The sequence below is a fragment of the Ranitomeya imitator genome, chromosome 1 (assembly GCF_032444005.1).
Source record: "Ranitomeya imitator isolate aRanImi1 chromosome 1, aRanImi1.pri, whole genome shotgun sequence".
In the NCBI taxonomy this organism is placed as follows: Eukaryota; Metazoa; Chordata; class Amphibia; order Anura; family Dendrobatidae; genus Ranitomeya; species Ranitomeya imitator.
The window spans coordinates 530,236,535-530,380,713 of NC_091282.1; positions in this window are offsets into that span (position 1 = coordinate 530,236,535).

A 144,179-nucleotide genomic window follows, 5' to 3' on the forward strand; every position below is an offset into this window, starting at 1 on the left:
ATAGTTTGTAGCATCTAGTATGTTATAGAGTCCTGATTCAGAGGCCACAAAAATTGTTCTGTTCCTAGTGTCATAAAGTAGGAAACCTGACTTTCAAATAGTTTGCAGCATCTGGTGTGTTATAGAGGCTTGATCCAGAGGCCAAAAAAAAATCTTGTATTCCTAACATCATATAGTAGGGGACATATTGTGAGGTGTCGAGTTCCCGCCGCTTCACAAGGGGAATCTCGAACTATGTCTGCTGCGGTCTCCCATTCTCCTCCAGCTGCAGTTGAACCTGCTCAGCGGAGACGTCAGTCCTAGCATCTGGCTCAGCCTGACACTGTCCGAATGGTTACTGTTGCCTTTCCAGGCTCTGCTCTTGTAGCCAGCACTGGTCAACGGCGAGCAGGCTTTTCTGGGACTAAGTCCTGCTTTTCACGCACTGAGCATGCCCTCGGAAGGTCCTCTCATTGGAGGTCAGGGGTCACACGCTCAGGCCCTGTTGCAGCTCCTATTGGTCCACCAGGAAGGTCCTGTAGAACTGCAACTATAAAAGGTTTGTGGCCATGCGCTAGTATCAAGTGTGTTTGGCTTATGCCAGTGGATACTATACCACTCTATACATATGTGGTTTGAGGCTGTAGCTTTGGGACTGTACACTCAGGCAGGCAGCTAGCGTCAGTGGGGGCAATTAGCCTTGGCTTAGCATCTGGTTCCTTCATGTGTGCGGTTAGCACAGAAGAGTTCTAGAGCAAGCACAACCCGTAGTTAAGGTAATAGTTTTGTGTACAGAGCGACTCTGTGAGTCAACAGAGATCGCTTCCAGTTCACACGGGTGAAGCTTAACCCACGTGTGAGCTCAGAGGTTATCCGCCGTTACTTTGCAGCAGATAACTCTGCTGTTGTGAATTCTGCTCTTGGGCTCCCTCCGGTGGTTGTAAGTGGCACTTTTGTGAGTTCTGCTCTTGGGCTCCTGTTATGATAAGGTAATTCAGTACCACAATGGACATAGAGGTCAGAGCACATACAGTGACCTGACAATAACCCAAAAACATAGAACGAGCTCTGAGACGTGGGAACTCTGCTGACCGCAATCCCTAATCCTCTCCAACCACACTAGAGGCAGCCGTGGATTGCGCCTAACGCTCCCTATGCAACTCGGCACAGCCTGAGAAACTAGCTAGCCTGAAGATAGAAAATAAGCCTACCTTGCCTCAGAGAAATACCCCAAAGGAAAAGGCAGCCCCCACATATAATGACTGTGAGTTAAGATGAAAAGACAAACGTAGAGATGAAATAGATTTAGCAAAGTGAGGCCCGACTTTCTGAACAGAGCGAGGATAGGAAAGGTAACTTTGCGGTCAACACAAAACCCTACAAAAACCACGCAAAGGGGGCAAAAAGACCCTCCGTACCGAACTAACGGCACGGAGGTACACCCTTTGCGTCCCAGAGCTTCCAGCAAAACAAATAGACAAGCTGGACAGAAAAAATAGCAACAAATAGCAAAGAAGCACTTAGCTATGCAGAGCAGCAGGCCACAGGAATGATCCAGAGAAACACAAGTCCAACACTGGAACATTGACAGGAAGCATGGATCAAAGCATCAGGTGGAGTTAAGTAGAGAAGCAGCCAACGACCTCACCAGATCACCTGAGGGAGGAAACTCAGAAGCTGCAGTACCACTTTCCTCCACAAACGGAAGCTCCCAGAGAGAATCAGCCGAAGTACCACTTGTGACCACAGGAGTGAACTCTGCCACAGAATTCACAACAGTACCCCCCCCTTGAGGAGGGGTCACCGAACCCTCACCAGAGCCCCCAGGCCGACCAGGATGAGCCACATGAAAGGCACGAACAAGATCGGGAGCATGGACATCAGAGGCAAAAACCCAGGAATTATCTTCCTGAGCATAACCCTTCCATTTAACCAGATACTGGAGTTTCCGTCTTGAAACACGAGAATCCAAAATCTTCTCCACAATATACTCCAATTCCCCCTCCACCAAAACCGGGGCAGGAGGCTCAACAGATGGGACCATAGGTGCCACGTATCTCCGCAACAATGACCTATGGAATACGTTATGTATGGAAAAAGAATCTGGAAGGGTCAGACGAAAAGACACAGGATTAAGAACCTCAGAAATCCTATACGGACCAATAAAACGAGGTTTAAACTTAGGAGAGGAAACCTTCATAGGAATATGACGAGAAGATAACCAAACCAGATCCCCAACACGAAGTCGGGGACCCACATGGCGTCTGCGATTAGCGAAAAGTTGAGCCTTCTCCTGGGACAAGGTCAAATTGTCCACTACCTGAGTCCAAATCTGCTGCAACCTGTCCACCACAGTATCCACACCAGGACAGTCCGAAGACTCAACCTGTCCTGAAGAGAAACGAGGATGGAACCCAGAATTGCAGAAAAACGGCGAAACCAAGGTAGCTGAGCTGGCCCGATTATTAAGGGCGAACTCAGCCAAAGGCAAAAAGGACACCCAGTCATCCTGATCAGCAGAAACAAAGCATCTCAGATATGTTTCCAAGGTCTGATTGGTTCGTTCGGTCTGGCCATTAGTCTGAGGATGGAAAGCCGAGGAAAAAGACAAGTCAATGCCCATCCTACCACAAAAGGCTCGCCAAAACCTCGAAACAAACTGGGAACCTCTGTCAGAAACAATATTCTCTGGAATGCCATGCAAACGAACCACATGCTGGAAGAACAAAGGCACCAAATCAGAGGAGGAAGGCAATTTAGACAAGGGTACCAGATGGACCATCTTAGAAAAGTGATCACAGACCACCCAAATGACTGACATCTTTTGAGAAACGGGAAGGTCAGAAATAAAATCTATAGAGATATGTGTCCAAGGCCTCTTCGGGACCGGCAAGGGCAAAAGCAACCCACTGGCACGAGAACAGCAGGGCTTAGCCCGAGCACAAATCCCACAGGACTGCACAAAAGTACGCACATCCCGCGACAGAGAGGGCCACCAAAAGGATCTAGCCAGTAACTCTCTGGTACCAAAGATTCCAGGATGACCAGCCAACACCGAACAATGAAGTTCAGAGATAACTCTATTCGTCCACCTATCAGGGACAAACAGTTTCTCCGCTGGGCAACGATCAGGTTTATTAGCCTGAAATTTTTGCAGCACCCGCCGCAAATCAGGGGAGATGGCAGACACAATTACTCCTTCCTTGAGGATACCCGCCGGCTCAGATAAACCCGGAGAGTCGGGCACAAAACTCCTAGACAGATCATCCGCCTTCACATTTTTAGAGCCCGGAAGGTACGAAATCACAAAGTCAAAACGGGCAAAAAACAACGACCAACGAGCTTGTCTAGGATTCAAGCGCTTGGCAGACTCGAGATAAGTCAAGTTCTTATGATCAGTCAATACCACCACGCGATGCTTAGCTCCTTCAAGCCAATGACGCCACTCCTCGAATGCCCACTTCATGGCCAGCAACTCTCGGTTGCCCACATCATAATTTCACTCAGCAGGCGAAAACTTCCTGGAAAAGAAAGCGCATGGTTTCATCACTGAGCAACCAGAACCTCTCTGTGACAAAACAGCCCCTGCTCCAATCTCAGAAGCATCAACCTCGACCTGGAACGGAAGAGAAACATCTGGTTGACACAACACAGGGGCAGAAGAAAAAGGACGCTTCAACTCTTGAAAAGCTTCCACAGCAGCAGAAGACCAATTGACCAAATCAGCACCCTTCTTGGTCAAATCGGTCAATGGTTTGGCAACACTAGAAAAATTGCAGATGAAGCGACGATAAAAATTAGCAAAGCCCAGGAACTTTTGCAGACTTTTCAGAGATGTCGGCTGAGTCCAATCATGGATGGCTTGGACCTTAACCGGATCCATCTCGATAGTAGAAGGGGAAAAGATGAACCCCAAAAATGAAACCTTCTGCACACCAAAGAGACACTTTGATCCCTTCACAAACAAAGAATTAGCACGCAGGACCTGAAAAACCGTTCTGACCTGCTTCACATGAGACTCCCAATCATCCGAGAAGATCAAAATGTCATCCAAGTACACAATCAGGAATTTATCCAGGTACTCACGGAAGATGTCATGCATAAAGGATTGAAACACTGATGGAGCATTGGCAAGTCCGAACGGCATCACTAGATACTCAAAATGACCCTCGGGCGTATTAAATGCAGTTTTCCATTCATCGCCTTGCCTGATTCTCACCAGATTATACGCACCACGAAGATCTATCTTAGTGAACCAACTAGCCCCCTTAATCCGAGCAAACAAATCAGATAACAATGGCAAGGGGTACTGAAATTTAACAGTGATCTTATTAAGAAGGCGGTAATCTATACACGGTCTCAGCGAACCATCCTTCTTGGCTACAAAAAAGAACCCTGCTCCTAATGGCGACGATGACGGGCGAATATGCCCCTTCTTCAGGGATTCCTTCACATAACTGCGCATAGCGGTGTGCTCAGGCACGGATAAATTAAACAGTCGACCTTTTGGGAATTTACTACCAGGAATCAAATTGATAGCACAATCACAATCCCTATGCGGAGGCAGGGCATCGGACTTGGGCTCATCAAATACATCTCGGTAATCAGACAAGAACTCTGGAACCTCAGAAGGGGTGGATGATGAAATTGACAGAAATGGAACATTACCATGTACCCCCTGACAACCCCAGCTGGACACCAACATGGAATTCCAATCCAATACTGGATTATGGGCTTGTAGCCATGGCAACCCCAATACGACCACATCATGCAGATTATGCAACACCAGAAAGCGAATAACCTCCTGATGTGCAGGAGCCATGCACATGGTCAGCTGGGTCCAGTATTGAGGCTTATTCTTGGCCAAAGGCGTAGCATCAATTCCTCTCAATGGAATAGGACACTGCAAGGGCTCCAATAAAAACCCACAACGTTTAGCATAATCCAAGTCCATCAAATTCAGGGCAGCGCCTGAATCCACAAACGCCATGACAGAATATGACGACAAGGAGCATATCAAGGTAACGGACAGAAGAAATTTTGACTGTACAGTACCAATGGCGGCAGACCTAGCGAACCGCTTAGTGCGCTTAGGACAATCAGAGATAGCATGAGTGGAATCACCACAGTAGAAACACAGCCCATTCAGACGTCTGTGTTCTTGGCGTTCAACTCTGGTCATAGTCCTATCGCACTGCATAGGCTCAGGTTTAATCTCAGGTAATACCGCCAAATGGTACACAGATTTACGCTCACGCAAGCGTCGACCGATCTGAATGGCCAAAGACATAGACTTATTCAAACCAGCGGGCATAGGAAATCCCACCATGACATCCTTAATGGCTTCAGAGAGACCCTTTCTGAAAATGGCTGCAAGCGCAGATTCATTCCATTGAGTGAGCACGGACCATTTTCTAAATTTCTGGCAATATAGCTCTATCTCATCCTGAGCCTGACAAAGAGCCAGCAAATTTTTTTCTGCCTGATCTACTGAATTAGGCTCATCGTACAGCAATCCAAGCGCCAGGAAAAACGCATCGATATCACTCAATGCAGGATCTCCTGACGCAAGAGAAAATGCCCAGTCCCGAGGGTCGCCACGCAAAAAAGAAATGACGATCCTAACCTGTTGCGCTGGGTCACCAGAGGAGCGAGGTTTCAAAGCCAGAAACAGTTTACAATTATTCTTGAAACTCAGAAATTTAGTTCTATCTCCAAAAAACAAATCTGGAATAGGAATTCTCGGTTCTAACAAAGAATTCAGAACCACAAAATTTTGAATATCTTGAACTCTTGCCGTGAGCTGATCTACACATGAAGACAGACCTTTAATGTCCATTGTAACACCTGTGTCCTGAACCACCCAAATGTCTAGGGGAAAAAAAAGACAAACCACAGTGCAAAGGAAAAAAAATGGTCTCAGAACTTCTTTTTTCCCTCTATTGAGAATCATTAGTACTTTTGGCTTCCTGTACTGTTATGATAGGCAATTCAGTAACACAATGTACATAGCGATCAGAGCACATACAGTGATCTGACAATAACCCAAAATAATAGAACGAGCTCTGAGACGTGGAAACTCTGTAGACCGCAATTCCTGATCCTCTCCAAACACAACTAGAGGCAGCTGTGGATTGCGCCTAACGCTCCCTATGCAACTCGGCACAGCCTGAGAAACTAACTAGCCTGAAGATAGAAAAATAAGCCTACCTTGCCTCAGAGAAATACCCCAAAGGAAAAGGCAGCCCCCCACATATAATGACTGTGAGTAAGATGAAAAGACAAACGTAGGGATGAAATAGATTCAGCAAAGTGAGGCCCGATATTCTAGACAGAACGAGGATAGGAAAGATAACTTTGCGGTCTACACAAAACCCTAAAGAAAACCACGCAAAGGGGGCAAAAAGACCCTCCGTACCGAACTAACGGCACGGAGGTACACCCTTTGCGTCCCAGAGCTTCCAGCAAAACAAATAGACAAGCTGGACAGAAAAAATAGCAACAAATAGCAAAGAAGCACTTAGCTATGCAGAGCAGCAGGCCACAGGAATGATCCAGAGAAACACAAGTCCAACACTGGAACATTGACAGGAAGCATGGATCAAAGCATCAGGTGGAGTTAAGTAGAGAAGCAGCCAACGACCTCACCAGATCACCTGAGGGAGGAAACTCAGAAGCTGCAGTACCACTTTCCTCCACAAACGGAAGCTCCCAGAGAGAATCAGCCGAAGTACCACTTGTGACCACAGGAGTGAACTCTGAATTCACAACAGGAGGGGTCACCGAACCCTCACCAGAGCCCCCAGGACGACCAGGATAAGCCATATGAAAGGCACGAACAAGATCGGGAGCATGGACATCAGAGGCAAAGACCCAGGAATTATCTTCCTGAGCATAACCCTTCCACTTAACCAGATACTGGAGTTTCCATCTAGAAACACGAGAATCCAAAATCTTCTCCACAATATACTCCAACTCCCCCTCCACCAAAACCGGGGCAGGAGGATCAACAGATGGAACCATAGGTGCCACGTATCTCCGCAACAATGACCTGTGGGATACTGTTATGATAAGGTAATTCAGTACCACAATGGACATAGAGGTCAGAGCACATACAGTGACCTGACAATAACCCAAAAACATAGAACGAGCTCTGAGACGTGGGAACTCTGCTGACCGCAATCCCTAATCCTCTTCAACCACACTAGTGGCAGCCGTGGATTGCGCCTAACGCTCCCTATGCAACTCGGCACAGCCTGAGAAACTAGCTAGCCTGAAGATAGAAAATAAGCCTACCTTGCCTCAGAGAAATACCCCAAAGGAAAAGGCAGCCCCCACATATAATGACTGTGAGTTAAGATGAAAAGACAAACGTAGAGATGAAATAGATTTAGCAAAGTGAGGCCCGACTTTCTGAACAGAGCGAGGATAGGAAAGGTAACTTTGCGGTCAACACAAAACCCTACAAAAACCATGCAAAGGGGGCAAAAAGACCCTCCGTACCGAACTAACGGCACAGAGGTACACCCTCTGCGTCCCAGAGCTTCCAGCAAGCAGGAAAAAACAAATAGACAAGCTGGACAGAAAAGACAGCAAACAAAATAGCAAAGCGGAACTTAGCTATGCAGAGCAGCAGGCCACAGGAACGATCCAGGAGGAAACAGGTCCAATACTAGAACATTGACTGGAGGCCAGGATCAAAGCACTAGGTGGAGTTAAATAGAGCAGCACCTAACGACTTCACCACATCACCTGAGGAAGGAAACTTGTGGTTTCAAGTGGTATGGCTGCTCCTTGGAGTTAGCTGTCATCAGCTGCCTCCACTTATCGTCTCTTCTGCTCGGCTATTTAGGCCTGGCTCTTTCCTTCAGCCAGTGCCACTTGTAAATGGCTCCTGGTTGGATTCACATCTCTTTGGATTTCCCTGTTATCCTGACCAGTTCAGCAAAGCTAAGTTTTTGCTTGCTCTTTTCTGTCCATAGATTGTGGACTTATGCGTTCTGTGCTTTCTATGTTTGTCCAGCTAATCAGTATGAATTAATTCTGTCTTGCTGGAAGCTCTGGGAAGCAGATTTACCCTCCACACCTTTAGTCAGGTGTGGAGATTTTTTGTAAACTCTGCGTGGATTTTTTGTAGTGTTTTATACTGACCGCACAGTATTCCATCCTGTCCTATCTATTTAGCTAGACTGGCCTCCTGTGCTCATCCTGTTTTCATTCTGTGTATGTCTTTTCCCTCTCCACTCACAGTCATTATTTGTGGGGGGATAATCTATCCTTTGGGTATTTTCTCTGAAGCAAGATAGCTTTCCTGCTTCTATCTTTAGGGGTAGTTAGCTCTTAGGCTGTGACAAGGTGCCTAGGGAGAGTTAGGAGCATCCCACGGCTACTTCTAGTGTTGTGTTGAGCTTAGGGACTGCGGTCAGTACAGTTACCACTTCCTTCAGAGCTCGTTCCATGTTGCTCCTAGACCACCGTATCATAACACTCTGCACGGTGGACCCCGGCTGTGAACACACCGTGTAGCTACCTATCTATACTCTGTGCATTCCACTAGCCCTAACAGTATACTAGTGCCAGGGTCTGGCTAAGTAATGGCGGATAAACAGCTATTGCAGGGGTACATCCAGCAGCTGGAGGGCAGGTTGGCGGCTCTCGAGCGTGCAACTTCAGCTGTGGATGTTACCGCAATAGCTGTTCAGGCTGCTAGCATGGCTGCAGCAACTTTAACCACTGCCACCCCTGTTCTGACGTTATCTCACCTTCCACTGCAAGAGAAATACTCTGGTGACAGTAAATCCTGTAGGGGTTTCATGAGCCAGTGCGGTATACACCTCGAGCTCCTGGCTGCACGTTTTCCCACAGAGCGGGCAAAGGTGGGATTCATTATTTCTCTTCTGTCGGACAGGGCGCTTGAGTGGGCTACGCCACTGTGGGAGCACAACGATCAGAGTGCTCCTCGGTTTTTGAGTACTCTGAAACAGGTCTGTTTAGGACCTCAAGTTACCCATGATACGGTGCTCCAATTGCTGGCATTGACTCAGGGTTCGTCCATGGTCAGCCATTTTGCCGTCCACTTTCGGACTTTAGCATCCGTGCTGGAGTGGCCGGATAAAGCCCTCATCCCGGTATTTTGGAGGGGGCTGGCTGACCATGTGAAGGACGCTTTGGCCACTAGGGAGATTCCTACCACACTGGAGGAGCTAATAGCAGTATCAACTCGCATCGACCTTCGTTTTAACGAGGGAAGGTTGGAGCGAGCCCAATGTAGGCAGAGGTTTCGGTTGGCTCCCACCTTCGCCAAACCTCTGGAATCTCTGGTCCAGGCGTCCGAGTCACATGAGGCCATGGAGGTGTCACAAGTGGAATCTAAGTCCCGGACCACTCACGCACTTAAGGTCTGTCATGTTTGCCAGCAGTCAGGACACCTTGCCTCCAGGTGCTCTCAGCGGTCGGGAAAACGTCAGCGTCTAGTGGTAGTCGGAGGAGGTAACCTAGACACGGCGAAGTTTTCCTCCAAATTGTCCTTCAAGGGGACAATTACCATAGACCCATCCACTCTTATGGACTTGTGGACTCCGTGGCGGAGGGCAATTTTATGTCATCTGCTTTTGCCCAACGACACGCAATACCCCAGGTGATGCTCCCCCAACCTTTGACCGTTCGAGTGGTAAATGGGTCGACACTACCCTCACAGATTACACATCAAACCATTCCATTCACTATTTCCATGTCTCCATCTCATCAGGAGATTATTTCCCTACTAGTCATTCCCGAGGGAATTGATGAGGTCTTGTTGGGGATACCATGGCTACGCTACCACTCTCCTCATATAGAGTAGTCCTCAGGGAAAATTCTGGGATGGAGTAAATCCTGTGAGGGCAGATGTCAGAGAGAGTGCGTTCAGGTTGCTACAACTGAGGTACCCGCAGATCTTTCCTCTCTCCCCAAGCACTATTGGCCCTATGAGGATGTGTTCTCCAAAAGGGCTGCAGAGACCCTTCCGCCTCACTGCCCCTATGACTGTCCTATTGATCTCTTGCCTGGTGCAGAGCCTCCCCGGGGTCGAGCCTATCCATTATCTCTTCTGGAGGTGGAGGAAATGTCCCAGTACATCCGAGAGAATCTGGCAAGAGGATTCATTGGGAAGTCAGTGTCACCTGCAGGGGCTGGGTTCTTCTTCGTGCAAAAGAAGAATGGAGAACTACGTCCATGCATAGACTACAGGGGTCTTAACGCCATCACCATTAAAAATAAGTACCCACTACCCCTGATATCTGAGCTCTTTGATAGGCTATGGGGAGCAAGTGTATTTACTAAATTAGATTTGCGGGGTGCTTGCAACCTGATTCGCGTTCTTGAGGGGGACGAATGGAAGACAGCTTTTAACACCAAGGATAGGCACTATGAATACCTAGTAATGCCCTTGGGGCTCTGTAATGCCCCAGCCGTTTTCCAAGACTTTGTGAACGACATCTTCTGGGATATGTTCACCACCTCGGTCGCAGTCTATCTGGATGATATTCTCATCTACTCTCCAGATATTGACTCCCACCGGAGAGATGTTTGCAAAGTCTTCGACCTCTGACGGGCAAACTCCCTCTATGCCAAGTTGGAGAAGTGTGTGTTTGAGCAGGAGTCCTTGCCTTTCCTTGGCTATATCATCTCTGCCCAGGGATTGGCTATGGATCCTGCCAAGCTACAGGCTGTGATGGACTGGCAGGAACCTCATTCTCTTAAAGCGGTGCAGTGCTTTATGGGGTTCATTAATTACAATCGCCAGTTCATTCCCCACTTCTCAACTTTGGTAGCTCCCTTGGTTGCCCTCACCAAGAAGAGAGCAAATCCCAAATTGTGGTTGGAGGAGGTCTCCAAGGCCTTTCTTGCTATTAAGTCACACTTCACTAGTGCTCCCATCCTACATCGCCCCAATGTAGATAAGCCTTTTATAATGGAGATGGGTGCCTCATCCGTTGGTGCTGGAGCAGTCCTCTTCCAAAAGGATGCTCAAGGTCAGAAGCATCCTTGCTTCTTCTTTTCCAAGACCTTCTCACCAGCGGAGAGGAATTATTCCATCAGGGACAGGGAGTTGCTAGCTATGAAGTTGGCTTTCTCAGAGTGGAGACACCTCCTGGAGGGGGCTCGCTTTCCCTTCCAGGTTTTTACAGACCACAAAAATTTGGTGTACTTACAGACAGCCCAGTGGCTAAATTCTCGCCAGGCCAGATGGTCCCTGTTCTTCTCCTGGTTCCATTTCACCCTCCATTTTCTCTTCGGGGAGAAGAACATTCATGCCGACGCTCTCTCTCCCACTCCATAGTGTCATCAGAGGAGGAGGAGCCTCGGCTTATTGTCCCTTCTGAGAGCCTGAGAACCGTGGCTCCGGTTTCGCTAGAGTCTGTGCCCCTGGGCAAGACTTTTGTACCATCAAATTTGTGACCAGAGGTTCTCTCTTGGGCTCATTCGTCCAAGGTGGGTGGACATTTTGGGACCAAGAGGACATTTGAGCTTCTGGCAAGGACATACTGGTGGCTGTATATGGCTCATGACGTTGGGGATTATATTCGGCATGTGTCTCCTGCGCCAAGAATCAGTCTCCTCGGCACCGGCCTGCTGGGCTACTTTACCCCCTGCCGGTGGCAGAGAGGCCCTGGGAGATGGTTGGGATGGACTTCGTGGTGGGTTTACCTAAGTCTCCTAGCTGCACCGTTACCTGGGTAGTCACCGATCATTTTTCTAAAATGTTGCACTTGGTGCCACTTCCACGGTTACCTTCTGCATGGGCGTTGGCGGCGTTGTTCATTAAACATATTTTCCGTCTACATGGCATGCCTGACAAAATTGTCAGTGACTGGGGTCCCCAGTTCGCATCTCGGTTTTGGAGAGAGCTCTGTCATTTACTCAGCAGTGAGCTGAATCTCTCTTCTGCATACCATCCTGAGATGAATGGGTTGGTAGAGAGGGCCAACCAGACTCTGGTGACATACCTGCTACATTTTGTCTCTGCTAGGCAGGATGACTGGGCATCTTTGCTACTTTGGGCGGAATTTGCTTTGAACAATGCCATAGCTGACTCCACTGGGCAGACACCATTTCTCCTTAAATACGGCCAGCATCCGCGTGTCCCTGTGCCCATGCCCGTGTCATCCACTGATTCCAGGGAGGCAGACTGGGCAGTGGAGGCACGTGACATTTGGTAACACACACAGGATGCCATTCGGGCCTCCAAGGAGAGAATGAGGGTTTCTGCCAATGCACACCGGCGACCCGCTCCGACCTTCGCTCCTGGCAACTTAGTGTGGCTCTCCGCCCGTAACATCAGGCTGCGAGTTGAGTCTACTAAGTTTGTGCCTCGCTACATTGGTCCTTTCAAGGTTCTGGAACAGGTTAACCCTGTGGTCTACCATTTGGCTATTCCTCCGCGCCTTGGTATCACCAACACCTTTCATGTTTCCCTGTTAAAGCCCGTCTATATGTTCCAATTTTCCGAGTCATCTGCCGGGACATCGGGATCATCCACGGATGAGTAAAAGGTGAACTCTATCTTGGGGTGCAAGGTGGTACGTGGCAAGAAGTACTATCTGGTGGACTGGAAGGGTCACGGCCCAGATGACAGAACCTGGGAACCTGTGGAGCACAATTGGGCTCCGCTGCTCATTGCAGCATTTGAGCGCAGCGAGGCTCAAGGAGGAGAGGGCCCTAGGAGGGGGTAATGTTAAGTGTAGAGTTCCTGCCGCTGCACAGGGGGAATCTCAAACCATGTCTGCTGCGGTCTCCTATTCTCCTTCAACTGCAGTGGAACCTGCTCAGCGGAGACATCGGTACCAGCGTCTGACTCAGCCTTATATTGTTCGAATGATTACTGTTGCCTTTCCAGGCTCTGCTCTTGTAGCCAGCATTGGTCAGCGGTGAGCAGGCTTTTCTGGGACTAAGTCCTGGTTTTCACACACTGAGCATGCCCACAGGAGGTCCTCTCATTGGAGGTCGGGGGTCACATGCTCAGGCCCTGTTGCAGCTCCTGTTGGTCCACCAGGAAGGTCCTTTAGAGCTGCAACTATAAAAGATTCGCATGGCTGCACGGCCATGCGCTAGTATCAAATATGTTTGGCTTATGCCAGTGGATACTATACCACTCTATACATATGTGGTTTGAGGCTGTAGCTTTGGGACTGTACACTCAGGCAGGCAGCTAGCGTCAGTGGGGGCAATTAGCCTTTGCTTAGCATCTGGTTCCTTCATGTGTGCGGTTAGCACAGAAGAGTTCCAGAGCAAGCACAACCCATAGTTAGGGTAATAGTTTTGTGTACAGCGTGACTCTGTGAGTCAACAGAGATCGCTTCCAGTTCACACGGGGTGAAGCTTAACCCACGTGTGAGCTCAGAGGTTATCCACCGTTAGTTTTCAGCAGATATGGTGGTGGTGGTGCAGAGTTTAAAATCTACTTTTTGTTGCTAATACTGTGCTCCTACCACACTATCTTAGCAACATGACTGGGAAAAAGAGAAGCTGTGGTGGAAGGGAAATTAGACTTGGTGTTCAAGGTGTACATGGGGTAGGTGGTAATGTTTGTAAAAACACTAGTGAACCAACGTCACGTCCTATGCAAAGACTGACAACTTCTGTTACTGGACGGGCTACTCCACTACCTTTCTTTGGCAGATGCACAGCGGTACGCCTTGTTGATGAGGCCCAGGAAGAGGATGTGCTTGAGTGGATGGCAAGTGCAGTTTCAAGTGGCCTCTCCTCCTCTTTCTCCACCTCAACATCACACCCAGTACAGTCCAAAGAGGTGACACCCAAATTCCCCTTGCTTCCCCCCACATCCCAACTCTCCAAACGTACAACTGACTGTAAGGAAAAACAGATGGGTTATTCTGAAGAGATGTTCACACATTCTATGCCATGGTCAGCAGACGTGTACTCAAAAGCTTCACAGAGTCAAGAGGAGGTAATCTGCACCAATGCCCAATATTTTTTAACTTGGATCTGGGGCAGGACGAAGTAGGGTCTTACCAGCAACCTGACCCTCATCATCAGACATTAATCCATGGGGGAGGTGATCCTGATGAAACTCAGATATCTGAGGCTCATGCGGACTGTACTGAGATATCAGGGAGGCATGTGATAACACAGGATGATGATAACAGGATGATGATGATGAGGTGTTAGATCCCAGCTGGCGTGAACATAAAGGCACACAGCTGAGTAGGTCATCTGAGGAGGAAGACAAGGAGGTTATGTTGCGCTTTACGTCGCAGACACATTGTGATGCAGCCACGATGAGCAATGTATCCTCAGCCACAACTGTGGCTGTGACCAGCAGCATCCGCGGGTCTGCAGCTCGCAGGGGTGTAAAGGATTGGCTAGCCTGGGCCTTTTTGACACTGCAAAGGATGAGCCAACTCACATAATCTACCAACCTTGCAAAAGAAAAACTGAATACAGGTAAAAAGTGCAATAATTTGACAACTACATGTATGAACCTTCACATGCACAATCAACATGCGTTACTGTGGGAATCCCATTGCGTTAAAATGTGGACCAATGGATTTCAACAACCATCAGCTGCCCCATCAATCGCAATTACCATGCCAACTATTGAGATGCAGGTCTTCGACCGCAGAACCTTGGGTTCTTTACCCGCTCCAGTCACGCTGACTGAGAGCCCGCCGTCAGCTGTAAGGGAAGCGCACATGCCTGCTGTTATTTACTGATCTCAGAGAACGAGCACACCACAACCTTCTCAATCCACAGTAACATCTTTGCCTGCACCTCTCTCAGCAGCTTGTCCGGATCACTGTACTCAGCACCCTCACTCAGCACTGCAGCCAGCCCACGGTTCCTCAGTTGTGGTCACGTAAAAGATTGCTTCCTCCTATGCATGACAAAGCTAAGAGGTTGAATTCCACCATCTCTAATCAGTTGACCACGGAAATGCTGGCTTTGCGTCTGGTAGATACAGATGGTTTCCGAAAGCTGATGGCAGTCACAGTCCCCCAGTACCAATTGCCCAGTCACCATTACTTTTCTAAGAAAGCTGTGCCTCCGCTACACCAGCATGTCGCAGACAACATCACCCATTCCCTGACTAAATCTCTGTCTGCCAGGGTGCATTTCACCACAGACACTTGGATGAGTAAGCATGGTCAAGGGCATTACTGTTAAATATGCTTATTTTGCACATTTATTTAATCAGGACTCTTTACCAGATGCATTACTCTTAAAGAAATATGTCATCATATTTTCATAAAAAATGTAGTGGTTTATTGAATTATCCACAGGAAAAACCACATTGCAGCAAAACATAAAATAGGTGAAATAGTTACAATCAGATTGTCCATTTGTTCCTCATCTTTCCTGAGATGATAAAAAACGTCTGTCTTTCTTCAATAGAAGTCATCATGGATACTAGTTGTTCATTCCTTCTGTAGGTTGTCTGAAGTCCATGGAGAATGATGGAGAAGGCAGGAGGTGACAGCACCATGTGACAGACCCCCCTCCTCTTAAGAGCTGTGATTATATATGTGTCCCATAGACCACGTGTTCTCTCTATATGGTGTTAACTTAAACTCTGAGCTACATATACATGCCTGAATGAGACACGCATTCCAACAGTGCAGAGCGAACCCCACCACCTCAGTACTGTGGAGCCAAGGCTCACCGCAATTAGGCAGAATTAAAATTGATATGCCTTGCAGGTCACAGTCATACAGCTGAAGAGTTGTGGACAGCTCTCCAGGCTGAGTTTGATCAATGGCAGTCTCTGCTGAACCTACATCTAGGGAAGGCAGTATCTGATAATGGTGTGAACCTGGTGGCAGCCCTACGGCGAGGCCAGCTCCACATGCCTTGCCTGGCTCACATCCTCAACCTGGTGGTACAGCATTTTCTCTGCCTCTATCCTGGCCTGGGTGAGCTGCTCCAGAAATCACGTAAGCTGTGTGCTCATTTCTGCCATTCACATCCCCCTGGCCATCGACTTGCACCGACACGGTGGAATTCCACTGTGCACATGTTGCAGTGACTGTGGCAGCAGCAATGAGCCCTGATGCAGTATGTCATGTCGTATAGCCTGGGCCAACGCAGTACGGACGTGGCTCATATAATGTTTAGAGTGGGCACAGATTAAGGACCTCTGCACCCTTCTGCACAGTTTCGAAATGGCCACTAATATGGTTAGTGCTGACGACGTCATCATCAGCATCACTATTCTGATCATCTATATTCTGGAGCAGACTTTGAATAGCCTGTGGTAGAAGATGAAGGTCCCAGAAGAACAGGAGAAAGCAGAGGAGGATGCAGAAAGGATAACATTGTCTCTAAGTTCAAGACTGTCATCACATAGGCTGTTGCCAATGGAGGGTGGATTACTGCGATCGAGGGGGGCTGGTGATAACAGTCAAACTGTTATCGAAGGTGCAAGATCGGAGGAACCAATGGAGGAGAAAGGGATGATGGCCAATCAACTGTCAGATGAAGAGGATAATACTCCCTGCTTTGTTGTTCAAAGGTTGGCGGCAGGGGACGGATGAAACGAGCCTCATTGTTACCCAGCCACCAACGCAGCATGGGCTTGGACTTCATGGTAGAGCCCAACATATGAGTGCTGTCTTGCTGCACTATCTGCAACATGATCCCGGTATAATTATGATTAGGAATACTGCTGACTACTGGGTTGCTACTCTGTTAGATCCATGTTATAAAACCAAATTTTGCCAGATGCTTCCAGCCCAGGAAAGGGACCCGAAATCTAAACATGCATTTATTAAACCTTAAGAGATCTTTTCCCCAAGACAGCAGGGAAGCACACTGTTTGCATCTCAGTTCTAAACTTCCAACCTCCGGCACGTCAGTTCATCAACACCAAAACATTAGCTGCGGCAGTGGTATAAGTGGAAGAAGCAATTTCTGTGAGTCCTATGACACTTTTTTTAGTCCAGCTCATGCACTAGCACAACAGAGTCCAAGTCTTACACATGGTGAAGGAATGGAGGGGATGGTGCAGGAGTATCTAAAACTGAATATCAATACCATCAGGGAGGGTTTGGACCCTTTCACATTTTGGTCTTCCAAAATGAATGAGTGGCCTGAGCTCGCCTCACACACCTTGGAGGTTTTATCGTGCCTGACAGCCAGCATTCTCTCAGCGCGTGTCTTCAGCGCTGCTGGTGGTGTACTGATGGATAAGCCCAGCCAGCTGTCCCCTAACTTTCATCAATATGAACAAGTCATGGATCTCCAAGGACTTTTGCACCCCAGTCGCAGACTGTACAGACTAGGTGATATTGAATTTTTTAGTGCGATGCACTAATGTCACATAACTGCACTCTGTAATATCTTTAGTGTGGATTGTGTGCTTGCTGTGGCTGCTGCTGTTAACACAAATTTGTGGAAATGTGAACAGTCATGGTTGGTCTACATCTGCTGGGTAGGCTGCAGTGGAAGACGTGTTGGTCCAAATTATACTATTTCTATTCTCATGACAATTATTCCACTTCGGTGGTGTCATGCCCTCATTTTTTAAAATGTGAAAACTCCAGGTTGGGTGTCATCTGCTGGATTGGGTGTAGTGGAAGACTTGTCGGTCCCTATTATACTTTCTATACTGTGGTGAAATTGATGCCACTTTTGTGGTGTTTGCCAGGAATTTTTGGAAATGTGAACACTCCTGGTTGGGTGTCCATCTGCTGGATCGGATGTAGTGGAGGATCTGTCGTTCCCTATTATACTATTTCTACTGTGGTGAAATTTATGCCACTTTTGTGCTGTCTGGCACTAATTTTTGAAAATGTGTAGACTCCTGGTTGGGTCTCTTTCATGCATGTTGCCTGTAGCAGTATACCTACGAGACAGTCAGGCCTCCACTTCCTTGGACTCAACTACCCGTGTTACTATCCTTACATTTTTCTGACAATGGTAGTGTAAAAAACAGATATTTGTGCCACCAGAGTGTGGCTCAGCATGAAAGCAGGTAGAGGTGTTCCATGTGGTATCAGGGCTCTCACCAAAGGAGGTCTACACCGATCCCACACCAACTCATCTTATTGTGACGTTCAGTTGAAAGCTGTAAATGCTGTCCCAAACCACGATACCTCACTCCATGCTACAATTTGTATTGTGGGTGAATTGAGGCCACTTTCCTGGTGTCTGTCCCTCATTTGATATGTTTTGGTAGCATTTGGGGACGTTATAAGGTGTTGTGCATGCGTTTCTTTTTGCCTCCTATTGAGATGAATGGCGTTCAGTAATGTTCAGCGAATATTCGACAAATTAATAGGCCAATATTGTAAATTTGGCGATCCGAATATCATCTCTAATGTTTGTGCTTCTCACAAGAGGAATATGAGATACACCAGACCCAACAATGCAGAAGAGCTGAAGGCTGCTATCAGAGCAACCTGGGCTTCCATAACACCTCAACAGTGCCACAGGCTGATCACCTTTATGCACGCTGCATTAATGGAGTAATTGATGCAAAAGGAGCCCCGACCAAGTATTGAGTGAATTTACAGAACATACATTTCAGATTTTAAAATAATTTTTCAAGCTGATGTTATAAAGTATTCTGAGATAATGACTTTTGGGTTTTCATTGTAAACCATAATCATCAACATTAACAGAAATAAACACTTGAAATAGACCACTCTGTTTGTAATGACTCTATATAATATATGAGTTTCACTTTTGTTTTGAGGAACTGAAATAAATTAACTTTTTGATGATATTCTAATTTTGTGAGAAACACCTGTACATCCATGTTTTTACTAGATACCTCTAAATGGAATAGAGCAGTCTCCTTTAGGAAAAAGACAAACAAAACATACAGTATATATAATATATAAAGTATGTGTATATACAGCTCTGGCAAAAATTAAGAGACCACTACAAAATGTTCAGATTGTCTGATTTTTCTCTTTATACGTATGTTTTTGAGTAAAATGTAAATTGTTCATTTATTCTATAAATTTCTGACAACATGTCTCCGAATTTCCAAGCAATAAATTTTGTATTTTTTTATGGAAAGGAGAAATTGTCAAAATTTAAAAAAAAACAATGCTTTCAGACATCAAATAATGCAAAGAAAACAAGTTCATAATCATTTAGATCCATAGGAAAAGGAAGAAAGTAGTTCCAGCTTCAATAAAATAATGAAAAACTTTAATCCAATAAATTAAAATGAGGAAAGAACTCCTGGGATAACACCATAGCACATACGAGGTAGGCAACGCGTTTCGACCGACGCAGCGGTCTTTGTCACAGGCTGTGACAAAGACCGCTGCGTCGGTCGAAGCGCGTTGCCTACCTCGTATGTGCTATGGTGTTATCCCAGGAGTTCTTTCCTCATTTTAATTTATTGGATTAAAGTTTTTCATTATTTTATTGAAGCTGGAACTACTTTCTTCCTTTTCCTATGGATCTTTACCACGTCTCGTCGGGACGAAGTTCCGGGCTTCTCACATGATCGGTGAGCTGGCTTCCTTTGTGCTTTTGCTCATAATCATTTAGAAACAACAATACTAATGTTTTAACTCAGGAAGAGTTTAGAAATCAATATTTTGTGGAATAACCATGATTTTTAATCACAGCTTTCACGCGTCTTGGCATGCTTTCCACCAGTCTGCCACACAGCTTCTGGCGCAAAAATGTAAGCAGTTCTTCTTTGTTTGATGGCTTGTGACTATCCATCATCCTCTTGATTACATTCCAGAGGCTTTCAATGGGGTTCAGGTCTGGAGATTGGGCTGCCCATGACAGGGTTTTGATGTGGTGGTCTCTTAATTTTTGCCAGAGCTGTATAAAAGCTGTATATACTTGATGTACAATGGCAGAAACGAAGCCAAAAGGACACATTGGGTGAATGGGAGCCTATCAATGTGTTTAAAATACTGTATACACTGTCCTTACTGCCCTTTGATAAACTGACCAAGGGGTGTCTGGGGAGGAAACATAAATCAACATATAAAGATGCAGCCTTTTCGTATAGAAGGAAGATCTTTACAGTTAGACTCATCTGTTAACATTTGGTAACAGTTATAAGGATAGGATGGACAAGAGTAAGACCATCTCACTATCAGTAATGCTAACATCACCCCTCTCCAATATTTGGTGATCCAGTCTATGGCCACAAGTTTGGTGAATGCTGCAAATATGAGAAAATATATTGAATTAATAACCAGACCCTTACTTCCCAGCCTTGCATGCTGTGGACTAACATGAATGGGACATGGAATTATTAGAATACACAGGACCTGGAGGAGATTGTACTCTTGGACAATTTGTGCAGCAAATAAAAATGGCAGACTATGCAGATTGAAAACAGCAGAGATAAGGAGCCGAGTCATCTTGACTACCGTATATGTACTGTTTAAAAAAAAGAAAAAAGTGCTTTACATGGATTCAAACAGCAGGCTCATCTGTTGGACTGAGACAGACTCATTCTCTGGGGGTGCACCTATATATAGTACTGGGCAGCCTGTCTATTTAAAAAAATGCTGTGTAACTGGCACCATATGTAAACCTTGTCCTTATCTGTGTGCAAGTAATACTAGGCAACTATCCCCTCCATGAATGTTAGGTGTATGAGTGGTTGCTTTATTAGTATTTTGCACCTGTGCTGTTCTCGCCTTTATCATGGGGGTCGCCTGCATCCTGATAAGGCATTTGAATTGTGATTTGCTGCAAGTAAGGCCACTTTTTGTGTTGTTACTTGTTGATTTTATGACCTTCGTTTTTGGCCACACACTTTTGTGAAGGTGAATCCGTGCATCTTATTTACATTTATTATTAGTCACTTCTGGCCAGAGGTGTTTATGGGTCTTATCAGGATTAATGGTTTTCTATTGGGATCTTGGTAAGTACAATTTTAAGAATATGTTAAGAAGCTAGAATACATTTTATCCATGTTGTGTGCTAGATAGGTCTTATTTAGAGAGGAGTAAAAAAACACCCAATAGAACAGTGCTAGCTAGCACATATGAGCCTACATTTTTTTTACTTTTGTTATGCACACTGTTAATGAGAGATTTAGACACCAGATAGCTTGACAATATTTACAGAAGGCTCTATGAATCATCTAGAACAGCCTCTAGCAGGGCTGCCACAAGAAATTTCAGGGCCCCATACTGGCAGGCTCCACCCCAGCCCCACCTCTCCCCCTCAAACCTTCCATAGGCCCACCGCCCACTCTTGGAAAAACTCCACTTCTGCACCTCGTTCTCACCAATCGCACATTACCCGTTCCCATCAAACACCATATCACATACATAGCCATCAGCTTTTGTTTTGGGGAAAAAAAAAATAGCCTCCCACCAGGAAAACGTAGACTCTTTTGGCTGGGCCCTACTCTACTTTAACCTTTTAATCATTTCTTAAAATATCCAATATTCTTTTTATATAGTAAAAAAGGAACAGCACAATAGTTCACAGTGGGTGCCAGGCCTCCAGGCAAACTCTAAGGCCGCCGTCACACTTGCGAGTTTTACGGACATAAGAGCGCAGAAACTACGTCCGTAAAACTCGCAAAACATACGGCACAATTATTCTCTATGCCCCTGCTCCTATCTGCCGTATTTTACTGATCAGTATTATATGGCTTTCTACGGCCGTACAAAATCGCAGCATGCTGCATTTGTCACCGTACTGCGCAAGAAATACGCCAATGAAAGTCTATGGAAGCGTGAAAAATACGGATTACACACGGACAAGCAGTGTGACTTGTGAGAAATACGCAGCGGTGTTAGAGAGAAAAGCCGGTAATTCAGTGCGGTGTACAGTAAAATCACACTGACAGCTTAGAATAGAATAGGTAGAATAAATGTGTACACATAGAATAGGTATATACATATATATATATATGTCAGTGAGACACATATATGTATATATATTAATATTTATTCCAGCGCTAGACAGCTTGAAAGCCGGTAATTCAATTACCGGCTTTTTCTTTCTCCATACAGTAAACCATGTCTTCTCTCCATTTTTTTTGCAGATTCCACACTACTAATGTTAGTAGTGTGTATCTGCAAAATTTGGCCGTTCTATCTACTAAATTAAAGGGTTAAATGGCGGAAAAAATTGTCGTGGGCTCCCGCGCAATTTTCTCCGCCAGAGTAGTAAAGCCAGTGACTGAGGGCAGATATTAATAGCCTGGAGAGGGTCCATGGTTATTGGCCCCCCCCCCCGGCTAAAAACATCTGCCCCCAGCCACCCCAGAAAAGGCACATCTGGAAGATGCGCCTATTCTGGCACTTGGCCACTCTCTTCCCATTCCCGTGTAGCGGTGGGATATGGGGTAATGAAGGGTTAATGCCACCTTGCTATTGTAAGGTGACATTAAGCCAAATTAATAATGGAGAGGCGTCAATTATGACACCTATCCATTATTAATCCAATTGTAGTAAAGGGTTAAATAAAACACAAACACATTATTTAAAATTATTTTAATGAAATAAAAACAATGGTTGTTGGAGTATTTTATTCTACGCCCAATCCAGTCACTGAAGACCCTCGTTCTGTAAAAAAAAAACATAATAAACCAACAATATCCTTACCCTCCGCAGATCTGTAACGTCCAACGATGTAAATCCATCTGAAGGGGTTAAAATAATTTGCATCCACGAGCTTTGCTAATGCAATGATGCTCATGGCTGCAAAAACCCCGGAAAATGAAGGTAAAGTAGGTCAATGACCTATATTTACCTTCATTTGCGGTGAGGCGCCCTCTGCTGGATGTTTCTAGATCGTGGGAACTTTCCTAGAAAGCTCCCTTGCTCGAGTTCATATGAGGACAACCAGCAGAGGGCACCTCTTATGAACTCGAGCCTGGGAGCTTTCTAGGAAAGTTCCCACGATCTAGGGACAACCAGCAGAGGGCGCCTCACCGCAAATGAAGCTAAATATAGCTCATTGATCCATATTTAGCTTCATTCACCGGGGTTTTGCAGAAATGAGCATCCTGCATTAGCGGAGCTCGTGTCTGCAAAATATTTTAACCCCTTCAGATGGATCTACATCGTTGGACCTTACAGATCCTCGGAAGGTATGTATATTGTTGGTTTATTATTATTTTTTATTTACAGAGCGAGGGTCTTCAGTGAGTGGATTGAGAGTAGAATAAATTAATACAACAGCCTTTGTGATTTTTTCAATAAATTAATTTTTAATAATGTGTGTGTTTTTTTATTTAACCCTTTACTAGTATTGGATTAATAATGGATAGGTGTCATAATTGACGCCTCTCCATTATTAATTTGGCTTAATGTCACCTTACAATAGCAAGGTGGCATTAACCCTTCATTACCCCATATCCCACCGCTACACGGGAATGGGAAGAGAGTGGCCAAGTGCCAGAATAGGCGCATCTTCCAGATGTGCCTCTTCTGGGGTGGCTGGGAGCAGATGTTTTTAGCCAGGGGGGGGCCAATAACCGTGGACCCTCTCCAGGCTATTAATATCTGCCCTCAGTCACTGGCTTTACTACTCTGGCGGAGAAAACTGTGCGGGAGCCCACGCCAATTTTTTCCGCCATTTAACCCTTTAATTTAGTAGCTAGAACAGCCAAATTTTGCATAGACACACTACTGACATTAGTAGTGTGGAATATGTAAAAAAAATGGGGATATGAGATGGTTTACTGTATGTAAACCAGGTCTCATATCATGTCGGGTTTAGGAAGGAGAAAGCAAAAGCCGGTAATTAAATTACCGGCTTTCTGCTATCTCGCGCTGTATGAAGCAATAATATATATACATATATGTGTCTACTGACATATATATATATATAGAGAGAGAGAGACAGTATATATGTTTTTTTTTTTTTTTAACACATGGATCCCTTGTATAGCGGTATGTCGGTTTTGCAAGCCTGCGCTAAAAACACACATTACGGCTGACATACGGATTACATACGGAGGATGCCATGCGCAAAAAACGGTGACACACCCTGCCTACGGAGGAGCTACGGACCACTATTTTCGGGACTTTTCAGCGTATTACGGCCGTAATATACGGACCGTATTTTCATACGCTGTGTGACGCCGGCCTAATACTTGCCAAACTAAACAGAAGAAAAAAATGAAGGCAGCACTCCAATTGTTTCAGATGGAAAAAAACTTTATTCTACCCCACTCATCCTGGGCAATGTTTCGGCTCCTCCTGAGCTTAACAAAGGCTCAGGAGGAGCCGAAACATTGCCAATATTCTTTTTAGGTATATTTTTATTTATTTTTCTTTAAGGGAATCTGTCACATAAGTTTTTTAAAATAACCCAATAATACCACATACAAAAGACAAATACCATCACACCATGACCAGACCACATATTACCACCATATAGTGACTATATATATAATTATGCTACACATAAGGAACAAATACCGCCACATCATGACCAGGCCACATACTACCACCACATAGTGACCGAATACTACAATACTGGTCATTATACAGGGTGGGCCATTTATATAGATACACCTGGGTGGGCCATTTATAAAGTTGGATCCAAAATGGTCGAATTCAAAATGGCCACCATGGTCACCACCCATCTTGAAAAGTTTCCCCTCCCACATACTAATGTGCGGCAAACAGGATATCACCAACCATTCCCAATTTAGGTGTATCCATATACATGGCCCACCCAGGTGTATCCATATAAATGGCCCATCCTGCATAGTATACAGTGTACAGCGCTGGCAAAAATTAAGAGACCACTGGAAAATGTTCAGTTTCTCTGATTTTTCTCTTTATAGGTATTTTTTTTTCAGTAAAATGTAAATTGTTCACTTCTAATATATAATTGCCTAGAATACTACTTCCTGCAATTTGTGCCAACTTCCGTGGCTTTGTCCAGAGCTAATGTCCGGAGCTAATGTCCGGAGCTAATGTCCGGAGCTAATGTCCGGAGATTAATTGCCTAGAATACTACTTCCTGCAATTTGTGCCAACTTCCGTGGCTTTGTCCGGAGCTAATGTCCGGAGCTAATGTGCGGAGATAATGTCCGGAGATAATGTCCGGAGCTAATGTCCGGAGCTAATGTCCGGAGCTAATGTCCGGAGATAATGTCCGGTGCTAATGTCCGGAGCTAATGTCCGGAGCTAATGTCCGGAGATAAGTGACGTCAACAGTGTCCAGTGTCTGATTGGTTGCCGCCTGCTGCGAGCGACCAATCAGAAACGTGCCGTACTGTGACACACTCCGCCCGCCATTTTGGTGTGATTTTTGAATTTTTACCTCACAGCAAGTTTCTACTGCGTGGAGGCGGGCCCAGTGACGTTGCTCTTCAAGCTCCTGCCGAATTTCGTCAAAAAAATTCTAATACCATTTACCAACCTTAAATAACAAGAATTGTCAAGAGCTGGTGAGTGCAGCCATTTTTTGTTCTTTCTTACTATTATTTATTAATTGTATTATTCTTACATTTGAATAAATAAAGTATATATGGATTCTAGACTCCCGATTCTTTAGAATCGGGCTGCCATCTAGTATTCTATAAACTTCTGACAATATGTCTCCGAATTTCCAAGCAATAAATTTTGTATTTTTTTGTCTGAAAAGGAGAAATGGTCAAAATAAAAGAACAGAGCTTTCAGACCTCAAATAAGGCAAAGAAAACAAGTTCACAATCATTTAGAAACAACAATACTGTTTTAACTCAGGAAGAGTTCAGAGATCAATATTTTGTGGAATAACCATGATTTTTAATCACAGCTTTCATGCGTCTTGGCAAAAAAGGAAAAAAAGTTCCAGCACCAGGTGTCTCTTCATAAAATCTTCAGTATTTTATTCTCATGTCAAGAAAGAAAACATCATGCGGGGATACAGCCCCTAATCACCTGATGCGTTTCGAACCAAGTTCTTAGTCATAGGCATATGAACAATACATAAAAACATCCTTATATACCCATTCCATTAAGTAAAACCATGTACACCCGTTGCTTGACATGATTGGTTTACATTCATTTGTCCACACAAAATAAGTTTGTGAGAGATATCTCTACTTACTCAATATAACAACTCTATGGATTAAAAAAAAAAAAATATATATATATATATATATATATATATACTGTATATATCCATTGCAGCATGTGTATGCTGTGTGTGACAACTGAGCTCCTGCTACAATAGCATCCAATGTAGCCTGTATGCTGTGTATCACTGCTGAGCATCTGCTACAATAATATCCAGTACAACCTGTGTATGATGTGTCACAGCTGAGCATCTGTTACAATAAGATCTATTTCGGCCTGCGTATACTGTGTGTCTCAGCTGAGGATCTGCTACAATAACATCCAATGTAGCCCATGTATGCTGCGTGTCACAGCTGAGCATCTGCTACAATAACATTCAATGTAGCCCATATATTCTGTGCATTACCTCTGTCTATACGGTTTTCATCACCAAGTAAGGAATCCCTAGTTCTTTCCTACCAAAGTATCTGCCCTTTGGAGCATCCATTTTTTATAACCCATTTTTTCTTTCAAATATTTTTTATTGATTTTATAAATTTAATAGAGGTGAAGGGTATAGGGTAAGGGAAAATAGCGTGGAAGGGACAAAAGGAAAAGAAAAGACAGGCATACATATATATACTACTGTAGCTTACTCAAACAGAAAAAGACTGTAGCTTAATCACAGAGTAAAGGGAACCTGTCACCTGAATTTGGCGGGACCGTTTTTCGGTCATATGGGCGGAGTTTTCAGGTGTTTGATTCACCCTTTCCTTACCCGCTGGCTGCATGCTGGCCGCAATATTGGATTGAAGTTCATTCTATGTCCTCCGTAGTACACGCCTGCACAAGGCAAGATTCCCTCGCAGAGGATACTGATGATGAACCCTTTCTTCTCCTATGTCTGCCCCCACGTCGTTTCCCCTTTCTTCCCCGTTTTTGGGGGGGTTATCATGGGGAGCTTGATCATTATCCACCGATGGGACAGAATCTGATACAGGTACGGAGATAGAAGGAGGTGTAACATACTGCGGGGATGAGAAACTAACCTGAGGAATACGATGTAGAGTATTCTTGGGGGTACGGTCCAGATTATTTTTATTTTTAAGTATAGACCTGGGTCTCCTTGGTGTTGACTTCCTCTAGGCATATACCATATCGGACTCATAATCCTGACAATCCCGTGTAAATTTGGACTTTTTCATAGTCATGATGGAATTTTCAAGATCGTCAATCTTTTGATACAAGCGCCTGTTAAAACTATCATATTCTGAACATTTAGCAAACTTCATTAAAGAAGTATCAGTCTCTTTGATCAGGCTCTCAAGCCCTTTTAGTTTTGCAGACTCCTCTGAAATAATTAATGACATCAGCTTGATTGAACATCCGCTTAATACATCATTCCATCTTTTTACAAATGTTTCATTATATACTGTGATAGGTACCTTTTTAAGGCACAATCCTCTGGGAACCATATGATAGTCTATACACTGCTCAAAAAAATAAAGGGTACACTAAAATCCTACATCCTAGATATCACTGAATGAAATATTCCAGTTGTAAATCTTTATTCATTACATAGAGGAATGTGTTGAGAACAATAAAACCTAAAAATGTTCAACGTAAATCACAAGTAATATCCCACGGAGGTCTGGAGTTGGAATGATGCTCAAAATCTAAGTGGAAAATGAAGTTACAGGCTGATTCTACTTCAGTGGAAATGCCTCAAGACAAGGAAATGATGCTCAGTAGTGTATGGCCTCCATGTGCTTGTTTGACCTCCCAACAATGCCTGGGCATGCTCCTGATGAGGCGGTGGATGGTCTCCTGAGGGATCTCCTCCCAGACCTGGACTAAAGAATCCGCCAACTCCTGGATAGTCTGTGGTGCAACGTGACCTTGGTTGATAGTGCGAGACGTGATGTCCCAGATGTGTTCAATCGGATTCAGGTCTGGGGAACAGGCGGGCCAGTCCATAGTTTCAATGAATTCATCTTGCAGGAACTGCTGACACACTCCAGCCACATGAGGTCTGGCATTTTCCTGCATTAGGAGGAACCCAGGGCCAACCGCACCAGCATATGGTCTCACAAGGGGTCTGAGGATCTCATCTTGGTACCTAATGGAAGTCAGGCTACCTCTGGTGAGCATATAGAGGGCTGTGCGGCCCGAAGAAATGCCACTTCACACCATTACTGACCCAATGCCAAACCGGTCATGCTGAAGGATGTTGCAGGCGGCAGATCGCTCTCCACGGCGTCTCCAGACTCAGGGTGCCTGTGGCGAATTTGCCAATCCTGGTGTTCTGTGGCAAATGCCAAGCATCCTGCATTGTGTTGGGCTGTGAGCACAACCCCCATCTGTGGACGTCGGGCACTCAGACCATCCTCAAGGAGTCGGTTTCTAACCTTTTGTGCAGACACATGCACATTTGTGACCTGCTGGAGGTCATTTTGCAGGGCTCTGGCAGTGCTCCTCCTGTTCCTCCTTGCACAAAGGCTGAGGTAGCAGTCCTGCTGCTGGGTTGTTGCCCTCCTATTGCCCCCTCCACATCTCCTGATGTACTGGCCTGTCTCCTGGTAACGCCTCCAGCCTCTGGATACTACACTGACAGACACAGCAAACCTTCTTGCCACAGCTCGCATTGATGTGCCATCCTGGAAGAGCTGCACTACCTGAGCCACTTGTGTGGGTTGTAGAGTCCGTCTCATGCTAACACGAGTGTGAAAGCAAAACCAACATTCAAAATTGACCAAAACATCAGCCAGAAAGCATTGGTACTGAGATGTGGTCTGTGGTCCCCACCTGCAGAACCACTCCTTTATTGAGTGTGTCTTGTCTATTCCATTTGCACAACAGCATGTGAAATTGATTGTCAAACAATGTAGCTTCCTAAGTGGACAGTTTGATTACACAGATTTATTTACTTGGAGTTATATTCTGTTGTTTAAGTGTTCCCTTTATTTTTTTGAGCTATATATATATACACACAATATATGTGAGTGGGTGGATGGTTATTTCCATTTGTGCTCCAATGTCTGGGGTTGGCTCAGCTGAATGCTGTGCTGGGACACGGTAGTGGGCGTGGTTGTTGATGGTGCTTGCAAAAGTGCAACAACAGGCGCAGAGCAGGAAGCATCCATGCCTGCTTCATGGAGAGGAGATTGGCAAGTAAGGAGCACAGGGGAAGAAGCAGTGTTGTGACCCGCTGACACAGATTGTGGACCAAGGCATTCGGCTCACCTAGTCAGATGCTTTGATGACGTGCTTGAGCATGCTGGTGGAGATCAAACTGATAGTGCACTGGCCCCTGCTGATCTTTTTAAGGCACAGTTTGCAAATGACCATTCGTTTATTCCACGCTGTCGGGATCACACTCAGTCGGAGCAGCCTTTGGAAGTGGTGAATCACCAGAAATAATACACAAGACACGTCTTGTATAGTGTATCACTGGGAAGTCTCTGAAGCACGCCTGCCTTCAATGTGCTATCCCTTCTTTATATAGTTGTTTCAGTAGGTTTAGTGGTTATACAAGTTTTGCATGTTTAAACAAAGAGACAAAACAGGAAAGAAAGAAAAGAAAAGAAAACAGTTTCGTGGGCGGCAGTTTCACAACAAACAGTACAAAGGCAATTCCACAGACAAGAAAAACAGGATTTCATACTATAGCTAAAATGTCCTTGAATGGACAGGTCAATATTTATCACAAATTCTTTTTTTTTATTTTTGTTCATTGAGGTAATCATTTTTGTTCTGCTCTTCACAATCCCCCCTTTGACATATTCCATTCAAAACCTTGTCGATCATTTTAGTCATTCTTTTTGTGATATTACAAAAAAAAACTTTATATTCTCGCATCCATTACACAAAATTTATTTGTGCATACCGAGATACCCTTGAGTACAACCTTGAATAATACATATATAATTACAATAACCATAACTGTATGTATTAGGCTTTGCATAATCCCGGTAACCCACCCACCGATCCCTCTGAACCAATTGGCCGGGTTAAGAAAAGAAAAGGTATCTGACCACCAGCTATCCTTATTTTGGTCATTGTCTTTGTCATACTGATCCCTGAGTCGTTGTACGTCTTTTAATTTAAATCTCATACTCATAGTACTATTCGGGTCTATATAATGACAGCAGGTGGGTCCGATGATTTGACACATACCCTCTTGTGAGGCAGTTAGGTAATCCAATACCAGGGTATGTTGGTTAGTGACTATTATAAGCTGATTCTGTACAGCTATACTAGTATTTAATATGTCCGATATATCCCAAATCTGATCATCTAGATAATCCGTGGCTCTAACTAATTTATCCCACATTTGTGTTAACATAGGATAAATAAAAATGGTACTAGCAATTTTGTTGGGAATTCCCATTTGTACTATATGCGGCCTCCCCGAGGGACGTGGTGAGTTATCTGCAGCTCTTTTATACAGTGTGTGCTTGGGCACGGCTTGCATATTCACTTGTTTATTTGAAATTATGAAAGTAGCCGGGGTTAGGCGTCCTAATGTACAAGTACCCTTTATACCTACGGGAAGCCATTTATATGCTCCTTCTCCGCATATCCAAAATGTACCCTCAGGCAGATCCCACAAAGCTGAGTGCTGCAATACCAATCTGTGAGCCAAATCCACAAAACTAGATACATTCTGAAGCATACACCAAGAGGGTTTTTGTCCCAAGGGGCTACAGTACCCGGCTGCGGGATTCCCACATACATGCATTCCGTTGACATACTCATTGGATTCATTACAAACCAGGTTCCCCGGCTTACTTGTACAACTGTCTGCATCACCTTGGGGGAACAACTCAGAATGTTCCCATTTTCTATTATGTATGTATCTTTCCAATACTGTAGGTTTGAAAGCATCAGAGGAAGGGGTGGTTGTACTGAAACTGAGCTGTAGATTTTCAGTGGGGACCTGTCCTAAATCAGTTAATCCAGTCTTATTCCTAGGTACCCATTTTCCTCCCTTGAATGCTAAATATTGTAAGTTGTCTATTTTTCCTGTAAGATTGCCCTGCCACCAAGGAAATTCTACCCATCCCACAATTGGTATGGCGATTGTAGTATTCCATAGTCTAGTATTGCCAGGTTGGTTGTTGGCCAGGTTGTCTGAACAATTAGGCCAAGCGAATATTTCTTCAGCTGACACGGGAACTGCTAGAAAAGGTATACTTGTGGCTGATACTGGTGAATGGGTACAGATCCAACAATCTGCCAGGGGTTGCGTATTATTTAACAAGTCATGCACTAATTTTCTATGATGTTGTACGAATCTATTGTTCAAAGGGGCTAGAGAATTCAGTCTTTCCCATGCCTCCGTTGAGGTTAACATTATTAACATCAATATCATGAGTCTTATACTGCTTTTTTGCAATGGCTTGCATGTATCCATGATGCCTTTCCTTCAAGCTTGACTGCTGTTGGAGTTGTTAACAGGACTTGGAAAGGTCCGTCAAATCTCGGTTCCAGAGTCTTTCTGGTGTGTCTTTTCACGTAGACTTGATCACCAGGTTCCAACTTGTGGCCTCCTTCGAGATTTTCTGGATCTGGAAGGGAAGCAAAAACTTGCGAATGCACTTTAGTTAAACGTTTTTGTAATTCTTGTACATAAGCAGTTAAAGTCTCAGTATTCAACATCAGTTGTTGTGGAAAATAACAACCCAAATTTGCTGCTCTACCAAAAAGAATCTCATGTGGTGACAGCTTAGCCTTCCCCCTTGGGGTGTTTCGGATGGAATACAGGGCAAGTGGTAGACACTTGGTCCAAGGCTTTCCTGTTTCTGCCATGGCCTTCTGGATTTTTAATTTTATTGTCCCATTTAATCTTTCCACTTTACCTGAACTCTGTGGATGATATGGAGTGTGAAACTGGTTTTCTACTCCCAACATTTTCATAACATTCTGGAATATTTCCCCAGTAAAATGGGTACCCCTATCTGACTCGATCACCTCAGGCATGCCGTAACGGGGTATCAGTTCATGTGCTATTTTAATGGCAGTAGTTTTTGCTGAGGCTTTACGAACTGGATAAGCCTCTGGCCACCCTGAGAACATGTCCACACACACAAGCACATATTCGTATCCATTGTACCTAGGAAGTTGGATGTAGTCGATCTGGAGTCTTTGAAAGGGATACAGTGGTCTTACATGATGCTTGGTTGGGGTTTTAATGGCCTGACCTGGATTGTGTGCCAGGCATATAGCGCATGCAGCACACATGTTCCGAGCAAAATTACCAAAGCCTGGAGCCAACCACCTTTCTTTTACCTTGAGCGTCATACCATTTGCCGACACATGCGTGGGTAGGTGGAGGTCACTTGCCACTGCGGGGTACCAGGCTCTGGGTAAACACAACAAAGTTCCTTTTTTCCATAATCCTTGCTGATCTTCTGCCCCTTTTTTCTGCCACTGCCCTCGTTCTTCATCGTCTACCTGTTTCTGAGCTTCCTTCAATCTTTCCTCATCATCTTCAGAGCTATCTAGTGTGTGGGCATGATGTAAGGGTTTACGTGCTGCCTGTTTTGCTGCCTTATCGGCTTTATCGTTACCCCTGGCTTCCTCGGTGTCGAGTCTCACATGTGCAGCTACCTTTATCACCGCTATTTCTTTAGTTTCTTGTGCTGCCTCCAGAATCTGTCTAATGAGGGAGGCATGTTTAACAGGTTGGCCTGAAGCAGTCATATAACCTCTGGCTCTCCATATTACGCCAAAATCGAAAATAATGCCATGTGCATATCTAGAATCAGTGTATATGTTTGCTGTCTGATCTTTGGCTATTTTTAGAGCTTCAACTAATGCCGTAAGTTCTGCTTCTTGTGCAGACTGATTAGCAGGGAGAGGTTCTGCTTTCAGCACTTCATGCTGAGTTACTACCGCATAACCTGTATGAAATTGTCCATTCATATCTGCATATCTACTGCCATCTATGAAAAGTTCAAATGTAGCATTACAGAGTGGCTTGTCACGTACATTACATAAGCCCTGAGTCTCTTGTTCCATTAATTGTACACAATCATGCATTGACTTTGATGGGTCAAAGGAGTTGGAGAGTGCAGTTTCAAAGGAGTTGGAGAGTGCAGTTTCCTCAGGTATGGTACCCCCCTCAGACTCTAAAGGGAGCAAAGACGCGAGATTAAGAGTCTGAATCCTGGCAAAGGAAATGTTGGGCGGCAGTAGTAGGGAACATTGGAGACGGAGGTGTCTGGCCATTGAAATATGTTTAGGTTGGACCTGGTTAAGAATGCCATGTACATCATGAGTGGTCTGAACTAGAAGTGGGTGATCAAGAACAATCTCAGAAGCTTTATCTAATAACAGTGAAATTGCGGCTACTACTCTTACACAAGAAGGTGCGGCTCTAGCTACAGGGTCCAGATGAGCTGATATGTATGCCACAGGTCTCTGTTTGTTTCCATGTTTTTGTGTGAGCACCCCTGTAGCATGTGAGGATATCTCAGCTGCCATCAATTGAAAAGGTTTAGTGTAGTCTGGGAGTCCCAAAGCCGGAGCTGATACCAGTGCTGTTTTCAAAGAGGAAAATGACTGTTTAGCCTCTTCACTGAGTGAATATGGTGTGTTGGCAATACAGTCATATAAAGGCTGCATGAGTTGACTTGCATGTATGATCCACTGTCTACAGTGTGAAACAATACCTAGGAAAGCATGCAGCTGTTTGTGATTCCTGGGTTCAAGCATGTTACGTATGGCTTCCGTACGTTGAGGTGTGAGGTGTCTGATGCCCTGTGATATGCAGTGACCTAAAAACACGACTGTTTGTTGACAAGCCTGGAGTTTCTATTTACTTTACAGCCTTCTTGCGCTAGGAAAATTAAGAAATTAACAGTTGAGGTAACTGCCGTCTGCTCATCAGGGCAACAAATAAGTAAGTCATCTACATACTGTAGAAGGACTACTCCTGGTTCTGGGATGAAATTTTTTAGCACGGTCTGCATTGCTTCAGAGTACAAAGTTGGTGAGTGTACCATACATACCTTGTGGCAATCTTGTCCATGCTAATTGTTTACCCTTGAATGTAAAGGCAAACAAATGCCAACAGTTCTTATGTAGTGGCACAGAAAAAAATGCGTTTGATAAGTCAATTACCGTAAAATATGCAGCAGTGCTGGGAATTTGAGACAGTAAGGTATGAGGATTCGGTACCACAGGGGTGACCGGTGCCAAAACCTTATTGATTTCCCGTAAGTCGTGCACCATGCGATATTTCACCATAGTTTCTTTGGAGGACACTTTCTTTTTAACAGGATATAAGGGTGTATTGGCGGGTGACCTGATTTCTACCAAAACACCTTGTAACACATAATCCTGAATTTGTTGAGAAATCGCCTGTTCTTGCTGGGCGCTGATGGGGTATTGCCTAAGCTGAGGTAATATGGTTCCCGGGGCAGTTTCTAACAGTATAGGAGCTACTGATAAAAATCCTACATCAGTGTCTCCTTTTGCCCATAGGCTGTCAGGAACCCGAGACAAGTCAATTTTTGCTTGTTGAGTGTAAATTTCGGGAAAATCCTCCATTGCCTGTATTCTAACATATGGTTCCAGAGTTTCTGCATCTTCAGGGATGGTCAGCATAACTGTGCCATCTTCTCTAAAATGGATGTTTGCATGCATTTTACTTAAGACATCAGTACCCAACAAGCAGGTAGGTGCACCTTTAGCAAATAAAAATTTGGATACAAAAGTTTTAGGGCCAAAGCTCACATTTAAAGGTTTTGTAAAGGGCAACGCCTGAATTTTACCATCATACCCTTCTGCATATGTAACCTTTGAGGATATATTGTCAGGATATGGTAAAAAGTCCTGATTTAAAATGGAGGATGTTGCTCCCGTATCTATCAGAAAAGGTACATTTTTACCCTCAACTTCAACTTGTATTATTGGTCTTCTAGAAGGAAGAGAGACCTGCATAACTTTCAGTCATTCTGAGCTGTCTGTTTGATCAGGCACTGGGTTATTTATCCTATTTTTGGGTACAAAGGTTCCTGAATCTATATCTGTTTTTCTCTTCCTACATTCCCTTTGGAAATGTCCTGGCTTCTTACAGTAATGACAAGTAAACTTTTGATTAGCAGAGCCAGTATTAGCCTGTGCAATTCTTACTGGCTTAGAATTTTCTCTTAAGTCCATTTCTATCCCTACAGCTTTCTGTCTAGCCAGGTGTGGGTCTTCCAAGGTTCTCCAATCAGGGGTTGCGGCCTTAAGCTTTTCCTTCACTTTTGGAGACAATCCATCTATAAAGGTTTTTGTAACTAACCTCATCATTCCTGGAGCGGTTAGATCCATGCCTTCATCTCTGAAATTATTTTCTACACTTAGATAATATTCGTCTACTGATTGTCCAGATTTCTGAGCCACCACTCCCGTTGTTCCTCTCTGCCTCTGTCTCTCCCTCATGAAAACCATTAAGTGATCTACAAATTGTGTACCTGATTCTATCGTTTGTAAGGCACCATCTCCTGCTTGGGGCCTATGTACCTGTAGATTTGCTAATAGCTCCTGGAAGAGTCCAGGAGTCATTTTCATTCTACATAATTCTTCTCCATCTGCCCAAACTCCAGCGTGAGTCTGCATAATTTGCTGTATATATTGTGCAAATCTAACTGGACACTGGGTGGGATCTGGTGCGTTATGCAAGAGAGACATGCCTTCAGCGGGGGACCAAGGGAAATATTGTCGAGTTTGGTGATATCTAGTTCCCATTACTCCGTCAGCACCAGGTTCCCTAAAGGGTCTTGGTACTACCCTAACAGGGGCAAGTACAGCGCCATGTCTAGGTGTACCACAGGCTAGGCAATCATTTCTCCAGTCTGGATTTTGTTGTCCACAGTGCGGACATACCCATCCTCCTGGTCCGGCTAAACTTTGAGGTGGTGTTTGGAGAAAAGATGGGGCATGTGGGTTAAGGTATGGGGGTGGGGTATTTTTAGATTCCACATTTTGTTTTTCTCCACAGCCTGTGGGTCTAATACACCACTTTTTACTCTGTTGATTATATGTCCATCCCTCATTTTCTGCTACCCTAGAGACATCAATCAATGCTTGGATCTGATCTATCCATTTCTTGTCTCTGATTATGCCTTTTTTCCTTTCCTGAATTCCTTCCCATAGTTTTCTACTAAAAGCTTCTGCCCTAGTAACTCCAAACTTACTAAAAATCTTTTTCAGCCCCTTAGTGGCATCTTCACCACTTCTCTCCTTTATGATAGTATAGATATCTAATTCTTCTGGTTCCGACTTTGTTTGCTTATTCCCCATTTTCTTATCCTGAGCTTTCTTGCCCTAGGTGGCGTTTGGGTATGAGAATACCTCGTTACCTTCTTCCTAAGGAGCTAGGATGTCTTTTTCCTGCCCTAGGTGGCGTTTGGGTATGAGAATACCTCGTTACCTTCTTCCTAAGGAGCTAGGATGTTTAAACTGTGTTGATGTAAGAAAATCCTGATTCCTACACCTATAGCAAACAACACAAATGCAACCAGACAGAAAAAGAACATACAACGTATCTTGTCCCAGGCTAATTTATCTGTCCTGGGCTTATACTATCACATACAACGTATTCTTGTCCCAGGCTAATTTATCTGTCCTGGGCTCATACTATCATACACTTATTCGTCACCAGGTTTTTGTCAAAGACAGGATCAGAGATTGAACATAGGCGCGGAGGTCTCCCCGAAAGGACGCAACCACGTTGCCCAGTGGGACAGTCACTTCTTCTGTTTCAACCCCCTGGGCGGCTTATAGGGCTATTCCCAACTTCCACACACCTTCTATTCACATTCACTCTCATTCAATGCCGTACTCCGTGAGGTGATCAATTCCTAAATAGTTCAAGAACCCGAGCTATAGGTATCCTCCTCTACTAGAACTACCCGCTAAAGAACACGACACAGAAAATCTTACGGACAGTGCAGGGCAGATATAAGAGATCTAACAGTGTCTCTTACCTGGCCAGGTTTTTGTTCATCTGCCGTCCATTATCCCAGATTCTCTTTTCGTTCGTATTCTGCCGGTGTTCTTGAAGGAATACACAGACCTCGGGTCCCTGTTCAGGCGCCAGGAAATGTCGGGATCACACTCAGTCGGAGCAGCCTTTGGAAGTGGTGAATCACCAGAAATAATACACAAGACACGTCTTGTATAGTGTATCACTGGGAAGTCTCTGAAGCACGCCTGCCTTCAATGTGCTATCCCTTCTTTATATAGTTGTTTCAGTAGGTTTAGTGGTTATACAAGTTTTGCATGTTTAAACAAAGAGACAAAACAGGAAAGAAAGAAAAGAAAAGAAAACAGTTTCGTGGGCGGCAGTTTCACAACAAACAGTACAAAGGCAATTCCACAGACAAGAAAAACAGGATTTCATACTATAGCTAAAATGTCCTTGAATGGACAGGTCAATATTTATCACAAATTCTTTTTTTTTATTTTTGTTCATTGAGGTAATCATTTTTGTTCTGCTCTTCACACACGCTTTCTTTAAAAAAGCACCAGACTTGGTAACCCCTAACCCTTGGCCTCGGAACTGCACGCGTGTATATGTTTTGGGAAACACTTGTCTGACCTCTCCCTCTGGCCACCCCACTGCCTCTTCCTTCTTGTTGCGGTGCTGCTTCTGGCCTCGCTCTGCATAGCACATTCCCAGGTTGGGTCAGTGACTTGATCACCTCTTCTTGCACTTCCATACTCTGGTTCTCCTGATTTAACAACATCACATGTTGGCATCTGTTTCTCATCATCATCTACATCTTGAGACACAAATTGCCATTCCCCATTGTTGTCTTCAACTGACTGTGGGTATGTGCTCAAATATTTGGGTATCACTACACATGAGCTACTCATTTCATTCTTGAAATGTGAAGTGTGAGAGACCAGAATCAATAAAGGGAAATGTAAAGAGCTCCTTGGAGTGTCCGAGTGTGGGATCACTTGTCTCATGGGAGTCGCCATGGTGGGAGGAAGGAGGATAAGGATGAGGATTATGTGGTCCATGTGTTTGGCTAGTGAAGCTGGACCGTGTGGAAGATGGGGTGGTGTTGGGAAACATACTGGAAGCATTATCTGCTATCTAACCGATCACCTGTTCACACTGTTCTGACTTCAAGATTGGTGTCACGTGCCCCCTGCAAAGTGGGACCGGATGCTAGGTGTCGTGGATGAGCATGTTTGTTGTGCTCCTGCAGCAGGCACAATTTAACCTGGCCCACTACCTCTACTTCTGAGTGCACCATCAGTGGCACGTTCACTTCCCCATCTCTTACCGCATGCCTTGCGCATTTTAAATTTCAATGTATATGTCTGCAAACTTTCAAGTATTACCAGTGAAAAAAAAAATTGCCCTGACTAGTACTGCAATAGTGATATTAAACCCTGACTAATGCCTCTAATCCTAAACTTTCCCTCCGCTGAAAGCAGGTAACAGCAGTTTTACAACAGAAAACCCTGTAGCCCTGACAAGGACTGTTGTTTCAATGGTGCAACAGCAGCAGTGGTATACTAGTACTGCAATGGTAATATTAAACCCTGCCTAAATGCCTCTTATCATAAACTTTGCCTCCACTGAATGCAGGTAACAGCGGTTTTACTTCAGATAGAAAAATTTAGCCCTGTATCCCTGCTCTAAACTACACTCACCCTCCTATAACAACTCTCCCTGAACTGTTCCTAAACACTCTGTGCCAAACATCTCGTCACCTGGTCTTATATAGGACCCCATGAATTGATGCGGCCAGACAATCACAGTAGTGTCAGTAGTCAACATGGCTACAGCATTATCGTGCATGTCGGGCAATCCCTGCATGTTCATTGGTCGTCTAACAGGTGCCAAACATTCGGGGCGGGGACTCAAGCATAGTGACCCGCACCCCGATGCTCGACCAAGTATCGAGCAATGCCAAACACGCTCGCACATCACTAATTATGACATTAAAAATTTAGGGCTAAAATAAAATTTAGCTTTGGATCACTCCTTTCATTTAAAACACACCCAAAAGAGAAAAAAAAACGCAGCATCAAATCTGCTATAAAAAATGCATGTAAAAAAAAAACAAATGCAATGAATAAAAGCAAATAACCTAATTTACCTAATAGGTGCAGAAAATCTGCAATATCAAAAATTCACCAAATACTTATCATAGTAACTTGGCCACAAGCTATAATTTTCTATTAATTTGGAACTCTGTGCAACATACCAATGGATGTACTGTAATAATGACGTAATGGACTATATCCAAGTAGCACGACTTGTCACTGCTTACCACGTTGTAAAGCAATCTTGCCTGGAAGGATTTCTTCTCATCAGACACATACCATGGGCCCAGATTCACTCTGTTCTTGTTAAAGAAATGAAGTGACCCCATAAGGAAATTGACATTGACCTTTTATGTCACAAGACATATGGCAGTAAAGTACTTAATTCTTAAACATTTCTCAAAAATGGGTGCAGAAGCACAGAGCATAATGGATTTATAAGCATGCTGGTGAGTGTCAGCATTTCTGCAGTTGTGCGCTGTATTGGAGAGCATGCATTATACAATATACTGTACATTTAGCAGTGTGCAATGACTATGCATCGCATCAATTTAAAAATGAATTATTTGTATTGAAATGCTAATAAATAAACTATTCATATTGTCATTTGCTTTTTTCCTTTCTTTGCTCTTACCTTCCATTACTTCCTCCTATTTCTTTCTTATCTGTGCATGTGACATATATTTTCTTACATAATAACTAAGTTTCAAAAACTCTACAATGCAAATACATCAATGATGTTCTACTTTTAAAAACTATTTCACTCCAATTAATGGAAAACAATAATTACCTACTGAAGCAAAAAAAATTGAAAAAACAGTTGAGCAAAAAGATTGACAGGAACCTGGTCCAGCAGCCACTTTATAAGTCCATGACTGCAGTACTAGAATCCTGTAAACCTCATCCTTCCTGCCAGCATATCCGGAACTTCTTGTGATAAGAAGGCAAAGTATCAATGTGGTTGATGGACCAGAATCTTGCAAAGCTTTTTTGCTCAACTATATTACCTACTCAATATTATACTCGATTGCTAAAAGCTAGGGATAGGCGAACCCGAACTGTAAAGTTCAGGACCCATACCAAACACATAGTGTTCGGTCACAAGGCCCTGAACACGGGTTTCCATGGGAATCCCGTGTTACAGTTTGGGTCCAGTTCAGGTCCAAGGCCTGTAAAAGAAAGAATAAAATTAATAATAAACATTATAAATATTATACTTACCTGTCTAGCGCATCGCTGTCTCGCTGTCAGGCTTTTTTTTCGCAGTTCAGGGGCCCAGCTAGAAATGCAGCCTCAGTGACATGCGGTAACCTCAATGATGTCACTGCTGCTGTGTTCACAGCAGCTCATTCATCGGTGGTTCTCAACCTGAGTGGTCACATCTTGGCACCGTCCTGGTTGAAAACTGTTTATCACTCAAACATGGATTACGGTGTGGGACAGTACGACAGACAGGTAAGGGATAAGATGGTTTTTATTTTTGTTTTACTACAGGAGACAAGGGCTTCAATGAAATGGGTGATGAAGTGAGTATGGTTTAATTTAGAATCATTAAAAGAGTCTGTGTCATTCTTTCAGTTAAAAGACTTTATTCTGGCTGTGTCTTTATTTACAATATAACTATAGGATTAGTAAGCGATAGGAGTCTTATAGAAACCTCTCCATTACTAATCCATGGGCTTGATGTCACCTGATAATACAAAGATGGCATCAACCCCACAAATATGAAACCCGCATGCCACCGCTACAGGGCCACTGGGAAGAGATGGGCAGAGATCCAGAATTGGCGCATCTGAAAGATGAGCCTTTTCTGGACTTCTGTGGGCTGCCATTTTTAGGCTTGGGGAGGCCAATATCTATGGCCCCTTACAAGCCTGAGAATACCAGCCCCCAGCTGTCTGCTTTTGCATGGCTGGTTATCAAAAATGGGGTGGGTGTCCCCACATCGTTTTTTTTAATTATTTAAATTAAAAAAAAGCAGCTTGGGGGGACCCCTCTACTTTTGATAACCAACCTTGCTAACACTGACAGTTGAGGGTTGCAGCCCCTAGTTGTTAGCTTTGTCTGGCTGGTTATCAAAAATACAGGGGAATCCACACCGATTTTTTTTTTGTTATTATTTATTTAGAGCACCAGCGTCGGCTAATGAGTACTCCCATCAGCCACCGCCTCTTCTCTCTGTTATTAGCAGCATCAAACGTAGGCTGATGGGTGCAGTAGTCCCATCAGTTGACGCCAGTGACCGGAAGTAAACTTTATACGTCTGATGCAACTCGACCTGCAAAACAAGAAAAATACCTTTTATTATACTCGCCTATGGGGCGGTCCGGTCCAAGGGGTGTCGCTGGTTTTGGTCTGGCACCTCTCTTCGTCTTTCGATGGAGTCCTCCCTCTTGCTTCATGTGCATGACATGTCCCACTCCCTATATCATCCACACAGTGTCCCCAGCATCGTGCTCCTGCGCAGGCTTACTTTTCAGCCCTGACGAGGGCGACACCCCTTGGACAGGACCGCCCCACTGGTGAGTATAAGATAAGGTCTTTTTCTTGTTTGCAGGTCAGTTTGGGGGCATATATAAGGCATTATAGGATGCAGTATAACAGGCCTGGAAGGTGGTGGTCTTATCATATCAGTCAAACCTGATGACAGGTTCCCTTTAACTTTTGCCTCCCTGTAAACAAATTTAATGTAATCAAAGACTTGCATCTCTTCAGCCGTAAGCTAATTTTTTAGAAAATGCTTGTACAACACAACAAGCCAGGGCCGGACTGGGACTAAAGTAGCAGTCCTGCCACATAGACCCCACCAGCCCACATACAAAAAGGGGAAGAAGGTGGACCCAGGGAACTATAGGCTGGTGAGTCTGACATCTATACCAGTAAAGATCTTTGAACAAATTATTATACAACATGTATGTAAGTACCTGGATAAGAATTAAGTGATTAAACAGAGTCAGCATAGGTTTGTAACAAATAAGTCATGTCAGACTAACTTCATTTCCTTCTATGACAGAATCACTGACTGGGTGGATCAGGGATAATGCTGTAGATATAGTAACATAGTAACATAGTAACATAGTTAGTAAGGCCGAAAAAAGACATTTGTCCATCCAGTTCAGCCTATATTCCATCATAATAAATACCCAGATCTACGTCCTTCTACAGAACCTAATAATTGTATGATACAATATTGTTCTGCTCCAGGAAGACATCCAGGCCTCTCTTGAACCCCTCGACTGAGTTCGCCATCACCACCTCCTCAGGCAAGCAATTCCAGATTCTCACTGCCCTAACAGTAAAGAATCCTCTTCTATGTTGGTGGAAAAACCTTCTCTCCTCCAGACGCAAAGAATGCCCCCTTGTGCCCGTCACCTTCCTTGGTATAAACAGATCCTCAGCGAGATATTTGTATTGTCCCCTTATATACTTATACATGGCTATTAGATCGCCCCTCAGTCGTCTTTTTTCTAGACTAAATAATCCTAATTTCGCTAATCTATCTGGGTATTGTAGTTCTCCCATCCCCTTTATTAATTTTGTTGCCCTCCTTTGTACTCTCTCTAGTTCCATTATATCCTTCCTGAGCACCGGTGCCCAAAACTGGACACAGTACTCCATGTGCGGTCTAACTAGGGATTTGTACAGAGGCAGTATAATGCTCTCATCATGTGTATCCAGACCTCTTTTAATGCACCCCATGATCCTGTTTGCCTTGGCAGCTGCTGCCTGGCACTGGCTGCTCCAGGTAAGTTTATCATTAACTAGGATCCCCAAGTCCTTCTCCCTGTCAGATTTACCCAGTGGTTTCCCGTTCAGTGTGTAATGGTGATATTGATTCCCTCTTCCCATGTGTATAACCTTACATTTATCATTGTTAAACCTCATCTGCCACCTTTCAGCCCAAGTTTCCAACTTATCCAGATCCATCTGTAGCAGAATACTATCTTCTCTTGTATTAACTGCTTTACATAGTTTTGTATCATCTGCAAATATCGATATTTTACTGTGTAAACCTTCTACCAGATCATTAATGAATATGTTGAAGAGAACAGGTCCCAATACCGACCCCTGCGGTACCCCACTGGCCACAGCGACCCAGTTAGAGACTATACCATTTATAACCACCCTCTGCTTTCTATCACTAAGCCAGTTACTAACCCATTTACACACATTTTCCCCCAGACCAAGCATTCTCATTTTGTGTACCAACCTCTTGTGCGGCACGGTATCAAACGCTTTGGAAAAATCGAGATATACCACGTCCAATGACTCACCGTGGTCCAGTCTATAGCTTACCTCTTCATAAAAACTGATTAGATTGGTTTGACAGGAGCGATTTCTCATAAACCCATGCTGATATGGAGTTAAACAGTTATTCTCATTGAGATAATCCAGAATAACATCCCTCAGAAACCCTTCAAATATTTTACCAACAATAGAGGTTAGACTTACTGGCCTATAATTTCCAGGTTCACTTTTAGAGCCCTTTTTGAATATTGGCACCACATTTGCTATGCGCCAGTCCTGCGGAACAGACCCTGTCGCTATAGAGTCCCTAAAAATAAGAAATAATGGTTTATCTATTACATTACTTAGTTCTCTTAGTACTCGTGGGTGTATGCCATCCGGACCTGGAGATTTATCTATTTTAATCTTATTTAGCCGGTTTCGCACCTCTTCTTGGGTTAGATTGGTGACCCTTAATATAGGGTTTTCATTGTTTCTTGGGATTTCACCTAGCATTTCATTTTCCACCGTGAATACCGTGGAGAAGAAGGTGTTTAATATGTTAGCTTTTTCCTCGTCATCTACAACCATTCTTTCCTCACTATTTTTTAAGGGACCTACATTTTCAGTTTTTATTCTTTTACTATTGATATAGTTGAAGAACAGTTTGGGATTAGTTTTACTCTCCTTAGCAATGTGCTTCTCTGTTTCCTTTTTGGCAGCTTTAATTAGTTTTTTAGATAAAGTATTTTTCTCCCTATAGTTTTTTAGAGCTTCAATGGTGCCATCCTGCTTTAGTAGTGCAAATGCTTTCTTTTTACTGTTAATTGCCTGTCTTACTTCTTTGTTTAGCCACATTGGGTTTTTCCTATTTCTAGTCCTTTTATTCCCACAAGGTATAAACCGCTTACACTGCCTATTTAGGATGTTCTTAAACATTTCCCATTTATTATCTGTATTCTCATTTCTGAGGATATTGTCCCAGTCTACCAGATTAAGGGCATCTCTAAGCTGTTCAAACTTTGCCTTCCTAAAGTTCAATGTTTTTGTGACTCCCTGACAAGTCCCCCTAGTGAAAGACAGGTGAAACTGTACAATATTGTGGTCGCTATTTCCTAGATGCCCGACCACCTGCAGATTTGTTATTCTGTCAGGTCTATTAGATAGTATTAGGTCTAAAAGTGCTGCTCCTTTGGTTGGATTCTGCACCAATTGTGAAAGATAATTTTTCTTGGTTATTAGCAGAAACCTGTTGCCTTTATGGGTTTCACAGGTTTCTGTTTCCCAGTTAATATCCGGGTAGTTAAAGTCCCCCATAACCAGGACCTCATTATGGGTTGCAGCTTCATCTATCTGCTTTAGAAGTAGACTTTCCATGGTTTCTGTTATATTTGGGGGTTTGTAACAGACCCCAATGAGAATTTTGTTACCATTTTTCCCTCCATGAATTTCAACCCATATGGACTCGACATCCTCATTCCCTTCGCTAATATCCTCCCTTAAAGTGGACTTTAGACAAGACTTTACATAAAGACAAACCCCTCCTCCTCTCCGATTTTTACGATCCTTTCTAAACAGACTGTAACCCTGTAAGTTAACTGCCCAGTCATAGCTTTCATCTAACCATGTCTCGGTTATTCCCACTATGTCAAAGTTACCTGTAGATATTTCTGCTTCTAGTTCTTCCATCTTGTTTGTCAGGCTTCTGGCGTTTGCGAGCATGCAGTTTAGAGGATTTTGTTTTGTTCCAATCTCCTCACTGTGGATTGTTTTAGAAATGTTCTTACCTCCCTTCTGAGTATGTTTTCCTGGGTCGTCTTTGTTCGAGTCTAATGTTTTTCTTCCCGTCCCCTCTTCTTCTAGTTTAACGCCCTCCTGATGAGTGTAGCGAGTCTTCTGGCGAATGTGTGTTTCCCAGGTTTGTTGAGGTGTAGTCCGTCTCTGGCGAGGAGTCCATCATACCAGTAATTCACACCGTGGTCCAGGAATCCAAATCCTTGTTGTCTGCACCATCGTCTTAGCCAGTTGTTTGCATCAAGGATCCTGTTCCATCTCCTGGTGCCATGCCCGTCTACTGGAAGGATAGAAGAAAAAACTACCTGTGCATCCAGTTCTTTTACTTTCTTCCCCAACTCTTCAAAGTCCTTGCAGATTGTCGGTAGGTCCTTCCTTGCCGTGTCATTGGTGCCAACATGTATCAGAAGAAATGGGTGGACGTCCTTGGAGCTGAAGAGCTTTGGTATCCTATCGGTCACATCCTTGATCATCGCACCTGGAAGGCAGCATACTTCTCTTGCAGTTATGTCCGGTCTGCAGATGGCTGCTTCGGTGCCTCTCAGTAGTGAGTCTCCCACCACCACCACTCTTCGTTGCTTCTTGGCTGTACCTTTTGCTGTCACTTGTTGCTGTGTGCCCTTTTCTTTTTTGCTTGCTGGTATTGCTTCATTCTTAGGTGTGCCATCTTCATCCTCTACAAAGGTTTGATATCGGTTCTTCAGTTGTGTGGTTGGTGATTTCTCCATGGTCTTCTTGCTTCTTTTGGTCACATGCTTCCACTCATCTGCTTTTGGAGGTTCTCTGACACTTTTTGCACCTTCTGTGACCAGTAGAGATGCTTCTGTTCTGTCTAGAAAGTCTTCATTCTCTTTGATGAGTTTCAAAGTTGCTATTCTTTCTTCCAGACCCCGCACCTTTTCTTCTAAAAGGGCCACTAGTCTACACTTCTGACAGGTGAAATTGGATTCTTCTTCTGGTCGATCTGTGAACATGTAGCACATGCTGCAGCTCACCATGTAGGTTGTCACATCTGCCATGTTGCTCCTAGATCCTGCTGACTTGCTGTGTGTTTTCCTTCTTGTGTAATCTACTCAGCCAAGCTCTCTTGCAATAATGTCCTACAGGCAAAAATTCGCGCGCCGTAAGGTGATTCTTTCCAAGCAGCTGGTCCCGGCTGTACCCAACGATCTTCTAGCTTAGGGAGACTCTTCGCTTCTCCCAGAAGGCACCTGGAATATGCAAATTAGCCTCCTGAAGCTTGAATCCCTGGTATATCTTGACTTCAGCAAAGCATTTGACAAAGTATCTCACACAATCCTTATTGAAAAAATGACTAAGTATGGAATGGACAAGGCAACTGTGGATTCATAACTGGCTTAGTGATGGGATGGCAATGTGGTACACAGCAAAACCTTCCAAGAGCATGTTGAACATGTGAGGACCATACTTCAGGGATATCAAAAACACAGAGTTAAGTTGACCCCAAGGAAGTGTGTATTGTTCAAAAGGCAAGTCCGATTTCTAGGAAAATTGTGTCTAGAGAAGGCTATACCATGAACCCAGCAGAAATCACTCCGGTACTGGCCTTAAAAGACAAGCGGCCTTCTACTGTCGGGGAGGTGAGGCAGATCATAGGATTCCTCTCCTACTATTGTACTTATATCTGAAACTTCTCCAGGATTGCCGCCCCACTTTATCTCTTCTTGGGGGGATGACAGAGTCAACAACATCCATGGAGAAATAGAAGAATGTGGGCCGGACCGGACTTAAAAGAAACAACGCCGTTTCATCCCAGCAGCCAATTGTTTGCGGAGTTGTTGCGGATTGCCCATGAGATGTCACTCGCTGGACACTTGGGGTTCAGCAACACTAAGGCCCGGCTGTCTCAACCCTTCTATTTGCCCAAGATGGGGACAGATGTGACAAACTACTGCCGCTCCTGTATCACCTGCCAAAGAATGGGGAAGGCAGGGCCTGCTCTTAAGGCTCCCCTGCTCCCTTTGCCAGTGATAGAGGAGCCTTTCCAGAGGATCGCAGTGGACATTGTGGGCCCTCTGGCCATCCCCAGCAGCTCTGGAAAGAAATACATCCTCACTCTGGGAGACTACGCTGCCCGGTAACCAGAGGCAGTGGCTCTGTCCTCAACTAGGGCAAATAAGGTGGTGGATGCACTGTTGTCTATCTTTTCATGGGTAGGATTTCCTAGTGCGATGCTTACCAATCAAGGGACCCAATTCATGTCTCACCTAATGGAGGCTCTCTGTAAGAAAATGCAGGTGAAGCGTCTGGTATCGAGTGTGTATCACCCACAGACCAATGGCTTGTGTGAGCGCTTCAATGGTAACCTCAAACAGATGCTACGCATGCTGGTTGAGACCCAAGGACGTGACTGGGAGCGGTATCTCCCACCCCTATTAGCTTACTGAGAGGTTCCGCAGGCCTCAACGGGGTTCTTCCCCTTTGAGCTCCTGTATGGCTGGTGAGTCTGGGGACCCCTTGGGTTGGTAAGGGAATTTGGGGAAGAGGAGTGAACCCTTATGAAGTGTCCATAGTGGAGTATGTCATGCGCTTCCATGACAAAATGCAGACCTTGACGCAGTTGGTGCATGACAACATGACGCAGGCTCAAGCTGGTCAGAAGCACTGGAACGACCAGAATGCCCGGGAGCAGACCTACCAGGTGGGTCAAAAGGAGTGGGTGCTGGTCCCCGTACCAAAGGATACGCTTCAGGCAACCTGGGAAGGCCTGTACAACATCCACTAACAGCTCAACCCAGTCACCTACGTGGTCACACTTGACCACGCTCAGGGAAAGCGAAAGGCCTTTCAAGTCAACATGATGAAGGCTCCTCACGAACGTGAACCTTTCGTCCTACTGGTCTGCAGCCTGCCCGAAGACAGGGAGGAAGACCCCCTCCTGGACATGCTGGCCCAAGCCAAAGCCGGAGGGTCCATTGAGGACAAGGAGGTAAGCGAATTGTTAACCAAACCCCAGCGGTCGCAGTTACGGACCACACTGGAACCCTTCTGGACCGTGTTCTCCAACCGACCTGGAAGGATGATGTTAGCGGTCCATGATGTGGACACCGGGAATCATGCCCCACTACAGCGAACACCCTATCGGATCTCCGACGAGGTGCAGCAGGTTATGTGCCAGGAGATCGATGAGATGTTACAGCTGGGGGTAATTCAACAGACAAAGAGCGCGTGGGCCTCACCTGTAGTTCTTGTGCCAGAGAAGGATTGGACCACCTGGTTCTGCATGGACTACAGGGGGCATAATGCCATCACTGTCTCTGACACGCACCCAATGCTACGCATCAAGGAGCTGCCTGAGCGGTTAGCTGGCACAAAATATCTGACCATAATGGATCTGAGTCGAGGATACTGGCAGATTCACCTGAGCCCCGAGGTGCAGGAGAAGTCCACCTTTATCACACCCTTCAGACTGTACAAGTACACGGTCATGCCCTTTGGCATGAAGAATGCTCCTGCCACTTTCCAGTGGATGGTCAACCACCTGCTTCAGGGACTGGAGAAGTACGCAGTGGCGTACCTGGATGACATTGCCATCTTCAGTTTCTCCTGGGATGAACACCTGCAGCATCTTCAGGAGGTACTCAGGTGAATTTACCAAGCCAGTCTGATCATCAAGCCGAGAAAGTGCCAGATGGGCATGAGAGAGGTCCACTGCCTGGGGCACCGGGTATGTGGAAAGTCCATAAAGCCAGAGCTTGGGAAAGTGGACGCGATCATGTCTTGGTCCACCTCCAGGACCAAGAAACAGGTAATGTCCATCCTGGGCACTGCAGGGTACTATAGGCACTTCGTACAAAACTGTAGTAGCCTGGCAAAACCCTTGACGGACCTCACCAGGAAGAAGCTACCCCACATAGTTGACTGGACTGATGGCTGTGAGGGGGCCTTCCAGGCATTGAAAACAGCCCTATGCAATGCTCCTGTGTTGAAAGCAGTCAACAACAGTCGACCGTTCTTGGTGCAGACCGACGCCAGCGAGTTTGGCCTCAGTGCTGTGCTCAGCCAGGTCGACTCGGGGAACCATGAGCACCCCATGTTGTACCTGAGCCAGAAGCTTCTGCCGAGGGAATCAGCCTATTCCACCATTGAGAAGGAGTGCCTACCCATAGTCTGGGCCCTGCAACTTTTGCAGCCCTACCTGTACGGTCGCACCTTCACTGTGGTGACAGACCACCACCCTCTGCGCTGGCTACAGGCAATGTGTAGAACCAATAGAAGGTTGCTATGCTGGAGCCTTGCCCTCCAGCAGTACGACTTTACCATCAAGCACAAAACGGGCAGGGAGTATGGCAATGCAGATGGCTTGTCCCGCCATGGTGAACCTTATGAGGTGCGCATTGAGGAGTACAGAGAGGTTCTGCCTCCGTAGCACAGTCCAAAAGGGGAGGTGTCACGATAACGTAAAAATGGCATATTGTGAGTTTAGTTTCAGAAGGTTACATAGCATTCCAGACACGATGTAGCCCATTCCGGTCCCCCCTCTTCTCTCTCTGCCTGCTGCTTGTGTGTGTGAATCCTAAACCCCTCCCTGAAGAATTTTTATGGATCTATGCTGCAGACAGAGCAGTCTCCCTAAAACTACTCATTCCCCCTCCCACATGGTACTAGTTAAAACTGGTGTAGCCACCATGAGATTCTTTATTCTATTACAGTGACATTCTGGCACCGATCCGCGCTAGAGATATAAGAATTGTATATTCCGGATGACCATTGATAGATCTAAAAAAGAAAGAAAAAAGAATGGCACTGAGTAACGTGCTTTACTCACTGGTGTGATAGTGTGGTCTCTGAATCACAGGCATCAATGCAGGAACACAGTTCACGGTATTGAAGGTGCATGACATGAAATGCACGAGGAAATCCAATAGAAGAAAGAAAAAAAAAGATGCAGCAACACTTCAAAGTCAGGTGGCAATAAAACCCTAGTCCTTTATTTCATGCAAATTGCATGGACAAGGTAAAGCAAGCAGGTACAGGGCAGATGGTACAGAGAAACAGGATGACGGCAGTTTCGCATTATGCACGCTTCCACGCTTCCTACCTGGACCCGTGGAAGCGTGCATAACGCATTGATAGATCTATCACTCCCTGAAACCACTAGCAGATAAACGCAACGAGGGCAAAGTGCGGATTTCTCAGTAAATGGTTCAGGTAATTTCTCCGTGTTTGCACTTAAAAGAATCGCCCCAACGTGGTGCACCTCGTGATCTGGGTGTACTCCGGATATGAGATTCCTACAGTGAGTTAGGCCTGAAAATAGTTTTCATAATTCTGAGAAAAGAGGAGTGCATTTTATAACTCAGCCCACTCAGTGATGTCACGAGAAGAGGGCATATCTGAACCCTGGTGAGTTATGAATCAGTCTTGGCCCAGGAAGCGAGGTAACAGCAGCTCTGCAAGCAGCTCAGATGCACCTTGATATGTCTCCTGAGCACATGGCCGCCATTACGATGCAATGACAAAAGGACTTGTAAGTGTTCTTTTCAATTTTAATCCTTTTTTTATTTGTAATTGTATTGTACACATGATTTTATCTTCTTTATAATATCTTTTTTATACCTTGTAAACACTGCCTACCTTTTTTTGGGAGCAAAATATAAAATTACTAGCTTGTCTCTCCATGCTCTAAATGAACTATCGCGTCCTCTGAAGTGACTTACGTGTTATGATCTGGTGGCCTTGGAGCAGCATGAGACGTACTCTGGAGAAGGTGGTCCCTGTACTGACCGCAAACCCTGAACCTAGCAGCACAACTAGAAGTAGCCGTGGGGGGTACTTAACACTCCCTAGACCCCTCGACACAGCCTAAGAAACTAACTACCCCTAAAGACAGAAACAGGAAACCTATCTTGCCTCAGAGAAAATTCCCAAAGGACAGACAGCCCCCCACAAATATTAACTGTGAGAGGAGAGGGAAAAAACATACACAGATATGAAATCAGGATTTAGCATAGGAGGCCATACTAGCCAAATAGAAAGAATACAGAGTACTATGCGGTCAGTATTAAAACACTAGAAAATATCCACCACAGAAAATACAAAACACCACATCTGACTAAAGACATGGAGGGTATATCTGCATCTCCAGAGACACAGCAAGGCTGCAAAAAATACTTCACAGAAAAAGCTGGAAAAGACAAAACATGAAAATGCACAAAACTATAAGGTCCACAGCAGGTGGACAGCAAAAACAAAGCCAGGACTTATCTTTGAAGAAAAGCACAGCGAACAGGAGAGACCAGAAGGGATGTGAATCCTCCAAAAACAATGGACAACTGGCAGGGACTAAAGAGTCCTGCAAAGCTATATACCCGAGTCAGTTTTGCAATTAGTAGATACACCTGTCCAATCCTGCAGTCCAGGCACAACTGCATTACCCTCTACAACCACCGGAGGGAGCCCAAAAGCTGAATTCACAACACTTACGCTACTGATTTGGGTTGGCTCCGGACCTGTTGACAATTAAGAGAATCGGAGCTGGTGGCAGCATACTTTGTTCTATGCATTTGGGAGGCTTTGTTGCGACGACGGCATTGATAATTATTGTTCCTGCCTGAGTGGGATTAGTTATATTGCTCTTGCTGCAGCATGCCCAATAGCAGGAACATAGCAGGCAGCCTTTCTGGTGACTAATTACCCTAGGTGCAGTACCCCAACTGACCTGAGGGTAAGGGGCGCCAGAGAGCTGCAAATTCCAAACCGGATCTGGGAAGTGGGATATAGATAAATCCCGTTCAGAATGAACCAGGGGCAACCAAACAACCCCGGTTCGTGACAAATTGGTGTGAGTGGTGGGGATGATAACGGTATCTTCCCCGTGAACAGTAACAGATTGGTGGGATCTGTGACATATTGGTGGTGGCAGCACTGTGGAATCCGTGACATATTGGTGGCTGCAGTGGGATCCGTGACACATGTCATCTGTTAAATCCTTTTCTGAAAATTTGAGTTTAACCTTGTAGATTGTGAGCCTTCGTGGGCAGGGTCCTCTCTCCTCGTATACCAGTTATGACTTGTATTGTTTAAGATTATTGTACTTGTTTTTATTATGTATACCCCTCCTCACATGTAAAGCGCCATGAAATAAATGGCGCTATAACAATAAATAATAATAATAAATAATAATCTCCGCCCAACTAGCCTGATTGACAGCTCTTCAGAGTCCCTCCTGCTGCTAGAATCTCACACTGCTCAGTGTGTGCAGAGACTAAATACACTCATTCAAGATAACTTAGCCATTCTGATAAGGATTTTCAAAGTAAGTACATGAACCTCATCAGGTCTAACAGATCTATTTAATAATGTATGCAGTTTGTATTATAAAAGTTGGTGATATTATGATTGAAGAACGACCTAAAAGACTTTGTGATTTCCAAAATTAGTATTTATATAGTGCCACAATGAACAATTGCTTTGTTCATAAACAGAATTAACTTTATCTCTTTATTGCTAGTTTTTGCAAAAGTACTTTATCATTTCCAGGTTCAAAATCTGTCATGATGCCATCTTGTGGAAAAAAAGAAAATTCCTTCTAAGTGCTATAACTGGAACAGAACATTCTATGAGCAGGTTTTTATAGAGAGAAAAGATTCCATAAAACAGAGAATATAGAATAACATCATTCATGGGAGTGACAGGTTGTCACTGTACATGCAGCTCTAAAACTTTGATTTTTCTGTTAATCATATGGACTTGTAAAAATGAAATCTTCTATTATCTCACGTATAGATTTTTTTTTAAATAATAGATGATTATCTTTTTTAATATATGCTAGGAGTGGAAGATAAAGCTCTGTAACACTATAGTAGTAAATTCTCCTGATTCTTACAAAAGGAAAATCAATATATCTTCTTTGGGTCTCTGTAAGTACAATAGAGACGAGTCAACATCTCCAGTCAGTCAGGCAATCTAGTCATAAAGTACTGTTATGTATTGTCAGCCCTTGCAGATGTATTGCAGAGACGTATAGCTAACTCGGAATATACAGCCGTTACGAAGACACATAGGGAATGATATTCTTGCTTAGGACATAAAAGATAAATTGCTACGAGAATCTGAAAGTATTGATTAACTTGACAACAAGAGAGTGAATAACAGATTACAGTAAACTAGGACATCAAGCCCATCCTCCACAAAAGACTCTGCAGTCATCTGCTTCGTATTTCCAATTAGTTTTCTTCTTAGATAGCACGGCGAACGTACCAATTGATTTCTTTCATATTGTATAAACGTCTGGAATACCGTTTTTACAGAACACTAAAGGTGCCATGTATGTTGATCAAGCACTCATTTATCTTTCCATATCCTCCCATACATACAGCGGGTACAGAAAGTATTCAGATCCCTTTAAATTTTTCACTCTTTGTTTGCCCCTAGCAGTGCATGAAAGGCCTGCCCAAAATTTGGATGCACCTTAATACCCCTTTGAAGAGACATACAGCAGGGCCTCATGAAAACAATGTTCCCATTATTAGGAAGCTGGTACTCCCATACGGTTTTCCTATGCAGTGAATGCAAGGACTGCCCAAAATTTAGATGCACCTCAATACCCCTTTGAAGAGATGTACAGGAGAGCCTCATGAAAACAATGTTCCCATTATTAGGAAGTGGGTTTGGAGCGCCCGCTAGGGCCCTGGGATACCCGGGCCGGGTTCGGTGGTCATTAAAGGGGTAGTCACAGTGGCAGTGATCAGGCCATGGCCCTGGGCATCCAAGTTAAAGGGAAGGTCTTTAAAGGGGGTTGTTGTGAATAAAGTTTGTTTGTGACGCCACCTGTGGTATTCGGTCAGGGATGACCGACGCTGCTTAAAGGGGTCCACAGGGAATGATGTTATTGCAGCAGGGATGGTATGGCTTCCCACAGGTGAAGCTTAGTCCCCAGGATCACAGGTGATGGTGAGGTCCGGCCAGCCTGGAAGCCTGAATCCCCCTAGCCAGGTGGGAATGGAAGCCTTCCTTAATGCGTTGTGTTGTAGTCCCTTACTGCCTAAGGCTTCACACAAGGTTCTCACTTTCTCTGTCCTATTAATAGGACAATAGCCATATGGCGGGCAACTCGAGCCTTTTTACAGGTGTCCCTACTTGCGGCGACTTCGGGCTCTATACGCTGCTGTTCCTTTGGATGTAATGGTGGACAGGCGACTTGAAATCTCCTGCCCGCCAGTTTCTGCTGTGGGGCAGACAGTTACCCTCACACTCTCAGAAATCCGGCTTCTGGTTTCTTGTGCTGATTCTGGAGTGAGCCGTCTCGCAGCTCCACTCCCAGTATCTTTCCTCTCCTTTGCTCCTTCTCCCCTCACAGTTTCTTACAATCTGCTCTCTATCTCTCTCCTCTTTCCAGGAGTTGCAGAACCTCATGTCTGCATGGCCCCAGCTTTCCACTCCTCTCTGACAGACTCTGACAGACTAACTAACTCCTCCCCAGGCAAGAATATATATAGGGTAGCTCCCCTGAAACCGGGTCTAGAGCTCCCCCTTCTGGCCTGGAGTCAGAGCAGTGTTTGTCATTATAATATAAATATGCCATATTATGAGTATAGTTCTGGAAGTTTCCATGGCACACACACACACTTTGCAGATTCGGTCCCCCCTCCTTTTTTCCCCCACAGCAGCACCAAGCAGCTATGCCACACTGCCTGTCAGCTCTGTGTAATCCTATATTCCTTTCCCCCTCCCGAAGGAATGCTTTTGTTTGCAGCCATGCATCTTCTGAGTAGTGATAGAAAAATTCATGATGAATAATTCGACCTCAGGTAGTGACAGAGATATGAAAGTTATATATTTGGGATGTGCCACGATAGGGCTACACACTCGTGTGTTTTCTAAGCACAGTGCCTAACAGAAACAGAGAAATGAATTACTGCTTAACCGGGGCTCATACCCACTTCGTGTTTATACTTAAATTAACCCCCATGTCTGTTATGATCCGGTGACCTTAGAGCAGCATGAAAACTTTCACTGGAGTAGGTGGTAACTATACTGACCGCAAATCCTGATCTAAACACTGCAATTAGAAGTAGCCGTGGGGTGTACCTAACAAGCCCTAGACACCTCGTCACAGCCGGAGGACTAAATACCCCTAAAGATGGAAATAGGAATACTATCTTGCCTCAGAGCAGAACCCCAAAGGATTGGCAGCCCCCACAAATATTGGCTGTGAGTAGGAGAGGAAAGACACACACAGTCAGAAAACAGGATTAAGCACAAGAGGCCGCTCTAGCTAAAATAGGAAAGGATAGGACAGAGTTCTGTGCGGTCAGTATTAAAACCCTTCCAAAAATATCCACAGCAGATTATACAAAAATTCCTCCATCTAACTAAAGACGTGGAACGTATATCTGCAACTCCAGAGACTACTAAACTCAGAGCAGGAATACAATCAAAAAAACAAGCACACCGCTTGTGTGCAATAGAAAAAGAAACAGACACTTATCTTTGCTGAATTGGCAGCTAAGCAGGAGAGCCAGACAGAGAACCAATACTTCCCAAGAAACATTGACAACTGGAAAGGACTAATGAGTCCTGCAAACCTAAATACTCCAGTCAGAACTGCAATCAGCAGAAACACCTGTCCAGGACTGCAGCCCAGAGAAAACTGCATTACCACCTACAACCACCGGAGGGAGCCCAAAAGCAGAATTCACAACACATGTCGTGGTGAGCATAATGATAATTTTATCTTTCTTCTACGAGGTTCATATGCCGAGATATGAGTAATAGAAGCTTTTACATAACTTCCAGAAAGGGAGGGCATTCCAGGGTGCAGCCCACTCCGTGAGTTCATCAAGCAGAGCATATACATGTAGGAGCTGAGTTAGGAGGGGTAGCTTTCGCCCAGGGAGTCAGATGAGAGAGAGGCTCTGCAAATCTGCCTGATGCATTGGGAAATATGCTCCCTTTCCCCCAGCTGCATGGTCTGCTATAATAATAATAATAAAATGACTTAAAGGGACTCTGTCACCTGAATTTGGCGGGACTGGTTTTGGGTCATATGAGCGGAGTTTTCAGGTGTTTGATTCACCCTTTCCTTACCCGCTGGCTGCATGCTGGCTGCAATATTGGATTGAAGTTCATTCTCTGTCCTCCATAGTACACGCCTGCGCAAAGCAATCTTGCCTTGTGCAGGTGTGTACTATGGAGGACAGAGAATGAACTTCAATCCAATATTGCAGCCAGCATGCAGCTAGCGGGTAAGGAAAGGGTGAATCAAACACCTGAAAACTCCGCCCATATGACCCAAAACCAGTCCCGCCAAATTCAGGTGACAGGTTCCCTTTAAGAACTGTAACTGTTTTTCTTCCTTTAATCCCTGATTATTTTGTAATTGCCTGTACAAACGATACTTGTCTCCTTTTATAATATTTTTTATACGTTTGTAAACACTGCCTACCCTTTGGAGTAAAATATATAAAATTACTAGCTTCATTTCTTCTTGCTCTATAACGTACTGTCACGTCCTCTGAAGTAAATTACACTACTAACTGGGTTGGCTCCTGACCCATTATTAATTAAGAAATAGGAGCCAGTGGCGAGCGAAGGGTCCTGTGCTGGTGGGTAATGCTGGCAGTGACAGAACGGGGTTTTTATAGTGTATTGCTCGGCTGCGGCTGGGAATAATAATATAACACTCTCTTTTCAGTGTGTGCCCCACAGCCAGTACATAGCAGGCAGCCTTTCTGGTGACTAATTATCCTAGATGCAGTTCCCTGACTGAACTGAGGGTAGGGGGCGCCAGAGAGCTGTGAGTTCCAAACCAGAACTGGGAAGTGGGATATAAATAAATCCCCTTTGGAAAAGAACCAGGGCCAACCAAACAGCACTAGTTCATGACGTATTGGTGTCAGCAGTGGGGATGATAAAAATATCCTCCCTGTGATTCTTGACATATTGGTGGATGATAAAAAATAACCCCTGTGATTTGTGACATATTAGTGGCAGAGCGGTGGGATCATAGAGCATTAGTGATCTGGTTTGAGCAATCATTCCTCTCGCTAAAAACTTGCACAGTTCATGCGGGGACTCTGCAAAAAGTTTTGGAGAACGAACTCAGTGTTCACTAGTCCTGAGACAATAGTGTGTACCCCCTCCCCTTCTCTTTGTTTTTCTATCCTATCTTTTATTTGGCAATGATGGCTGCAAAAGGAGAAGGCTGGTATAAGCAACATACCAAGGACACTCTAATTGCCCTTTGCGGGTTGAGGCAGATTGACGCCACGGGCAAAAACAAAAGCCAACTGGTCGCGGCTCTGATGCAACTGAAAATCGCTCAGAGCCCAGCGGACGCAGAAGCCGGCCCAAGCAAAAATGATACTGCAGCAGATTTCCAACCACTGAATGCCGGCCCTACTTGCAACCAGGGTGGATTGGACCCCCACCTGCTGGCGGCCTTGGATCAACTCCCCACCGACGACCGTGATGGACGTCTGCACCTCATCCAACAATACCAAGAGAAAGCGGAAAAGCAGGAGGCAGAGAGATCCCAACGGGAGGAGGAGAGAGCCCAGCGGGCCGAGCGGGAGGCCCAAGCTCAGAGGGACCATGAACTGCAGATGGCCCAACTAAGAGCTGTACCATCTACCACATGGAGCAGTGAGTCCAGCCACGCACCATTCCCTAAACCCCGGCTAGAGCACTTTCCTGTGATGGAAAAGGACGGGGACTTGAACACTTTTTTGAGGGCCTTTGAGAAGGCCTGCAGACAGTATCGGCTGCCAGATGACGAATGGGCCTGATACCTGACCCCTGGGCTAAGAGGCAAAGCTCTGGAGGCATTTGCTGCTCTCCCTCAAGACCAAGATGGTGACTATGAGGCCATCAAGCAGGCCCTGATAAAGAAGTACCAACTGACTCCTGAGGTTTACCGTAGAAAGTTCTGGAACCTCAATGTGGCCCACACGACAGCTACGGCGATGTGGCGCATGAACTTTGACCAGTGGACCCAAGGACTGTCAGTGTCCACCTTTGCACAGCTGGATAAAGCAGGGCAGATTGCCGTTGACTATGAGGCCAACCGTAAATCGAAGGCCTGGAAGCCAGTCACTTACAGCTAGAGAGGGTAAGCCTGCAACCAACCTCAGTAACCCCACCAGTCGACTCACCGGAGGCCCTATCCCCATTGCCAACAGCACCAGACCTACCACCGATCTTCGCAAGTGTTTTGCCTGCAATAGGACTGGTTATATCAGCTCCCACTGTCCAGAGAAGCAGAAGAACCCCCAGCCAAGGCCCCAGGGCCTAATGCAGCAGTTCTTTTGGTGAGTGGGGCGGTTGGGAGGGTGTATGATGATGTGCAGCACGTCACCGTAGGGGGCCATGTCGCTCAATGCCTCAAGGACACCGGGGCTGAACAAGCCCTCATCTGACACGAACTAGCGGCCCCTGAAGAGATTATTCTGGGGAAAACCCTGACTGTCACCGGGATTGGGGACATCCTCTGTCCCCTGCCAATGGCCCGGGTGTTTATAGATTGGGGAGGAGGGAATGGGGTGAAGGAAGTGGGGTTGTCCAATACCTTGCCCACCAATGTTTTATTGGGGACTGGTTTGGGGTGGATGGTTGCATATTATGTCCCTGACCCTGCTCCCCAATCTAATGCTGATAGCAATGGGAAATTGCATGTGTTACCCAACAACGCTTTACCGTTTAATGAGTTACCATTTTTCTGAAAATGCCAAGGGTGATACTGATGATGGTGATGTAAATGTGCATGTGTTACCTGTTAACCATTTATCTCCTAATGATGATGTGTCTACAGGTGCAGGAGTGCTCAGCCACGTCACTCTGCGGGGTTGGATGGCTGAGGAACCTCTAACAGGAGCAAGCGATGGTGCTCAGGGAGATGCATGGGAACCATGAGGAGGATGATGCTGTGCAACTGACCAGTGCCACAGAGGAAGGTAACTGCCCCATAAGTAGCACTGCTCCTGAGGTAATGTGGGTGGATGGGGAGATAATACCCATACTAGCGCCGGCTGATGGGTCTGTATAAATTCCCGAGGAGACAGCCTACGTAGCTGCTGTCACCCGCAGTCAGAGTGCCCGGAACGCACATAACGTTCTGCCTTCTGGACCCTCCTCAGTCACAGGAGTGACTGAACAAAAGATGGACCCAGAGCAGGTCCCAGAGGGTTGCCGTGGGGATGGGACCCTGACGTCGCTTCTGGCTGCCCCTGGCAAGGAGTTCCAGGCTGCTCTGCACTCAGATGAGAGCCAGGAAAATTTGAGACACCTCAATGAGACGCCCATCTCTGTGACTGATAAGGAGAAGGTGTTCTGGGAAAGAGGGAGGTTATACCGTGAGACGGTTGATGCATGATTCTGTCCTGCCGACTACGCCACTTGTAAGGTGCCAGAGAGTGGTAGCCGTGGTCGAACTGCTGCCCAATGATGCCCTGGCACTTTGCAGAAAAATTATATCCCAGTCCCAGTGTGCTGTCTTGTGTAGGGTGCGTTACACTGACTTGTAGGCCACATGCATCTGCTGTCTTCAATTCTCCATATTCAGGAACAGCCGAACACAACTCATGGGACACCTGGTTTGTTCCAAAATATAAAAATTTACTGGACAGTTCAGGTACATCACATTGTATCAGGCAGTATTGGGCACAGCCCCTTGTGTCAGTAATACAGTGCATTTCCCTCTTTGCTTTCCATTCTTCCTGAACTATCCCTACATCCACTGATCCTGTCAGCCGCAGGGATTTCTTGTTTAGTCCCGCAGTATATTCGAGATCCGTTACCTTTCACTCACGTGGTTCAACATCCATGTTTCTCTGTACAGAAGGGGTTAAGGTGCTCTCCATAGCACCTGTATCGAGCTGTAGCCTTCGGACGTTGCAGGAAGGTCCACAGTGTTACTGCCCAAAACACTTTGTACTCGCTTCTTCCTACACAACAGCACCATTACCTAAAACATTATGCATTATTACACATTACATTCCTAAAACTGCATGACATAGTTCACACTTCACATATCACAATACATGTCTTTGATGAGACAACCACTTGAATTGCTGTGTTAACCTTAGAGCTATAAGCATTCTGCATTTACTTTAGAGCACAGGTGGTCAGCGGATGCTCTGGTACGCTAGCCGAAACCACATGTACCAGGGCACATCCCACCAAATATTCACATTCCTTTTACAGTGGGCGTAATACTACACAGACAACACAGGATGAGGGTAAAACAGTGTGGCAATACTTTATTGAAACACAAAATAGGCAAGTAACACATAGAACAGTCCAAGCAAAATACCCAAGTTGGTGCAAAATTACAGAGTCTCACCTTTCTGCTGACTTGCCAGGATTAGAGCAACTGCGACTCCGGGTATTCCAGGGCCAACTACCCCACCTGTGGCACACACAGAATCGAGGTAGGGACAACTTTAGGAAGTTGATAGTCCATTGAGGTACAAGGTCAGTTGACCAGAGGGTCACAACTTGGCTTCTCCAAAAATCTCCATGGAGACAGGTGATCTGTGGGTCCAAATCCTGACTACCCCAAACATTTGCATGGGTTCAGTGATGGTCAGTGGAGCAGATCTGTATTCATTCAGCCTGGCCTATGGTCCCATAAGCTGGCATCCTGGAGAATGAAAAATCTGTGTCCCTCGTGATTGGGCTATGATATCTTGGCTGCTGTCTTGTAAAGAGTCCCTGGTTCTTTCGATCTCTTGGATGTCTGGATATTTCTCTGTCTATGGAGGTGATTTTATAGTTAACAACTGTCCTTCAAGCCAGCATCCAGAGGTAAAGGGGAAAAATAGAGACAAGATCAACCAGCACTGTTTAATTATTTAATCTATTTGCATAATTTTTCTTCCTCTGTGTCATGACCCAACAGGTGTCGGTCCAGCGGACGGCACAACACACACAACGGGATGGAAAAAGGTGGAGGAAGGCTCTAACAATAGGGAACGAGGGAAGAGGCACATCCTAAACAACAACCTGTGCCTAATCCTAAGCTCCCCTAAAGCCCTATGCGGGTCCTACCCCCCACCGCCGTCAAGTGCCTAGTCCCTAGCTGTCAACTCATTATACCCTGGCTAGTGCACTGGCCGGCAAGCACATTAGCCTCACCGCTGCAGATGGTATTAACACAGGGGATAGTGACAATAACCAGACAGACAAGGAAAGGAACAACAAAAAACTTAGCTCAAGCTTCTGCTGCAAGCTCCACACAGCAGAGGATATGGAAACAGGATCTCAAGCAGCTGATACACAGGTGGCACAAGAGAGCTCACAACTTCTAGGCTGTTCTCCAGAGAAAAACTCTACTACCAGCAGTCAGCTGGTGCATCATGTGACTATTTAAAGGATGGATTGAATGGTCACCAACCACATCAGCTGCCAGCAACACATCAGCTGCCAGCAAGGAAACTGACATTAACCCTTGCTGACCCAAAAGTAAAAACCACGTTTAAACTTAATGCAGAAACAGAGCTGTCACGGCTCCAAAAATGAGTCGTGATAGTCTGCTTTGCAAGTCAGCAAGTTAGCTGACTTGGAAAATGTGTAATAAACATATCAGCAAACATCATTGTTCAATTATCTTGCGTTTCTAATCATCCGGGATAACGGCACAATATGTTACATCAAATGTCAACTTACAAGACAATATTACAGGCTTATACGAACAAAAGTCTGTGTTTTCTTGACCAACCAGAAAGAAACACATACAGCTCTGGCAAAAATTAAGAGACCACTGCAAAATATTGTTTGTCTGATTTTTCTCTTTATAGGTATATTTTTGAGTAAAATATTAACTGTTCTTTTATTCTATAAACTTCTGACAACATGTCTCCGAATTTCCAAGCAATAAATTTTGCTTTTTTTTCTTTCTGAAAAGGAGAAATGGAGAACATTTAAAAAAAACTACTTTCAGACCTCAAATAATGCAAAGAAAACAAGTTCATAATCATTTAGAAACAACAATACTAATGTTTTAACTCAGGAAAAGTTCAGATATCAATATTTTGTGGAATAACCATGATTTTTAATCACAGCTTTCATGTGTCTTGGCATGCTTTCCACCAGTCTTTCACACTGCTTCTGGGGCAAAAATGTAAGCAGTTCTTCTTTGTTTGATGGCTTAAGACTATCTATCATCCTCTTGATTACATTCCAGAGGTTTTCAATGGGGTTCAGGTCTGGAGCAAGTAATTCAAAGAATCTCATAGATTGTAAGCTTGCAAGCAGGAATCTCACTCCTCTTGGTATCTGCTAAATTAAGTGTATACTCTGTTATATTTTTATTGTCTTTAGAAGTCCCCTATGTAATGTAAAGTGCTGAGGAATATGTTGGCATATGTTGTAGAAATAAAAATTACTTTTATTATGTCATAAAAGGATCTTTTAAAAAAACCTAGTAATTAAAACTAAACTAAAACTGTTGAGTAGACTGTGTCCTTTTGCCATCTTCCTACCAGAAGAACATACCGTAAGCTAAAGATCCCAAAAGTGTTTCTAGCCTAGAAGTGAATTAACCCCTCCTTAAAGTCGCTATTATTTCGTAAGAGATAAAAAAAACAATAATGGCTTGCCTCTGAATCAGATAAAGAATCTTCTACTCTTATCTATTTAATAAGATCGTTAGCAGAAAAAAGCTGAAGAAAACAATGGTCATTGTAGTCAGCAAATAGGAAAAAAGTAGTAGTCTCAAGATGTCTAGTGAAGATAAGAAAATGGAAGAAAGTCAGAAAGGTAGAGACTAAAAAGGCTAAAAATGAAATTACTCCAAACTCTAATTTAGAAAACCATTGTTCTACCATTTTAAGAGTGGTGATGGTTTCTGCTGTATGCATCATTTGTACATCTAGTTATAATAAACTCAGGATGTGTTTTTGAGTGTAATGATAATTAGAAACAAGTCGCTAATTTAGGAAATTATTTAAGATGACAAAAATTGCATTCTTTCTATTTGGTATTGATTTACCTTCCTATGAGTCTCATGGTTCCCATGCACATTAAATAAAAATTGTCTGAACCCACAGACTATCTGATGTGTTTAGGAACATCCTGAAGATTTCGAGGGGACGGAAGAATCAGGTAGTTGGAATTTCAGTGCCTGATACTTTTGATTTCATGGGAGATAAATTGAGAGTTATTTGGGGATTGGATTCTGCAATAATAGCAAAACAAATAATATTAATCTGCTGTCACCTTTCAAAATACAGCATAAATCGCTCCGTTGTCTGCTCCAGCACCAGAAGTGATGACATAACTGTTCAACCAGCAACAGGACCGTGCTGACTTGACAAAGACTGTCAGATGCCTTAATCTGCACATCATCTCTACTGTAGAGCAAATCTCTTGTAGATGACGTGCAGATCAAGGTATCTGATGCTTTATTTTGTAATTTGTAAATAACCCTGTCTCAAGGTAATGAGCACCTTTTCCACCAGAACAGCTCCTTTAACCCCTTAATGACCCATGACAGCATAAGGAAAGTATGAAGACAGCTCAGGAGACGAGACTTTGTCATACTAGATACTAGGCAGATGCCGGCCGAGTTACAGAGCTGACATACTGTATGACTGTAACTACAGGCAGGGACGGTTTTAGAGACAGTGGGGCCCTGAGCAAAAGTTTAAAGTGGGGTCTCAAATGCTCACATATTCCACATCACACAAACATTTCGGCTGTATTTACAGGTGCAGAGTTCAGGCCATTAACCCCTTAGTGACAGAGCCAATTTGGTACTTAATGACCAGGCCAATTTTTGCAATTCTGACCACTGTCACTTTATGAGGTTATAACTCTGGAACGCTTCAACGGATCCCGCTGATTCTGAGATTGTTTTTTCGTGACATATTGTACTTCATGTTAGTGGTAACATTTCTTCGATATTACTTGCGATTATTTATGAAAAAAACGGAAATATGGCGAAAATTTTTAAAATTTTGCAATTTTCAAACTTTGTATTTTTATGCCCTTAAATCAGAGAGATATGTCACGAAAAATAGTTAATAAATAACATTTCCCACATGTCTACTTTATATCAGCACAATTTTGGAAACAAAATTTTTTTTTGTTAGGGAGTTATAAGGGTTAAAAGTTGACCAGCAATTTCTCATTTTTACAACACCATTTTTTTTTAGGGACCACATCACATTTGAAGTCATTTTGAGGGGTCTATATGATAGAAAATAATGAAGTGTGACACAATTCTAAAAACTACACCCCTCAAGGTTCTCAAAACCACATTCAAGAAGTTTATTAACCCTTTACGTGCTTCACAGGAACTGAAACAATGTGGAAGGAAAAAATGAACATTTAACTTTTTTTTGCAAACATCTTAATTCAGAACCATTTTTTTTATTTTCACAAGTGTAAAAACAGAAATGTAACCATAAATTTTGTTATGCAATTTCTCCTGAATACGCCAATACCCCACATGTGGGGGTAAACCACTTTTTGGGCGCACCGCAGAACTTAGAAGTGAAGGAGCGCCGTTTGACTTTTTCAATGCAGAATTGGCTGGAATTGAGATCGGACGCCATGTCACGTTTAGAGAGCCCCTGATGTGCCTAAACAGTGGAAACTCCCCACAAGTGACACCATTTTGGAAACTAGACCCCTTAAGGAACTTATCTAGATGTGTGGTGAGCACTTTGAACCCCCAAGTGCTTCACAGAAGTTTATAACGTAGAGCCGTGAAAATAAAAAATCGTTTTTGTTTGCACAAAAATGATCTTTTCGCCCACAAATTCTTATTTTCACAAGGGTAACAGGAGAAATTAGACCACAAAAGTTGTTGTGCGATTTGTCCTGAATACGTCGATACCCCATATGTAAGGGTAAACCACTGTTTGGGCGCACCGCAGAGCTTGGAAGTGAAGGAGCGCCGTTTTACTTTTTCAATGTAGAATTGGCTGGAATTGAGATTGGACGCCATGTTGCGTTTGGAGAGCCTCTGATGTGCCTAAACAGTGGAAACCCCCCACAAGTGACTCCATTTTGGAAACTAGACCCCTTAAGGAACTTATCTAGACGTGTGGTGAGCACTTTGAACCCCCATGTGCTTCACAGAAGTTTATAATGTAGAGTCGTGAAAAAAAAAATCACATTTTTTCTACAAAAATGATCTTTTTGCCCACAAATTTTTATTTTCACAAGGGTAACAGGAGAAATTAGACCACAAAAGTTGTTGTGCAATTTCTCCTGAGTACGTCGATACCCAATATGTGGGGGTAAACCACTGTTTGGGCGCACCGCAGAGCTTGGAAGAGAAAGAGTGCCGTTTTACTTTTTCAATGTAGAATTGGCTGGAATTGAGATCGGACGCTATGTCGCGTTTGGAGAGCCCCTGATGTGCCTAAACAGTAGAAATCCCCCACAAGTGACCCCATTTTGGAAACTAGACCCCCCATGGAACTTATCTAGATGTGTGGTGAGAACCTTGAATGCCCAAGTGCTTCACAGAAGTTTATAATGCAGAGCCGTGAAAATAAAAAATATTTTTTTTTCCACAAAAAAGATTTTTTAGCCCCCAAGTTTTTATTTTCACAAGGGTAACAAGAGAAATTGGACCCCAAAAGTTGTTGTCCAATTTGTCCTGAGTATGCTGGTACCCCATATGTGGGGGTAAACCACTGTTTGGGCGCACGGCAGAGCTCGGAAAGAAGGAGCGCCGTTTTGGAATGCAGACTTTGATAGAATGGTCTGCGGGTATTATGTTGCGTTTGCAGAGCCCCTGATGTACCTAACCAGTAGAAACCCTCCACAAGTGACCCCATTTTGGAAACTAGACCCCCCAAGGAACTTATCTAGATGTGTGGTGAGAACTTTGAATGCCCAAGTGCTTCACAGAAGTTTAGAATGCAGAGTCGTGAAAATAAAAAATATTTTTTTTTCACAAAAAAGATATTGTAGCCCCCAAGTTTTTATTTTCACAAGGGTAACAGGAGAAATTGGACTGCAATAGTTGTTGTCCAATTTATCCCGAGTACGCTGATGCGCCATATGTGGGGGTAAACCACTGTTTGGGCGCACGGCAGAGCTCGGAAGGGAAGGAGCACCTTTTTGGAATGCAGACTTTGATAGAATGGTCTGTGGGCATTATGTTGCGATTGCAGAGCCCCTGATGTACCTAAACTGTAGTAACCCCCCACAAGTGACCCCATTTTGGAAACTAGACCCCCCAAGGAACTTATCTAGATGTGTGGTGAGAACTTTGAATGCCCAAGTGCTTCACAGAAGTTTAGAATGCAGAGTCGTGAAAATAAAAAATATTTTTTTTTTCACAAAAAAGATATTGTAGCCCCCAAGTTTTTATTTTCACAAGGGTAACAGGAGAAATTGGACTGCAATAGTTGTTGTCCAATTTATCCCGAGTACGCTGATGTGCCATATGTGGGGGTAAACCACTGTTTGGGCGCACGGCAGAGCTCGGAAGGGAAGGAGCGCCTTTTTGGAATGCAGACTTTGATAGAATGGTCTGTGGGCATTATGTTGCGATTGCAGAGCCCCTGATGTACCTAAACTGTAGTAACCCCCCACAAGTGACCCCATTTTGGAAACTAGACCCCCCAAGGAACTTATCTAGATGTGTGGTGAGAACTTTGAATGCCCAAGTGCTTCACAGAAGTTTAGAATGCAGAGTCGTGAAAATAAAAAATATTTTTTTTTTCCACAAAAAAGATATTGTAGCCCCCAAGTTTTTATTTTCACAAGGGTAACAAGAGAAATTGGACCCCAGAAGTTGTTGTCCAATTTATCCCGAGTACGCTGATGCCCCATATGTGGGGGTAACCCACTGTTTGGGCGCACGGCAGAGCTCAGAAGGGAGGGAGCACCATTTGACTTTTTGAGCGCAAAATTGGCTGTCGTGTTTGGAGACCCCCTGATGTACCTAAACAGTGGAAACCCCCCAATTCTAGCTCCAACCCAACTCCAACACACCCCTAACCCTAATCCCAACCTGATCCATAATCCTAATCACTAACCCTAACCATAATCACAACCCTTACCCCAAAACAACCCTAATGTCAACCCTAACCATAACCCTAATCAAAACCCTAAATCCAACACACCCCTAATCCTAATCTCAACCCTAACCTCAAACCTAACCCTAATCCCAATACACCCCTAATCACAACCCGAACCTTAACCCTAATCCCAAACCTAACCCTAATCCCAAGCGTAACCCTAATGCCAACCCTAACCCTAATACCAACCCTAATCCAAACCCTAACCCTAATCCCAGCTCTAACCCTAACTTTAGCCCCAACCCTAGCCCTAGCCCCAACCCTAACCCTAGCCCTAAGGCTACTTTCACACTTGCGTCGTTTGGCATTCCGTCGCAATCCGTCGTTTTGGACAAGAAATGGATCCTGCAAATGTGCCCGCAGGATGCGTTTTTTGCCCATAGACTTGTATTGCCGACGGATCGTGACGGATGGCCACACGTTGCGTCCGTCGTGCACTGGATCAGTTGTGTTTTGGCGGAGCGTCGGCACAAAAAAACGTTCAATGAAACGTTTTTTTGTACGTCGCATCCGCCATTCCTGACCGCGCATGCGTGGCCGTAACTCCGCCCCCTCCTCCACAGGACATAGATTGGGCAGCGGATGCGTTGAAAAACTACAGCTGCTTCCCATGTTGTGCACAATTTTCACAACGTGCGTCGGTATGTCGGGCCGACGCATTGCGACGGCCCCGTACCGACGTAAGTGTGAAAGAAGCCTAACCCTAAATTTAGCCCCAACCCTAACCCTAAATTTAGCCCCAACCCTAACCCTAAATTTAGCCCCAACCCTAGCCCTAGCCCTAACCCTAGCCCTAACCCTACCCCTAACCCTACCCCTACAGCCGAGACCCCAAAGAGACTCCCGGTGCCGGCCGGCGGGCGCACTGCGCATGCGCCCGCCATTTTGAAGATGGCGGCGCCCACCGGGAGACACGAGGAGCATCGGGGGAGCTAGGTGAGTATTGGGGGGCCACCTGGGACCCCTTTTCTCTGTCCTCCGATGTGCGATCACATCGGAGGACAGAGAAATTAAAAAGAGATCGCGTTTTTTTTTTGTTTTTTTTTGCGATCGCCGGTAAACGGTTAATTACCGGCGATCGCAAATGCGGGGTGGGTTAAAAAACCCCCGAATCATGTTCTCTGGGGTCTCGGCTACCCCCGGCAGCCGAGACCCCGGAGAAAATCGGCCTCTGGGGGGCGCTATGTACTTTTTCCACAGCGCCGTTAATTAACGGCGCTGTGGTTTAAGTACCCTTAGCGGCCGCCGTTAAAAGGCGTATCGGCGGTCGCTAAGGGGTTAAACGAGCATGATCGATGGCATTGAAATTGTTCAATGCTTGTTCCTGAGTTTATTTACATTGGCTGAGGAAGAATGATGAGAACAGAACAGATAGTCCTCGACACAGTATAGTGCAGCTCCCCATGATCCTTGATAGAGTATAATGTAGTTCCCCTCAGGGTATACTGCAGCCCCCTTCATAGAGTATACTGCAGCCCCCTCATAGAAACTACCAATTCCCACATAAGTACATATGGAAAAACAGAAGCGATCCCATGTGTAGGCAATAAAAACAATATTTATTATAAATAGTAAAACCAACAATTTAAACAATCAAAAAGCAAAAGATGCCGTAGGGGACACCACTCAGTTAAACATAATGCGACAATCCACTATGGAAATAAAGACCCAAATAATAGGCTAATTTGCATACTGACACAGAACATGCTCATATGTACAGGGAAATATATACACATATAAGAGTATATTGATCCTTATCATAAATATAAACCCTTATTGTTATCCTGAATATCCTTTAGTCCACATAAATAGGAGTCCGTGCTGTGACCAGTGCTCGTGGCGTCCCCTCACCCCGACGCGCGTTTCGCCACCTGCTTCTTCCGGGGGCGTGTGACACAGCACGGACTCCTTGTAGGTATTAGCCTGGTTACCTCTTTATTTACTGCACTGTCAGAATTATATGGATTACATTGTTAGGTGTATCATGGCTGTGTCTGTTACTAATAATGGGTCAAACCTTATGGTTTATGAGCTGCACTGACTGTATAACATGTGGGTCTATTTATGTGGACTAAAGGATATTCAGGATAACAATAAGGGTTCATATTTATGATAAGGATCAATATACTCTTATATGCGTATATATTTCCCTGGACATATGAGCATGTTTGTGTCAGTATGCAAATTAGCCTATTATTTGGGTCTTTATTTCCATAGTGGATTGTCGCATTATGTTTAACTGAGTGGTGTCTCCTACGACATCTTTAGCTTTTTGATTGTTTAAATTGTTGGTTTTACTATTTATAATAAATATTGTTTTTATTGCCTACACATGGGATCGCTTCTGTTTTTCCATATGTACTTATGTGGGAATTGGTAGTTTCTGTTATTTGGAGTGCCCTAATAGGACGATTTTTTGGTATTGATTAGCCCCTTCATAGAGTATACTGCACTCCACTCAGAGTATAGTGCAGCTGCCCATAGTATAATGCAGTCCCACTCTGCACACAGAATAGTGCATTTCCCCACCCACACAGTATAGTGCAGCTCCCCCAACACAAAGAATAGTGCAGCTCCAACACACAGTAAAGTGCAGCTCCCCCAACACACAGTATAGTGCAGCTCCCCAATACACAGTATAGTGCAGCTCCCCAACACACAGTATAGTACAGCTTCCCCTAACACACAGTATAGTGCAGCTCCCCAATACACAGTATAGTGCAGCTCCCCAACACACAGTATAGTACAGCTTCCCCTAACACACAGTATAGTGCAGCTCCCCAACACACAGTATAGTGAAGCTCCCCCAAAACACAGTATAGTGCAGCTCCCCCAACACATAGTATAGTGAAGCTCCCCAGCACACAGTATAGTGCAGCTCCCCCAAAACACAGTATAGTACAGCTCACCCCAACACACAGAATAGTGCAGCTCCCCTCCAACACACAGAATAGTGCAGCACCACCCCAACACACAGTATAATGTAGCTCTCCCAACACACAGTACAGTGCAGTTCCCCTAAACACACAGTATAGTGCAGCTCCTCAACACACAATATAGTATATCTCCCTAAACACACAGTATAGTGCAGATACCCAACACACAGTATAGTGCAGCTTCCCCCAACACACAGTATAGTGCAGCTCCGCCAACACACAGTACAGTGCAGCTCCCTCAATACACAGTACAGTGCAGTTCCTCTAAACACACAGTATAGTGCAGCATCATTCCCAACAAACAGTATAGTGCAGCTCCCCAACACACAGTACAGTGCAGCTCCCTCAACACACAGTACAGTGCAGTTCCGCTAAAAACACAGTATAGTGCAGCTCCAACACACAGTATAGTGCAGCTTCTCCAACACACGGTATAGTGCAGTGTTATGACCTGGTGGTTAGGAGCACCCAGAATGACCTGATAATTAAACCTCATACAGGACGAGCTCTGGGATGTGGGAGATCTGCTGACCGCAAGCCCTAATCCTATCACACACACTAAAAATAGCCGTGGAGCGCTCCTGACTAGACCTAGGCGCCTCGTCACAGCCTAAGAACTATCTAGCCCTAGAGATAGAAAATAAAGCCTACCTTGCCTCAGAGAAATTCCCCAAAGGTAAAGGAAGCCCCAAACATATATTGACTGTGAGTAAAGAAGAAAGTCACAAACGCAGAAATGAAACAGGTTCAGCAAAGGGAGGCCAGACTTACTAAATAGACAGAGGATAGGAAAGGTAACTTTGCGATCAGCACAAAAACCTACAAAAGACCACGCAGAGTGTGCAAAAAAGACCTCCGCACCGACTCACGGTGCGGAGGGACCACTCTGCATCCCAGAGCTTCCAGCTAGCAAGACAAAATCATGAAAACCAGCTGGACAAGAAAACAGAGAACAAAATAAGACTATAAGGAACTTAGCTTCTGCAGGAGAAGGCAGGTCACCAGAGAGATCCAGGAGCGAACTGAACAAATGCAAAAACATTGACAGCTGGCATGGAGTAAAGATCTGAGAGGAGTTAAATAGAGAATCCAACCAAAGGATAACCCACGTCACCTGTGTAAGGAACCTCAGAAGCAGCAGCTTCACTCATAGCCACCAGAGGGAGCCCATAGACAGAACTCGCCGAAGTACCATTCACGACCACAGGAGTGAGTTCGACAACAGAATTCACAACAGTACCCCCCCTTGAGGAGGGGTCACCGAACCCTCACCAGAGCCCCCAGGCCGATCAGGATGAGCCAAATGAAAGGCACGAACCAGATCGGCAGCATGAACATCAGAGGCAAAAACCCAGGAATTATCTTCCTGACCATAACCCTTCCACTTGACCAGGTACTGGAGTTTCCGTCTCGAAACACGAGAATGCAAAATCTTCTCCACCACATATTCCAACTCCCCCTCGACCAACACCGGGGCAGGAGGATCAACGGAGGGAACCATAGGCGCCACGTATGTCCGCAACAGCGACCTATGGAACACATTATGGATGGCAAAAGAAGCTGGAAGGTCCAAACGAAATGACACAGGATTAAGAACTTCAGAAATCTTGTATGGCCCAATGAAACGAGGTTTAAACTTAAGAGAGGAAACCTTCATAGGAACGTGACGAGATGACAACCAAACCAAATCCCCAACACGAAGTCGGGGACCAACACAACGCCGGCGGTTAGCGAAGTGTTGAACCTTCTCCTGGGACAATGTCAAATTGTCCACCACATGAGTCCAAATCTGCTGCAACCTGTCCACCACCGCATCCACACCAGGACAGTCCGAAGGTTCAACCTGCCCTGAAGAGAAATGAGGATGGAAACCAGAATTACAGAAAAAAGGAGAAACTAAAGTAGCCGAGCTGGCCCGATTATTAAGGGCGAACTCAGCCAAAGGCAAGAAGGACACCCAATCATCCTGATCAGCAGAAACAAAGCATCTCAGATATGTCTCCAAAGTCTGATTAGTTCGTTCGGTTTGGCCATTAGTCTGAGGATGGAAAGCCGAAGAAAAAGACAAATCAATGCCCATCTTAGCGCAAAAGGACCGCCAAACCCTCGAAACAAACTGGGAACCTCTGTCCGAGACGATGTTCTCTGGAATGCCATGCAAACGAACCACATGCTGGAAAAACAATGGCACCAAATCAGAGGAGGAAGGCAACTTAGACAAGGGTACCAAATGGACCATTTTAGAGAAGCGATCACAAACCACCCAAATGACCGACATCTTTTGAGAAACGGAGATCAGAAATAAAATCCATGGAAATATGCATCCAGGGCCTCTTCGGGATCGGCAAGGGCAAAAGCAACCCTGTTATGAACAGGTGATTCAGAACCACAATGGACCTAGTGGTTAAGAGCACACAAAGTGACCTAATAGTTACTAACATAGGACGAGCTCTGAGACGTGGGAACTCTGCTGACCGCAATCCCTAATCCTATCATACCACACTAGAGGTAGCCGTGGATTGCGCCTAACGCTCCCTATGCAACTCGGCACAGCCTGAGAAACTAGCTAGCCCTGAAGATAGAAAAATAAGCCTACCTTGCCTCAGAGAAATTTCCCAAAGGAAAAGGCAGCCCCCCACATATAATGACTGTGAGTTAAGATGAAAATACAAACACAGAGATGAAATAGATTTTAGCAAAGTGAGGCCCGACTTACTGAATAGACCGAGGATAGGAAAGATAGCTTTGCGGTCAGCACAAAAACCTACAAACAACCACGCAGAGGGGGCAAAAAGACCCTCCGCACCGACTAACGGTACGGAGGTGCTCCCTCTGCGTCTCAGAGCTTCCAGCAAGCAAGAAAAACCAATATAGCAAGCTGGACAGAAAATATAGCAAACAAAAGAACACAAGCAAAACTTAGCTTATGCAGGGCAGACAGGCCACAAGAATTATCCAGGAGAGAGCAAGACCAATACTGGAACACAGACTGGAGGCCAGGAACAAAGAACTAGGTGGAGTTAAATAGAGCAGCACCTAATGACTTAACCTCGTCACCTGAGGAAGGAAACTCAGAAGCCGCAGCCCCACTCACATCCACCAGAGGAAGCTCATAGACAGAACCAGCCGAAGTACCACTCATGACCACAGGAGGGAGCTTGACCACAGAATTCACAACAGTACCCCCCCCCCCTTGAGGAGGGGTCACCGAACCCTCACCATAGCCCCCAGGCCGACCAGGATGAGCCAAATGAAAGGCACGAACCAGATCGGCAGCATGAACATCAGAGGCAAAGACCCAGGAATTATCCTCCTGACCATAACCCTTCCACTTAACCAGGTACTGGAGTTTGCGTCTCGAAATACGAGAATCCAAAATCTTCTCCACTATATACTCCAACTCCCCCTCAACCAAAACCGGGGCAGGAGGATCAACGGATGGAACCACAGGTGCCACGTATCTCCGCAACAATGACCCATGGAACACGTTATGGATGGAAAAAGAAGCTGGAAGGGTCAAACGAAAAGACACAGGATTAAGAACCTGAGAAATCCTATACGGACCAATGTAACGAGGCTTAAACTTAGGAGAGGAAACTTTCATAGGAATATAACGAGATGACAACCAAACCAAATCCCCAACACGAAGTCGGGGACCCACACAGCGCCTGCGGTTAGCGAAACGTTGAGCCTTCTCCTGAGACAATGTCAAATTGTCCACCACATGAGTCCAAATCTGCTGCAACCTATCCACCACAGTATCCACACCAGGACAGTCAGAAGACTCAACCTGCCCTGAAGAGAAACGAGGATGGAAACCAGAATTGCAGAAAAACGGCGAAACCAAAGTAGCCGAGCTGGCCCGATTATTAAGGGCGAACTCAGCCAAAGGCAAAAAGGACACCCAATCATCCTGATCGGCAGAAACAAAACATCTCAGATATGTTTCCAAGGTCTGATTGGTTCGTTCAGTCTGGCCATTTGTCTGAGGATGGAAAGCCGAGGAAAAAGACAAATCAATGCCCATCCTAGCACAAAAGGCTCGCCAAAACCTCGAAACAAACTGGGAACCTCTGTCAGAAACGATGTTCTCCGGAATGCCATGTAAACGAACCACATGCTGGAAGAACAATGGCACCAAATCAGAGGAGGAAGGCAATTTAGACAAGGGTACCAAATGGACCATCTTAGAGAAGCGATCACAAACAACCCAAATGACCGACATTTTTTGAGAGACGGGGAGATCCGAAATAAAATCCATAGAGATATGTGTCCATGGCCTCTTCGGGACTGGCAAGGGCAAAAGCAACCCACTGGCACGAGAACAGCAGGGCTTAGCCCGAGCACAAATCCCACAGGACTGCACAAACGAACGCACATCCCGTGACAGAGACGGCCACCAAAAAGGATCTAGCCACCAAATCTCTGGTACCAAAGATTCCAGGATGACAAGCCAACACCGAACAATGAACCTCAGAGATAACTCTACTCGTCCATTTATCAGGGACAAACAGTTTCTCCGCTGGTCAATGGTCAGGTCTATTAGCCTGATATTTTTGCAGCACCCGCCGCAAATCAGGGGAGATGGCAGACAAAATTACTCCCTCTTTGAGAATACCCGCCGGCTCAGACAAATCCGGAGAGTCGGGCACAAAACTCCTAGACAGGGCATCCGCCTTCACATTTTTAGAGCCCGGAAGGTACGAAACCACAAAGTCAAAAAGGGAGAAAAACAGCGACCAACGAGCCTGTCTAGGATTCAACCGTTTGGCAGACTCGAGATAAGTCAAGTTCTTGTGATCAGTCAAGACCACCACGCGATGCTTAGCTCCCTCAAGCCAATGACGCCACTCCTCGAATGCCCACTTCATGGCCAGCAACTCTCGATTGCCAACATCATAATTACGCTCAGCAGGCGAAAACTTCCTGGAAAAGAAGGCGCATGATTTCATCACCGAGCCATCAGAACTTCTTTGCGACAAAACAGCCCCTGCTCCAATCTCAGAAGCATCAACCTCGACCTGGAACGGGAGCGAAACATCTGGTTGGCACAACACAGGGGCAGAAGAAAAACGACGCATCAACTCTTGAAAAGCTTCCACAGCAGCAGAAGACCAATTGACCACATCAGCACCCTTCTTGGTTAAATCAGTCAACGGTTTAGCAATAATAGAAAAATTATTGATGAAGCAACGATAAAAATTAGCAAAGCCCAGGAACTTTTGCAGACTCTTCAGAGATGTCGGCTGAGTCCAATCATAAATGGCCTGAACTTTAACAGGGTCCATCTCGATAGCAGAAGGGGAAAAAATTAAACCCAAAAATGAAACCTTCTGAACACCAAAGACACACTTTGACCCCTTCACAAAGAATTCGCACGCAGGACCTGGAACACCATTCTGACCTGCTTCACGTGAGACTCCCAATCATCCGAGAAGACCAAAATATCATACAAGTATACAATCAGGAATTTATCCAGGTACTCTCGGAAGATGTTATGCATAAAGGACTGAAACACTGATGGAGCATTAGAAAGCCCGAATGGCATAACCAGGTACTCAAAATGGCCCTCGGGCGTATTAAATGCTGTTTTCCATTCATCGCCCTGTTTAATACGCACAAGATTATACGCACCACGAAGATCTATCTTGGTGAACCAACTACTGTTGTGAATTCTGTGGTCAAGCTCCCTCCTGTGGTCATGAGTGGTACTTCGGCTGGTTCTGTCTATGAGCTTCCTCTGGTGGATGTTAGTGGGGCTGCGGCTTCTGAGTTTCCTTCCTCAGGTGACGAGGTTAAGTCGTTAGGTGCCGCTCTATTTAACTCCACCTAGTTCTTTGTTCCTGGCCTCCAGTACTGTTATGAACAGGTGATTCAGAACCACAATGGACCTAGTGGTTAAGAGCACACAAAGTGACCTGATAGTTACTAACATAGGACGAGCTCTGAGACGTGGGAACTCTGCTGACCGCAATCACTAATCCTATCATACCACACTAGAGGTAGCCGTGGATTGCGCCTAACGCTCCCTATGCAACTCGGCACAGCCTGAGAAACTAGCTAGCCCTGAAGACAGAAAAATAAGCCTACCTTGCCTCAGAGAAATTTCCCAAAGGAAAAGGCAGCCCCCCACATATAATGACTGTGAGTTAAGATGAAAATACAAACACAGAGATGAAATAGAGTTTAGCAAAGTGAGGCCCGACTTACTGAATAGACCGAGGATAGGAAAGATAGCTTTGCGGTCAGCACAAAAACCTATAAACAACCACGCAGAGGGGGCAAAAAGACCCTCCGCACCGACTAACGGTACGAAGGTGCTCCCTCTGCGTCTCAGAGCTTCCAGCAAGCAAGAAAAACCAATATAGCAAGCTGGACAGAAAATATAGCAAACAAAAGAACACAAGCAAAACTTAGCTTATGCAGGGCAGACAGGCCACAAGAACGATCCAGGAGAGAGCAAGACCAATACTGGAACATAGACTGGAGGCCAGGAACAAAGAACTAGGTGGAGTTAAATAGAGCAGCACCTAACGACTTAACCTCGTCACCTGAGGAAGGAAACTCAGAAGCCGCAGCCCCACTCACATCCACCAGAGGAAGCTCATAGACAGAACCAGCCGAAGTACCACTCATGACCACAGGAGGGAGCTTGACCACAGAATTCACAACACAACCCACTGGCACGAGAACAGCAGGGCTTAGCCCGAGCACAAGTCCCACAGGACTGCACAAAAGAACGCACATCCCGTGACAAAGAAGGCCACGAAAAGGATCTAGCCACCAAATCTCTGGTACCAAAGATTCCAGGATGACCAGCCAACACTGAACAATGAATCTCAGAGATAACTCTACTAGTCCATCTATCAGGGACAAACAGTTTCTCCGTAGGACAATGGTCAGGTCTATCAGCCTGAAACTTTTGCAGCACACGCCGCAAATCAGGGGAAATGGCAGACAAAATTACCCCTCCTTTAAGAATACCCGCCGGCTCCGGAACACCCGGAGAGTCAGGCACAAAACTCCTTGACAGGGCGTCAGCCTTCACATTCTTAGATCCCAGAAGGTATGAAACCACAAAATCAAAACGGGAGAAAAAGAGTGACCAACGAGCCTGTCTAGGATTCAACCGTTTGGCAGACTCGAGATAAGTCAAATTCTTGTGATCCGTCAAGACCACCACACGATGTGTAGCTCCTTCAAGCCAATGTCGCCACTCTTTGAATGCCCACTTCATGGCCAACAACTCCCGATTGCCCACATCATAATTGCGCTCAGCAGGCGAGAATTTTCTAGAAAAGAAGGCACAGGGTTTCATCACCGAGCCATCAGAACTTCTTTGCGACAAAACCGCCCCTGCTCCAATTTCAGAAGCATCAACCTCAACCTAAAAAGGGAGCGAAACATCTGGCTGGCACAACACAGGGGCAGAAGCAAAACGACGCTTCAACTCCTGAAAAGCCTCTACAGCCGCAGAGGACCAATTGACCACATCAGCACCTTTCTTGGTCAAATCAGTCAACGGTTTAGCAATACTGGAAAAATTAGCGATGAAGCGACGATAAAAATTAGCAAAGCCCAGGAACTTCTGTAAGCTCTTCACAGATGTCGGCTGAGTCCAATCGTAAATGGCCTGAACTTTAACAGGGTCCATCTCGATAGTAGAAGGGGAAAAAATGAAACCCAAAAATGAAACCTTCTGAACTCCAAAGAGACACTTTGACCTTTTCACAAACAAGGAATTCGCACGAAGGACCTGGAACACCATTCTGACCTGCTTCACATGAGACTCCCAATCATCCAAAAGACCAAAATGTCATCCAAATATACAATCATGAATTTATCCAGGTACTCTCGGAAGATGTCATGCATAAAGGACTGAAACACAGATGGAGCATTAGAAAGCCCGAATGGCATAACCAGGTACTCAAAATGGCCCTCGGGTGTATTAAATGCCGTTTTCCATTCATCACCCTGTTTAATTCGCACAAGATTATACGCACCACGAAGATCTATCTTGGTGACCCAACTAGCCCCCTTAATCCGAGCAAATAAATCAGACAGTAGCGGCAAAGGATACTGAAATTTGACTGTAATCTTATTAAGAAGCTGGTAATCAAAACAAGGTCTCAAAGAACCATCCTTCTTGGCCACAAAAAAGAACCCTGCTCCCAATGGTGACGACGACGGACGAATATGACCCTTCTCCAAGGATTCCTTTATATAACTCCGCATAGCGGCGTGCTCTGGCACAGATAAATTAAACAGACGGACTTTAGGAAACTTACTACCAGGAATCAAATTAATAGCACAGTCGCAATTCCTATGAGGAGGTAGGGCACCAGATTTGGGCTCTTCAAATACATCCCGGTAATCTGATAAAAACTCAGGGACTTCAGAAGGAGTGGATGGCGATATTGACAGCAATGGAACATCACCATGTACCCCCTGACAACCCCAGCTGGACACATAGATTTCCAATCCAACACTGGATTATGGACCTGTAGCCATGGCAACCCCAAAACGACCACATCATGCAGATTATGCAACACCAAAAAGCGAATATCCTCCTGATGTGCAGGAGCCATGCACATGGTCAATTGAGTCCAGTACTGAGGCTTATTCTTGGCCAAAGGCGTAGCATCAATTCCTCTCAATGGAATAGGATACTGCAAGGGCTCCAAGAAAAAACCACAGCGCCTGGCAAACTCCAAGTCCATCAAATTCAGGGCAGCGCCTGAATCCACAAATGCCATTACAGAATAGGACGACAGAGAGCAAATCAGAGTAACGGACAAAAGAAATTTAGACTGTACCGTACCAATGGTGGCAGACCTAGCGAACCGCTTAGTGCGCTTAGGACAATCGGAGATAGCATGAGTGGAATCACCACAGTAAAAACACAGCCCATTCCGACGTCTGTGTTCTTGCCGTTCAGCTCTGGTCAAAGTCCTATCACACTGCATAGGCTCAGGCCTATGCTCAGAGAATACTGCCATATGGTGCACAGCTTTGCGCTCACACATGCGCCGATCGATCTGAATGGCCAAAGACATAGACTCATTCAGACCAGCAGGCGTGGGAAATCCCACCATGACATCCTTAAGGGCTTCAGAAAGACCCTTTCTGAAAATTGCCGCCAGGACACATTCATTCCACTGAGTAACGCATGCGCCGATCGATCTGAATGACCAAAGACATAGACTCATTCAGACCAGCAGGCGTGGGAAATCCCACCATGACATCCTTAAGGGCTTCAGAAAGACCCTTTCTGAAAATTGCCGCCAGGGCACATTCATTCCACTGAGTAAGCACAGACCACTTTCTAAACTTCTGACAGTACACCTCCGCTTCATTCTGACCCTGACACAAAGCCAGCAAGATTTTCTCTGCCTGATCTACTGAATTTGGTTCATCATAAAGCAATCCAAGCGCCAGAAAAAACGCATCAACATCACGCAATGCAGGATCTCCTGGCGCAAGGGAAAATGCCCAGTCTTGAGGGTCACCACGTAACAAAGAAATAATGATTTTTACCTGTTGAACGGGGTCACCAGAGGAGCGGGGTTTCAAAGCCAGAAACAGTTTACAATTATTTTTGAAATTCAAGAACCTAGATCTATCCCCAGAAAATAAGTCAGGAATAGGAATTCTAGGCTCTAACATAGGATTCTGAACCACAAAATCTTGAATGTTTTGTACCCTTGCAGTGAGATGATCCACACAAGAGGACAGACCTTGAATGTCCATACCTACACCTGTGTCCTGAACCACCCAAAGGTCTAGGGGAAAAGAAAGACAAAACACAGTGCAAAGAAAAAAAAATGGTCTCAGAAGTTCTCTTATCCCTCTATTGAGATGTATTAATACTTTTGGCCAGCTGTACTGTTATGACCTGGTGGCTAGGAGCACCCAGCACACAGTATAGTGCAGCTCCCCCAACACACAGTATAGTACAGCTCACCTCAACACACAGTATAGTGCAGCTCCCCCAAAACACAGCATAGTGCAGCTCTTCAAAACACAGTATACTCAGCTCCCCCCAACACACAGTATAGTACTGCTCACCCCAACACACAGTATAGTGCAGCTTTTCCTAACACAGTATAGTGCAGTTCCCCAACACACAGTATAGTGCAGCTCCTTCAACACACAGTATAGTGCACCTCCACCAACACACAGTATAGTGCAGCTCCCCCAACACGCAGTATAGTGCAGCTCCCCCAACACACAGAATAGTGCAGCTCCCCTCCAACACACAGAATAGTGCAGCACCACCCCAACACACAGTATAATGTAGCTCTCCCAACACACAGTACAGTGCAGTTCCCCTAAACACACAGTATAGTGCAGCTCCCCAACACACAATATAGTATATCTCCCTAAACACACAGTATAGTGCAGATACCCAACACACAGTATAGTGCAGCTTCCCCCAACACACAGTATAGTGCAGCTCCGCCAACACACAGTACAGTGCAGCTCCCTCAATACACAGTACAGTGCAGTTCCTCTAAACACACAGTATAGTGCAGCATCATTCCCAACAAACAGTATAGTGCAGCTCCCCAACACACAGTACAGTGCAGCTCCCTCAACACACAGTACAGTGCAGTTCCGCTAAAAACACAGTATAGTGCAGCTCCAACACACAGTATAGTGCAGCTCCTCCAACACACGGTATAGTGCAGTGTTATGACCTGGTGGTTAGGAGCACCCAGAATGACCTGATAATTAAACCTCATACAGGACGAGCTCTTGGATGTGGGAGCTCTGCTGACCGCAAGCCCTAATCCTATCACACACACTAAAAATAGCCGTGGAGCGCTCCTGACCAGACCTAGGCGCCTCATCACAGCCTAAGAACTATCTAGCCCTAGAGATAGAAAATAAAGCCTACCTTGTCTCAGAGAAATTCCCCAAAGGTAAAGGAAGCCCCCCACATATATTGACTGTGAGTAAAGAAGAAAGTCACAAACGCAGAAATGAAACAGGTTCAGCAAAGGGAGGCCAGACTTACTAAATAGACAGAGGATAGGAAAGGTAACTTTGCGATCAGCACAAAAACCTACAAAAGACCACGCAGAGTGTGCAAAAAAGACCTCCGCACCGACTCACGGTGCGGAGGGACCACTCTGCATCCCAGAGCTTCCAGCTAGCAAGACAAAATCATGAAAACCAGCTGGACAAGAAAACAGAGGACAAAATAAGACTATAAGGAACTTAGCTTCTGCAGGAGAAGGCAGGTCACCAGAGAGATCCAGGAGCGAAATGAACAAATGCAAAAACATTGACAGCTGGCATGGAGTAAAGATCTGAGAGGAGTTAAATAGAGAATCCAACCAAAGGATAAACCACGTCACCTGTGTAAGGAACTCCAGAAGCAGCAGCTTCACTCATAGCCACCAGAGGGAGCCCATAGACAGAACTCACCGAAGTACCATTCACGACCACAGGAGGGAGTTCGACAACAGAATTCACAACAGTGCAGCTCCCCCAACACACAGTATAGTGCAGCTCCTCCAACACACGGTATAGTGCAGCTCCCCCAACACAGAGTATAGTGAAGCTCCCCCAACATACAGTATAGTGCAGCTCCCCTCCAAGACACAGTATAATGCAGCTCCCCCAACACACTGTATAGTGCAGCTCCCCAACACACAGTGTAGTGCAGCTCCAACACACAGTATTGTGCAGCTCCCCTACACACAGTACAGTGCAGCTCCCACCAGCACACAGTATAGTGCAGCTCCACAACACACAGTATAGTGCAGCTCCCCAACACACAGTATGGTTCCACTCCCTAACACACAGTATAGTTCCGCAACCCCTACATACAATATAGTGCAGCTTCCCAACACACAGCATAGTGCAGCTCCCCCAGCACACAGTATAGTTCATCTCCCCAACACACAATATAGTGCAGCTCCCCAACACACAGCATAGTGAAGCTCCCCACAGCATACAGTATAGTGCAGCTCCCTTCCAACACACAGTATAGTGCAGCTCCCCTCAATGCACCCCTCCTTGTTCCCCGAGTTGCTCCAGGCTCTGCTGCTCCAATCTCATCGGCTCCACTGCTGGCACAGCATAGTGCACGATGAAGTGAGGTCATTTGGTGCCTGCTGAATCATAGGCAGGGGGAGTGATGGGAGAGGGAGCATCAGCAGACGCTCCCTCCTCCATTACTGCTTTAAACTGTATCGGCGTCTATGATGCCGATAAGCTGAATCAGCGATAGAGGGGCGGCACCAGGACTCTCAAGGGCCGTGTGGTGTGCCTGGTCTGCCTGCCCCTAATGCTGGCCCTGACTATAGGTGCTGGAGTTACTATAGCTTAATCACCCAAAAGCCGTTATAAATCTCTGAGAGCAGCATATAAATGACGTCATTGCTGAGGAGCACGTACACGCTCACATCAACTCTCCATGACATGATTGTTCGAAACTGACAGTTTCCATTACACCCTGGGGCATGCTAAAGGCCCACATAAGGGCTCATTCCCACTTACGATGCAATTGGAAAAGTGCAATCTGATAAAAAAAAAAATCGATAAAAAATTGGATTGCACTTGCCTCAGTGTTTTTCTATGGTGCAGCTCACATCTGCGATTATTTTCTCATGCCAATTTGGCATATGAAAACAATCCCAGAATGCTGTGATTGTACTCAAGTATCAGATTGCACGCACTCATATAAGTCTATGGGTGCCCGTGAAATATTGCACTTCACTCGGATATCACCCGAGTGCAGTGTGATTCCCGCATACGCTGGCTGCAGAGGAGATGGAGAAATTACATTCTCTGTCTCCTCCGAAGCTGTGCTCAGATTCTCTCATGCGAGAGGATCGAAGCACAGAGCACTGACACTCGGCAGAGCAGGAGCCGAGTGTCATTAGCATATCGCATCTGATGCTCTTCCACCCAGGTCTAACTAACATCTTGACCCTCCTGGGCAGCTCAGTCATAAGCTAAGCATTATAGGAGAACCGCGATTTCACTGTATACTGTGGGATTGCAATATACATTATAAGTGAGCACGTGATCACAGTGTCAATTCCACTAGGGGGACTAAAATATAAAAAGGAAAATATGTTTAAAAAAATATATAAACTAAAATATATAATCACATACATAAAATATTAATCAATCAAATAATATGGGTATCAATGAGAGGTATAGCAGTGTAATGCGGTGACTGATTTTACATGTGAGTCACTGTGTGTTGCCACCAGGATACGGATGGAGGCGTATTGAGGCCATGGAAGTGCATTGCAGTCACAGGCATAGCTGTGATTGCAATGCAAAATAAAAAGTGTTAGTTCTAGACATGCTATTTGTCCAGGGCAGATTTAAGAAAACCTGCTGGGCTTTTGTGTTTAGAAGTGAACTACATGATGGTAGTAGTGATGATCGAGCATGCTTGGTAAGCGCCGAGCATTTCCAGGTTTGCTCGACGGGTCCTTGGGTCCCTGCCCTGCATATCTGGTGCTTCATAGAGCGCCAATCAGCATTCAGGGATTGTCTAGCATGCACTGTAATGCCGCAGCCATGTTGGTTGTGGCATTACAGTGTTTAGCTGGCGGCGCAGCGTCATCAGGTCTATATCAGACCTGGCGTCGCCCTGCTTGTCACACTTGAGGGACTGCTGAGCTAGGGACAGAATAGGTGGAGTTTCAGTGTCGGTATACCATTGTATAATCCTCAAATCCCGCTAAACCAATAGTCCTAATAAGGACTAATTACGGGGTATATCGATATCAGTGACAGGTAGACAGGCAGTGTATGTGGCATACTTTATTGCATACAGCAAGAGGGTCCATTACATTACTGTCTGTTGCTGCTGCCTATTATAGATATTGACCCTATACACACTACCGTTCAAAAGTCTAGGGTTATCCAGACAATTTTGCATTTTCCATGAAAACTCATACTTTTATTAATCAAATGATTTGCCAAATGAATTTAAAATCTAGTCCAGACATTGACAAAGTTCGAAAAAAAGATTTTTATTTGAAATAGTAATTTTCTCCTTTAAACTTTGCTTTAGTCAAAGAATGCTCCCTTTGCAGCAATTACAGCATTGCAGACCTTTGGCATTCTAGCAGTTAATTTGCTGAGGTAATCTGGAGAAATGTCACCCCATGCTTCCAGAAGCCCCTCCCACAAGTTGGTTTGGCTTGATGGGCACTTTTTGCGTACCATACGGTCAAGCTGCTCCCACAACAGCTCAATGGGGTGGAGATCTGGTGACTGCGCTGGCCACTCCATTACAGGTAGAATACCAGCTGCCTGCTTCTTCTCTAAATAGTTCTTGCATAATATGGAGGTGTGCTTTGGGTCATTGTCCTGTTGTAGGATGAATTAGCTCCAATCAAGTGCTGTCCACAGGTTATGGCATGGCATTGCAAAATGAGAGTGATAGCCTTCCTTATTCAATATCCCTTTTACCTTGTACAAATCTCTCACCTAACTAGCACCAAAGCAACCCCAGACCATCACATTACCTCCACCATGCTTGACAGATGATGTAATGGAAATTTGGTTTGGATAAATTTATCCCTGTGTGTGCTGCGGCCGTTCCCAATAAGACTGAGTATTTTGAGTGCTCATCAAGAATGGACTGTACACCATTGTGACAGAAAAGCATTCCATCAATACTGACCATTTATTGTGCATACATAGTTTTATAACTGCATATAGAAAGGAGTGGTTAGGGGTGGTTAGTTACGTAACATATTGTCTAGCTCCTCTGTTATTGGTTATCTAAATATATATGAAATATTGTGATTAATGCACATCTGAATGCTGATTAAGCAACTAAAATTAAGTTCTCTGCATCTAGGACAAAGTTGAGACATCTCATCAGCACTTAATACATCTGGAGTTCTTCCGCTTTTTTGGGTGGAAATCACCGAACAGTCTGTCTGGCTCATCAGGCACTCTTCCAGCATCTTTTCAGTTGCTCTACGTCTCACAAATGTTATTCTGTGTGATCCAAACACCTCAAACTTGGATTCGTCTGTCCATAACACATTTTTTTCCAATTGTCCTCTATCCAATGTCTTTGTTCTTTAGCCCATATTAATCTTTTCCTTTCATTAGCCAGTCTCAGATGTTTTTTTTGCCACTCTGCCCTGAAGGCCAGCATCCCGGAGTCGCCTCTTCACTGTAGACGTTGAAACTGGCATTTTGTGAGTGCTATTTAATGAAGCTGCCAGTTGAGGACCTGTAAGGCATCGATTTATCAAACTACAGACTCTAATGTACTAGTCTTGTTGCTCAGTTGTGCAATGGGGCCTCCCACTTCTCTTTCTACTCTGGTTAGAGCCTGTTTGTGCTCGCCTCTGAAAGAAGTAGTACACACTGTTGTAGGAAATCATCAGTTTCTTGGCAATTTCTCGCATGGAATAGCCTTACTAAGAAAAAGAATAGACTGTCGAGTTTCACATGAAAGTTTTTTTTTTCTGGCCATTTTGAGAGTTTAATGGAACCAACAAATGTAATGCTCCAGATTCTCAACTAGCTAAAAGGAAGGTCAGGTTTATAGGTTCTCTAATCAGCCAAACTTTTTTCAGCTGTGCTAACATACTTGCACAATAACTTTCAAGGGTAATCTAACTATCCATTAGCCTTCTTACACAGTTAACAAACACAAAGTACAATAAGAGCACTGGGGTGATGGTTGTTGGAAATAAGCCTCTATACACCTATGAAGATATTGCATTACAAACCAGACATTTGCAGCTAGAATAGTCATTTACCACATTAACAATGCATAGAGTGTATTTCAAAATCATTTAATGTTAGCTTCATTGGAAAAAAATATTGTTTGTCTTTCAAAAATAAGGAAATTTCTAAGTGTCCCTAAACTTTTGAATGGTAGTGTACATAGCCCCAGGTATCAGTGGCCAGGAATATTTTTTTTGCCTCTTAATCCTGATTATTTTATTCAAAAACAATCCAGAGCACAGTTTTTTTTCTCCATTTGCTTGTTGGCTCTGCAGAATACAGCCAGATCCTTTCCATAGTACATCGTTAAAATACAGCTATTTTAAACAGGGGTTTGGCTGTCACACCGATCACATCTGAGTGCGCATAACATTCTATCATTTTTGTATTACTGTAAAAAAAAATTTGGAGTGTCTTATACAAGTTCTTGACACCAGTTTGCTTTAAAAAAAATTACCTACAGGGCAGATACTTTACACTGTGTTTTATCCGCCACACGGATCGCCTATCATTGTTCTCAAAATTGTGCCATTTCAGGGCTCCATTGCATTTTTTGTTGCGTATGGTACTCATATAAAACCAAATTTTTATTAGAAAAAATCTTCATAAAAACAACATGTATTTACTTTGACAAAAAGGGTACTAGACCACAACAAGGGACAATACTGCCATAGGCTTATCCAAAACACGACACCTCCCGAAGAAGCAGTGCAAAACGCGCGTCGGGGCAGAGGGACGCCGAGGCATTTCCCCATGTGCTGACCGCAAGGTATATTATTTAACATTAATACATATATGTCATTTAATAAAGGTAGACTGTTTGCCATATTAGTAGGAGGACAAGTGCTAACTTACTCATTTATTGTTAAGATATTGTGAGCGTATTTTGGCAAACATGAATCCACTTTTACATTAATTATGCATGGAGTTTTCAGGCATGTAGGACACATCTAATTATGAACATCAACAGTCGCACTCAAGAAATATGTCTTCAGAATATTGTTAGCCAAACAAGTGTTTTTTTTTATTTTGAAAAAAAACACGAAAAAATAGAAATATCACCACAGTGTTGCAAGGTAACGTTTCGACCCTCTGGGTCTTTCTCAAACCTTACTTCTAACAGTAGATACAGAGAAGAGGACACAAATCCCTGGAGAGGTTCAGGAGTCCCGTTAAGGGCTATCAGTTAGTAGCTTCTGGTGTCTAACACCGCAGACATTTAGGCATTTAGCCCAGTGTTTTGGATAAGCCTATGGCAGTATTGTCCCTTGTTGTGATCTAGTACCCTTCTTGTCAATGTAGATACATGTTGTTTTTATGAAGATTTTTTCTAATAAAAATTTGGTTTTATATGAGTACCATGGTCGAGGTCACACCATTTATTTGATCACGCCTAATGTGAGATACAAGTTTGCTAATGGTACAGTGTCCCCCAGAAGGGAGGGACGTTGGTAATTATAATTTGAGCAAATAATTATGGATATATTTTTGTTGCGTGTTAGTCTAGTTATTGACAACATTTTGCTGCCAAAAAAAACAACAAAAAACAGGACCGTATTTGCGCCACACGCCTTACCTATCTGTTGGCTAAAAATTGGAGCATTTTTTTGTGCTCCATTGAACTGTTTTTGCTGTGTCTTAGCCTACTTATTGACACAATTTTGCTGTGAAAAAAAAGGCCAGATAATTTAAAGTGGGGTATCTCCGTCACACGCCTCACCTATCTGTGGGCTACAAATTTTGGCATTTTAGGCCTATATTTAACTGTTTTTTTCTGTGTTATACCCTAGTTCTTGACACTATTTTGCTGCTAAAAATAAAAATACAGGCCAAATATTTTACAGTGTGGTATCTCCGTCACAAGCCTCATCTATCTGTGGTCTAAAAACTGTGGCATTTGAGGTCTCCATTGAACTTTTTTTTGCTGTGTCTTAGACTAGTTATTGACAACAAGAAAAAAAGAAATAATTGTTACCTACAGGCCAGATATTTTAAACTGTGGTTTTCCCACACACGGATAACATCTATATTATCTCCAAATTCAGGCATTTTTAGTGAATGTTGAAAATATTGTAGTACATTTAAAATGAGCAAGGCACGTGGCAAGGGACGGGAAAGTGGACATGATGGTGATGGTGCATGCAGAGGGCGAGGCCAAGGCCGTGGGCAAGCTGAAATTGGACCACAACACCCACATCTTTTCACTCAAGATTCCTGTCACCATTACTAGGGGACTGCAGCAACACACCACTATTGAACCCAGAGCAGTGTCAAATGGTTGTTGGTTGGATAGTGGAAAATGCTTTCAGTCACTTTGCCACCACCACCACCACCCTGTCTTCCACACGGTCAAGTCTGAGTAGCCGTGAGTGTGGACCACATTCCTCACCCTGATCCTCCTTCCTCCCAAAATGCCGAGTACCCGGAGACAACTGATCCCACACTTGGACACTCCAAAGAGCTGTTCACTTTTCCATTTATAGATTTGGGGCTCTCGCCCAGTCCACTTGAATTGGGGCAAGAGAAGATGGCATGTAGCAATGCCCAAATATTTGAGCAGCCAAAGTTACACAAAGGCGACGTTGGGAAATTGTCACAAGAGGTGGACGATGATGAGACACAATTTCCAGAAAGTCAGGAATAGGACCAGGGTGCGGAACTGGAAGACGAGGTGGTGGATCATTTAGTAACTGACCCAACCTGGCAGGAGGACATGCAGAACAGGGACAGCAGCACATAGGGGGAGGTAGGCGTAGCACTCCAACAGGCAGGAAGAAGCAGTGTGGTGGCCACAGACAGAAGGTGGGCAACCGTTACCTGTAACACCAACCTGACGGAAGTTGGCAGTACAACTGTTAGGTCTTCCCGAGTCGGGTTGTTTTCAAAGGATTCTGCCGATAACCCCAAACAGGCCATTTGCACCACCTGCCATGCCCGCTTCAGCAGGGGTAGCAAAACTACCAGCCTGACCACCACCAGCATGATCAGGCACATGGCCGCAAAGCATCCGACTATGTGGGCCGAACCCTAGGGTCCAGGAACAGTGTCTGCAGGTGACACTACTGCTTCTTCCACTGTTGTGCGTGCAAGCCAATCCCCTGACCATGGTACATGCGAAGATGCCTCCTGCCCTGCACCTGTCGTTGCACACACTCAACTAGCACCATCATCAAACATGTCCATGTCCTTGTCCCAGCGCAGCGTTCAGTTGTCCATACCCCAGTCCTTGGAAAGCAAGTGCAAATACGCTGCCAATGCCCCACAGGTCACACTACTAAATTCATGCTTTTATGTTCTGCTTGCGCTCAAAATGTTGCCTTTTAGGCTTGTGGAGATGGCAGCTTTCCGCAACCTGATGGCGGCAACCGTCTCAAAGTACTTGGTCACTTGGTCCAGCCGCCACTATTTCTCCTGGTGTTCCGTCCCTGCTTTACATAACCACGTGTCCCACAACATTAGCCGTGCCCTCAACAATGCTGTTACTGGGAAAGTCCACCTAACCACAGACACATGGACAAGTGCTTCTTGGCAGGGACGGTACATCTCACTGACTGGGTTTACATAGTGGATGCCGGAACCCAGTCGAACCCAGGGATGGAACACGTCCTCCCAAGGCTGAGGATTGTGGGCCCTACGTCAATCACGGTTGCCCCCACAGTGTACAGCTCCTGCACCTCCTCCTCTTCACCGTCCATTTCCGAAATGATCACATCAGTCACAAGCTGGAAGCACTGCAGCACTGCCTCAGCCAAACGGCAACAGGCTGTGCTGAAGAGTAATATGCTTAGGTGACAAACCACACAATGCTGAAGAGTTGTGGACAGCTTTGAAAGAGCAGGCAGATCTGTTTGACACCGCTGAACCTCCAGCCAGGCATGGTCGTGTGTGACAATGGCCGTAATCTGGTGGCAGCTCTGAGGAGAGGTGAGTTCACACACGTACCATGTCTGGCCCATGTACTTAACCTCATTGTACAATGGTTTCTCAAAAGCTACCCGGAGCTCCCGGCTCTGCTTGTCAAGGTACGCTGCCTGTGTGCCCATTTCAGAATATCAGGTACAGCTTCCGCCGCCCTTGCCGTGCTTCAGCAGCATTTGCAGCTTCCGGCTCACTGACTGTTGTGTGATATCCCACACACATTGGAACGCTACACTGCAGATATTAAAAAGGATTTGTGAGCAGAATAGGGCAGTTGTTGATTATCAGCATCAACAAGGCCGTTGGTATTCAGTTCAGGCTCCACACATAAGACTTCAGGAGTGGACATGGATGCCGGACACATGTACCATCCTCCAAAGCATTGAGGACTCCACCAAGATGGTGAGCAGCGATGACGCCATAATTAGCGTCACCATGCCACTGCTCTGTGACCTGATAAACTCTCTGCTCACTATCAAAGAGGATGCATTGCAGGTGGAGATTGATGAGACCGAGCAAGGAACCATACAAGGTGATTACACACAGCTCAGCCTCATCTCATCCCAATGTGGATTGAGTGACAATGAGGAAGAAGAGGAAGAACAGTAGCTACTTTAATGCGCTATAGACGGTACTTCAAGCACATCTGTCATGCGGTCTGTTCAGCGTGAATGGCCTGAGGACAGGGAGGAGGAGGACAGCATGGGCAGTTGTCCTCTTGGTGATGACAGGGAAGTCTTGCCTGTTAGCAGTCTGGCACGTACGGCTGAGTTTATGTTACGCTGCCCGTGACCCTCGCGTTCTCAAAATTTGGGGTGACAGTCATTACTGGTTGGTGACATTTCTAGACCCACACTACAAGGAGAATTTTCTATCTCTTATTCCAGAGGCAGAAAGGTGTACTAAAATGGTGCAGTACCAGAGGGCCCTTGTTGCGGAATTATTTAAAAAATTCCCATCTGAAAACGCTGGCGGCAGAGGTCACAGTTCTTTGGACAACCAAGGAATTCAGGTGAGAGAGATTCTACTCCAATCCAGCAGAGGCAAGGGTACACTGCAAAGTTCTGGGAGAGTTTTCTCAGACCCTCCCATCGCACAGGCCCTGAGGCGTGGGGTAATGTCACAAGGAGTGCAACGTTTTGGAAGATACTGAGGGAGTACCTTGCTGACCGTACTAATGTCCTCCGTGATTCCTCTGTGCCTTATAATTATTGGGTATCCAAGCTGGATATGTGGCATGAACTGGCTCTGTATGCTTTAGAGGTCCTGGCCTACCCTGTCACTAGCGTTTTATCAGAGCAGGTATTTAGTGCCGCAGGTGGAATTGTAACTGACGCAGGCAAGAATTATAACGGGGCAGATTGAACGATATAGGGGCATGATTGGAGACACGGGCAGACTTAAAGATATGGGGCAGGATTGGAGACATGGTGGCAGGATGAAAGATATTGGGCATGATTGAAGACACGGGGCATGATTGGAGACACAGGGGGCATGATTGGAGACACAGGGGGCAGGATTGGAGACACATGGCAGACTGAAAGATATGGGGGCATGATTGGAGACACAGGGGGCATGACTGGAGACACAGGGAGCATGATTGGAGACAAAAGGGGCAGGATGGGAGACACAGGGGGCAGGATGGGAGACACCTGGCAGGATGGGAGACATTGTGGCAGGATTGGAGACACAGGGGGCAGAATGGGAGACATGGTGGCAGGATTGGAGACACGGGCAGGATTGGATATATGGTGGCAGGATGAAAGATATGGGGGCATGATTGGAGACACAGGGGGCATGACTGGAGACACGGGGCAGGATTGGAGACACAGGGGGCAGGATGGGAGACACAGGGGGCAGGATGGGAGACACCTGGCAGGATGGGAGACATTGTGGCAGGATTGGAGACCCAGGGGGCAGAATGGGAGACATGGTGGCAGGATTGGAGACACGGGCAGGATTGGATATATGGTGGCAGGATGAAAGATATGGGGGCAGGATTGGAGACACAGGGGGCATGACTGGAGACACAGGGAGCATGATTGGAGACATGGTGCGAGATGGAGACAGATGGGGGCAGGAATATGGGACAGGGTGGAGACAGATGGGGCAGGATGGAGACAGATGTGGCAGGTTCATGGGACAGGATCATGGGACAGATGGGGCAGGATCACGGACTAGATGGGGCAGGATTATGGGACAGATGGGGCAGGATAATGGGACAGATGGGGCAGGATAATGGGACAGATGGAGCAGGATCACGGGACAGATGGGGAAGGATGGGGAGATCATATGGGGAAGAATGGATACTCATGAGGGTAGGATGGGAGAACATATGGCTGGAGCCAGGAATGAGATATACGGGGGCCAAGATGCGGGATATTATTACCATAGGGGCTAATTAAGGGATATTATTACTGCAGTGATGTATTTTCTTTTTATGGATACTGTTTTAAATGGGGGGGGGGTCCTGTTACTGTGAAGAGTGATACTATGTTGCCTTTTTTCCTTCATTTGGTGTAGTGTAGATGTTGGGAAAAAAATAAGTAATGTGTTCTGCAAGCTATGATCTAGATAACTGTGTTATTTCTTGCAGAGACGAACTTTTTGGAAGTGCATTTGAACAGCAAGGTTGATTGCTGTTGAGGGGAACTAGAAAAAAAATAAAATAAATAAAAATCTATAAATCTTCAGCATAGCGAGTGTGAGCGAGCTGAGTGTGACCAGAGCGTAAGTGTGGACGGCGGTAAGTGTGACTTGTGATTCACTGACTTTGGAGTCAGGGAGTTTCCAAGGGAGGAAGTACTGAATTGCTGTCTGTTTTGTATTAATACTTTGCATTTATTTATTTATTTTTTTATTATTTAACTTTTCTGTCTGGTGCAATCCCCATTAGGAAATGTGCTCCACGATTGTTAATGCCATCCAGTGCACATCTTGCCACATCTATGCAGTCCTTGAGCAGCCGATCGAGGGTGCATACTGCTGTGCGAGATGTGAGCACGTTGTGCATTTGGAAACCCAGATTCTGACTCTAAATGTGCAGCTGGCAACACTGAGATCTATTGACAACATGGAGAGGAGTCTTCTGCTCACGGAGCAGACGCTCAATGGGACAGATGAGGGGGGGGATGGTAGCATGGAGCTGCAGGACGGTGAAGTAGCAAGCTGGGTGACAGTTAGGAAGCGGGGTAGAGGGAAGAGTGCCAGGGAGGCTAGTCCTGATCTGGAACACCCCAATAAGTTTGCTAAGTTGGCAGATGAGGGGGGTGCCAGTACAGGGGTAGCACTGCTGCAGCCAGGCATGTCCTCTGAAAGCCGGGGGAGTGACTGTTCCAATAAGGAGGGAAATAGGAGAGCAGGGCAGACCAGACAGGTGCTGGTAGTGGGGGACTCAATTATTAGGGGAACAGATAGGGCAATCTGTCACAAAGACAGGGATCGTCGAACGGTGTGCTGCCTACCTGGCGCTCGAGTCCGACACATCGCTGATCGGGTGGACAGATTACTGGGAGGGGCTGGTGAGGACCCAGCGGTCATGGTGCACATTGGCACAAATGACAAAGTTAGAGGTAGGTGGAAGGTCCTTAAAGATGATTTCAGGGTGGGTGGGGTGCGGGGAGGTGGGAGGCGGAACTCATAAAATGGAGCAAAGTATAATCCTGACTTGTAAATGTACTGCAGCTTACCATAAAGTAAATTGCAGAATCTCATTTCCTTCCCCATTTTCCCTCTTTTATGTCCCCCGATGTTCTTCTCTCGTCATATCTGTATTTTCGAATTTGAGTTAATATATGTATGGTTTTTCCTCTTTGTTTAGATTTAAGCTTATTGAACTCCCTTGTAAGGGAATCTGTTGTTCAATTGCTATGATTTTGAAAATAAAAAGTTATTGAAACTAAAGATGATTTCAGGGAATTAGGCTGCAAGCTGAAGGCAAGGACCTCCAACGTGGTATTCTCCGAAATACTCCCTGTACCACGTGCCACACCAGAGAGGCAACGGGAGATTAGGGAGGTTAATAAGTGGCTCAAGAATTGGTGTAGGAAGGAGGGGTTTGGGTTCCTGCAGAACTGGGTCGACTTCTCAGTTGGCTACAGGCTCTACGCTAGGGATGGACTGCACCTCAATGGGGAAGGTGCAGCTGTGCTGGGGGAGAAAATGGCTAGAAGGTTGGAGGAGTGTTTAAACTAGGAATTGGGGGGGAGGGTATTCATTTTATAGGAGGGGAAGATAGTGCAGATAGAGACCTGGGCACAAATAAGGAAGTTGGGGGTGGCGGTGGCATGGGGGGTGGGGTTAGAACAGTTATTAATTTAAGAAAGAGTAGAGGTACAGAGAGGAACATCAAGTGCATGTATACTAATGCCAGAAGCCTCGCCAACAAAATGGACGAATTAGAACTAATGTTGTTGGAGCATAATTATGACATGGTGGGGATATCTGAAATGTGGCTGGATGAGAGCCATGACTGGGCTGTTAACTTGCAGGGCTATAGTCTGTTCAGAAATGACCGTACAGATAAGCGAGGGGGAGGGGTGTGTCTATATGTAAAATCGTCCTTAAAACCCATCCGGCGTGATAATATAGGTGAATTTAATGAAAATGTAGAATCCCTGTGGGTGGAGATAAGGGGAGGGGGAAAAAATAAATCTCCAAAAATAATGGAAGCAATGGAAAATATCCTCGTAAAGCAAATAGATGAAGCTGCGACTCAAGGAGAAGTCATTATTATGGGGGACTTTAACTACCCTGAAATAGATTGGGGAACAGAAACCTGCAGTTCCAGCAAAGGTAATCGGTTTTTGACAACTGTGAGAGACAATTACCTTTCACAGCTGGTTCAGGACCCAACAAGAAGGGGGGCACTGCTAGACCTAATATTAACCAACAGGCCAGACCGCATAGCAAATATAAGGGTTGGGGGTCACTTGGGAAATAGCGATCACAAAATAATAAGCTTTCATCTATCCTTTAAAAAGATGTGTAATAGAGGGACACTAAACTTCAAGGAGGGCAAATTTCCAACGGATGAGAGAGGATCTTGGTGCAATTAAATGGGACGATATCCTGAGACACAAAAATACACAAAGAAAATGGGAGACGTTTATTAGCATCCTGGATAGGACCTGTGCACAATATATACCGTATGGGAATAAACATACTAGAAATAGGAGGAAACCAATATGGCTAAATAGAGCTGTAAGGGGCGCAATAAGTGACAAAAAGAAAGCATTTAGAGAATTAAAGGAAGTAGGCACTGAGGAGGCATTAAATAAATACAAAAAATTTAATAAATTCTGTAAAAAGCAAATCAAGGCAGCAAAGATTGAGACAGAGACTCATTGCCAGAGAAAGTAAAAATAATCCCAAAATATTCTTCAACTACATAAATAGTAAGAAGCTAAAAAATGATAGTGTTGGCCCCCTTAAAAATAGTCTGGGTGAAATGGTGGATGAGGATGAGGAAAAAGCCAATATGCTAAATTACTTTTTTTCGTCAGTATTTACACAAGAAAATCCCATGGCAGACAAAATGACTAGTGATAAAAATTCCCCATTAAATGTCACCTTCTTAACCCAGCAGGAAGTGCGGCGGCGTCTAAAAATCACTAAAATTGACAAATCTCCGGGCCCGGATGGGATACACCCTCAAGTACTGCAGGAACTAAGTACAGTCATTGATAGACCATTATTTTTAATCTTTAAAGACTCCATAATAACAGGGTCTGTACCACAGGATTGGCGTATAGCAAATGTGGTGCCAATATTCAAAAAGGGAACAAAAACTGAACTCGGAATTTATAGGCCAGTAAGCTTAACCTCTACTGTGGGTAAAATCCTGGAGGGCATTCTAAGGGACGCTATACTGGAGTATCTGAAGAGGAATAACCTCATGACCCAGTATCAGCACGGGTTTACTAAGGACCGTTCATGTCAGACTAATTTGATCAGTGTCTATGAAGAGGTAAGTTCCGGACTGGACCAAAGGAACCCAGTAGATGTAGTGTATATGGACTTTTCAAAAGCTTTTGATACGGTGCCACACAAAAGGATGATACATAAAATGAGAATAATGGGGATAGGGGAAAATATGTGTAAGTGGGTTGAGAGCTGGCTCAGGGATAGGAAACAAAGGGTGGTTATTAATGGAGCACACTCGGACTGGGTAGCGGTTAGCAGTGGGGTACCACAGGGGTCAGTATTGGGCCCTCTTCTTTTTAACATATTTATTAATGACCTTGTAGGGGGCATTCAGAGTAGAATTTCAATATTTGCAGATGACACTAAACTCTGCAGGGTAATCAATACAGAGGAGGACAATTTTATATTACAGGATGATTTATGTAAACTAGAAGCTTGGGCTGATAAATGGCAAATGAGCTTTAATGGGGATAAATGTAAGGTCATGCACTTGGGTAGAAGTAATAAGATGTATAATTATGTGCTTAATTCTAAAACTCTGGGCAAAACCGTCAATGAAAAAGACCTGGGTGTATGGGTGGATGACAAACTCATATTTAGTGGCCAGTGTCAGGCAGCTGCTACAAAGGCAAATAAAATAATGGGATGCATTAAAAGAGGCATAGATGCTCATGAGGAGAACATAATTTTACCTCTATACAAGTCACTTGTTCGACCACACTTAGAATACTGTGCACAGTTCTGGTCTCCGGTGTATAAGAAAGACATAGCTGAACTGGAGCGGGTGCAGAGAAGAGCGACCAAGGTTATTAGAGGACTGGGGGATCTGCAATACTAAGATAGGTTATTACACTTGGGGCTATTTAGTTTGGAAAAATGAAGACTAAGGGGTGATCTTATGTTAATGTATAAATATATGAGGGGACAGTACAAAGACCTTTCTGATGATCTTTTTAATCATAGACCTGAAACAGGGACAAGGGGGCATCCTCTACGTTTGGAGGAAAAAAGGTTTAAGCATAATAACAGACGCGGATTCTTTACTGTAAGAGCAGTGAGACTATGGAACTCTCTGCCATATGATGTTGTAATGAGTGATTCATTACTTAAATTTAAGAGGGGACTGGATACATTTCTGGAAAAGTATAATGTTACAGGGTATATACACTAGATTCCTTGATAGGGCGTTGATCCAGGGAACAAGTCTGATTGCCGTATGTGGAGTCGGGAAGGAATTTTTTTCCCCAAGGTGGAGCTTATTCTTTGCCACATGGGTTTTTCTTTTTGCCTTCCTCTGGATCAACAGGTTAGGGCAAGTTAGGTTAGGCTATGGGTTGAACTAGATGGACTTAAAGTCTTCCTTCAACCTTAATAACTATGTAACTATGTAACTATGTAACCCTGGCTGGAAGAAGTTACGTCGATCTGTGCTGGATGAAGATGAAAGACTTCACCTAGAGGCGTCACTGGTGAGTCAGTGTGTTACCTATACACTGACACTATACACTGTATACTATATACAGTGGTCCTGTGTACAATGTCACCAGTGATCACTGTGTTAGATTTACATTATACACTATATACAGAGCTCCTGTGTAAAATGTCACCAGTGATCACTGTATTACTTTTACACTGACACTGCATGCTAAGTACAGATCTCCTGTGTATAATGGCACATGTGGTGATATTAGTATTGTTTTTTTTTTATTACTGATTAGTATTTTAGTATTCAGTCATAAAGTGGTGGTAATATGTTGTCCGGCCATGGTGTGGTGGTATTTGTTCCTTGTATGTGGTATTATTGGTCACCATGTAGTGGTAATATGTGGTCTGGTCATAGTGTGACGGTATTTGTCCCTTGTGGTATTATTCGGTCACAGTGGTTTTAATATGTGGTCTGGACATGTTGCGGTGGTATTTGTTCTTTGGTGTCTGGTCGTGGTACGGTGGGATTTGTCCCTTGTGTGTGATATCATTGGTCATTTAAAAAATTTTAAAATATACTTAAATTGTATTGCATATTTTAACAAATGTTTAATAGGTTAGAGTAGGGCCTGGTCAAAAGAATCTACCGTGTCGTGGTGGTGGCTTAAAAAATCTATTTGCCAAAACAAAGGCTGCTGGTTATATGTGTGATCTGGTGATGGGAACTGTTAATGTGTGATTGGTGAGAAGTGGAGTTTTTCCAAGAGAGCGGTGGGGCTGAGACTCAAGGGAGCCCCGAAAATTTTGCCAGTATGGGGCCACGAAATTCCTAGTGGCAACCCTGGGTGCATCCATCTGAGTGTGTTTGCATGCGTGTGGTCTGCATGTGGTGTTTATGGGGTGGTGTTGTGGTATTTGTGGGGTGGTGTTTGTGTTGTGTGTGTCTAGAGTGGTCTGGTGTTTGTGTGGTGTATTGGGGCATTTGTGTGGTGTTGTGCTTGTGTGTTGGTGTATGTGTGCTGTCTGTGTGGTTTGTATGATGTTTGTGAAATTTTTGTGTGTTGTGTGTAGTGGTGTGGCCCCTTTAGCAGCAACTCTTTGGCGCCGTCGCTATAATCCATCCCTGTCAGTCACAACTGCTGTTTTCCCCTCAGCACTTTTACTTTCACCTTCCCATTTCTCCATTATATGTATAGGGCCTAACTTCGAGTGCCCCAAATTCATGACGGGGGGACGCTAGCGAGATTTAACATGCGCAGTATTCTGCTCCTGTGGGTGGAGAGGGGGCGTGCCAAATTTCACCCAAATTGGGCGAGAACTGTGGATTTGTATAGAGCGGGCTACTACAGGTTTCACATTTCCCCATTATATGTACAGCGCCTAAATTCGGGGGCTCCAATCTCATGACAGGGGGGATCCTAGCGAGATGTAACGTGTGCAGTATTCTGCTCCTGTGGGTGGAGAGGGGACATGCCAAATTTCACCCAAATCGGATGAGAACTGATGATTTGTATAGAGCGGGCTACTACAGATTTTGAGTTTTATATATATACTAGCTGAAGAGCCCGGCGTTGCCTGGGCATAGTAAATATCTGTGGTTAGTTAGAGCACCTCAATTCTCTTATTTTCCCATCACGCCTCTCATTTTCCCAATCACATCTCTCATTTTCTCCCTCACACCTCTCATTTTTCCTCACTCCTCTTATTTTCCCCCTCACTCCTCTCATTCCCCCCTAACACTTGTCATTTCGACCTCACATCTGTCATTTTCCGATCACTCCACTATTTTCCCTCACTCCTCTCATTTTGCACTCACACCTTTTCATTTTCACCTCACACCTCTCATTTTCACCTCAGTATATACATGTTTGTCATCTCCCTTATATATAGTATACACCTGTATGTCATCTTCTGTATATAGTATATGCCTGTATGTCATCTCCCCTGTATATAGTATGTACCTGCTGTGTGTCATCTCCCCTGTATATAGTATATACCTGTATGTCATCTCCTCCTATATATAGTATATACCTGTATGTCCTCTCCTTCTATATATAGTATATACCTGTATGTCATCTCCTCTTGTATATAGTATATACCTGTGTGTCATCTCCCCTGTATATAGTATATACCTGTATGTCATCTTCTATATATAGCATATACCTGTATGTCATCTCCTTCTATATATAGTATATACCTGTATGTCATCTCCTCCTGTATATAGTATATACCTGTGTGTCATCTCCTCCTGTATATAGTATATACCTGTATGTCATCTTCTATATATAGCATATACCTGTATGTCATCTCCTTCTACATACAGTATATACCTGTATGTCATCTCCCCGTATATAGTATATACCTGTGTCATCTCCTCCTGTATATAGTATATACCTGTGTGTCATCTCCTCCTGTATATAGTATGTAACTGTATGTCATCTCCTCCTCTATATAGTATATACCTGTGTGTCATCTCTCCTGTATATAGTATAGATCTGTGCGTCATATCCTCCTGTATATAGTATATACCTGTGTCATCTCCTGTATTAGACCTCGTTCACACGTTATTTGCTCAGTATTTTTACCTCAGTATTTGTAAGATAAATTGGCAGCCTGATAAATTCCCAGCCAACAGGAAGCCCTCCCCCCTGGCAGTATATAATAGCTCACACATACACATAATAGACAGGTCATGTGACTGACAGCTGCTGTATTGCCTATATGGTACATTTGTTGCTCTTGTAGTTTGTCTGCTTATTAATCAGATTTTTATTTTTGAAGGATAATACCAGACTTGTGTGTGCTTTAGGGCGAGTTTCGTTTGTCAAGTTGTGTGTGTTGAGTTGCGTGTGGCGACATACATGTAGCGACTTTTGTGAGATGAGTTTTGTGTGGCAACATGCGTGTAGCAACTTTTTGTGTGTCAAGTTGCATGTGACAGGTTAGTGTAGCAAGTTGTGTGCAGCAAGTTTTGCGCATGGTGTGTTTTGCGCTTGGCGAGTTTTATGTGTGGTGCCTTTTGAGTATGTGCAAGTTTTGTGTGAGGCAACTTTTGCATGTGTTGCAACTTTTGTGCATGTGGCAATTTTTCCACGTGTGCAAGTTTTGCGTGTGGCGAGTTTTCCATGAGGTGAGTTTTGCACTTGTGGCGTGTTTTGCGTGAGCCTAGTTTTTGCTTGTGGCGAGTTTTGCGCGTGGCGAGTTTTGAGTGGCGACTTTTGTGTTTCAACTTTTATGTGGCGAGGTTGGTGTATGTGTAGTGAAGTGTGTGCTGAGGGTAATATGTGTTCAAGCACGTGGTAGTGTGTGGCGCATTTTGTGTGTGTGTTCATATCCCCGTGTGTGGTGAGTATCCCATGTCGGGGCAATACCTTAGCAACTGTACGGTATATACTCTTTTGCGCCATCGCTCTCATTCTTTAAGTCCCCTTTGTTCACATCTGGCAGCTGTTAATTTGCCTCCAACACTTTTCCTTTCACTTTTCCCCATTATGTAGATAGGGGCAAAATTGTTTGGTGAATTGGAAAGTGCGGGGTTAAAATTTCACCTCACAACATAGCCTATGACGCTCTCGGGGTCCAGACGTGTGACTGTGCAAAATTTTGTGGCTGTAGCTGCGACGCCTCCAACACTTTTCCTTTCACTTTTTCCCCATTATGTAGATAGGGGCAAAATTGTTTGGTGAATTGGAACGCGCAGGGTTAAAATTTCGCCTCACAACATAGCCTATAACGCTCTCAGGGTCCAGACGTGTGAGTGAGCAAAATTTTGTGGCTGTAGCTGCGACGGTGCAGATGCCAATCCCGGACATACATACATACATACAAACACACACACACACACATTCAGCTTTATATATTAGATAGATAGATAAGCGCATCTGCCTGTCAACTGAAAATGCTGACAGGCTGACTCTCATAAAAATGAACAAGGGCTGGATTGGCCAGACTTCTGTACACCACCGAATGATAGCAGCGAAACATAAACTCTACTCCAGTGTCTTTTTTTGGTAACTCTATTACCATGCATCTTTTCACACCCACACATGGGTATAGGCTTCCTGATTTTGTCTATTTGCTGTTGTCATTCTCCTCCTCATCCACCAACGCTATATCACCATGGTGACCGTGGTCCGTGATTGAACAGCCATGTTATTGTGTTAAAGGGTGTTTTTGATGCCCGTAAAAAAAAATGCTTACACATTATATTGATGTGTACCCCCCCCCCAGGGGCAAATGTTTGTTAGCCCATACACTTAGTGTATGGGCATTACAAGTAGAGGAGACCCACTCCTTTAAATTGGGAAAATAATTTTTAGGAGGCCATCCTCCACGTCTCTTCAGACACCACCACTAGATCACCAGGGTGAACGTGTACCGTGATGCAACAGCCACGTTATTGTGTTAAAGGGAACCTGTTACCCCCAAAATCGATGGTGAGGTAAGCTTATCTACAGCATTCTGTAATGCTGTAAATAAGCCCCCGATGTAACCTGAAAGAGGAGAAAAAGAGGTTAGATTATACTCACTCAGGGGCGGTCCCGCTGCGGTCCGGTCAAATGGGTGTCTCCGGCGCCTCCCATCTTCATTCCATGATGTCCTCTTCTGGTCTTCACGCCGCGGCTCCGGTGCAGGTGCCGGGCCTCTCTGACCTTTCCGGCGCCTGCGCACTGCAGTACTTTCCTCTGCCCCCAACCGGAGTTGTTTGACCAACTTAGGGGAGCTCGTATCTTCACGAAATTGGATCTTCACGGAGCATACAAACTAATCCGTATTCGTTCAGGAGACGAGTGGAAGACTGCCTTTAACACTCGAGACGGCCATTATGAGTATTTAGTCATGCCTTTCAGTTTGTGTAATGCTCCTGCGGTGTTCCAGGAGTTTGTGAATTATGTTTTCCGGGATCTACTCTACTCCTGTGTAGAGGTATACTTGGACGACATTCTTGTGTTTTCCTCGGATCTTTCTTCCCACAGAAGAGACGTCCACCAAGTCTTGTCTCGTCTCAGGGAGAACCATCTTTATGCCAAACTCGAGAAGTGCATCTTTGAGCAATCTTCGTTACCGTTTCATAGCTATATTATTTCTGACTCAGGCTTGCGAATGAATCCAGATAAAGTGTCTGCTGTGCTTGATTGGCCATGTCCCCAGGAGAATAAGGCAATTCAATGTTTCCTTGGCTTCGCTAACTACTACCAGCAGTTTATCCCACATTTCTCCACTCTGGCTGCTTCTATTTCCGCCTTGACTCGCATAGGGCCCAATCCTCATGTCTGGTCCTCTGAAGCAGCAGACGCTTTTTGGTCCTTGAAACAAGCCTTTACCTCGGCTCCTGTGCTTCGTCATCCAGAGATCAACAAGCCTTTCATTCTTGAGGTAGATGCCTCTGCCATAGGCGCTGGTGCAGTTCTTTCCCAGAGATCTTCTTCCGGACAATTGGCTGCTTGCGGTTTCTTTTCCAAGATGTTTTCCGCCTCGGAGAGGAATTACGCCATTGACAACAAGGAACTATTGACCATTAAATCGGCGCTAGAAGAGTGGCGGTATTTGTTGGAGGGAGCCGTTCATCCTATCAAAATCTACACTGACCACAAAAATCTGGAATATATCCGCTCTGCGCAAAGACTTAATCCTCGCCAAGCCAGGTGGTCTTTATTCTTTGCCCGTTTGACTTTGAACTACATTTTCGTCCTGGTAATAAGAACCGCAAAGCTGATGGTTTGTCCAGATCCTTTCTCGTAACCGACGGTTGTGGAGGAACCTTCACACATCGTGGATGCCAGCAAGATCATTCTTGTAGCTCCTATCAGCCTGACTTCCTTACCTCCGGGTAAAACCTTTGTGCAGGAGAACAAGAGGAGTCGAGTTATACGTTGGGGTCACGCCTCTAAGCTGGCAGGCCATGTGGGAATCAAGAAAACACTCTCTCTTATCTCGCGCTATTATTGGTGGCCGTCCCTTCTACAACATGTCCGAAGTTTTGTGGTATCCTGTCCTTCCTGTGCAAAGAACAAGGTTCCTAGACATCTGCCCTCCGATCTTCTGCATCCTTTGCCTGTTCCCTCAGTTCCCTGGCAACACATTGCTATGGATTTTATTACTGATCTGCCTCAGTCTTCTGGTCATACGGTCATTTTTGTAGTAGTGGATCGATTCTCCAAGATGGCTCATTTTGTCTCTTTGCCTGGATTACCTTCCGCTGCTGAATTGGTAAGAATCTTCATTGCTCATATTTTTCGGATTCATGGCTTTCCTCTTCACATAGTTTCTGATAGAGGAGTTTAATTTACCTCTCGTTTCTGGCAAGCTCTTTGCAAACTGATGAATGTAACTTTGGATTTCTCCTCAGCCTACCATCCTCAAGCTAACGGACAAGCGGAGCGCACAAACCAGATTCTAATGACCTATCTCCGTCATTTTTCCAATGTCCATCACAACGATTGGTCTGATTTGCTCCCTTGGGCCGAGTTTGCGTGCAATAACCACATTAATGACTCTTCTACCAAATCACCCTTCTTCATCGTTTATGGGCAACATCCTGGTGTCCCTCTGCCGGTACTTCCTGCCTCGGGTGTGCCGGCAGCCGATCTTCTGTCCGAGGAGTTCTCCAGGGTTTGGCAGACCAAAGTCGAGTTAGAACAGGCAGAGAACAGGATTAAGAGACATGCCGACAAAAGACGCCTAGACCCTCCGTTATACCAGCCTGGAGATAAAGTGTGGTTGTCATCCAGGTTCATCCGTCTTAAGATTCCTTTGTATAAATTAGGTCCACCGTACATTGGACCATTTGAGGTTTTTGCTCGTATCAACGATGTTGTCTACAAACTGAAACTACCTCCTTCACTTCGTATTCCCAATGCTTCATGTCTCCCTTTTGAAATCTGTCATTTTCAATCAATTCCATGCTTCTCCTGGTCAATCACCTCTGCCACTTTCCGCTCAAGATGTCTTTGAAGTTAAAGATATTCTTGCCATGAAAAAGTCTAGAGGTAAGACTTTCTTTTTGGTCGATTGGAAGGGCTTTGGTCAAGAGGAGAGGTCTTGGGAACTCCGTAAAAACATACAGGCTCCTCAGATTTTGGCCACATTTCTTTCCAGTCTCAGAAGGAGGGGGTGTAAGGGGAGGAGTACTGTCTCTGCGCCACCTGCTGCCGCCGCGCCTGCCGCTCACGCTGCGCGCCGACATACTTACCCGTCCCGGCGCGCTCGAGCGGTGTGCGCGCGCCTTCCGGTCTCACGCCGGTCCTTGGCTCTCGTCGGGTGCGTGTGCGCACCTCTCCCTGCGCACGAGCACTTCCTCTCTCTGGTCTGCAAATGCTCCGTTCCTCCACTCTAGGATTCTGGAGGATCTTGAGCCAGACGTTCTGCAGCACTCGGTCTATTTAAGGTAACTCCTTCCTCTGCTCCATGCCTGATTGTCATTTGTCCTCATTTGACTCAGGTCCCTTTGTGCCTTGCTCTGTCCTGTGCGTCTGCCATATCCTGCCTGTCCTGTGTTTCTGCCATACCCTGCCTGTCCTGTGTTTACGCCAAACCCTGCCTGTCCTGTGTTTACGCCATACCCTGCCTGTCCTGTGTTTCCGCCATACCCTGCCTGTCCTGTGCTTCCGCTATATCCAGTCTGTCCTGGGCGTCCGCCATATCCTGCCCATTCTGTGTCTCAGTCATTGCCAGTCTGCCCTGTGTCTCTGCCATATCCATTCTGTCCTGGGCATTCGCCATAACCTGCCTGTCCTGTGTTTCCGCCATATCCAGTCTGTCTGGGCGTCCCCCATATCCTGCCTACAGTATTCTTAGTCTCAGTCATTGCCAGTCTGTCCTGTGTCTCCGTTATAGCCAGTTCTGCGTCTTTTCCGCTCCTACTTCCTGTCCCCGGGTATTAGCTTCTGCGGCAATAGTCTCCCTCGGGCCTGCCCCTAACACTCCCTGTATTGAGGGTGGTCCACCAGGCTAGCTCACCCTTGGGAGGTTCGTTGTTGTGGTTCTGTGGGTTCACTTTAGGAGTTCCAAAAGATCTGACAGTGACCACCCCTCTTTTCTTGATAACCAGCCTTGCTGAAGCTGACAGCTGAGGGTTGCAGTCCCCAGCTGTTAGTTTTGCTTAGCTGGTTATAGAAAATACAGGGGAACCCATGCCAAATGAATATTCCCATCAGCCACTCCTGCTGTCAATGTTATTAGCGGCAGCAGGTGTAGGCTGATGGGAGTCATAGTCCCATCAGCTACCGCCTGCTGTTTCTGTTATCACTTGAATATAAGGGCTCATTTCCACTTGCGAAATATACATCCGAGTATCGCAGGTTAAAACCCTGCTCTGGCGCCGGCACTCCAGAGCGGAGCGTGCAGCTCCATGTGTTGCTGTGCGGCCGCACGCTCCACTCTGGAGTGCCGGCGCTAGAAGAGGGTTTTAACCTGTGAGACACGGACGTATATCTCGCAAAAGTGGAAATGAGCCCTAACACTCATCATTCTCCCGTTTGCGCCGATCGCCGGCAGAGCAGGGGAGAATGATGAGCGCCGTGTTCAGCACCTGGCGGCGGGGAACAGCACTTACTGTACCGCAGCTTCCCTGACACCTGTGCATGTGGTACAGATGCCACACGTGTGCTGCAAGTATTACACACACCGACACCTCCAGCACCAGAAATATCAGGACACGTGAAACCAGCCTTAGACTGTAAGCTGGTGAGCGGGCCCTCACTCCTCTTGGTATCTAATTTTTGTGTTACTGTGTTATGTCTTTAGGGTATGTCTGCATGGGGTGTAATGGCTGCGCTTTGGATGCAGCGGATACCTCGCTCCGCCCAAAGCGCCGCCCAGTGTTGTACGTGAGGTCATTCCGGATGTGTTCATTGAGTACATCCGGAATCACCGCATCGTATTCATTGACCGGGTTATTTATCTTGGGGAGACTGAGCGTCTCCGCAACATAGACATGCTACGGTCTATAAAGAGGCGCCGCATGTCTGGATACGCAGGGCCACCAGATGCGGCCCTGCACTCATAGTGGAGACGGGATTTCATAAAATCCCCTCCACTATGCTGTAACATCTGGAAGCTGCGGCTGTATGTAGCGTCCAATCCGCAGCAAATCCTGATGTGTTACGCCACGTGGAAACATACTCTTCTCTGTACAGGTCCCTCTGCAATGCAAAGTGCTGCTGAATACCTTGGCGCTATAGAAATTATGTTTATTGATGCTGAAGAACACGATATTATTATTTTTACTGTTATCATTTTACAGTGAATGCAGCTAATTGTTATTATTAGCTGTATTCACTGTAAAATGATAATTACAGTAAAAATAATTTTATAGTTTTCTTCAGCCCCAAAAAAAATCACTTTTTTAAGGACAGAGCAGAAAAGTGTCCTATTTTTACGGCTAGGCCTGGGATTCCCGGGCGGCTGGCAACCTTGCGTCTTTTCTCCGCTGTTTCTGTGGCCGGCACACACGGGTATATTGCCAGCTAGATACCATGCCCTATGGTCAGAGCTATTTTGATGGCAGGAGGGGGTTCGTTTTCAGGCGGCTATGAACACCATCATGCCAAGAGCTCTCGCGTATCTGCCATGGCTCAGTGAGGCACAGCACCCTCGCATAATACAGCTGGAGCTGCGCCGTGCACAGGTGCTGGCCGCACTGAGCCAAGTACTGCGAGCCACGTGACATAATGGCAGCGCACCAACAACACACGTGACGTCACCCGGACCTGTCCCTCTCCGGCTCCCGTCCTACGAACAATCCTCGCGTCCCTGAGAGGCGGACTCTCTTGCGGCTGACCTCCAGTATCATTCTCAGCGCAGGCACCGGGAGGAGACCTAGTGGAGTCATGTTCCGGCTAGAAGGTGTTGGGCCAAAAGCCGATCCCGAAGAGATGCGGGCCAAGATGCGGCAGGACGTGATCAGCTCAGTGCGGAACTTCCTCATCTATGTGGCCGTGCTGCGGATCAGTAAGTAACGCGCATGCGCCTTACAATAGACAGGCTCTCCACTTGTATGGAGCACGGACGGTCGGTGCGGCGTGCAGCTCCTGTAATCTAATATGGCCGTTCTGCTTTTTCACAGCTCCTTTCATCCTGAAGAAGCTGGACAGTATATGAAGAGGCGAGCCTTGCCTGCAGCGGACGCCTCACCTCCACATAAAGGCCATGTGTGGGACTATGCTTCCAGGGCCAGGCGCCATGCCGAGGCCTTCCCGGACTGTTTTGTTTTTTGTGCATTTTAATAAAGTCGAGCTGTTTCCTGACACGTCTCCAGGATTATTCGCCTGCTTTCTGCAGAGGAGCCAGTCACCTGAACACCGGCCATACTTCTGAAGGGACCCGACAGCAGGCTTTACCCGTTACTGAGGGCAGTGCTGCATTCATCATGTAAGGCTACGTTCACATTTGCGTTGTGTGGGGCTGCGTCGGCGACGCAACGCACAACGCAAACAAAAATGCACACAAAACGCTGCGTTTTGTGACGCATGCGTTCATTTTTATAGCGCAAAAAAAATGCAACAAGCAGCGTCCTCTGCGCCCTGACATTGCGCCCAAAAACGCATGCGTCACAAAACGCAGCAAAACGCATGTCCATGCGCCCCCCATGTTAAATATAGGGGCGCGTGCATCGCCGCGGTTGCACCCGTCGCACCGCAAATGTGAACGTAGGCTAACTACTAACATCCAGCAGCCCCGAGCCAAAGTCCGCAGCGTCATCCCCAGTATGGAGCCCACTGAGGTGTGTGTGTAGCCTGTAGCGCCCTCTGCCTGCTCCTACATCTCACTGCAGTTATCCAGTAGAGGACATCCCTTTAAATCTGACTGCTTAAGTGACCCAATCAGTCCTGCTTACCTCAGCCACACAGCATTAGGTTTAAATTCGTCTGCGAAAAACAGTGCCATCAGTGTTTTGTGTCAGCCGTGTACGGTCCGTGTGCTCATTTATACCATCAGTGTTTTGGATCAGGGTGTGAGCAGTGTACGGTCCGTGTGCCCATTTATACCATCAGTGTTTTGTGTCAGCCGTGTACGGTCCGTGTGCTCATTTATACCATCAGTGTTTTGGATCAGGGTGTCAGCAGTGTACGGTCCGTGTGCCCATTTATGCCATCAGTGTTTTGGATCAGGGTGTCAGCAGTGTACGGTCCATGTCCCCGTTTATGCTATCAGTGTTTTGGATCAGGGTGTCAGCAGTGTACGGTCCTTGTACCCATTTATGCCATCAGTGTTTTGGATCAGGGTGTCAGCAGTGCACGGTCCGTGTGCTCATTTATACCATTAGTGTTTAGGATCAGGGTGTCAGCAGTGTACGGTCCATGTGTCCGTGTGCCGATTTATACCATCAGTGTTTTATGTCAGGGTGTCAGCAGTGTACGGTCCTTGTACCCATTTATACCATCAGTGTTTTGGATCAGGGTGTCAGCAGTGTACGGTCCGTGTGCTCATTTATACCATCAGTGTTTTGGGTCAGGGTGTCAGCAGTGTACGGTCCGTGTGCCCATTTATATCATCAGTGTTTTGTGTCAGCCGTGTACGGTCCGTGTGCTCATTTATACCATCAGTGTTTTGGATCAGGGTGTGAGCAGTGTACGGTCCGTGTGCCCATTTATACCATCAGTGTTTTGTGTCAGCCGTGTACGGTCCGTGTGCTCATTTATACCATCAGTGTTTTGGATCAGGGTGTCAGCAGTGTACGGTCCGTGTGCCCATTTATGCCATCAGTGTTTTGGATCAGGGTGTCAGCAGTGTACGGTCCATGTCCCCGTTTATGCTATCAGTGTTTTGGATCAGGGTGTCAGCAGTGTACGGTCCTTGTACCCATTTATGCCATCAGTGTTTTGGATCAGGGTGTCAGCAGTGCACGGTCCGTGTGCTCATTTATACCATTAGTGTTTAGGATCAGGGTGTCAGCAGTGTACGGTCCATGTGTCCGTGTGCCGATTTATACCATCAGTGTTTTATGTCAGGGTGTCAGCAGTGTACGGTCCTTGTACCCATTTATACCATCAGTGTTTTGGATCAGGGTGTCAGCAGTGTACGGTCCGTGTGCTCATTTATACCATCAGTGTTTTGGATCAGGGTGTCAGCAGTGTACGGTCCGTGTGCCCATTTATATCATCAGTGTTTTGGATCAGGGTGTCAGCAGTGTACGGTCCGTGTGCCCATTTATGCCATCAGTGTTTTGGATCAGGGTGTCAGCAGTGTACGGTCCGTGTGCCCATTTATGCCATCAGTGTTTTGGATCAGGGTGTCAGCAGTGTACGGTCCTTGTACCCATTTATGCCATCAGTGTTTTGGATCAGGGTGTCAGCAGTGCACGGTCCGTGTGCTCATTTATACCATTAGTGTTTAGGATCAGGGTGTCAGCAGTGTACGGTCCATGTGTCCGTGTGCCGATTTATACCATCAGTGTTTTATGTCAGGGTGTCAGCAGTGCACGGTCCGTGTGCTCATTTATACCATTAGTGTTTAGGATCAGGGTGTCAGCAGTGTACGGTCCATGTGTCCGTGTGCCGATTTATACCATCAGTGTTTTATGTCAGGGTGTCAGCAGTGTACGGTCCGTGTGCTCATTTATACCCTCAGTGTTTTGGATCAAGGTGTCAGCAGTATACGGTCCGTTTGCTCATTTATACCATCAGTGTTTTGGATCAGGGTGTCAGCAGTGTACAGTCCATGTGTCCGTGTGCCGATTTATACCATCAGTGTTTTGTGTCAGGGTGTCAGCAGTGTACGGTCCATGTGTCCGTGTGCTCATTTATACCATCAGTGTTTTGGATCAGGGTGTCAACAGTGTACGGTCCGTGTGCCCATTTATACCATCAGTGTTTTGGATCAGGGTGTCAGCAGTGCACGGTCCGTGTGCTCATTTATACCATTAGTGTTTAGGATCAGGGTGTCAGCAGTGTACGGTCCATGTGTCCGTGTGCCGATTTATACCATCAGTGTTTTATGTCAGGGTGTCAGCAGTGTACGGTCCTTGTACCCATTTATACCATCAGTGTTTTGGATCAGGGTGTCAACAGTGTACGGTCCGTGTGCTCATTTATACCATCAGTGTTTTGGATCAGGGTGTCAGCAGTGTACGGTCCGTGTGCTCATTTATACCCTCAGTGTTTTGGATCAAGGTGTCAGCAGTATACGGTCCGTTTGCTCATTTATACCATCAGTGTTTTGGATCAGGGTGTCAGCAGTGTACAGTCCATGTGTCCGTGTGCCGATTTATACCATCAGTGTTTTATGTCAGGGTGTCAGCAGTGTACGGTCCTTGTACCCATTTATACCATCAGTGTTTTGGATCAGGGTGTCAACAGTGTACGGTCCGTGTGCTCATTTATACCATCAGTGTTTTGGATCAGGGTGTCAGCAGTGTACGGTCCGTGTGCTCATTTATACCCTCAGTGTTTTGGATCAAGGTGTCAGCAGTATACGGTCCGTTTGCTCATTTATACCATCAGTGTTTTGTGTCAGGGTGTCAGCAGTGTACGGTCCATGTGTCCGTGTGCTCATTTATACCATCAGTGTTTTGGATCAGGGTGTCAACAGTGTACGGTCCGTGTGCCCATTTATACCATCAGTGTTTTGGATCAGGGTGTCAGCAGTGTACGGTCCGTGTGCTCATTTATACCATTAGTGTTTTGGATCAGGGTGTCAGCAGTGTACGGTCCGTGTGCTCATTTATACCATCAGTGTTTTGGATCAGGGTGTCAGCAGTATACGGTCCGTGCGCCCATTTATACCATCAGTGTTTTGGATCAGGGTGTCAGCAGTGTACGGTCCGTGTCCCCGTTTATGCTATCAGTGTTTTGGATCAGGGTGTCAGCAGTGTACGGTCCATGTCCCCGTTTATGCCATCAGTGTTTTGGATCAGGGTGTCAGCAGTGTACGGTCCGTGTGCCCATTTATACCATCAGTGTTTTGGGTCAGGGTGTCAGCAGTGTACGGTCCGTGTCCCCGTTTATGCTATCAGTGTTTTGGATCAGGGTGTCAGCAGTGTACGGTCCGTGTGCCCATTTATACCATCAGTGTTTTGGGTCAGGGTGTCAGCAGTGTACGGTCCGTGTCCCCGTTTATGCCATCAGTGTTTTGGATCAGGGTGTCAGCAGTGTACGGTCCGTGCGCCCATTTATACCATCAGTGTTTTGGATCAGGGTGTCAGCAGTGTACGGTCCGTGTCCCCGTTTATGCTATCAGTGTTTTGGATCAGGGTGTCAGCAGTGTACGGTCCATGTCCCCGTTTATGCCATCAGTGTTTTGGATCAGGGTGTCAGCAGTGTACGGTCCGTGTGCCCATTTATACCATCAGTGTTTTGGGTCAGGGTGTCAGCAGTGTATGGTCCGTGTCCCCGTTTATGCCATCAGTGTTTTGGATCAGGGTGTCAGCAGTGTACGGTCCGTGTGCCCATTTATACCATCAGTGTTTTGGATCAGGGTGTCAGCAGTGTACGGTCCGTGTGCTCATTTATACCATTAGTGTTTTGGATCAGGGTGTCAGCAGTGTACGGTCCGTGTGCTCATTTATACCATTAGTGTTTTGGATCAGGGTGTCAGCAGTATACGGTCCGTGTGCTCATTTATACCATCAGTGTTTTGGATCAGGGTGTCAGCAGTATACGGTCCGTGCGCCCATTTATACCATCAGTGTTTTGGATCAGGGTGTCAGCAGTGTACGGTCCGTGTCCCCGTTTATGCTATCAGTGTTTTGGATCAGGGTGTCAGCAGTGTACAGTCCATGTCCCCGTTTATGCCATCAGTGTTTTGGATCAGGGTGTCAGCAGTGTACGGTCCGTGTGCCCATTTATACCATCAGTGTTTTGGGTCAGGGTGTCAGCAGTGTATGGTCCGTGTCCCCGTTTATGCCATCAGTGTTTTGGATCAGGGTGTCAGCAGTGTACGGTCCGTGTGCCCATGTATACCATTAGTGTTTTGGATCAGGGTGTCAGCAGTGTACGGTCCGTGTGCCCATGTATACCATCAGTGTTTTGAATCAGGGTGTCAGCAGTGTACGGTCCGTGTGCCCATTTATACCATCAGTGTTTTGGATCAGGGTGTCAGCAGTGTACGGTCTGTGTGCCCATTTATACCATCAGTGTTTTGAATCAGGGTGTCAGCAGTGTATGGTCCGTGTGCCCATTTATATCATTAGTGTTTTGGATCAGGGTGTCAGCAGTGTACGGTCTGTGTGCCCATTTATACCATCAGTGTTTTGAATCAGGGTGTCAGCAGTGTACGGTCCGTGTGCCCATTTATATCATTAGTGTTTTGGATCAGGGTGTCAGCAGTGTACGGTCTGTGTGCCCATTTATACCATCAGTGTTTTGGATCAGGGTGTCAGCAGTGTATGGTTCGTGTGCTCATTTATACCATTAGTGTTTTGGATCAGGGTGTCAGCGGTGTACGGTCCATGTGTCCGTGTGCCCATTTATACCATCAGTCTTTTGGATCAGGGTGTCAGCAGTGTACGGTCTGTGTGCCCATTTATACCATCAGTGTTTTGGATCAGGGTGTCAGCAGTGTACGGTCTGTGTGCCCATTTATACCATCAGTGTTTTGGATCAGGGTGTCAGCAGTGTACGGTCCGTGTGCTCATTTATACCATTAGTGTTTTGGATCAGGGTGTCAGCAGTGTATGGTTCGTGTGCTCATTTATACCATTAGTGTTTTGGATCAGGGTGTCAGCAGTGTACGGTCTGTGTGCCCATTTATACCATTAGTGTTTTGGATCAGGGTGTCAGCAGTGTACGGTCCGTGTGCTCATTTATACCATTAGTGTTTTGGATCAGGGTGTCAGCAGTGTATGGTTCGTGTGCTCATTTATACCATTAGTGTTTTGGATCAGGGTGTCAGCGGTGTACGGTCCATGTGTCCTTGTACCCATTTATACCATCAGTGTTTTGGATCAGGGTGTCAGCAGTGTACGGTCCGTGTGCCCATTTATACCATCAGTGTTTTGGATCAGGGTGTCAGCAGTGTACGGTCCGTGTGCTCATTTATACCATTAGTGTTTTGGATCAGGGTGTCAGCAGTGTATGGTTCGTGTGCTCATTTATACCATCAGTGTTTGCATTGTAAAGAGGTTGTCTGGGATTTTAACGTTGATGGCCGATCTGTGGGGGAGCAACATTCGGTACTCCCGCCTATAAGCTGGTGTCGGCAGCTGCTGGAACTACTATGGAGCTGCACAGGTATGTCAACTGTATGGTAGCCATGGCCGGGTACTGAGCATCTGTCACCTATCCAAATAAATAGGGGGCAGATGTGCAATACACGGCCACTATTCCATCTGCTTAGCTGTGCAGCTCTGTAACTGAGCAGTTCCATCCGCCGACACCAGGAATAGCTGATTGGCGGGGGCTGCTGGGTATCGCACCTTACCGATCAGACATTGATGACCTATGCTAAGGAAGGGCCATCAATGGTAAAGTCCCTGACAACCCCTTTAAATATGGACTGCACAAAGATGGCAACTGAATGCCATTTGTGTGCTGTATTTGTTTTTCGTGGACCCATAGACTTGAATTAACCCTTCTCATCCATGATACTTGATAAAAACGTGACATGTCTGCAAGAATTTTGCATGGACACACTGTAAAAAACATGAACAGCACCCTAAATTACAATGGGTATGTTTTATATCCCTGAAAAAACATGCTAAACGGATGTCTGAATGAGGCCTTAAAGTGTGCATAGGGAACAGATGGAACAAAGTAAAGCTAGGATCCAGAAATGTTTAGTTTCTACAGTTAAAGGGAGGGTGCCGTGATTTTAGTTTTTGTATTAATAATTATTGATTATATAATCAATTATTTTTAATACAAAAGTAAATGTAGTACTTTAATACTTTTTTATTTATTCATTTTTACTTTTGCCACTGGAGGCCGCCATTTTCATTAGTGTGGGTGTAAGTGTCTGGGCACGACACTTGCACACCTCACTTACGGCAGCCATGGGCATAGGAGCCAACAGTCGGGCTCCGACCGCTCCTCCTGCCGCTCAGCTGTGACTTGGCCACGCCCCCTGGGCTGCTACGTCACAGCTGTGAGAGGAGATCGCGGCCATTTTGTTTTTTTTCCTCTGTCATCGCACACACAGCTCAGTGTATGCGATCATAGCAGGAGCTGCCAGGGAGAAGCTGCTGCTGGGAAGAGAGGTTCGGGGTGAGTATCTGCAGCCAGGAGCTGTGATTGCAGCCTGTACTTATTATTACAGCACAGGCTGCAATCACTGCTCACTGCCGACCTGTTCTGAGCAGGGAGATCGTCACACTGCTCTGCCCTGAACATGACTCAGCACTTCCTGGGAGAGGACTGAAGGCAAGTACAGGGTTTTTATTTTCTTATGCATCTACCACTATTACCTGCCCCTATATACCACTGCTACTAGCCCCTATATACCACTGCTACTAGCCCCTATATACCACTGCTACCTGCTCCTATATACCACTGCTACCTGCCCCTATATACCACTGCTATCTGCTCCTATATACCACTGCTACCTGCCCCTATATACCACTGCTACCTGCTCCTATATACCACTGCTACCTGCTCCTATATACCACTGCTACCTGCCCCTATATACCACTGCTACCTGCTCCTATATACCACTGCTACCTGCCTCTATATACCATCTACCACTGCTACCTGCCTCTATATACCATCTACCACTGCTGCCTGCCTCTATATACCATCTACCACTGCTGCCTGCCTCTATATACCATCTACCACTGCTGCCTGCCTCTATATACCATCTACGACTGCTGCCTGCCTCTATATACCATCTACGACTGCTGCCTGCCTCTATATACCATCTACCACTGCTGCCTGCCTCTATATACCACCTACCACTGCTGCCTGCCTCTATATACCATCTACGACTGCTGCCTGCCTCTATATACCATCTACCACTGCTACCTCTGTCCTGTGTAGCTAATCTAGTCCTGTGTAGCTAATCCTGTCCTGTGTACAGTATCACACAAGATAGGATTAGATACATGGCGCAGCACAGTATCACACAGGACAGGATTAGATACACGGCTCAGCAGTCAGTATCTAATCCTCTCCTATGCACTCCTCTCCCCCCTGCGTGTCTTTCCCCATTGTGGTTTATTATTTTTGTTGTGGGAGATGAGGGAGTCGAGGATTATGCGTTCGGTATGGTATAAAAAAGATTAATAAAGGACTTTATTCTGGCCGAGTCTTTATTTACAATACATGTGAGATCTATGTGGCGGCATTATGGGTGATCTATATGGCGGTATTATGTGAGAAGCATATGGTGGTATGTGAGAACACTGGCTGTATTATGTATGATCTATATGGCGGTATGTGAGAACACTGGTGGTATTATGTGTGATCTATATGGCCGTATGTGAGAACACTGGCTGTATTATGTGTGATCTATATGGCGGTATGTGAGAACACTGGCTGTATTATGTATGATCTATATGGCGGTATGTGAGAACACTGGTGGTATTATGTGTGATCTATATGGCGGTATGTGAGAACACTGGTGGTATTATGTGTGATCTATATGGCGGTATGTGAGAACACTGGCGGTATGTGTGATCTATATGGTGGTATTATGTGAGAACTGTATGACAGTATTGTGTGATCTATTTGATAGTATTGTGTGTGATCTATATGGCGGTATTATGTGAGAACACTATGGCAGTATTATCTTCAGAAAGCGGACCCATTCTATGGTGGTTCTGGCTGAGCACCTGCACGCGGGTCTGGGGTAATAGAGGGGCAGCATGACCTCCAGTTAGGTGCAGTCAGGGGAAGGCTGGTGAGGTAGCTGAAGAGAGGGGTCTCATTTTTATCGTTACTATATGGCTACATTTCCTTCCCAGCGTCACCCCGGACTGCGCCTGTCGCCTCGCTTTCACACATCGCCAGGACAGGATGGAGAAGACAGGATCTGAGGAGGGGAATGGGGTCTGCATGCAAAGTCTGGATCAGAACAGGCCATCAATCCGCAGAAATGTTTCCTGGATTTCTGTGGAGCAGACGGTCCATCCATGTGTATAAAAGACAGCGCTCTATGTACAATCCCTGGCTGCTCCGCGCACCGAACAGGGGACCCCCATAGACCAGCACACTGCTCTCCTGAAATACTCTGTGCTGCTGTCACCCTGCTCCCTCCACCACATATCTCCCAGAATCCTTGCTGCCTGCCATCCTTGGTGACTGTCTACTTGTCAGTATAAGGCTGCTTTCACACTATCATTATTTGGTCAGTATTTTACCTCAGTATTTGTAGCCACAACCAGGAGTGGGTGATAAATACAGAAGTGGTGCGTATGTTTCTATTATACTTTTCCTCTATTTGTTCCACTCCTGGTTTTGGCTTACAAATACTGAGGTAAAAAACTGACCAAATACTGCTAGTGTGACGGCAGCCATACTCTGCAGTCACCAACAAAATGGCTGCTCACTGGGTTCCTGAATATCATCCTCTCTAATCCCTTAGCAAACACCCATAAGGAGAGGAGAGGAGTGACATCACACAGGTCAGCAGACTCCGCCCATAATTACTGCAGTGCAGTAATGTGAGCTAGTTGTACACTAGGTTTTTCTGAAATTTCAGCAGCTGCTCCCCCTAGTGTTGAAAAGTGGAAATTCCAAAACTTTTCAAATTATTTTTCATATTTTACTAAATTATAAACAAATGATAATATTTTTTAAGAAAATGTAATCATTAATTCTTTACATTTTTACAATTTCTGAAAAAAAAATTTTTTTGATGGCACCTTCCCTTTAAAGGGAAGCTGTCAGCAGGAGTGTGCTCAGTAACCTACAGTGTCTGGTCACCGCCGTTATACTGATTAATATGATATTTTGGTTGATGAAATCCATCTTGTGGTTGTTGTTTAATCTTTATTTTGAGTTAATGATATGCTTGTGCTCCGGGGTGGCCTGTTGCAGGTTCCATTTAACATAAACATTTAACCCCTTTCTGACATGTCGTAAAAATACGGCTTGTCACTTGGTCCCGATCGTTGCCATGGTGACCCAATGTCGTCATGATGACATCCAGGTCACCAGAGCTAGTAAAGTTGCTTGATCATGTGCAGTGCATGATAAGCAGGTTTCTCTCAGTGCAGAGCTGACAGTTTGTACAGCACAGGGATGCTGCTCAAGCGATCAGCCTGCAAAAAATGATAATCCCAAAGTGGGACAAGTTAAAAAAAAACAAATAAATTTACATTGTAAAAATATATATATTTTTTTAAATAAACATACTGTATCTATAAATATTTGTATGACAAAAATAATATAAACTATAAAGTAAACATTTGGTATCGCCGCGTCTGCAACAACCCGACCTATAAACCTGTCCCACTAGTTAACCCCTTTAGTTAACACTATAAAAAATAAAAAGGCAAAAAACAACGCTTTATTATACTACCAAACAAAAAGTGGAATAAAACGCAATCAAAAAGATGGATATAAATAAACATGGTATAGCTGAAAACGTCATGTTATCCTGCAAAAAAAGCCCCCATACTGCTACATCAGCAGAAAAATAAAAAGTTATATCTCAGAATAAAGCGATGGAAAAATAATTTTTTCTATAAAATAGTATTTGTGTACAAGCACCAAAACAAAACTACATAAATGTGGTATCGCTGTAATTGTACTGACCCGAAGAATAAAACTGCCTTATCAATTTTACCACACGTGGAATGGCATAAACCCCCCACCCCCAAAAAAATTCCTGAATTGCTCATAAACCCTCATATGACCTTGTGGACCAAAATATGGAAAAATTGCAGCTCTCAAAATATGGTGAAGCAAAAAACTTGTTTTTGCAATAAAAAGCGTTTTTTAGTGTGTGACAGCAGCCAAACATAAAAACCCGATATAAATCTGGTGTCGCTATAATCGCACCGACCCGAAGAATAAAGTTGCCTCATCACTTATACCTCATGTGATGCAGTGAACCATGTTACAGCCAGGGGGCGCTGTTTGTGCGCCTCAGGATACGTATTGAGGCGAGGCGCATCTGTAATAGTGATAATGAAACAGTGTCCAGCATGATTGTAAATGGCTGGTACGTGTCGTAGAGGGAGTCTGCGCTTTAAGCCTGTAGTATTGTTCTGGGACCTGTAGTCCCACAAGTATTTGTATAGTTAAAAGGGAGGCTTGCAGGGTTAGTCGGAGAGCTGAGCGGGACTGACTAACCACACACACACCTCCCACCAATAGGGGTGGTTACAGCTACATAATTTGATTAGGGTTTGGTCACATGGTTCAGAATGTATGGACCTGAATGTTCAGAGTGTGAGGTCCTGTGAATGGCCTGAGTGTTGGAATGTCCTGGAGTGGACTGGATTCCTGGAAGCACACGGTGAGTCCATGTACTGATGGCCTGTGTGTTGGAAGTGCCAGGGACTGGACTTTCTGAATAGCGCACGGAGAGGCCGTATCTGCAGAGCCTGTGATGGCTACTGTCTTGGGGAAGCTACAGTTCCGTCTGCGGGTCTGGACTATCTGAAGTGCCCTGGTCACAAGGATGTGATCCCAGTTCGGCAGCTTCGCTGAGAAACAGGACTGACAGGAGTCAGTGTGTGGAGCACTGTGGTCACGTGGGTCGGCGCCGCCAGGAGGTCAGAGGGGGCGTACGGAACCTTCGCGTGCGTAAAAGAGCTCCCGGGACACAGGGAAGGGAATTGTCATACTGGCGCCTGCGCGATAGCTGCAAGACACTCAGAAAAAAGGGAAGAGGGAGGGAGGAGTCTAGACGCCGTCACCGTGCACAGGAACTAAGGGCTGGTGCTCATACAGAGGCAGAGATGCCAGAGGAGCAGGAGAAAAATGACTATCTTAGTCTATGTGGAATAACTATTGGGAAATACCGGTGGTGAGGATAATACACTATAAGGGGATAACAGGCTGAGGGGATAAACAAAAAGCGGTGCCCGCAATTGAATAAAATATTAAATAAATGAAGCTTATAAATTAGAGTGTTATAACAACATAGTGAAGCTGAAAAAGGGGCAGAATAGGGGTGGACAATAAAAATGGGAAAAATGGGTAAAGAAATAAACCATGAAATGTGTGTATGGCAAAATACTGTTGGTGAAAAAGACAAAGTACTAATTGTGAAGAATAAGATGTATGAAACGCCCCAGAGACCTGGTTGTTGCAGTATGGTACTCTGCCGCTAATGAGAGTGGCGGTACGTCTGATGGCCCTAAGGAGTTCTCCTGACCAGGTATCACCAGAACACATTACACTTCACACTCCGGCCACTAGAGGGAGAAAAAGGCTTTATTTATTGGGCCACTCCTCACACTGGTAAAACTAGGAGCTGGGGAGGAAGTTACTGAGAAGCTGACTGGGTTGGAACCAGGCAACATCCCGTGGCAGGGGGTGTTGCAGGGAGAAGGCACAGGGGGGTCCCTGTCAGGCGTGGGAACCTGGCAGGTGCCTAGCGAACAGAACGTAACGGAACCGCGCCTGCACACCCTGCGGCGGAATCCAGGAGAGAGACACGAAGGGAAGGATATTGTGGAACAGTGTAAACGAGATCAAGCACAAAGAGCCAGTAAGAGTCGTGCCGAGAGAGAGAGAGAGGCAACATCTTACTGAGGCGCGTAGTCGGTGGCCGGAACACTGCAGGAGTAACTGACTTCAAGCCTTACTTCAAACTCTGCCGGACAGTCAATTATAGGTTGGCTGTCTACCTTAAATTTCCTAAGCAGACGTATGGGGCAACATTGGGAGAGGGGCATCCCTAGGGTCCCGGAAGACCTCCAAGCCTTCCCGTCATACGGGTGCGTCCTAGCCAAAACATACTGGGGGACGAGAAACTAGTAACATCTGGAACTGAAGAGAGAGAGAGAGCTGTAGAGAACGAAAGAGAACAGCAGTTGTGAGGACTATTCCGAATGCTCAGCAGGGTAGGACTACAACACACAGGCGCTAGTGGTAGGCAACGATTTCCATCTGCGAAGGAAACTCTGGATGTGCCCATCGGACCGCCCGGTCTCTGATAGCCCTGTTAAACGTGCTCTGGATTGAGGACCCTGAAGTCTTCAGTAAAGAGGTAAAGAGACTGCAACCTTGTGTCCTCGTTATTGACTGCACCTCACACCATCGCCACCTACACCACTGGGAAGCCCTGGGGATATACTTCACCTGTGGGAAGGTATACCATCCAGCTGCCATTCCACCACCCCAGCGGACCCCATAGCAGCGTCGGTCACCCTGACCGAACACCACAGGTGGCGTCACGAACCCCTGACAGACTGTACCACCACCTCCATTGGACGCCCCTTAGCAGGGTCACGGACCGGGTCTAGCCACCGTGACAACCTCAGAACCGAACCAGAGAGGCCCGGTACCGAAACGCGTGGCCCTGTGTCTGGGGGCGATCCAACTTGGCGTCACGAACAGGATCGTACTTAAGCCTGAAGAATTGGGTCATGTGTGCCTTGGAACTGTGATTGAAACGTATTGGACTGTGATTTATTGCAAGGACTGTGTATTACTATCTGCCGCAAGGTTCCCGCCAAAACTGCCGCCATTGCAGCGCCATGAGGAGCGCAGGAGAAGAAGAAGGGCGTGGAAGTGGGCGTGAATAAGCTGGAGAGCGCGAAAGATAATGGCCGCCCAGTCTAAATATTTCTGCACCTTGAGGACGTGTCCGTCAGCAGTAGAGATCCGCCTCCTGATCCTCAATGGAGGGCGGAGGAACAAGAAACAAAACTGCCCACGAAGGAGAGAGCGGGAAAGAGACCAGGAAGCGACCCACGTGGAGGACGCCATGGCTGACCGCTCAGACCCAGACTGCGGGGTCGAAGCAGAGGGCTCCCCCAGCTACCCGGATGAGCATCACGGCCAGGGCCTTACATCTGGGACCGGTCTTCTACAGAGCGAGATGGAGGATCTTGTGGAACAGCTTCTCCAGTGGCGGCTTGAGACTGCGGCCTCGTGCAAAGAGGTACCCGCGGAGGAACTCCTGACTCTGGAGCCTTCACCATCGTTGGAGTCGGTCGCACCGGAGGAAGCCGCCTCGACCGGTGAGTCCGCCGATCCCACCCCGGCCGCGGAGGACCTGCTGATAGGCCCGGTCATGGCGCCCCCTCTCCTTGGGACCCATAAACTCCAGCGCCTTCCACAATGGGACCAACCCATGGGCATGGAGCACTTCCTCAAGGTGCCGATCTCGACGCTTACGATGCCAGGCGAGGTCTATGCAGAGCGTACGGTGTGCCGCTGGGTGAACCCGGGGTCGAACATCATGGGGTTCCCCGGGGTGCAGACACAGGAGGGAGAGATGGTGGAGGCCCTTAGCTGGGAGCAATACCAGGTCCAGCTGGATCGGCGGTGGGAGGAGACGGAGAGACAGCACCAGGCCCAGCTGGAAGCCCACTACCGGCGAGACCTTGAAGTAAAGGACCGGGCCCGCAAGGACCGTACCACCCACCAGGCCCCGCGCAGGCAGGGCACCGTTGTTGAGTTCCAGCTCCGTGGAGGATGGGGCTTCATTAAGGAGCCGGACCTATATTCCGAGGTTTTTCTAAACCGGAGGGATGTAGAGTCCCATCTCAAGGAAGGCCACCCGGACCGGGATCTGTACAAGGGGGCTGAAGTTACCTACACCTGGCACTTTGGGGAGAGGGGTTGGTTCGCCCTGAATGTGCGCAAGCGACCAGCCCCCATGATGTCATCAACCAAAGCGGCGGAGAAGTCGTCCCCCATAGCGAGGGTGCTCCCTTGTGATGGAACCACGACCATCACCAAGACCACAGTGGTGACCCCTACATGCACTGTTGTGAAGACCACCACTTTCACTGTGGATACCATTACTACGGTGGTGGCGGAGAGCTCGACCTCGGGAGTGGTTGGCGCTTCGGCTGTTGCGAGGTCCAGGACAATCGCCACACAGACCCCTGACTGGAGCCCGGGATCTCCTGTGACCACACCGAGTGCCCGCGAGTACCCGGCGGGGTGGCCCCGCCCACTGCTGCCGGTGGAGTTGTCACAGCCACTAACGCCGAGGAAATAAACCTCGAAGACCTGAGAATTGTATATAGTTCACTGTTTCTTGCTGCTACCTTAAACCCGTAGGGGTTAGAGAGAGAGTCCTCCTGAGAACTGTAGAAAGATGGTCGGTACAATGACAGTAGGCTCAGCCAAGGAGCTAGGCGGTCCTGCATTGGGGAAGTTAGAACGGAAAGAAAGGTTGAGTTATTTATATAGCATTTTATAGTAGGCCTTTAGTGGGTTCAGTGTATACGCACTTAAAGGAAAAGTTAACTTATTGTTCAAAAGTTTGCACTTAGTAGAATACCCGGCTGGGTACTGAGAGTTATTTATAGTCAAAATGTAATTTAAAAATATTTAATCATGTTTCTTGTTTGTAACGTTCAAGTGTCCTTACCTCCCATAAAGGGAAGCACCTTTTCTATTTACTTGTTCTAAGCATTTCAAAAATTTTGTATGTCTTTTGCTGTATTATATTGTTGTTCTTCTTCCCAGTCCAGGAGTACTGGATTTAACCGGGGGGGAGTGCAGCGCCCCAGAGACCTGGTCGTTGCAGTATGGCACTCTGCCGCTAAGGAGAGTGGCGGTACGTCTGATGGCCCTAAGGAGTTCTCCTGACCAGGTATCACCAGAACACATTACACTTCACACTCCGGCCACTAGGGGGAGAAAAATGCTTTATTTATTGGGCCACTCCTCACACTGGTAAAACTAGGGGCTGGGGAGGAAGTTAGTGAGAAGCTGACTGGGTTGGAACCAGGCAACATCCCGTGGCAGGGGGTGTTGCAGGGAGAAGGCACAGGGGGGTCCCTGTCAGGCGTGGGAACCTGGCAGGTGCCTAGCGAACAGAACGTAACGGAACCGCGCCTGCACACCCTGCGGCGGTATCCAGGAGAGAGACACGAAGGGAAGGATATTGTGGAACAGTGTAAATGAGATCAAGCACAAAGGAGAGCCAGTAAGAGTCGTGCCGAGAGAGAGAGAGAGGCAACATCTTACTGAGGCGCGTAGTCGGTGGCCGGAACACCGCAGGAGTAACTGACTTCAAGCCTTACTTCAAACTCCGCCGGACAGTCAATTATAGGTTGGCTATCTACCTTAAATTTCCTAAGCAGACATAGGGGGCAACATTGGGAGAGGGGCGTCCCTGGGGTCCCGGAAGACCTCCAAGCCTTCCCGTCATACGGGTGCGTCCTAGCAAAAATATACTGGGGGACGAGAAACTAGTAACATCTGGAACTGAAGAGAGAGAGAGAGAGAGCTGTAGAGAACGAACGAGAACAGCAGTTGTGAGGACTATTCCGAATGCTAAGCAGGGTAGGACTACAACACACAGGCGCTAGTGGTAGACAACGATTTCCATCTGCGAAGAAAACTCTGGATGTGCCCATCGGACCGGCCGGTCTCTGATAGCCCTGTTAAACGTGCTCTGGATTGAGGACCCTGAAGTCTTCAGTAAAGAGGTAAAGAGACTGCAACCTTGTGTCCTCGTTATTGACTGCACCTCACACCATCACCACCTACACCACTGGGAAACCCAGGGGATATACAAACTCCAAGAGGGAGATAATTAGGGGGACCATTGCTTGATCCAGGTTACTAGCCCGCAGATACCAGGCCACTGCCTTGAGGCCATCAGAGTGTCTGATGGAAGTGTATAAAGCCTCCACATCAGCAGTGACCATCAACATGTGCTTTTCCAGGGATAGGTTATTGAGTTTTTGAAGTGCAGATGTAGTGTCCTGAATGTAAGATGGTAAGGTGGATACTATTGGTTTCAGGAAATAGTCAACAAAGTCCGAGATTACTTCGCAGAGACCCCCGTTGCTGGAAATAATGGGTCTTCCTGGGGGGTCCACAGGATTTTTACGTAATTTGGGAATCAAATATAAAGTTGGTAACTTAGGATGTAAATTTTAAGTGGTGCCCGCAATTGAATAAAATATATTATATTATTATATATTACTAGATGGCAGCCCGATTCTAAAGAATCGGGAGTCTAGAATCCATATATACTTTATTTATTCAAATGTAAGAATAATACAATTAACAAATAATAGTAAGAAAGAACAAAAAATGGCTGCACTCACCAGCTCTTGACAATTCTTGTTATTTAAGTAAAAATTCAAAAATCACACCAAAATGGCGGGCGGAGTGTGTCACAGTACGGCACGTTTCTGATTGGTCGCTCGCAGCAGGCGGCAACCAATCAGACACTGGACACTGTTGACGTCACTTATCTCCGGACATTAGCTCCGGACATTAGCTCCGGACATTAGCTCCGGACATTATCTCCGGACATTAGCTCCGGACATTAGCTCCGGACATTAGCTCCGGACAAAGCCACGGAAGTTGGCACAAATTGCAGGAAGTAGTATTCTAGGCAATTAATCTCCGGACATTAGCTCCGGACATTAGCTCCGGACATTAGCTCCGGACAAAGCCACGGAAGTTGGCACTAATTGCAGGAAGTAGTATTCTAGGCAATTATATATTAGATGTGGCAAAGAAGAGGTTAATAAACGGCAGTCTCTCAGTATAACAGTCAGTGAATAATAGGCAGTATATGGAGAAAACACCAAACAAAAGTTCAAAATTGGTGTGAAAATGTCACTGAACCACTTCACAACTAAATATATATAGTTTTGGTAAATGGTATTATCATTTTTTTTTACGAAATTCGGCAGGAGCTTGAAGAGCAACGTCACTGGGCCCGCCTCCACGCAGTAGAAACTTGCTGTGAGGTAAAAATTCAAAAATCACACTAAAATGGCGGGCGGAGTGTGTCACAGTACGGCACGTTTCTGATTGGTCGCTCGCAGCAGGCGGCAACCAATCAGACACTGGACACTGTTGACGTCACTTATCTCCGGACATTAGCTCCGGACATTAGCTCCGGACATTAGCTCCGCACATTAGCTCCGGACATTAGCTCCGGACAAAGCCACGGAAGTTGGCACAAATTGCAGGAAGTAGTATTCTAGGCAATTAATCTCCGGACATTGGCTCCGGACATTAGCTCCGGACATTAGCTCCGGACAAAGCCACGGAAGTTGGCACAAATTGCAGGAAGTAGTATTCTAGGCAATTATATATTAGATGTGGCAAAGAAGAGGTTAATAAACGGCAGTCTCTCAGTATAACACTCAGTGAATAATAGGCAGTATATGGAGAAAACACCAAACAAAAGTTCAAAATTGGTGTGAAAATGTCACTGAACCACTTCACAACTAAATATATATAGTTTTGGTAAATGGTATTATCATTTTTTTGACGAAATTCGTCAGGAGCTTGAAGAGCAACGTCACAGGGCCCGCCTCCACGCAGTAGAAACTTGCTGTGAGGTAAAAATTCAAAAATCACACCAAAATGGCGGGCGGAGTGTGTCACAGTACGGCACGTTTCTGATTGGTCGCTCGCAGCAGGCGGCAACCAATCAGACACTGGACACTGTTGACGTCACTTATCTCCGGACATTAGCTCCGGACATTAGCTCCGGACATTATCTCCGCACATTAGCTCCGGACATTAGCTCCGGACATTAGCTCCGGACAAAGCCACGGAAGTTGGCACAAATTGCAGGAAGTAGTATTCTAGGCAATTAATCTCCGGACATTAGCTCCGGACATTAGCTCCGGACATTAGCTCCGGACATTAGCTCCGGACAAAGCCACGGAAGTTTTCACTAATTGCAGGAAGTAGTATTCTAGGCAATTATATATTAGATGTGGCAAAGAAGAGGTTAATAAACGGCAGTCTCTCAGTATAACAGTCAGTGAATAATAGGCAGTATATGGAGAAAACACCAAACAAAAGTTCAAAATTGGTGTGAAAATGTCACTGAACCACTTCACAACTAAATATATATAGTTTTGGTAAATGGTATTATCATTTTTTTGACGAAATTCGTCAGGAGCTTGAAGAGCAACGTCACTGGGCCCGCCTCCACGCAGTAGAAACTTGCTGTGAGGTAAAAATTCAAAAATCACACCAAAATGGCGGGCGGAGTGTGTCACAGTACGGCACGTTTCTGATTGGTCGCTCACAGCAGGCGGCAACCAATCAGACACTGGACACTGTTGACGTCACTTATCTCCGGACATTAGCTCCGGACATTAGCTCCGGACATTATCTCCGCACATTAGCTCCGGACATTAGCTCCGGACATTAGCTCCGGACATTAGCTCCGGACATTAGCTCCGGACAAAGCCACGGAAGTTGGCACAAATTGCAGGAAGTAGTATTCTAGGCAATTAATCTCCGGACATTAGCTCCGGACATTAGCTCCGGACATTAGCTCCGGACAAAGCCACGGAAGTTGGCACAAATTGCAGGAAGTAGTATTCTAGGCAATTATATATTAGATGTGGCAAAGAAGAGGTTAATAAACGGCAGTCTCTCAGTATAACAGTCAGTGAATAATAGGCAGTATATGGAGAAAACACCAAACAAAAGTTCAAAATTGGTGTGAAAATGTCACTGAACCACTTCACAACTAAATATATATAGTTTTGGTAAATGGTATTATCATTTTTTTGACGAAATTCGGCAGGAGCTTGAAGAGCAACGTCACTGGGCCCGCCTCCACACAGTAGAAACTTGCTGTGAGGTAAAAATTCAAAAATCACGCCAAAATGGCGGGCGGAGTGTGTCACAGTACGGCACGTTTCTGATTGGTCGCTCGCAGCAGGCGGCAACCAATCAGACACTGGACACTGTTGACGTCACTTATCTCCGGACATTAGCTCCGGACATTATCTCCGGACATTAGCTCCGGACATTAGCTCCGGACATTAGCTCCGGACAAAGCCACGGAAGTTGGCACAAATTGCAGGAAGTAGTATTCTAGGCAATTATATATTAGATATCTAGATAAAGGGGGTTACAGGCAGAGAAGTATCTGCCATTGGAACAGACTGGTGGTTAATGTGTTCCATTGATGTATAATAATGAACTGTTTGTGACGCGGTTTATGGGTCTAAATAAACCGGAATAGACTGTTTTTTGAGAAACCGTGACTGAGTGCTTTAATCCCGTTGCCAAGTGAGTGTCTCCCAACCCACTCAGGTAGTGAAATCTCACATACACAAGGAACGGTTTAAAAAATAAAGCCAATTCTCCACCTGCTGTTAATTTTTTTTATTCTGCCTCCTAAAGATCACAGTAAGGCTCAGCACACATTTAACCTGCGCTCTGTGCTAAACACTTACACCGTGATTTCCATGTAAATATCTGAAATACGTAATTGAAACAGAACCTCTGGCTGAAGATTCCATATAGTGAGGCAGTTGGAGGCACTATGGACGCCATAGGATCTGTGGTCTGGTGGTGTCCGTCTTTTAGGATTGCATAAAAGTGCCGTCAGCCACAGTTTTGTGCACTTCTGAAAAGGACACCGCTGAATAGAGGCCAGAAGGAGTCCAGAGTAAATCTGCTGCCTCATTATAGTGAATAGAGCGCCGGACAAATGTGATCCCAAACGTTATGTAAAATGTTCCCAATAAAAGCTTCAACTCAATCCACAAAAAAAGTCCCCACTCAAGTCTGTTATCTGTTAACAGAAATATAGGGGGCTTCCACATTACTGGTAGCACAAAGGCTCTAGAAAAGCTAAATGGCTCCTCACCCGCCAAAAGAAATTCAGTAAATTCTCTGCTCCCAAATCCAAATGCCCCCCCTCCCTTCTGAGCCCCACAGTGTACCTAAGTCACATATAGCATCCACATATTTGGCATTTCTTATGCGATGAGAGCTTGCCTAACTTATGGGTTCATGCCTCCAGAAGCACGGGCTGGGCATAATGTACTGGTGACTGCAACGTATGTACACTCGGCAATATTCATTGCTGCTTGTTTCTGGAAAATACCCATGGAGTCAAAATCATCACTACATCTGTAGATAAATTCCCCAAGGGGTATAGTTTCCCAAATAGGGTCACTTGAGGGGAGATTCTGCTCTTCTAGCAATTAGGGGCTCTGTATATGGAGTCCGCAAACTGTTCTAGGAAAATCTGCGCTCCAGGAGGCAAATAGCGCTCTGTCCCTCCCAAGTCTCTCCATATGGCTAAGTAGTACTGTACAGCCACACAGGGGTGGATTAAGGGTAGCCAGGGCCCCGGGCTGTTCACACACTGTGGGCCCCCCCCCCCCGGTCATGTGACGGGGGTCATGTGACGGGGGTCATGTGACGGGGGTCATTATATACCCGAACCAGATTATTCCAGAAAAATGGCCGGGCCCTACTCTACTGTAACCTATTAAAAATTTGTTAAAATCTGCAATACAATTTAGGTATATCTTGACCAATAATATCACATACAAGGAACAAATACCACCACACCATGTCAAGACCACATATTACCACTTGGTGACCAAATAGCACATACAAGGGACAAATACCCCAACACCATTTCCAGACCACATATTACCACCACATAGTGACTGAATACTACAATACTGATCAGTAATAAAAAAAACAAAACAATACTATCACCATAAGTGCCAGTATTCACAGGAGATCTGTACTTAGTATGCAGTGTCTGTGTAGAGGTAATACAGTGATCACTGGTGACATTGTACACAGGACCTCTGTATATAGTATACAGTGTATAGTGTCAGTGTATAGGTAACACTGACTCACCAGTGACGTCTCTAGGTGAAGTCCTTCATCTTTCATGCAGCACAGACCTCCATCATTTCTTCCAGCCAGGACTCGTTTCTGCAGGAAATAACACAGTTATCTCGAGCTCCGCTTGCAGAACATATTACTTAATTTTTCACAACTTCTACATTACACCACATGAAGACAAAAAGGCGATATAGTGTCACTCTGCACAGTAACAGGACCGCCCCCCCATTTAAAACAGTATACTCAAAAAATAAAATAAATACATCACTGCAGTAATAATATCCCTTAATTAGCCCCTATGGTAATAATATTCCCCACCCTGGCCCCATGTATCTCATTCCTCCCTCCAGCCATATGTTCTCCCATCCTGCACTCATGAGTATCCATCCTGCCCCATATGATCTCCCCATCCTGGCCCATCTGTCTCCATCGTATCCATCCTGCCCCATGATCCAATCCTGCCCCATGTCTTTCATTCTATCCCGTGTCTCCAATCATGCCCCGTGTCTACATTCTGCCTATGCCTCCAGTCCTGCCCCCAGTGTGTCCAGCAATCTGCCCCAGTGTGTCCAGCATATTACTCCCAGTGTGTCCAGCATATTACCACCAGTGTGTCCAGCAATCTGGCCCAGTGTCTCCAGCATTGCTTCAGTGTCTCCAGCAATCTGCCCCACTGTCTCCAGCAATCTGCCCCACTGTCTCCAGCAATCTGCCCCACTGTCTCCAGCAATCTGCCCCACTGTCTCCAGCAATCTGCCCCACTGTCTCCAGCATTGCCCCACTGTCCCCAGCATTGCCCCACTGTCCCCAGCATTGCCCCACTGTCTCCAGCATTGCCCCACTGTCTCCAGCATTGCCCCACTGTCTCCAGCAATCTGCCCCACTGTCTCCAGCAATCTGCCCCACTGTCTCCAGCATTGCCCCCAGTGTATCCTCCAATCTGCCCCAGTGTCTCCAGCATTGCCCCCAGTGTGTCCTCCAGCTTTGCCCCCCAGTGTGTCCTCCAGCAATCTGCCCCACTGTCTCCAGCATTGCCCCCCAGTGTATCCTCCAGCATTGCCCCCCAGTGTGTCCTCCAGTAATCTACCCCACTGTCTCCAGCATTGCCCCACTGTCTCCAGCATTGCCCCACTGTCTCCAGCATTGCCCCACTGTCCCCAGCATTGCCCCACTGTCCCCAGCATTGCCCCACTGTCTCCAGCATTGCCCCACTATCTCCAGCAATCTGCCCCACTGTCTCCAGCAATCTGCCCCACTGTCTCCAGCATTGCCCCCAGTGTGTCCTGCAGCAATCTGCCCCAGTGTCTCCAGCATTGCCCCCCAGTGTGTCCACCGTTTAACTGATCAAAAAACAAACAAACAGTCTCCTCACCTGTCCGCGCTCCAGGCGGCGAGCTCCCTTCAGCAGCGCACACTCGCCGGCGACTGACAATGACGTCAGACGCCGGCGACGTGTGCGCTGCGGCCGACTTCAGCTTCCAGCCTCCAATTGGCTGGCGGCTGTTGTTGTTAACTATTGACGTGTGGGCGCACGCCCGCAAGTCAATAGGAAACCGCCGCAGCGCCGGAAAGGGCCCGGTGAGCAGATGAGAAGGGGCCCAATGCGGGCCCCCTCTCTCTGCCCACCGGGTCCGGGGGCACATAAACGCCGCCCGGCGGGCATTCACAGACGATTATCAGAGGGTTAATCTGTGCGGTAGCCCAGGGCCCCCCCAGACCACTGGGCCCTGGGCTACCGCCCATATTGACCCTCTGATAATCCGCCCCTGCAGCCACATATGGGGTATAGCCATATTTAGTAGACATTGTGGGACAAATCTTGGTGCCATTTTTACCACTTCTTGTGTGAAAATGTAAAATCTGGGGCTAAAACAACATTTTGGTAGTAAAAGTGTACTTATTTTGTCTTCTGCACAATGGTATAAAATCCTGTGACACACCCATGGTGTCAATATGAGCACTGCACCCCTAGATGAATTCATTGAGAGGTGTAGTTTGTAAAATGGGGTCACTTATGAGGGGTTCTGCTGTTCTGGCACATCATGGGCTCCCCCAGTGGGTGATGGTGCCTGCAAACCATAAAAGTAAAATCTGGTGCTCCTTGCCTTCTGAGCTTTGCGCTGTGCCTGAAAAATATTTCCCCGTTACATGTAGGGTATTGGCGCACTCGGGAAAAAAATGGACCTTACTTTGTTGTAAAGAAAATTTCTATTAGCCCTTAGAAAAATTCAAAACTTGGGGCTAAAACAACATTTTAGTGGTAAAAATGTAATTTTTCTTCATTGCTCAGTGGTATAAAATGTTGTGAGGCACATGTGGTGTCAATATGATCACTGCACCCCTAGATGAATTCATTGGGGAGTGTAGTTTGTAAAATGAGTTCACATATTCGGTGTTTCTGTTGCTCTGGCACCTCAGGGGCTCTGCCAATATAACATGGCACCCTCAAACCATTCCAGCAAAATCTGAACTCCAGTATGGCGCCTCTTCCATTTTGAGCTTTGCACTGTGCCTCTAAAGTAGTATCCCCCACATATGGGGTATCAGTGTACTCAGGAGAAATTGCACAACAAAATGTATGGTGCAATTTCCCCTGTTACCCTTATGAAAATGCAAAGTTTGGGGCCAAAATAACATTTTTGTGATTAAAATTAGATTTTTTTTATTTTCAATGCTCAATGTTCTAATCTTCTGTTAAGCACCTGGGGGGGAGGGGGGGTCAAGGCACTCACCATGCATCTAAATACATTTATTGAGGTGTCACGTTTTCAAAATGGGGTCACTTCTACGGAGTTTTCACTGTCTAGGCACATCATTGACATTGACATGTCGTCCGCCAATTGTTCCAGCAAATTTTGCATATAAAAAGTCAAATGGCGCTTTTTCCCTTCCGAACTCTGCTGTGCACCCAAACAGTGGTTTTCTCCCTCATATGGGGTATCTGCATGCTCAGGAGAAATTACACAACACATTTTGTGGCCCATTTTTTTCTGTTGCTCTTGTCAAATTAAATAAATTTGTATCTGAAGTACATTTTTTGTGGAAAAAAAAGTTAAATGTTTTTTTTTTCCCACATTCCAAAAATTCCTGTGAAGCACCTGATGGGTTAATAAACTTCTTGAATGTAGTTTTGATCACCTTGAGGGGTGCAATTTTTAGAATGGTGTAACTTTTGGGTATTTTCTACCATATACACCCCTCAATATCACTTCAAAAATGGTTTTGTAAATTTAGTTGTAAAATGAAAAATTGCTGGTCAACTTTTAACCCTTATAACTACCTAAAAAAAAAAATTTGTTTCCAAAATTGTGCTGATGTAAAGTAGACATGTGGGAAATGTTACTTATTAAGTATTTTGCGTGACATATCCCTGTGATTTCAGGGCATGAAAATTCAAAGATGGAAAATTGCGAAATTTTCATTTTTTTCACAAATAAATGCAAGTCATGCCAAATAAATTTTATCACTATCATGTAGTTCAATATTGTCACGAAAAAATAGTTTCAGAATCACCAGGATCCGTTGAAGCGTTTCAGAGTTATTACCTCATAAATTGACAGTGGTCAGAATTGTAAAAATTGGCCTGGTCATTAACGTGCAAACCACCTTCGAGGGTAAAGGGATTAATATATACATGGGCAATAATTTGAAAAACACATACGGTATACTGCTTCCTGGTAGGAAGTTAAAGGGGTTATCTGCCCTTAGGAACAATTTAAATAATTTTTGCAATTGGATTCCTTAAAAATGTTGCACCATTTTGCCTCTGTGTTGTGCTGTCCATGCAGAATGAGTTAAATGAGAAATCATCAGTCATCCTGCTATGACAGGCTGATGGGGAATTTGTAAGGCTGGGAATTTGAAGCTTTGGTCAGCAGCCAGCCCTCCCATATACAGGAGCTCTCGTTCGGACGAGCGTTCCTGAGTGCGCTATGAGAAAGAGGCTAACTGACACATTGTGCAACAACTTATCGCCGGGAGAACAATGTGATGATCAGTCTAAAATCAGACATGCATGATCAAAATGTATTCTGGCCATCAGTTGGCCTGTGCCACCATATACATTGGACTGTCAGCCAAACCCATTGATATTAGCGGGTGCCGCCAACAGTAGCCTAATGTGCATGAGGGCCTTAAAGAGGTTGTCCCACGAGCAAAGTACATTTTAATGAATAGAAGAAAGAAAAAAAATATATATATAAAACTGGTATTGCTGTAATCCTACTGACCCAGCAAACAAATGGGTATTATCACTTTTACTGCATGGGCAACGGTGAAAAAAATAAAAACAACTGAATTGCTGGTTTTTGTTCATTCTGTCTTTGACAAATCTGAATAAAAACAGATAAAAAGAAAAATTATGTGCCCCAAAAAATCTGCAACTCAAAAATAAGCCCTCATACAGCTTTGTTCACCAAATAATAATAAAAATAATAAAGCTACAGCTCTCATAATATGGTAGCAAAACTACTTTTTATTTTTTAAAAAAAGCATTTTTACTGTGTGATGGCAGCAAAACCTAAAAAAAAACATATAAATCTGGTATCACTGTAATCGCACCGATCAGTAGAATAAATCTGCCTTATCACATATATCGCACGGTGAACAGTGCAAAAAATAATTACTATTCCTGTATTACTGTCTAGTTGTTTATTCTGCCTCCCAAAAATCGCAATAAGGCTTGGTTCACATTTTTCCTGTGCTCTCCTCTGAGCACTTACATCGGGGTTTCCTTGCACATTCCCCGAAACTGCGATTCAGACAAAACACCCGACGGAACCACTCACTTATGAGGCAGATTGAGTCACTTTGGACTGGACTGTGTTTCAGCGTCCCATATGTGTTTCAGCGTCCCATCATTTTAGATGTCTTTTTACTTCACAAGTGTGGACGAACATAGATCTGTGCACTCCTAAAAAGATGGAAACCACCGAAACAGATGCCAAATGGAGGCCAAAATAAAATGTCTCCTTCTGCCTCAATATGGTGGGAGGTTCCGTCGCGGGTTTCATCTGAATCACATTTTTGTGGGATTTACAATGAAACCCCGAGGTAAGTGCTCAGAATAGAACACAAGAGAGCACTTAACAATTTAGCGGTGCATGTCTCCAGAAACACAAGCTGGGCACAATGTATGGGGGTTCTTCAGTATATGGAGGCTCTACACTTTATGAAGCGCAATGTCTGGGCACTAAACTGTCAGATTAGCAATTCTCCAGAATAAAGCATAGTGTGGATATTAAGAAATAGTCACCGCAGTCGTAGATGAATTAATTGAGAGGTGCAAATTGATAGGTGTAATTCCTACAATGGGGTCAGTTTTTGTTTTTTTTAATCATTTTTTATCATGCAAATTATCATCAGATGGACACGGGAGATTCCTCATCAAACACTATATATCCTGCTGCTCTGCCTGCATTTTCTACTATGCCACAAGTGTGGGCTCAAAAATATATGTTGGCCTCACTTCACAACAACTACATTTGAGAGTACATGAGCACATACATGACATAGCGAATGCACAGAAGGTAGACGACATTGCAACCTTAAAAATGTTGCCAAGACATTTCATGCTACATCACAATCGTTAACCAAAAAGTTTGCAAGTGCGTGGAATCGACTGTGTCTATGGTGAAATTCGGTGAGGTGATCTTAAACATTCCTTGGCACAACTTGAATGCCAATGGATCGTGGATTTAGATACCATGACCCCCAAAGGCCTAAATGAAAAATTACGTTTTCTTCCATTCCTCTAGGAGCAATATTAGAGATTAATTGACCATTAATTCCTGACACCTTTTTGCTTCAGATTTTAATTTATATGTCTTATCTGTTTTTAGTCACATTGATGAAAATATCTGTCTTTTTTCAATTTGAACAAGTGCCTGCGGCCAGAAGGACTCTCCGTTTTCTGGATGAACAGCTTGTCTTATCTTTATATTATTTTATTTGTATTTTACATTGCATTTTGTTCCATGTGCATTTTTCAATTTCACCTCAACACTCATCCTTTCCCCCATCGATGTCATTCTCTTGGCTCTTTTTCTTGCCCTCCCCTTTTCTTATCCCCCCTCCCTTGTTTTATGTATAGGTTTGTCACACTTATAATAATTATTAATATAAGTATTTATATTAACTACTATATAACCACGTGTATAACCTGTATTCTATTTAATTACTGCCATTCAAACTTCATTTATCACCATTGCGTATCCAAAACTTTCACAATTCACTTTCATTTTCATTTTTAGATTATGGGTAAGTGTAACGTACTTGATGATAGTAATTCAGGCAAAGGTATGCATGCATATCTGATGCCTCTTTTCCACATGCAAGGTTTATAACAATAGCAATACCTCTCAGCACAAGCACTTATGTCTATTGCAAATATGGTTCTGCCTACTAGAGTGGCTGAACTTTATCCCCTTAGTGACAGAGCCAATTTGGTACTTAATGACCGAGCCAATTTTTACAATTCTGACCACTGTCATTTTATGAGGTTTTAACTCTGGAACACTTTAACAGATCCCTCTGATTCAGAGTTCGTTTTTTCGTGACATATTGTACTTCATGTTAGTGGTAACATTTCTTCGATATTACTTGCGATTATTTATGGGGAAAAAACGGAAATATGGCAAAAAATTATAATATTTAGCAATTTTCAAACTTTGTATTTTTATGCCCTTAAATCAGAGAGATATGTCCCCAAAAATAGTTAATGAATAACATTTCCCACATGTCTACTTTACATCAGCAACATTTTGGATTTTTTTTTTTGTTAGGGAGTTATAAGGGTTAAAAGTTGACCAGCAATTTCTCATTTTTACAACACCATTTTTCTTTAGGGACCACATCACATTTGAAGTCATTTTGAGGGGTCTATATGATAGAAAATAACGAAGTGTGACACCATTCTAAAAACTGCACCCCTCAAGGTGCTCAAAACCACAGTCAAGAAGTTTATTAACCCTTTACGTGCTTCACAGGAACTGAAACAATGTGGAAGGAAAAAATGAACATTTAACTTTTTTTTTTGCAAACATTTTACTTCAGAACCATTTTTTTTTTATTTTCACAAGTGTAAAATCAAAAATTTTAACGATAAATTTTGTTGTGCAATTTCTCCAGAATACGCCAATACCCCATATGTGGGGGTAAACCACTGTTTGGGCACACTGCAGAGCTTGGAAGTCAAGGAGCGCCGTTTGACTTTTTCAATGCAGAATTGGCTGGAATTGAGATCGGACGCCATGTCGCGTTAGGAGAGCCCCTGATGTGCCTAAACAGTAGAAATCCCCCACAAGTGACCCCATTTTGGAAACTAGACCCCTTAAGGAACTTATCTAGATGTGTGGTGAGCACTTTTAAAGTGCTTCACAGAAATTTATTAAGTAGAGCTGTGAAAATAAAAAAATCCTTTTTTTACCTCAAAAATGATTTTTTAGCCTGCAATTTTGTATTTTCTCAAGGCTAACAGGAGACATTGGACCCCAAAATCTGTCGACCAGTTTGTCCTGAGTACGCTGATACCCCATATGTGGGCTGGGGGGCACTGTTTGGGCACCCATCGGGGCTCGGAAGGAAAGGAGCACCGCTTGGAATGCAGATTTTGATGGGATGGTTGCGGGCATCATGTTGCATTTGCAGAGCTCCTGATGTACCTAAACAGTAGAAACCCCACAACAAGTGACCGCATTTTGGAAACTAGACCGCCCCAAAGAGCTTATCTAGATGTGTGGTGAGCACTATGAATCCCCAACTGCTTCACAGAAGTTTATAATGCAGAGCCATGAAAATAAAAAAATCATATTTTTTCCACAAAAATGATCTTTTCACCCCCAAATTTTTACTTTCACAAGGGTAACAGGAGAAATTGGACCCCAAAATTTATTGTGCAATTTATGATGAGTAGTCTGATATGCCATATGTGGGGGGACCACTGTTTGGGCGCATGGCAGAGCTCGGAAGGGAAGGAGAGCCGTTTTGGAATGCAGACTTTGATAGAAATGTCTGCGGGCGTTATGTTGCGTTTGCAGAGCCCCTGATGTACCTAAACAGTAGTAACCCCCACAAGTGACCCCATTTTGGAAACTAGACACCCCAAGGAACTTATCTAGATGTGTGGTGAGAACTTTGAATGCCCAAGTGCTTCACAGAAGTTTATAATGCAGTCGTGAAAATAAAAAATATTTTTTTTCCACAAAAAAGATTTTTTAGCCTCCAATTTTTTATTTTCACAGGGGTAACAGGAGAAATTGGACCCCAAAAGTTGTTGTCCAATTTATCCCGAGTACGCTGATGCCCTATATGTGGGGGTAAACCACTGTTTGGGCACACGACAGAGCTCAGAAGGGAGGGAGCACCATTTGACTTTTTGAGTGCAAAATTGGCTGTCGTGTTTAGAGACCCCTTGATGTATCTAAACAGTGGAAACCCCCCAATTCTAACTCCAACCCTAACCCCAACACAACCCTAACCCTAATCCCAACCCGATCCATAATCCTAATCACAACCCTAATGATAATCACAACCCTAACCCCAAAACAACCCTAATCTCAACCCTAATCAAAACCCTAAATCCAACACACCCCTAATCCTAATCTCAACCCTAACCTCAAACCTAACCCTAATCCCAATACACCCCTAACCCTAATCCCAAACGTAACCCTAATGCCAACCCTAACCCTAATACCAACCCTAATCCAAACCCTAATCCCAACTCTAACCCTAACTTTAGCCGCAACCCTAGCCCTAACTTTAGCCCCAACCCTAGCCCTAACTTTAGCCCCACCCCTAACCCTAGCCCTAAATTTAGCCCCAACCCTAGCCCTAAGGCTACTTTCACACTTGTGTCGTGTGGCATCCATCGCAATCCGTCGTTTTGGACAAAAAAACGGATCCTGCAAATGTGCCTGCAGGATGCGTTTTTTGCCCATAGACTTGTATTGCCGATGGATCGCAACAGATGGCCACACGTCGCGTCCATCGTGCACTGGATCCGTTGTGTTTTGGCGGACCATCGTCACAAAAAACATTCAATGTAACTTTTTGTATGTCGCGTCCGCCATTTCTGACTGCACATGCGTGGCCGTAACTCCGCCCCCTCCTCCCCAGGACATAGCCCACGTTGTGCACAATTTTCACAACGTGCGTCGGTACGTCGAGTCGAAGCATTGCGACGGCCCCGTACCGACGCAAGTGTGAAAGAAGCCTAACCCTAGCCCTAACCCTAAATTTAGCCCCAACTCCTCTAGCTGCCAGCTGGCAGATCATGGCGGGCGCACTGTGCATGCACCCACCATTTTCTTACCGGATGAAGAAGCCGGCGGGCAGGAGGGGACGCAGGAGGACCCAGGGACACCAGGAAGTATAACAGGGTCCCCGAATCCCCCTATTTCTGTCCTCTGATGTGCGGTCATATCAGAGGACAGAGAATGACACAAAGCTTCTTTTTTTTTTTTTCCGGCCGCCTGTAAACAGTTTTTGTTTTTTTTAATCATTTTTTATCATGCAAATTATCATGAGATGGACACGGGAGATTCCTCATCAAACACTATATATCCTGCTGCTCTGCCTGCGTTGTCTACTATGCCACAAGTGTGGGCTCAAAAATATATGTTGGCCTCACTTCACAACAACTACATTTCAGAGTACGTGAGCACATACATGACATAGCGAATGCACAGAAGGTAGACGACATTGCAACCTTAAAAATGTTGCCAAGACATTTCATGCTACATCATAATCGTAAATTATGCGGTTGTTTCACCTATTAACCCTTGTATATCTGAAAAATTTGCAGCAAATGCAAAAATTAAATTTTTCCTATCGCCACGACAGCACCCCTACGAGAGAGGGGATCCGCCCACCATCTGGACAGGAACCTACAGGTTTTAAAGGGGCGGTCCCCCTCACCACTCCAGTTTGGGTTCCTGTCCTAGATGGGAACACAGGAGCTAAAGCATGAAGGTTCCTACCCGGGTCCTCAGCCTCTGCGCGGTGTCTGTGGGAACGGCAGAGATGGGGTCGCTGGAAGCAGCGTCGGGGGTGTCCTGCTTGCAGATCCCCCTCGTCTGCCCATATGGAGCGCGTCCCAGGAGTCAGGCAGTGCCGTCCTGGTTCGCAGATTTAAGCGCGGGTTCAGCGTTCTCACCGGCGCTGGTGAACCCGGAAGTAGTTGTTACACTTCCAGGGTAAGCCGGGAGAGGAAGTGCGGCTGCGACTATGAAAGAGTGGCGGCTATGGAATGTGCTGTGCGGCAAGATGTCCTCAGTAGGGGACACAGAGCACCCTCAGGTGGAGGTGCTGGAGCAGCGCAGCAAGAGCGGTAGCGGCCGCTCAAGGAGTAGCAGCGGAGTGGTACGGGGGCAGCAGCATACGAGCGCCCCAGCGTCACATGCGGATTCATCTCCTCCAAAACCGGTATTCATGGGATCAGCCTTTGGTGAGTGTTAAAAAAACACCCGGTGCTGATATGGTCCGTTATTTTGTGCTTTGTTTTAGGTTAAAAAGACATCAAAATCTAAACATAAGCAGTGTGCATTATGCACAGTTCCAATGCCTGATTGCTATAATAAAAGGCTTTGCCAGGCTTGCATTTGTCGGACCTTAGAGGAAGAGGCTCCCCTTCGTTCATCAGACCTCAGGGCGGTCATCAGGGAGGAAATAAGTTATTCCCTTAGAGGCGGTCGCCATGAAAGATCAGTCAGGGACGTATCTCCTGGATCTAGCCCGTCCTTGCAAGAGGGTGAATGTTCTCGCTCCTCATCGCCATCCTCCTCGGATGAAGAGGGAAGGCCATGTTTTTCAGTTGAGAATATGGATGTATTAGTCAAAGGGGTCCGAGCAACCATGGGGGTTGCAGAGAACAGAGAACCAAGATCTGCGCAAGATATAATATTTGCAGGCTTGTGTCAGAAAAGTTGTAAGTCATTCCCGGTACTAGAAACAGTTAAAAACCTTATTAAACGGGAATGGGATAAGCAGGACAAAGGATTTTTGTCGTCATCTGCAAAGAGAAGGTATCCCTTTGACGATAACGACTTAGCGAAATGGATGAAAGTCCCTAAAGTGGACGCGGCCGTGGCTTCTACATCTAAGGCAGGTACTTTGCCCCTGGAGGATGTAGGTCTTCTGAAGGATCCGTCAGATAGAAAGGCGGATATGTTTTTGAAAAAGGTGTGGGAGTCATCATCTGGAGCATTCAAACCTGCAATCTCTAGTACTTGCACGGCTAGATCTGTTATGGTCTGCATAACCCAGCTGGAAGAACAGCTAAAATCCAAAGTGCCTAGAGACAAGATACTAAACTCCCTATCTCAGATACGTGAGGGTGTGGCGTATTTGGCAGATGCATCAGTGGATTCTCTGAAACTTGCAGCCAGATCTGCGGGACTCTCGAATGTTGCTCGCCGAGCACTATGGCTTAAGACCTGGAAAGGGGATGCTCAGGCAAGAGCTAAACTATGTACTATTCAGTGTAGGGGAATACCTTCAGGAGACGCTTCCCATATCGAAGACCTTACAAAAACCTAGATTGGGAGTCGACGGAGCCGAAGAAGAAAGGTTCAGACTTTAATACCTCATCATCTTCTTCAAGATCTTCAGATCTCCCAGTAGGGGGCAGATTAAAACATTTCTATACTCAGTGACCCAGAATAACTTCCAGAAATTGGGTTCTGGGTATAGTTAGGTCAGGATTAAAATTAGAATTCCGGGAAAGGCCTTCTGATTTTTATATTTTGACTGCCCCTGATTCCTTAGACCAACAAAAGGCCCTGGAAAAAGAGGTTCAGATGTTAAGACAAAAGGAGGTTATTGTAGAGGTTCCAAAAGATCAGCAGGGGGAAGGGTTCTATTCCCCTTTATTTTTAATCTCCAAACCAGATGGATCCTTTCGAACCATCATAAATTTACGGAGGCTGAACAAGTATCTACAATACCATGCCTTTAAGATGGAATCAATTAAAACGGCGACTAAACTTCTTTTTCCCAGATGTTATATGACAGTCCTGGATTTAAAAGATGTGTATTACCATCTGCCCAATCACAAGGATCATCAACAATTCCTCAGAATGGCGGTGCGCTTAAACGATCAGGTCAGACACTTTCAGTTTACTGCAATGCCATTTGGTCTATCTATGGCACCGAGGGTGTTTACTAAGGGTACCGTCACACTATACCATTTCTATCGCTACGACGGTACGATTCGTGACGTTCCAGCGATATCGTTACGATATCGCTGTGTCTGACACGCAGCAGCGATCAGGGATCCTGCTGAGAATCGTACGTCGTAGCAGATCGTTTAGAACTTTCTTTCATCGCTGGATCTCCCGCTGTCATCGCTAGATCGGTGTGTGTGACACCGATCTAGCGATCTAGCGATGCGATCCAGCGATGCGTTCGCTTGTAACCAGGGTAAACATCGGGTAACTAAGCGCAGGACCGCGCTTAGTTACCCGATGTTTACCCTGGTTACAAGCGTTAAACTAAAAAAAAACAAACAGCACATACTTACATTCTGGTGTCCGTCACGTCCCTTGCCGTCTCTGCTTCCCGCACTGTGACTGCCGGCCGTAAAGTGAAAGCAGAGCACAGCGGCTGTGCTTTCACTTTCACTTTACGGCCGGCAGTCACTGAGTGCGGGAAGCAGACGGCAAGGGACGTGACGGACACCAGATGTAAGTATGTGCTGTTTGTTTTTTTTTAGTTTAACGCTTGTAACCAGGGTAAACATCGGGTTACTAAGCGCGGTCCTGCGCTTAGTTACCCGATGTTTTCCCTGGTTACCCAGGGACCTCGGCATCGTTGGTCGCTGGAGAGCTGTCTGTGTGACAGCTCCCCAGCGACCACACTACGATTTACCTACGATCACGGCCAGGTCATATCGCTGGTCGTGATCGTAGGTAAATCGTATAGTGTGACGGTACCCTAAGATCATTGCGGAAGTGATGGCCTATGTCAGAGAACAAGATACATTAGTTATACCCTACTTGGATGACTTCCTAGTAGTGGGAAGTTCGTTTTTTCAGTGTAAAAGTCACCTAAAACATATAATATCTTCCTTACAGCACTTGGGTTGGCTGGTCAATCTGGAAAAATCAAAATTAGAACCATCAACGACTCAGACTTTCCTGGGTATTCTGCTAAATTCGGAAAATCAACTATGTTTCCTTCCAGAAGAAAAGAAGCAGAGGATTGTGCACAAAGTCAGTACTGTGATAAAAAAAAACAGATCTAACCTTGAGAGACGCAATGTCCCTTTTGGGATCCTTAACATCTTGCATATCGGCCGTCCAGTGGGCTCAATTCCACACTCTAGTATTGCAGGCCCAAGTCCTGGATGCAGAAAGGAGTCTTCAGGGTCACCTAGGCGGAAGACTCAGGCTATCCACCACCACTCTGGGCAGTCTGAGATGGTGGCTAAATATGGAACATTTGGCAAAAGGGGTACACTGGGGTATAGTACCAGACAACATGGTTACAACCGATGCCAGTCCAATAGGATGGGGAGCTCACATAGGAGATGTTTGGACTCAAGGACAATGGTCTCTCTTAGAGGCCCAAGAGTCCTCGAATTGGAAGGAGCTTACGGCAGTAAAAAATGCCCTACTCAGGTGGCTACCATCTCTGCGGGATTCACATGTAAGGGTCCAGTCAGACAATACAACAGTAGTAGCATATCTCAACCATCAAGGAGGGACAAGGTCAAGGTCTCTAATGAACACGGCATCAGGGCCCACTCCACTCGAGCCATGGCCTCATCCTGGGCGGAGAGAGCGGACGTCTCCATAGACGTAATATGTAAGGTGGCAACGTGGTCATCTTCTTCCACCTTTTATAGACATTACTGTCTTGATCTATCATCTAAGGCCACACAGTTTTAAGCGTGCCCTAAAAACTCATTTGTTCAGATTGGCCTACCGCCTCAACACATTAACCTAATGATCCCGGTGTGGCCTATCATAAAAAAAAAGAAGTTCCTCGTATCATGTTCTTAGTGCTGTAGTCCCTCCCAGGTGATTGATCTTTGAAAGTCTCTCGTAGGGGTGCTGTCGTGGCGATAGGAAAACCGGTTTTTACTTACCGGTAATAGGATTTTACAGAGTCCACGACAGCACCCACACATTCCCTCCCCCCCCCCCCTGTAGTTAATCACTGGTTTTCTGCACTCATTTGGAAGGTGTGTCTTTAATTATCACTCTTTAGAAGGTGATGGTATTTAGCAATGTTTAAGAATATATGATTGTGTACTAACTCAACGGCGGTGTCCCTTATACTCTGAAACACACACTGGAGTGGTGAGGGGGACCGCCCCTTTAAATCCTGTAGGTTCCTGTCCAGATGGTGGGTGGATCCCCTCTCTCGTAGGGGTGCTGTCGTGGACTCTGTAAAATCCTATTACCGGTAAGTAAAAACCGGTTTTACAACTAAAATATCATATTTCCTTATCTCAATGTTATAAAATTCTGTGAGGCACCTATGAGTTCAAAATACTCACTACACTCCAAGATGAATTCCTTAGGCAGTGAAGTTTCCAATATGGGGTCACCTGGATGTTTCTGCTGTTCTGGCACCTCAGGGGCTCAGCTAATGGAGCCCAAAATCTATTAAAATGAAAACTGCATTATAAAAGCCAAGTAGCGCTCCCTCCCATACAATCTCTGCTATGTACTCCAACAGTAGAGTTCAACCACATATGGGGTACTGCCACATTTGGGAGAAATTGCATACAAAATTATGGGGTCCAATTTACCCCATTACCCCAAGTATAAATGATAAATTTGTTGCTAAACAGTATTTTAGTGGAAATATTTTTATGTTCTCACATCGAAATGTTATAAAGTTTTGTGAATCACCTGTAGGTTAAAATGCAGTACACCCCTAAAATGTGGACACTTGTGTGGGGGGTTTCACACATCAGGGGCTCTCCAAATGCATTATGGCATAAGGAAATATGAGAAATTTCGTAACAAATTATGGGGTCCATTTTCACCTATTATCCATTTTGAAAATTACAAATTTGGGTCTAAAACAACATTTTCGAGAAAAAAATGAAAATTTTCATATAATGACCTAATGTTACTGCACAGAATGATATCTGTGGGTTCAAAATGCTCACCATCCTCCTTGATAAAATCATTGAGGGGTGTAGTTTCCAAAATGGGGTCACTTGTGGGGGGTATCCACAGTTTAGGCACATCAGCGGCTCTCCAAATTCGACATGATGTCCGCAGACCATTTCATCAAAGACTGCGTTCCAAAACAGCGCTCCTTCCTTTCCGATTTCTGCTGTGTGCCCAAACTGCAGTTTTCCCCCACATATAGGGAATCGGCATACTCAGGAGAAATTGCACAACAAAGTTGTGGGTCAATTTTATGTTGTTACCCTTGTGAAAATTTTAAAAAATGGGGCTAAATTATCATTTTTGTGAAAAATAAATAAAATGTTAATTTGCTTCCTTCCGCATTGCTTTAGTTCCTGTGAAGCATCTGAAGGATTAATAAACTTATTGATTGTAGTTTTCAGGACTTTGAGAGGTACAGTTTTTAGAATGGTGTCACTTTTAGCTATATTCTGTCATATAGGCCCCCAAAGTCACCTCAAATGTGATGTGGTCCCTA